This window comes from Astyanax mexicanus, unplaced genomic scaffold (assembly GCF_023375975.1).
Source record: "Astyanax mexicanus isolate ESR-SI-001 unplaced genomic scaffold, AstMex3_surface scaffold_48, whole genome shotgun sequence".
Classification (NCBI taxonomy): Eukaryota; Metazoa; Chordata; class Actinopteri; order Characiformes; family Acestrorhamphidae; genus Astyanax; species Astyanax mexicanus.
In genome coordinates, this window is record NW_026040058.1 from 2,871 (window position 1) to 124,766 (window position 121,896).

General features: G+C 38.4%; 3 protein-coding genes and 1 long non-coding RNA gene across 29 annotated transcripts; 1 reads left to right on the forward strand and 3 right to left on the reverse strand.

Annotated features, from left to right (window-relative positions):
• Positions 1–14,353: 14,353 nt before the first annotated feature.
• On the reverse strand, positions 14,354–83,171 carry LOC111190550 (alpha-tectorin-like). 26 transcript variants are annotated; one of them, XM_049473930.1, is made up of 38 exons: positions 83,093–83,171; positions 82,665–82,740; positions 53,252–53,320; positions 52,455–52,850; positions 52,059–52,127; positions 50,928–51,323; positions 50,528–50,596; positions 49,397–49,792; positions 48,999–49,067; positions 47,868–48,263; positions 47,468–47,536; positions 46,337–46,732; positions 30,460–30,528; positions 29,705–29,767; positions 27,408–27,446; positions 26,830–26,951; positions 26,031–26,312; positions 25,787–25,882; positions 25,090–25,246; positions 24,735–24,988; positions 24,490–24,636; positions 23,833–24,409; positions 23,153–23,736; positions 22,450–23,014; positions 21,717–22,315; positions 21,081–21,636; positions 20,658–20,854; positions 20,322–20,531; positions 20,047–20,235; positions 19,656–19,945; positions 18,827–19,098; positions 18,581–18,700; positions 18,304–18,488; positions 17,226–17,386; positions 16,841–17,083; positions 15,774–15,936; positions 15,362–15,464; positions 14,354–14,689 (listed from the first exon to the last, which is right to left on the reverse strand). In XM_049473930.1, exons 2-37 carry the CDS (start codon positions 82,711–82,713, stop codon positions 15,369–15,371), a joined length of 8,610 nt encoding a protein of 2,869 aa, XP_049329887.1. In that variant the 5' UTR covers positions 82,714–82,740; positions 83,093–83,171; the 3' UTR covers positions 14,354–14,689; positions 15,362–15,368. The 26 variants fall into 26 exon arrangements, with proteins under 26 accessions (XP_049329887.1, XP_049329895.1, XP_049329889.1 ...); XM_049473938.1 differs by lacking the exons at positions 52,059–52,127; positions 52,455–52,850; XM_049473932.1 differs by lacking the exons at positions 50,928–51,323; positions 52,059–52,127.
• Positions 71,281–72,972, forward strand: LOC125797540 (uncharacterized). The gene is made up of 3 exons (XR_007436371.1): positions 71,281–71,458; positions 71,545–72,200; positions 72,783–72,972. It is a non-coding gene; the product is annotated as an uncharacterized LOC125797540 (long non-coding RNA).
• Positions 83,172–89,227: 6,056 nt separating the features above from the next.
• LOC111190549 (uncharacterized) lies at positions 89,228–105,854 on the reverse strand. Its single transcript, XM_049473916.1, has 19 exons — positions 105,471–105,854; positions 105,320–105,388; positions 103,597–103,992; positions 103,066–103,449; positions 102,914–102,982; positions 100,763–101,164; positions 100,264–100,640; positions 100,170–100,233; positions 100,014–100,079; positions 99,376–99,774; positions 97,998–98,417; positions 97,448–97,486; positions 95,885–96,004; positions 95,609–95,793; positions 95,088–95,248; positions 92,978–93,223; positions 92,692–92,854; positions 90,520–90,622; positions 89,228–89,574 (listed from the first exon to the last, which is right to left on the reverse strand). Exons 1-18 carry the CDS (start codon positions 105,712–105,714, stop codon positions 90,527–90,529), a joined length of 3,900 nt encoding a protein of 1,299 aa, XP_049329873.1. The 5' UTR covers positions 105,715–105,854; the 3' UTR covers positions 89,228–89,574; positions 90,520–90,526.
• Positions 105,855–105,992: 138 nt separating this feature from the next.
• Positions 105,993–121,558, reverse strand: LOC125797527 (uncharacterized). Its single transcript, XM_049473917.1, has 9 exons — positions 121,314–121,558; positions 119,457–119,532; positions 119,310–119,336; positions 114,890–115,276; positions 114,704–114,772; positions 112,672–113,124; positions 111,904–112,290; positions 111,736–111,807; positions 105,993–106,396 (listed from the first exon to the last, which is right to left on the reverse strand). The coding sequence occupies exons 2-9, from the start codon at positions 119,503–119,505 to the stop codon at positions 105,993–105,995; spliced, it is 1,848 nt and encodes a 615-aa protein (XP_049329874.1). The 5' UTR covers positions 119,506–119,532; positions 121,314–121,558.
• Between the last annotated feature and the right edge of the window lie 338 nt (positions 121,559–121,896).

The following is a 121,896-nucleotide window of genomic DNA, read 5'->3' on the forward strand; positions in this document are numbered from 1 at the left end:
CGTCCACATATATGTTGCAGGAGATCCTGGACTGACGTAGACGTGGTTGAGTGCTGCAGTACCTGACAGCGACCGGCGACAAGTGTAAATTCAGTAAGCCCAGATTGAATGAGCTGGGGGCTAGAGACATCATGCTGCCCAAAAAGCTGAAATCAGGTAATCAAAAGAAAGAAAGGAAGAAAGAAAAAAAAAATTCCCAAAGGTATACCGAGTTTGCTTGCTATGCAAAGTTCAATTAAAGGTAACGTAGTCCACACCAGACAGCTGCTGCTTATGTTTTTATGCTCACATGAAGTCGTTAGCTTAGCTTGTTGCCAACCAGCACTGTAAAATGTAAAACTCTGCTCTTATTCATGTAGAGTGTTTTTTCTCACTCTAATAGTTAAAACAGATTTTTTGCTTGAATGCAAGTAAGTAATTTATACCTGCAGTTTGAACTTGCTGTTTTACATTGATACAGTACAGAAATTCAGCTGGACATGAATTTGGAATTATTAATTTAATTAACTCATATTTTTAGATTAAGAAATGCTGGCACATTCTTTAAAACGTTTCTTATCACACGGTGGCGCTAATTAACCTGATCGCTTATTTCCACCATCCAAAAAGTGAAGAAGAAGAAGGACCTTTCCGGTATCCTTCTTATAGGCTGAAGTAGAGTGTGTTAAAACAACTGAAGAGAAAGATTAGATCTACAGCCTTTAAATGGTCGTTTGATTTTCCAGACCAGTGAAAATAAGTTACCAGTTACCAGTGTTAAGTGTTCATGTGTTTTTATATAAAAAAAAAACTTTTTTGAGTGATACTTGGTCACTAACTTGTGGGTTCTTAACATTTGTTCCACCCTGTTCCTCTGTGTGTATGGAGACAGTTCCAATTGGAATGTAGAATATTTCTCTTATTTTTCTATTGCCAGCTCTTGGAATTGTCTCTCTTCATTGCTAATAAAGCAATTCGGAAGTTCAGTGCTAAACACAATAAATGTGTTCTAAAGCTATGTGTACTGAGTGGTCATTAGTCATGTAAAGCATTTTTTATAGTTAATTTGCTATATAGTTTTAAATAGTGAAAGCTGTTTTTTCTTTTTTGAGCCAATATAAAATAATCAGTTGCTTTAATATGTAAAATTAGTGGCATTGAGGTCAACTTTTTGCATTAAACCAAATTGACTGTTTACATTACATAAATAAAGACAACATATGTTTTTTTTTTATTTGGCCACAATTCAAAATAATTTAATTGTCCCAGCCTAAAACAATAGCTTGCACAGAGTAAAAATAATCAGGTTAAATCAAATACATATAATAGTTTTGAATGTTTCATTATAGTTTAATTTTATTTTGTTTTCACTTTTTCTCCTCCAATTCAGTTTTTAAAGGTGGGTTTGTTAGTTTTTATTAGTTTTTACACATCACATCAGATAAACACATAAACAGACTCAAAAACTCAATGAACTCTGCATGTCGTTAATTTGCGTCTAGCGCGAAAGCTATAAACAAGAACTAACGCCACGGACCGTGAGGTGCTGCCGCACTGCCGCTGTTGCGCCGAATACGACTCCCTGCTAAATCTGGCTCCGTTTCGCGAGCAAAAAAAACGCTGTAAAACTGCTGACGTAGAAACAGCGCTTATAAATAAAATAAACACGAAAAAGAAGGGTATTCTATCAGTAATTTCAGTTCGTTTTAGTTAGTTTTATAAACTCTCAATACAGTTCCAGTTAGTTACCTTTTTTCTTTTAATTACCGTTTTTATTAGTTTCAATTAACAAAAATGTTTTTTACTTTCAGTTTTAGTTATTTCGTTTTTTTCTTTAATGATAATACTTGGTTACTTGGCTATATCGTGATTACTACACCAGAGCTTTATCTAAAATAAATATAGCATTAAATGAGCATTAATGTCACAGACTATTTTTCAGGTTCGGGCAGAGAATCTAAGCTCTAATATTATATATAATATGTGTATTTATTAAAAAAAAAACTAATTTAAAACAATTTAAAACAGGCTTTCTGAGTTGCACAGAACAATAGTTTAAGTTCCAAACCATTGAAACAGCTCATCAAAACCTCAACCTATTCTTTATATTTGACAATATTTAATTAACTTTACAGGTCTGTTAGGTGCGTCTGCATTTTTGTGTCTTTCTCCCCGTTTCTCTCTCTCTCTCTCTGTCTCTCGCTCTCTCCCTGTATCTGATTTGCTGTGTCCATCAGTTATTAGATATATCAAACTGAAATGGCTGTTGCAAACACCCAAATATTTAGAACTAAAAATGATTAAGATTAATAGGGGTGCCCAACCTTTTTAACATGACTGTATAACCATAGTTAAAAAAAATTCCTGGTACTTATTTCATGCATGGAGATGAAAAATTGCAATTCTTTTTTATCTTCAAAGTATTTAATCTTTTAAAGCAATCATCATCCACCTGAAAACAGGTTACTGTTTACTAATTTTTCATGGATAGATTGTGTCTTATTTACTGTTTATACTAGTAAAATCTGACCTCTGTTCTATTGTAAATATCTATATACCTACATATGTGTCACATCCTGGTCTCGTCTCGTGTCTCTGTGTGTCTTTCCCACGTGACCTGTGCTCCCCTGTGTCTCCCGTCTCAGTACTTTTCCACCTGTTTCTCATTTGTTGCTCCGCCCCTTCCCCAGGTGTTTCCTGTTTCTTTAAATAGCCCTCCTCTGCCACTTTGTCTCCGTCGGTCTTTGCACCTTCCACTGTTGTCTGTCTCTCCGCGTTTCTGTGTTGCTATAGCCCTAGTTCCGTGTTTATTCCTTGTTTGTTTCCCTTGCCCTGCTTAGTTTAGTTTTCCCTTGTCTAGTTTAGCTTCTTGTTTATTTCCTTGTTTATTTCTAGTCCTTCTCTTGTATATATTCCCTGTTTATTATTTTATTCTCTAGTTGGTTTAGTTTAGGTTCTCTGATTTGTTCTGGTTATTGGTTATTTTGTGTATTTATCCCTGCCCTGTTTTGTTTTGTATTTATTAAGTCTCTCGCTTGCTTCTTTGTTTATTTACTCACGGTTTGTTTGTTAGTTATTATTTTATCGAGTTTAGTTCCTTGTTGTTATTCCCTGTTTGTTTATTCTTATTATCTCTTGTTTGTTTATGTTCTCTAGTCTCCCTCGTTTATTTTGGTTTATTATCCTTGTTACGTGTTTACTTGTTTCTTTGTTATTTATTTAATAAATTATTTATTTATTTCGCCCTACCTGCACTTGTGTCCGTCTCCTCGTCTACCTGCCTGGGTCACTCCGTGACAATATGTAGTTATTTAAATATTACTTAAATGAAAATGTTCTGCTAAACTGCTAAATATCAATTAGCTAAAATACAGTATGTTAAAGTAACTTTAAAATACACGCAGGTGCAAATACATCAGAGTATTATCTCTGTTTCTGATTAAAGTAATTACATTTACTTATTTGAAAAGGGACCACAAATATTTGTCCATATTGTATATAATAAATTGAACATAAAAAAGTATATAAATATAGTCATACAAAAGGTTATATTTGGTTAAGTTACCTGTTGATTGTCCTTTGATCAGTGCTCCTGTAAAAGAAATAATATTTATAGTGATTTAAAATCAAATATTCACCCAAATCATTTGTATCTAAACCAGACCTTCAAATCTGGTCCCCTCAATATACAATCAGTGAGTTTTAGATCATACCGTTGATCAGCAGCAGCAGGGGCACATACAGTGGGATTAGAAACCCCATTGTGATTTACTGCCAAGGAGTTTTACACTGTAAAATAAAATATTGTTTATGTCTCATGTTTTGTTTAAGTTTTAAATACGACACAATATGATGTGTGCATGATGTGTGCATTATCTATTTAGAAAGAAATCTATCCAGAAACCTTTTTAACATTTACTATGTATTCCGGAGCATTTCTGTTGGTCCATTGGTCACAAAAACTGACACAATGTAAAAAATAATTGCCAAATTCACAAAAAGTTAAAAATATTTGAAACCGTGTAAAGAAAATTAGCTGCATAATGGAATAAAGTCTTACCTAAGAAGCCACTGCAGAAAAAACTCCCATGCAGATTAAGTGTTTCGCTCTTGTCAGCTGACTCTCTTTTGCTGCAGTTATACAGGTGTGCAGAGATGCTACACCTGCAGGTCCTTTTTATTCTGCATTATTTAACAGGATGGGCGGGACACAATCTCTAAGTACTTACCTGATAAATACGTCATACTGAAAACTCGAAATGTGAGTCAGCTTATGACAGTTCTTAATACCTTCAAGATTCACAGAGTTTATCGTCATCTGCACTGTAAAGAAGAAATTCTTTCTTTGTTTCTCGCCAAAAGTGCTACAGAGAAAGGTAGAAAAATACAATAAAGGAAGAAATAATAAATTAATTAAATATAACTATTAAATTGGTGTTAAATTTACATCAAGAAATTAAATATGTACATGATTACAGTAAAATGTGATATAGATAAGTAAGAACATGATTATCTACAGCAATTAGGTATGACAAAAGTGCAAAAGGCTCAGTAGTGCAATTATAAACATTATTACAGTAAAGTGAACAGGTGCCTTAGAGAAATGACAGTGACATGTAAACGTGTAGGGAGTAATGAGCAGGTTATTTCTGAGGTAGGTTTAAGAGTCTGGTAGCAGTGGGGAAGAAGCAGTTCTTTAGCCTGGTGGTTTTGCATTTCACACTTCTGTACCTCCGGCCTGAAGGCAGTAGAGTGAATGCTGGGGGTGGGTAGAGTCTTTGAGGATGGAGGCAGCTCTCCTGAGGACTCTCTGGTGGTAGATGTTCTGCAGAGAGGGCAGTGGAGTCCTGATGATCTTCTCCGCAGTCTTTACCACTCTCTGCAGGTGTGTACGATGCCACACCATGGTGATACAGTTGGTCAAGAGGCTCTTAATAACACAGCTGTAGAAGTTGCAGAGTATCTTGGGAGACATCCCGAACTTCCTCAGCCTCCTCAGGAAGTACAGCCGCTGTTGAGCCTTTTTGACCAGCTGTGTGGTGTTCAATGTTCATGAGAAGTCCTCACTGATGTGGATGCCCAGGTATTTAAAACTGTTCACCCTCTCCACTTCAAGCTCCCGGATGAACAGTGGCTGATGAGGTCTGCTCTCCTTCCTCATGTCCACTATCAGCTTCTTTGTCTTGTCTGTGTTGAGGGCGAGGTTGTTGTCCTCACACCATGACACCAGCCTGGTCACCTCCCCCCTGTAAGACGCTTCATCCCTGCCAATCTTACGTCCTATCACTGCGGTGTCATCTGCAAACTTAAGGATGATGTTCTTATGGTGCCACAAAAAGGGGTTTTGTAACAGAATGTGGGGTTGTAAAGTTTGGGCATTCAAATAGTTCTGGGACACAATAAGGAGAGGGTTTAAAGTTCTCGGCCACAGTGAGAAGGGTTATATTTTTCTATATTACGATTAAAGTTTTTTTTTTAAGCTTTGGGCCACAGCAACTAAGATCTGTAAAGTTATTGGCCATAATATGAGGTTTGTAAAGTGCTTGGTCACACACAGTACAGGGGTTTGAACAGTTATGGGCCACAATAAAAGTAAGGTTCTGGCCAGGGGGGTTAAAAATTTGGGTTAGAGTAATGTGTGTCTGTACAATTTTGAGCAAGCTCTGGTTGTTGTCTTGTTCCCTTACACAACATTCTTCGTATGGAAAAGTGCAGTTCCAGTGGATTAAATGATGTGGTTCTTATTAAGTGCACTCACAATGGGATGTGCAATGCAAATCTTAAAGAAAGCTTGCATGTATTCCATTTTATTTAATGATTTATTTTTAGCCACATCCCCTCTAGAATGTAAAAGGCCCATCCTTTAGCTGGAGTTCACTCTCCTATTAATTCTTCATCAAATCTCCTCAAATCAGGACTATCATCTTCTGTCAGGTGCAGTTGAAAATGTGATATAAGATATTTAAAATGTTAGGAGAACCTGACAATAGAAACGGAATCTGATCCACCTTTGTTTAATTGCTTCAGGCACAGGTGTGTCTGTGGTATGAGAGGAGTGGTTTGTGTTTTTTTGGCAGTTTTGGAATTTTAATTTCAATTTAAAGTTCAGCTTTAACCTCCTGAAATAAGAGAACCGAAAATGAGTCAAACTGCATCCCCAACTGCATTCCAACTCCATTGCACAGCTCTGTACCAGGAAAATACTGCACTATTAAATACTATAAATAATATATTATTAATGTATTTATTATTTACAGCAAATATCTTCATCAATTTATCTGTCGTACACGGCACTGAAAGATACCCAAAAGGTCCTGAATACCTTTAGTTAAGGCACAAAAAAATATTATCATAAAAGAAAGCATTATTGGTAGTTAGGCTACAAATATATATAGCTCTGGAAAAAAATGAGACCACATAAAAATTATAAGTTTTTTTTATTTTACTAAATTGAAACACTCTGAATTTTTTTTGTACAAGGAGTGCTTTTTTTTTTTTTACAAAAGCAGTGTGTAAGACTATGGAGGACCAAAAATGACATAAGTATAAATAAATAAATGCACATATAAATGTATAAATAAATAAATATATATATATATATATATATATATATATATATATATATATATATATATATATATATATATATATATATATATTTATTTATTTATTTAACCTTTATTTAACCAGGAAATCCCTTGAGATAAATATCTCTTTTTCGAGGGAGACCTGGCCAAGGTGGCACACCATTTCCAGTTACAGACAAAGTACAATCAGACAGTTCACATAAGGGCATTCAACATAGACAAAAAACAACCAGTTACATAGAATTTCTAAATCAGACACAAATGCAGCTTAGGAATAACAGTTACATGTTTCTGTCACAGAATTTGTTAACAAAGTTTTAAAATTACTGAAGGAGACCAAATCATTAAGATGTAATTTGCTTTGAAGGTTATTCCAAGACCACGGTGCAAAATAGGAGAAAGCTTTTTTGCCCAGTTCTAAACTAATTCTGGGGACCTTCAAAAGCAGCCTTCTGGAAGAGCGAGAATCATAAAAACTGTTAAAACGTGACAGCAAATTACACAAATAGGAAGGAAGTTTACCCAACAGAGCTTTATAAATAAAAATGTACCAGTGGTGTTGTCTGCTCAAGCTCAGAGAAAGCCATGACACTAAATCATAAAGTACACAATGATGTGTGCGGAACAATGAATTAGATATAAAACGTAAAGAACTGTAGTACAATGGATCTAACCGGCGAAGTAAGAAGGAGTCAGCATGCATATAGATAATATCCCCATAATCTAAAACACATAAAAATGTAGCTTGAACAAGTATTTTTTGTGCAGCAAAATGCAGGCAGGTCCTATTTCGATAATAAAAACCCAATCTTGCCTTCAATTTCTTTACTAGGTTCTCAATGTGCACTCTGAAGGACATCCTATCATCTAACCAAATTCCCAAGTACTTATAGGATGGGACTCTTTCTATTTTGTCCCCTCCCATAGTGTGAATCTCAGCCGAATCTAGGATCTGAGAGTGACCTCTAGAAAAAATCATACATTTGGTTTTCTTAGAATTAAGAACCAAGTTTAGATCATTAAGTGAGACCTGTAACTGTTGAAAGGCAACCTGTAGCTCAGCAATAGCCTGACTCAGAGAGGAGGCAACTGAGTAGACTATTGTATCATCTGCATAGAGATGAACTTTAGCTGTAAGCATGTTCTTTCCAATGTTATTTATAAAAATAGAGAATAATACAGGAGCTAAAACTGAACCTTGAGGTACTCCCTTGGGGATCTCCAGAACCTTTGATTTATAACCTTCTGTAAATACACACTGAGATCTGTCAGTGAGATAACTCCTGAACCAGGGCAAGGTTTTAGCACCTATGCCAATATCACTAAGCCTACCTAGCAGAAGCTCATGGTCAACAGAGTCAAATGCCTTGGATAGATCGACAAATAGACCAGCACAATGCTACTTTCTATCCAAGGCATTCATAATATCATTTGTTACCAACATAGCTGCTGTTATGGTACTGTGATCTGACCTAAAGCCAGATTGATTTTTTTTAATTTATATATTTTTTAAAATATATAAATGAATAAATAAATAAATGCTGAAATAAATAAATATATAAATAAATGCACATATAAATTAATGAATAAATAAATATATATATAAAAAAAAAATACACGCATAAATAATTGTATAGGTAAATTAGTACATTAATAAATACATTTCTTATTTATTGATTTATATATTTATTTATTCATTAGTGTTGCTTCCTAACTGGACAGTTTGATTTCACAGAAGTTTGATTTACTTGGAGTTATATTGTGTCAGAGCGGGTGGAGAGCTGGAGGTGTTCATTACGCCGTCCGGGCACTATGAGTACCTGGACGTGCCGTTCGGGTTGATGCACCCCCCCGCCGTCTTGCAGGGGTTCATTAATGAGGTTCTTTGGGAGGCCCTGGAGCAGTACTTGTCTACAGCACTGCCATAGACGAACATGTCACTCATGTCCAACGGGTTCTCCAGTTCTCCACAGTTACATCGAGCTTGAGAAGTCCCAGTTCCCCGCACAGACCATTTCCCTTTTTTGGTTTTGTTGTGTCTCACAACACGCTGTGCATGGATCCCACCGAGATCAAGCAGTGGAGGACTGGCCCTAGTCCACCTGTGCTGGTCCAAAGCTTCCTGGGCTTTGCTATTTTCTTTTGTCATTTCATGAAGAATTTTAGCTATGTGGTCACCCTGCTAACCACCCAAGGAAGATGTTTGGATGGTGTTGGGTTTTTCTATTATAGAGTACAAGCCCTACAGTACTGCAGATCTGAACAGACATTCAGATGCACTAAGCAGAACAAAACCTATTCAGAAAGTTACAGAAAGTGCTGCAGGTGATGAGTTTGTGTAAAGCTCTGGGGGAAGTTTATGGTTACGTTTTGAATTAATATTATATTAAGAAGCATGCCTCTGAAACACGAGAGGAACAGTAAAGGTCAAACTGCATTCTAGCTTAAAGCACGAGGAAATTACAGCATATTACTACACCACCTGTCTGTCTTATTTTATATGTCTGTCTGTCTTTTTGTCTGTATATCCATCTACAACACCAAGTAAGAATATTACCTGCCACAGGGACAATTTTTAGCTAGAAAGAAGGTGAAAAAACTACATAATTACATGTTTAACAGGTGACTTCAACAGATGATCCTAATTATTGTACATTATTTATTTTGAAAGTAGTACCCAGGAAACATCATTGAGATGGGCTTTAGAGGATCTTTAGTTTGTAACAAATGAATTATTATTGGATTGTTTTAAAACAAGGTTACTCAAAGAAATATTGAAAAAGGATTTGAATATTTCTCCCACTATAGTGCAGAATATCATGAGATCAGGATTAATTTCAGTGTTTTAAGGGTAAGAACACAAACCATTTCTTAACACGCGAATCTGTCATTCCTTCCACACATATCAGTGCACCAGATCTCTTTTTTGGCATAAAATTAAAAAGGGCCATCCACCTTTTTTAACAACATAGTGTAAAACAACATGCTGCTCACATTAAAAAAGCAAGACTGCAGAACTTGACAAGACAAAATGAAAATGTCTTGGGTTTAGTCAAATTAAATGTAAAACAGTTTTTTTTTATTCTGATTTGGGATTGTCTGTCTGTCTATTGGAAGCAGGTAAAACTATATATATATATATATATATATATATATATATATATATATATATATATATATATATATATATATATATATATATATATAGGGGTTGGACAATGAAACTGAAACACCTGTCATTTTAGTGTGGGAGGTTTCATGGCTAAATTGGAGCAGCCTGGTGGCCAGTCTTCATTAATTACACATTGCACCAGTTAGAGTGTGAAGGTTCAATTAGCAGAGTAAAAGCACAGTTTTACTCAAAATATTGCAATGCACACAACATTATAGGTGACATACTAGAGTTCAAAAGAGGACAAATTGTTGGTGCACGTCTTGCTGGTGCATCTGTGACCAACACAGCAAGTCTTTGTGATGCATCAAGAGCCACGGTATCCAGGGTAATGTCAGCATACCACCAAGAAGAACCAACCACATCCAACAGGATTAACTGTGGATGCTGTAAGAGGAAGCTGTCTGAAAGGGATGTTCAGGTGCTAACCCAGATTGTATCCAACAAACATAAAACCACAGCTGATCAAATCACAGAATTCAGTGTTTCCTGTTTCCACCAGGACTGTCTGTTAGGACAATAAATTATAGTGGTCTAAAACCTGGTCTAAAAGGTTTCACCCTTGTATGTATTTATATAATAAAATATCAGACAAAACGTTGAATTTGATGTTTGACTCTGTGACATAATGCATAATAGTACTTTATTTTAAGAACTTACTTTAAGAAAAATACAATTTTAGTTTCTATTTCAAATTAGACATGAACGCAATGTACTCAACTAATATACTGAAGCTGTCAAACAACATTCCAGTTCATTCTAGGTCATCACCCTGATCATTTTTAAAACAGAAGAGGCATGTTGTAGATGCAGCTGCGCCTCACCTTGCTGGTCAAACAGAGTTGTAGTGCGCAGTTGGGCGGGGTGGAGTTGTGAAGGGGTAGGGGTGAGGGTGAGGGTAAAGAGAAGTCAAGTTGGACAGTCTCCACCACCAGCAAACTACAGCAGATCTCCCAGTGTGGCTCTTATAAAAGAATAAAAGTAGATCTTCCTCTGATTTTATAGCATTAAACTGCATGCATATCAGCTAGAATAACAGCTAGCTTACTATTAGGAGAAATTTTAAATGATAAGCACTGAATACAGTGTATTGTTTTTTTGAGAGAAAATAATATTATGTCACAATGATTTAACATTCTTTTGTCAATCCTACCTAATATTTAAATGGTAATATTTATTGATATAAATATATATAAAATTAGGTCTGCATTTTTTCCCTTTTATAACACAGCAACAACAATAACAATAAAAAAAAACAAATAATAATAATAATAACAACAATGGCGATAAAACAAGCTTTATTGTTTGCAGTTTTTAAAACAACAAAAAATGAAGAGAGAAAAAAAATTAAGGACCTAAAATACAAAAGGAATTTTAGTGTTTTACAGTTACAAAATGACATGTGACAAAAATATTATCACAAGATCATTAAAATGTCTATTTTGGTTAAAGAGATTAAAAATTTATGTTTTTATTTTAAAATGAACAGAAACAGGGTCACTTGTTTGTGTGTGTGTGTGTGTGAGTGGGATGGGGGAGGGGGTCTAGCCAATGGGGATTAAGCTCTGTCTTCATCAAGCTGTCTCTCGGTTCTGACAGCTCAAAAAGCAACTATAGACCGTTTTTTTTTTGGTTAATTGAAACAAATGAGGAAAGACGGCAGACTGTCTGAGCCAGTAATCCATGGGGTCTTCTCCTCTGGGCAGATATGGAGATGAGAGGTATCGTTGAACCTCAACAGTAGCATCAGCAGTAACACTCTGACTCTGAGATGTTTCTCCCACTCTGCTGTCAAACAAATCCCACAGGCTTTCTTGATCCTCCTGACTGACTAGAGATGCTTGACCTGCTGATGAGGGACCTGCTGATGTTGATGGCTGACTCTAACTGATTTGAGTCTGAGATGCAGAACGAATTATAGCACAGCACTCGGAGGTCAAATAACCCTAGCAGCTGCCACTGCTTCACGTTGCTCAAATAAACGCTGAAACATTGAAAAGGTGCTATTCCATCTTGTCTCCACCTGTTGGAAAAGTTTCATTTGAGGTTTTCCCATCTGTTCCTGGATGTTAAAGAGCTTCTCTTTTGTTTTGGTGCTAGATTTGAAACAGCCTACAGTGTTCAGAGATTGAAGCCTTAATTCATGCAGATCATGAGTTTGTTCTATTGCCTTTTTCACCACCAGATTTAATGTGTGGGCATAACAAGGGACATGGCGTGCATGTAAAAGATGTGCACAGGCAATCATATTAGCAGCATGTGATCTTGTCCTTTAACCCCCATGAATCCAGTAGTGCAGTCTTGGCCTCTCTTATGTGCTCTGCTGTGTGTGTTTTTCAGAAAATTCGGACACCCCCAATAAAGTGGTGCAAAGCTTGCTTTCATCATTGATGTAATGGCATGTTACTGCCAGGTAGGCATCCATGTTTATTGAGGTCCACATATCCGATGTCAGGCTCACAGATGTTGCTTTCATCACTTCTGTCATTGCAGTTTTCTTCTCCTGCTCATATCTGGATCTCACCATTGTCTTCAGGGAATTTCTAGATGGCAGTACATAGTTAGGATCGAGTTTTTGAACAAGATCTCTGAAACCCTCATCTTCCACAACAGAAAAGGGTTGTGAATCCTTTATTATGAAATTGACAAGAGCTTCATCCAGCTCTTTTTTAAGTATACTATCAATACAATATGTATATTAATATACATTAAATTGAGTATACGTCACACTCAAATATATGTTTATATACATTTATTAAGATGATCATGTTTTGCTGACTATATATACAAATAATGTGAAAATTAATATTATATAATAAATTAGAAATCTATTACTTTTAATTAAATGTCATATCATACCATATGTGGAATCTTTTCCAACACCAGAAGATGTGCTGGCACTGGACAATACAGGATGCTCTGAACGAAGGTGTCGCCACATAGTTGTGCTATTATTATAGTAAGACAGATGCTGTTGGCAGATCAAGCACTTTACTTGTTTGCCTTCAATTTTATAATGATCCCAAACAGGTCTTTTTCGAGATGCTTCCATTTCACAAATGTACAAAGTATGTTGTTTAAATAAAGCATTTCAACGTGTTCTTTTCTTCTTTACAAAAACAGTCACGATTTTTTGCATCTCTTTTAAAGTGTATGAGGGTGTGGAAATGTTGTCATGTGTCATGTGAAAGCCAGCACAGTTCTGAGATCAGAGAGCAGATTAATTAAGAAGCATTTGGGAGACCAAACATTCTGATCTCAGACCAGCTGCTTGAACTAAAGTGCGGACTACAACGCGGGAAAAAAATTGAAACGTATCGAAACTGCGTGACCTAACGAAACCTGTTTTTGGAACAGTCACGTGGCTTTCCCCTTTTGATATGGACTTTGAAACAGTGCTTCAGAACACCGTGATTCAAATGAATCGATTCAGTTCGATTCCGAGTTTCGAATTTGACATCACTACCGTCAGCCTAAGACAGTGGACCATGTTTTAATTGCCTGTGATAAATATAGATAAACGTGGGCATGGCAGAAGTGCCATTTAAATCTATATAAGTATTGTTTTTTTAAATATTTGACAGACACTTGGCTCATTAAGAGCTCATTAACTGTAGGTGGCAGCAATGCAACAAATTGGATGCCAGCTGCCATAAAACGCCAGAGAAGAAGAAAGTATGCGGGTGGATACACTCCAGAGGTTAACATGTGTTTCGCTCTTCCGTTTTATCCCGCCTCTCTCACTCACTCGCAGGTTCCTGGGTCGCAGGGTTCGGACCGAAGCAAGAGGACGCCGAGTGGGGATTCTCTGAAAGACTGGCAGTGCTCTGAATCTGCTACTGAACTCCCAGCCTGGCAGGAGCGGAGACGCTGTTCTGAGGAAAGACATTAAAGACCCCTTCAGGGAAGTTTTTCTTCATCCCGTGTCTGCTCCTGGTCCATTCTGGCCCGTGTGGCCCACAGTTCATACTGGGTTTCTTCGAATGCTTAATAAGGTAATTAGAGCTATATTTTTTTCAGTATTTAATTAGTCAGTTGAATTAAAAAACAGTGAAAGGTTAATTTATTTTACAGATATGAAGCAAACACCCACCTTTCATTAATATTACGAGGTACAGAGGGGTGTTACACTTGTATCTATTAACATGCCTTACAGGTTTTTATTTGAAGTATGTCCTTATGATTACTGTTATTATAATGATTTCTAGCCTGAATAGTGATCAGTCTGCACTGTTTTTGTTTCCCTAACCTCTCTTTAGTCTCTTCATTAATTATCACAAACTAAAGAAATAGTTTTAAAGTAAACAGTGGTAAATTTAAACAGTACTGTTTAAAGATCATGGTTTATCTTATACATCACAAATATTTCAGAGGCATTTTCTTCCTTTTGACTTTTCAGTGTTTCTAACACTGATGGTCAGTGAGATCTTGATAGTGGAATCATATCTATAGTTCATCTGTACAGCACATTGGGTGTGTGCTAGAGATAATTGAGATAATTTCATCCATGGGAAATGCATCCAGTAAATGAAGGTATTAATGAAAAAATGAGTACAAAGGTCTCAGAGAGAGATTTCTTAGCATGTGAAGGAATCAAAAGACATGATATCACAAGTCATGCTTGACAGAGTAATTTATTGAGAAATGCTATAAAAAGTAATCATAAAGATGATGGATAATTGTCTCCATATAAAGAAAAGTCAACACTCAAAATTCACTTTATCCTGCAGTCATGTTTGTAATTGTGCAGGTAGCATATCTTAATTATATTTCTTCAGTTACAGAAACTTATCAGAATGAAATAAAGACTGATTAATGAATAAAACAGAGAAATCCATGCAGAGTCGGTGGCTAATTATATTAAAAGAAGATTAAATCGGGGTTGGGTAAAATCGTTGTTTACAAAGGTCTGTAGAGTCAGGTTATCCAGAAAGTCCTCATCTGAGGAATCCTGTAAACACAAAATGGATGATTGGATGACACAGATCAGATGTAAATTTACATTAGAATCACAAAAAGTTACTTTAACTGCTTCTGTATATTACAGTTACTATATTCAATAATACCACTTACAACTTTACTGTACACAACACAAGCCTTATGTTCACCATGACCTTTATCACCAACAAGCTCTACAATACAGAGTTACTATATTCACTAATACCACTCACACCTTTACTGTACACAACACAAGCCTTATATTCACCATGTCCTTTATCACCAACAAGCTCTACAATACAGTTACTATATTCACTAATACCACTCACAACTTTACTGTACACAACACAAGCCTTATGTTCACCATGACCTTTATCACCAACAAGCTCTACAATACAGAGTTACTATATTCACTAATACCACTTACAACTTTACTGTACACAACACAAGCCTTATGTTCACCGTTTATTTTATCACCAACAAGCTCTACAATAGACCACTGCAGTTGTGTTGTCATGTTGTAGTTTATGGGCTTCTGTGCCTAAGCTTCATTTTTCTATGGCAAATTGAATGGGCTTTTTAAAAACCTCCTGTGGTAAATAAAATATTTTCAGAATCCTATACATTTTATCATACTAAATACAGATTTTTTAAAAGTTACATTTAGAATGTGATTGTTAATTACCTGTGCTTCAGACTGTCCAGATGAAAGGCCCCACAGATATGGAGGCCATGTCATGGATGTCCACAGACCGGCCAACTCTGTGGTGAAACCCAGGGAAACAGCGCTGCAAAACACAAATGATTCATTAATGAATTCTTAAGGACATTATATACTGATGTAACCGCTGTTAAAACAAGCACCCTAATGCTGAGTCATTTTTTATAAAGCATTAGTGATGGGTCAGTTGTGAAGTAGGCACAGGAACTGGAGGTAGAGGAAAATAAAAATATTCCTTTTACATAAACAAGATTAAATTGTTGGAATGCAAAAACAAAAATATTTCTTTAGAAAGCTAAGACTACTGTTGGAGAACATTTATACTGTAAATCAATGTGGCACGATGTTTCAGGATGAAAAAAGGAATGAAACTCACCGCTGCACAGTTGTTGCCCTCCAGAATGCACAGGTGAATGGAGCAGTGAAGGAAAACTTTCTGATAGTCTCCATTAAAGGCAAACATCCTGAAGGAGAAACGGCCAGTAGTGGAGACACCGTTCTGAAGAACTTCTACTGTCGTATCCTCTGGATTAGGACACCTGAAAATGAATAAAATTTTATTCTGAAATCATATTTTACTCATGGGTGGGAAACACACAGGGCTCTGCCCTTTCCCTTCACCCTTATTCCTGTCCCCCGCTAGCTCACAACATCTTTAAACTAATTCAAAAAGCTCAACAGTGAGGCTCAACCTTCAAGATCCCTTTACAGGATCATATACATCAAACTCATTTCAGGGGTGTAGAATTATGGCCTAAACCCTGACATTCTCCTACAACCTCCCCAGACACAGACCCATAGAATAAATGGAATGGGTTTCCATTAATTTGTCCCAGCACGGGTAATACAGAAGTCATTGTTGTTAACAGTGCAGTGAGCAACACATTCGGCTCGTGCCTGCGACCGGATCACAGCCGTGATGTTATTCGTGATAACACACTCCCTCTCGTGTTCTATTGCTTAAATAAAATCTGCTTTTGGCTACAGAGAAGCAGCTTGCTGGAATTCACTAAAGGAAACTCTAAAATTCTAAAACAATGAACTTTTAATTTCTAACCACTTTCAGAAAGCCTATAACTGTTTTACCTGACTTTTCCCTTTACCTTTTTATATATTTTATTCTTTTGTTTAATTTACCTTTTAATTTCATTCTTTAATTTATTATATATTCTGTTTTTATTTTATTTCATTTACTTTCTTTATAATCTTGGTGTTAATCTTGGTGCTACTTTATGATTTACTCCACAATATCTTTATTTGTATTATTAGTGGTGACTAAGGCTGTACCTAGGTCCACTGGCCACACTGAAACCAGTAGCATCTTTTAAAAGTTCAAGATTTTAATTAAACAATTAAAGTATTAAATTAAATAATTAAATGTAGAATGATGTCTGTAAAGAGCGCACATCAACAGGACAGTCAAAGAAAGTAAGAAACTCTGACCTGTTAGTGATGAGATCCCAGCGGACAGCATGGTTCTGGTCATTCTCAGGAGTGGCCCAACATGAGTCTATCACTGTGGCAATCTGACGACTGTCCACCCCCTGAACAAACACTCCCACATAGATCCTCTCGTCCACCACTATCTTCACACTGCCGTTGTAAGGTTGGGAGAGGGCAGCATCCTGATAGGGAACGATCCGGACCTGGTACATCCCCTGACCTGGAAGCCTCTTGCGCACGACGCTATATACATTTAAAAAACACAGCAGCAATATTATCAAGTCTCCTAAGCTTTATTTTAATACATCAATCTAAGCTATTAATCAGTTTAAATTAGTAGAATATTAATGAAGGTTTTTAAGAACGCGGGCCACAGCTCCCCTACCTCTGCAGAGGGGTCAATTCTGTGTCCATGGAGAGGGTCTGGCTGATCTGATAAATGCAGGAGAACTGCAGTTCTAGATATTTCTTTCTGTGGATGGATCCTCTTGCTGAGTCTGCTCCTCCTTGGATAGTGTTCTCATAGATGAAGTGTGTACCATTGGCCTGTAGATATTGTAAATTCAGTACATTTAAAAATTGGTCAGCAGTTCACGTAGCTTTACACATAAATAGTTTTAGGAAGTTCTAAGACACAGGAAAGGGACTGTTGGTATATAAATCATGGATATTTTTTTTAATTAGGAGTTCCAGTTGAGGCTGCAGTTTAAGTTGCAGACCTTTTTTGTCCACCTTTGGTTGGTCCCCTTTTGCTAATAAAGTCCTTGCTGGAGTTTACTGAGTTAATGTATTTCCATCTTTATGTATCAGGTATTTGGACCGAAACTAAACCACAGAAATTACTCTTTTTTGAATTTGTTTTACATTATGTTGTTCCTCTTACACCAACTGTGCGTTACGTTAAGTCAGACAGATTCTTCATACCACAGCTCAGGCCAACTAACTAATTTTTGCTGTTGCCCATAAATCACCCACCATGTAGCTGGTGGAGTCTTACTTAAGGCTCTCCTGACTATCCTAATTAGGAGTGGGCATCCCTAAGAAAATCCTAACCAAACATGGCATGACTGCTTGTTTCTTAATTAATTGCAGACCTGTGTTAATTAAATCCCAAAATGTATAATATATGCGCCGACTGACCCAGGGGCATCTGGGTCTAAAGACATGCAAGCCTGCCTTGAAACAGTCCTCTAACTTGTCCAAGAACAGACTTAGCTTTGTGAATTTTACCTTTGTGACAGGTTTCTGGCCCCCCTATCACTTACTGCACGTAAATGTTACAGAAACTGAAACAAGATGCAAAAATGTACTTTTTTTGCACTGATTATTTAATATTTTTGAATGCAGTGCACAACCTTATGCTAAAACTGTTGTCTTTACATTTAAATAACTACAAAGGGCGTGTTTACAGCTGCTTAATAAACTGTAAAAAACTCAATCAGTGTCATTATTGTTTACTGTACCACAAGATTTGTCCCACAGATGTTTGCATCGTTATCAAAGGAGAAGACCAGTCTGCCGTTCTGGATTGTCCCTGTGCAGTTGGGGTCACTCAGGTGCAGGATGTCAGCAGAGAAACCAGCTTCAAAGAGCTGACAGCGGGACAGAGACATGGTGCCAGAGCTGCTCTCACACTCTTCTTTGGAGTCTGGAACAAAAGAGAGAGAATGGAAAGATGAAACAGGCAGTAAAGGGGCACTGAGCGTCTGTTGATGCCAATGCCCTAAAATATCTTCGTACCATAAGACTCCTTCTTTGGTCTAGGATGGTTCTCGTTACAGAAGCAGCCATAGATGTTATCTTTCTCTCCACACCACTCGTCTGCTGTGCATTCCAGCTCTGCACAAGGGTCCGTGTACGCTGAAGATAGAAAAATGGAAATAATATACAAAAATCACCAAACAATCATATAATCAATCAGTAAAACACTTCACATTTAACCCAGATAATCTAAATGAGAGAGAGCCATAAAAATAGCTGACTTACAGCAGCCTAGATCAGAGCGCCACTCTGAGATCTCCAGACCCATTGTAGTGCAAGCAACCTCATAGGCCTCCAGAGCTGAACACAGCATGCCATTGGCTGATGAGTAGACACATAGATCATACACGCAGGACCTGAAGTAAACCATGGGGTTGACATGGAAATGACAGTGCTGGAAAGGTCCGCTGGTGTTGGTGATGATGCTGCAGACTTCAGAGTACTCCTGTGTGAAGGGGCAGTCGTTCACATCATATCTCTGATCAATAGCTCCACACCTGGAAAGAACACAGTACAATCAGTGATGGTGTAAAAAAGTAAAGTTGAGCTAAAAAAAAAACTATTAAAGAGCCACTAAACCCTAAACCATATTTTTTCCATGAATAGCTAAAATGTTTTCCTTTGAAGTAATGAAACCTACCAGTCCTGCTTAAATTTTATCATTAACCTTTCCTTTTACTGTGGTCATTTCCACCAGGTTTAACTGTGCTATAGGAGTGGGTTAAGTTTCCATGTACTTTGGTGCGATGACACTATATGCATATCAGTCAATCAGTGAAGTTCTCCCTCCTGTCCTCTAAACCCATACATCAACGACTTCTTCCTTTTTTAGCATTTTTTAAATTTGACCTGAGGGTGGAGTCACCAAACATCAGGGGGTATACTGGCCATTTAACTTACTTCTAATGTCAACTCTATTTAATTAATCTCATATTTACAAAACAAACTGATGGAATTCTGATTTGTCATCTTCAGCTCTTTTACCTGCTTGTGTGTCCATTATAATGTATTTTAAGTTTCTTTTTTAATTACTATATACAACAGAGATAAATACCCTTGGGTGCTGATTTCTGATCTCCAACTGTTGCCAAATTCATCGTCACTGGGTGCAAGAGCTCCACTGGGCATAGCTTTGTCATCTGCAGCGTCTCCGTTATTGTTTCCACACATTCCACATACAGATCCGTGAAAGCTTTCGTCCAGTCTCACCAAAAGTGTAAAACGACCATCAAAGTAGACCATCAACTCACTGGATGCATTTACAACCACAAAATCATTCTCCTGATGTAATTCTGCAAGTTGGCCGATTTGAAAAGCAGATGAGTCAATGTCTGTCCCATCAACCTGCAGAGAGAATGGAAAAGAAATTTAAGAAAGAAAGAAGAAAAAGAAGAAATAACAGCAACTTTTCCCCACTCCTGATTCAAAACAGGAAAGGCCTGTACCTTCACTCTCTTGTTCTGTCCGATAGTAATCTGTGAACGCTGTCCCCCTTTAGAAAGCCATATGTCCACTACAGAGGCAAAGGACACATCCTTGTTCTCACGGTGCATGTTGGTCGCCACTACAAGAAACTCCAGGCCGTTGTCTAAGAGATTGCCACAGGTCTTAGATATCTCATATGAGCAAGTGCCCTGGAAAGGATCAATAATATATGAACATATGTTACATTATTTCAAAAGAAAAAAAGATTTAAAAAGTTTAAAATCTCTATTCCTGCCTGGAAGGTGGTTACAGCTCCATCAAAGGTAAGGTAATGGGGATCACCCCACACCATGCATGAGGACATTGTGCTGTAGCAGCCGCGTTGGCCATTCTTGACCATACACTCCTGGGTGGGAGAGCAGGAGATGGAGGAGCAGCGGAGGTCATTGGGAGCAAAACACTCACAGTGTTGTGAACATTCTTGGTTCCAGAACTTCTCACCTATCTTTAAAAGGCAAGTGCAAATGACAGTAATTAGTTTTATGATAACACCAACAATGTCTAACTTTTTAAACTGAATTATTGAGGTTGTGTATTTTGATAGATGGATATATAGCCATTGGGAACTCACATTGAAATAAAATCCATTGTAGAGGCAGCCACATTGTTCCACTGGGATACAGAAGCCCCCACTTCTCACAAAGCCTTCATTACAGAAGCAGCCCTCTGAACAGGCATGCTCGCATACAGAATCAATGCTACTAGCACAGGTATGCTCACAGTCTGTGCCACAAAGTTCATAGTGGCTGTTCATGGGACAGTCCATGCCTGTAAGGAACACACAGGCACGTTACATTAGCTACACAATTATTATCTTTTTTTTTGTGGGGTAATCTAGTGTGCATTGCAATATCATATTTGAAGTCCAAAAGTAAGGATTATTTTCATGAGTGTCCCTCCTGATTCCCTCCTAATTAAAACTCCACTATCTCCATCTAATACCTCAAATCTATGTTCTTCCATCATTTAGGTCATATTTAAGTAAGTCACTTACGGCAGGTTGTGTTCTGCCTCCAGGGCAAGACTGGAGCATTGGCAGACTGGCAGGCACTCACATAGGTTTGAATAGATCGACACAGTACATCATGTTGGTACTCCGAGAGGCATAAGTCGAAAGCACAATCGTTAAAGTAGGCCTCGGGGTCCACGTAGGAATGACAGAAACTTACAGGACCCTGTCTGTCCCTGAGAATCTCACACTGAGACCGTGCTGACACTGGGTTTTGGCATCGTGCACAGGAGTCTCCACATTCATCATCGCATGAAGTATCATTCCCGACCTTCCAGTCAGCTCCAAACTGAGAAGCTGAAGAAACCAGTTCACCTGAGCGAATTCGGAAATCATCATTTGTCTGGCCATTAAAGTTACCACACAGGCCACAGGTTGCTCCACTGTAATTAGCTGGAACAGTGACGCGCACTACCCAAGAGCCATCGTAACTCACACTTAGGCCAAAGTCAGTTGTAATGAATGTGTTCTGCCCACTGGAGTAAACAGAGACACTGCCAGAATCCAGGAGGACTGGAAGATTCTTAGTCTCACTGTCAATCTAAGAGAAAAGAACAAGAATTATTATATACATTCCTCTTAAAAGTTGTTAATATTAAAGGGTTTAACTTTGATGCTTACCACAGCAATGCCACGCTTGTTACGTGAGACCAGAACCAGGTGTCCTGAGACATTAACAGAAACTTCAACAGTGATTGAGACTGGGAGCCCATTCCATGCTTCATTTTTTGCAACAACCTGGAAAAATGGTAGATCTTGATTGTCACTGCAGACAGTTGACAAGATATATCTGCAGGTGCCCTGGAAGTCAAAATTACGTCCATCAAAAGAGGTGTAATGGGGATCCCCTGATGCAGAACATGTGGCACGGGGTTGAGGGTGGCAGCCATATTCTCCTCCGACAATACGACAGGTTTCCTGCTCACTGCAAGATGATGGGTTGCAGCGGACAAAACCTGTGGTCCCATCACAGATGCATAGGGACTGGCACTGCTCACCGTACCAGAAACGCTCCCCACCCTGCCTATAGCGCCCTTCTTGCAGACAGCCACAGCCAATGGGTGGCACACAGTGGTCTCCACTCAGAAGAAGCCCATCATCACACTGGCACCCTTCCTGGCAGTGTTGGGTGCACAGATAGGGGAATGAGAGACTAGGGCAGGCTGCTGGGCAGGAAGTTCCACACAGCTCATAATGACTGTTGGTTGGGCAGGGGAACTCTTTAGGAGAATAAGGAACAAGAAGCAAGGTGTTGGTTGGTGTTTGAAAATTGTTATATATATAAGAAAATTACTGTATTTAGAAATACTTTATAAAATGATAAAGCTACTAAAATGTTTTCTTCAGAACTCACCACAGTCAGTGATGTTTCTCCATTCTTGCAAGACAATGCCATTTTGCTGGCAAAGCACAGCATACCCTCGCAGGGCCTCACACAGGGCTTCCTTTGCACCCTCTGTCTGTTGCAGGGAACTGATACAATCCTCTACCTTCGCCGAGGGATCCAGACTGCTGTGGCATTGAGCGAAAGGTCCAGATGGTGAGGAAAGTATGCTGCAATGCATCCTGAACTGGTTGCTGTCCTGATAATACCCTTTTTGCCAGATATCAGTGGATTCTTCACAGTGGGCTGAGAGGGACCCATCTCGCCAGCTATCCCCAAATGTTCGCGAGTCATTCAGCAAGACTCCATCGGGACTGAGGAATTCATCTTCAAGGTATTCATTGAAATTCCCACACAGTCCTCCAAGTGTGCCATTGTAGGTACTGGGGACAGTGATTCGGATGAGGTGTGGCCAGTCAGCTCGTACAGTTACACCAAAAGTGGTTTCCATGATTATGCCCTTCACACTGCTGTGGTAGATATGGATTCGACCGCTGCCAACGCTAAATGGCAGAGCAACTTCCTGACCATCCACCTGAAAAAGAATTTCAACCTTTATTTAATCTAAAACTCAACCTTGTTTACAATGTAGCTATGCACTGTAATGTGATTGGAAATAAGATAAGGTAAGATAAGATAGCAATTTCAAAAATAACTTAATAGATGAGCTTACAGTTGCTGTTCCTCCTTCTTCCATCTTCATAGAAACCTGAGTTCCCTCTGCCTCAAATGTCAGCACTCTGGAAAAGCCCTGAGGGCCTGAGGGCTGTTTCTGAATTGTTACTGCAAAGTTAGGGAGTGGAGAAAGTCCCATCACCCTGCTGAGGGTCAGTTCACAGGCTCCTGGGTAGCTGAACATCAGTCCATCGTATGTGTGATAGAAGCCTGGTCCTTCAACCCAGCAGGTGGAATAGCCTATTGGTCTGCAGCCTCTCACACCATTATGGATTGCACACATCTCTTGTGGACCACACTGGTAGTTTTGGCAGCTCATTACTCCACTGTTGCAGGAACACTGCCTCCCACAGTCCCCATCCAATATCACTGACTGACCACTGGCATAGTAGAGTCCTTCAAAAGTGCAGCCACAGTTGGCTTGAGATACACATTCTCCAGCACTTAGGACATATCCTGCGTCACAGATGCAGCTCTCCTGGTTCGGCAAAGGGCAGTTTACGGGAGCAGTGGGGTTACTGCACGTTGCAGGGCAGCTTGTTCCACTGGACTCAAAGTGACTGTTCCTGGGACATGAGATTTCTGAAAGTAAACAGTGAGAAAATAATAGTTTAGTTCGACATGCTCTTCCACCTTTTATTATTAGTAAAATCAGTAAAAATCTCTTTTGACTCCTACCACAGAATCCTTGTCTCCTCCAAAGGCCAAGCTGAACGCCTTGCTGCTGGCATTGAGCAGAATACACATTGAGTGCCTGGCATAGGATTGGCTGGTATCCTCCTCCCACACAAAGATCATAGATGCAGTTCTCCATAAAGGTCTGGGGTGACAGTCTTGAGTGGCAAGAGCTAAAAGGACCAGCAGGATCTCCCAGGATTCCACAGTAGTCTGAATTACTGTAGAGGCTCCTCTGAGCTTCAGTACAAGCAGCACAAGTCAAGCCTGAGCAGGTATTCTGGCAGCCAGGATCTGTGTCCCCTGTTGCTGTCCAAGAATTTGCAAAGTCTGTATCTGAACTCAAGACTTCACCTGAAGGTGTACGGAAGTCATCCTCTGGGTGGTGGTTGAAATTGCCACATAGGCCACAGGTTGCATTCTGGTAGTCAAAAGGCACACTGATGGTCACGTAGGAATATGCATCATATGTGACAACCAAGCCAAAATCTGTACTGATGGCCACTGAAAAACCTGACTGGTAGACTTGAATGGAGCCATTCCGGAGGCTGAAAGGTGTTGATGCAAAACTGCCATTGACCTAAACAGACAAAAAAAAAAACAATCACAGAAAGGACTTCATTAAAATAAACTTTAATGAACTACCTCAGTGATGCTTACCTTGGCCTCATATTGATGATCTTTCACCAGTTCCAGTTCTTCATCATAGACAAACACTCGGACTAAGCGTGTCCATGATACACGTGTGCTGCCCCTGTGCTCATTTTTCCCTTCAATTCGATAGTATGGCAACCCATCCCCACAAGCCTGTACAGAAATTTCAAAATCAGACAGGTTCAAGACTACAGATTCTGTTTCATATGCCGACCACAAATTCCACACCAATAAAATAAATGTTTGTGTACCTCCGACAGGACATAGGTGCAGGTCCCCTGAAAGTGGAAGATCTGATTGTCAAAGGTGTAGTAGTGAGGGTCTCCAGAGATGGTGCAGGTTTGGCGTTGAACATTTTGGCAGCTGTACTCCAAGGCAGCAGGCCGGCAGGCTTGAGAGTATGTGCAAGGCTGTGAGCTGCACTGGAGACCCCTGCGAGTGCAGGTGCATCTCTCCCAGCATGAGGAATCTGTCCAGAAACTGGTTCCCTGAGGTACAGTGTTGCCTGAGAGAAAGTTACATGAGATACATTTAATAGTGTTACTGTGGTACTGATACCGATTCTCAAAAGCAGGTATTGTTTTCTTTAGCTTGAAGTGACATTACCATTAAACTGACATGTTTGTGATCCGTGATCTACACGGAAAGCCCATCTGCCCGTGACATTCACATTGCTTGTGTATGTGAAGTCATTGTTGTAGTTGCGTTGAAATGATCCGGGGATTGAGAAATAGTAGCTGGAGTCACTTGTGTCATAACCAGCCTAGAAATCAAAATTAGACAATACAAATTTAATATATTTTTTTTCTTTTTTATCATTTTATTTCAATTTTTTCCCATTTTCTCCCCAACACAGCCAATTACTTAACCCACTCACTAGGACTCCCCCTATCACTTGTAATGCCCCAACACACCAGGAGGGTGAAGACTAACACATGCTTCCTCCGATACATGTGAAGTCAGCCACCGCTTCTTTTTGAGCTGCCAGCGCGCTTGGAGGACAGCGCAGCGGCTCGGTTCTGATACATCAGCTCACAGACGCCCTGTGCTGCAGACATCACCCTAGGAGTGATGTGGGGAGAGAGCGCCATCTACCCACCCAGAGAGAGCAGGGCCAATTGTGCTCCCTCTGAGCACCGGCAGCTTGATGGCAAAGCTGCATGAGCGGGGGTTCGAGCCTGCGACCTCCCGCTCATAGTGGCAGCGCATTAGACCGCTGTACCACTCGGCAACCTCAAATTTAATAATTTAATAATTCCTTAATAAAATATTGAACATCGTGTAACAAACAAGTAATTCCTACCTGTACAGCCCGGCTTGTTGGAGCAATGTGACCATAGTTCATTAGAACAAAAGACAGCCGTCCATCAGAAATCAAGACTACTTGGAAAGATGTTTCCTGAAAAAATGTTTAAGATAAGATAAGAAAGTGAACTTAAAGCTGTTTAAGGTAATGGAGGATAAATATGTCATTATAGTATGATGTTACATAAGCCAATGAAAAGATGAGATTAAGTAAAGGAAACTTGAAAAAAATATTTTCTTACTTCGCCTGAGTTAGAGCAACAGTATCCTACTCTGTTCCACGTTGCAACAAAGACCCAAGTGGCATTAAAATGAAGCTGAGGGAAATACTGGTTAATGTCCTGGGTAGCCTGAGTGAGAACACTGCCAGATGTGTATTGCTGGTATGAGATGATTCCATTGTAATAATTGTCAATGTCTGTCCAGTATGGAGCAATGATGTCTCGTCCAGCATTAGCAGGAAACTGATAGGGGACGTAGCTGTACCACGACTGATCAAAAGTTAAGTGTCCATTATTGTTGACCTGCAGAAAAAGAAAGAAAAATCACTGACCACTGACCGCTTTTATTCTGAAAATTAAAAAAATATATATATATATTTTATAAATGTGCTTGGAATAAAAAAGATTGCATGATTGAAATTAATACAAATACAAAGAAATACAATTTGAATTGCAAATCATTCTCTCACAGACTGTTCCTCTCTACTCTATTCTACTAATCTATTTTTTAGGACTTCATCTAATATTAGTTATTTTTATGGTAGAGCAACTATTTACTGCAAGTGTGTTGGTGTGAGTTTCTTAAAGCTCCGTTCACAGATTAGGAGGATTTTAAGTTATTCTTTATGTAGAACTATCCCCAGTTCTTCTTCAGGTTGGTATAATGATGCCTATGTCAAGCAGTGCAGATTCCTGATTGAATTGACCTTTTTTCAAAACATTTGAAACTGCCATTTCAAATTTATATTTAACAGATTTTGAGATTAGATGTTAGTATGTTAATGCAGATAGAAAGATAAACAGAAAGACACTGGCTTACATAAAGTTGAGCGTATGTTGTGCCAAAGAATATAAAGTGCTGTAGAAGAGATATAGCTGGTGAACCTCCATCATCAATTCGCCCGTTCTCTATATCCCCAACTCCAAATGGATAGAAAGGACCTAACAGACATAATAGATACTGTAATTAGCAGAAAAGAAAAACTTAAGCTTCAGAGCCTTTAAAACTGCGTCTAGATTGATGAAAGTAAGCATGTTTGATGGAAGGCTTTCTTTTCTAATGGGAGAATTCCAATCAAGAGCTAATTTAACATGAAGAACACTGGTAATGTTACGTTAGGTGAATAAGAAACCTAATAATAAATTATAGAGTTCCATTGTCAATTAGTAGACTAATAATTCATGTAAAGTAAATAGAATATATGTATGTAAAAAAAAAAAATATCTAATATTTTAAATGAAATATGAATATATGTAAAACAAAAAAAAACAAACAAACTGCAATTTAATAACCATTGTTAATGTTTACATCAACCGCAATGAGAAAATAAAAATGTGTGTGTGTGTGTGTGTGTGTGGCAGGGGAGGAGGGTGGGGGTGATGTGTATCCAGGCATACCTGTGCTAGTGTTCAGTGGAGCAGTCGTGGTCGGCGTCTCTGAATAAAAGATAACATCAAACATTTAATTAAATCTATTCCCCCACACCATTTCCTCTTCACCCATGCATGCTGATTGTTGGTTTGAGGAGTCAAATATATACATATATATATATATATATATATATATATATATATATATATATATATATATATATATATATAAACTATATATTTAAGCTATATCGTACATAGCTTAAAATTTTGCAGCATCTTGGCTTTTCATATTCTGAATTTTAAGGGCCCTATTATAGCGATCTATAATGCGCTGGTTAATTGCGCATCCCGCAGCTTGATTTAGGGCATATAGGTGTGTCTTTGGTATCGTGAGGACCCAAACAGTACGCCTTGCACAGCTTAGAATGAGCAAAAGGCATGTACTAATTCTCTTAATTAACATAAAATAAACCAATCAGTGTGCCAGTTGTCATTCCCCTTAAGAGCCAGGTGTGCTCTGACTTGGACGCACTGATATCTTAACAGCGCGGCTCAGAGGATACTAACCTGCACGTTTATGCTATGAAAGTGCGACAGCAGCTCATTGTTCTTTATTCTGTTTATTGTTTATGTAAAAGCTGGATTTGTGTCCATATGTGTGTTATAAGTGGGGGTGTACACGCACACAATGCACCTGCAAGGCTAAGATAAGTTTTGGCGGGTGACTATTGACTGTTGTCAGGGTTTAAATCAGTCAGTGGTGCACCTGTATTTACCGCCACAAAGACTGAAAATCAACAGATATTTACCTAAACACACCAGAACACCATGCCCATCGGCGTAGATACACTCCAATACTATTTAACGCTTGCGGGTGCAAGGCTTAAAAAAATTGACTGTTGACAGGGTGTAAGATAGCAACAAGCATCGTAACATGCCTTGCACAGAGTGTAGGATAGCGCCCTCAATCTTTAACTTTATGCTGTTTGGAGATCAGTTTAGGTTCTATTTATTTAACTGTAACCCTGCCAAATGATCATTTTGTTCATTTAAATCGTTCATATGATTTGTTTATTGTAGATAAACTCTATTTATTCTCTCGTTTATATTTCATTGTTTATTCATTTCATAACCTAAACTCTCAGTTAAGTGGCTGTGGAGGGAGAAGGGCTCGGGACATGCTTAAGATGTTAGCTAGAGGTCAGAATTTAGAATGTTCAGATTGTTTAGAGTGTTCAAATTTCTTGCCATTTGAGGCTGATTTTCCTTTATAAATCATTGGTTGTTCACATCAGCAATTTCAGTTAAATATATCATATAGCATATGAACACAGTGATATTTGAGAAGTGAAATGTTTATAGGATTTACAGAAAGTGTTCAATAATTATTTAAACACAATTAGGCAGGTGGTAAATTTGGGATACAAAAACAACAGGCCTTTTTTAAGTGTAGTGAATTTTTTTTTTTCTGGCCCGCAGTCTGCGCTTTCATTTTGTCCTCTTAAAACCGTTTTTCCCAACTCATTGCTCTCTTGTAGACTGAAGCAGATATGTGTATACTGCTGCATTCATGTATCCTCTACTTCAACACACCTTTCAGAGCCTGCTGCTGAGAAGATGCCTCCACCATCAGAGTCATGACTAGCTGCTTAGAGAAGCACATGGCTGATGATTGTAGGAATGAGTAGTTTTTTGAGAGTGTTTATATAGCTTTAAAATGTGCATTACATGACCTCTCAAAAAGGTTACATTGAATAAGCCATAGCTTTGAGATCATAGCTCAATCTGTCACACCTGGCACTGAAAGTGCACCTGTTGCCCCTGCACTGGCTCTGCCTGCAATCTTTAGTCTCTGAAATACATTACCCTTAACCCACCTCACCATAACAACACTAACATGATCACATGACTCTGAACAAGGCACCTCTAGGAAATCAATCACCGTAATTCTAATCACCGGGAGTTACTCAGTGATGCGTATTGTTTTGGTTCGTCCTGCATTACAATGCATTTATTCAGTGCTCTAATTGATTAGAATTTTTTTTCCATTTTTTCTGTATACCTCAACTCTGCTTTCTTACCTTCCCTTTATTGCTGATTGCCTGTGTTAGAACCCTGGACTTTTTCTTGTGTTTGGTATGTTATTTCCCGTTATCTCCTGTGTACCCTGTCTATCCTGGCTGCTCTTTGTATTGCTTCTATGTATTATACATATTTAACTCAAATGCGCATTTGTGCATTTGAGTACTACTGCTTGATCATGACACAATAATACAGTAATCTTGCTTCAAATGTTGAATGTGAGGAGTTCTTTACTTTACCTGTAGTAGTAGTGGGTGGCTGAGTCGTAGTAGTTATTTCTGACGGGGTAATGCTGCCAACATCTGCAATGAAACAATTTTACTATCAACTAGGGCTGTCAACGTTAAAGCGTTAATGCGTGCTATTAATTTGGAATCAGTAACGCGTTACTATTTTTTTGGCAGTTTCTTCATTAGGGAAAAAAGAAGTACAAGGTTTCTAACACATTCAACCAGTGGTAAACTAGTTGTGTCTGTTTTGGACAGCCAGTTCTGCCTCTGAATACCAATCAGCAGCAAGTTGTTTTCCCTGCAATAACACATTTTTTTGGGTCGATTCTTGATAGTCTACAAACCGAGAAAAAGACCACTGTTGGTGCGATAATGACAGACAGTCTCCCTCACTCTGGAGCTCCATGAAAGATCTCACATTCTGAGAAAGAGGTTTTGCATGGGGGAGCTTGTTAATGATCTCACGGGAGCTGGATAACCAGTCACCAAACAACCATTGGTAACACACTCCACTGTAATGGACTGAGATACTACAGCGCCTTTTCTCAAAAAAGCTCATGTACAGTAAACACTGAATGATTCAGAGAAGACTTGGGAAGATTTGTACAATCTCGAATGAGAAGCGCCTGGGCTCTGAACACTGGAGATGGGTCTTCAGACCAGTTCATGTTCTACTCACTGTAATATTCACAGCAACAGAAATTTTATTCAAGGGAGTCAACACATTTATATTTAGAACTGGAAGAAAGAGAACAGTAGTTTACCTGTAGTGGTAGGCAGTGTCTCAGTTGTTGTTGTTTGTGGTATTTCTGTAGTGGTTTCATTTCCAACATCTGTAACGGAACATTTTAAAAGTTAAATCAACAGTACCTAACATAATCTTTCTGCAGGCCCTCTAGCGGTTATTTTATTTTGTATTAAATTAGCTGTCAGTGGAGTAAACTGGAAGCACTATGTTTTTTTTTTGTGGCTCAATCAGACAGCCTTTTAGATATGTAATAGCTTATTACTGTTTTTACTCAGTCAAAGAAATAAAAAAAACAGGAGTGATTCATTATATAAATTTGTGTTTAGGGTTTCATAATCACATATAAACATATAAAAGAGAAAGATATAAAATAAATATAGCCGCAAGCGGCAATCATCGGGTTCAAGCACCGACTTGCACAATGGTGCCTACTGGAGCATTGAATGGTGATGTGTAAGAAGGTCTAATATGATTGGAGATGCCCTGTCACATTTAGAAATTATCAAGTTTTTCACCTGTTATTAATGTTGAGCAGAGGCCTTTCAACCTGATCAGTGCTTAAATTCACATGTAAATCTAGTGAACTTTGTAGGATATTCATTAAGTGAGTTAGAACTAGTCAAAAGGTGTCTACATGTTATTGGTATTGATCAGGTGGCTTCAACCAGAATGTTCACAAAGTGGTATTCAGATTGACCTTTGAACCTTTGCAGAACAAGCTGAAATGTTTGACCAAACAAGTTTAAATTAACACAAAGGAGTGAATGTTCTGATATGACATGTAATTACGAAGTTATTATAAATCTAGTTCTGAATTAAATGGCGCTTCATCAAGCACCAACTAGCACAATGGTGCCTACTAGAGCATAGGATGGTGATGTGTAAGAAGGTCTAACACAATTGGAGACATTCTGTCACATTTAAAATGATCAAAAGTCTTTCACCTGTTATTAATGTTGAGAAGAGGCACAAAGGAGTGAATGTTCTGATATGACATGTAATGTCAAGTTATTCTTAATCTAGTTCTGTATTAAATGGCGCTTCATCAGAGTGATATTGTACAGAGGTCTTTAACATTGTGAGATTACAGCAAATACTGCAGAGTTACAGCAATTTAGGTTAGAAATTCCAAGGACGCACAGATTGCTTGATGCCTGGAGAGTATTGTATGTGAAATTTTCACAAATGTTTTTAATGAACATTTACCTAGAGACTCTACAGTGTGCAGCAAGACTGAAATGGAGGTGATAGGCCAAATATCCAGAGAGTAGTTTCAATATAGCTATTTTCAAACAATTAGCAATTAGGAATGAACAAAGCACTTTTTAAACATAGTTGTATTGAGAAATTTGTCAGAGCCACTGTACTAAATATGGCAAAAACAATTAGATGTCAAAATAGTACAGCATGATTGACATATACTCGTTTTTTTGGAACAGCGCCCCCCAGTGGGCGGATTGTTTCAGCACTTTGCAGGTCACTACAGTGTCTCCACCTGAACATAACTGCCAAATATCATCCAGATTGGGCAACATTCAGCCTGACAAAATGTCTGCTGAATGCTGATTGGCTGATGGTGTTCAGCCATGTTGATTGATTAAGTTGCCCTTTGAACATCCTTTAGAGGCTGTATGATAGATTCTGCATGCAAAGTTTCAACTTGCTAGGTTGCACGGTTGCTGAGAAACAGTGCTCCAAATTTACCTCTTGAAGTGAATGGGGCATATATCCGGAAGGACTAATTTGCATATGGCGGCCATATTGTTTACATATTTCAACTTTTTCTTAATGAATATTGAAGCGCATGCTCTCACGAGTGTTTTGATACCAAACATGCCAGGATTGGTCAAAATTCCTAGGACTAGTTTGCAAAAGTAGGTTTTGCATATTATGCAAATTAGCACAAAATCTATAAAGACGGAAGTGCATGGTCCAAATTGGAAAGTTGTTGGTATTGACCCAAGGAATCCATCAAAAAAAGAATTTTGAATGTAGGTCTTATGGTTTTTGAGTTATTGAGAAAATTGTGAAAAATGAATTTCCTTGTTTATAGCGCCACCACTTGACCAATCGGTGCCATTTTTGTTGTCCACCGAGATGCACTGATCCTACATCTACCTACCAGGTTTCATTTCTCTATGACTTACGGTTTAGGCTGCACAACTGTTTTTACAGGAGAAAAAGAATAATAATATTAAATATAGCCGCAAGCGGCGATTTACGGGGTTCGAGCGTCACAGGCAAAGAGGCCCCTGGAGGCCAGTTAGGCTTAAAACCTGTTGCTGGTTGACCGTCATCACCAAACTGGATAACCAAGCTGGGTAACCAGCGTGACCATAAAGACCAAAATGACAATGCTAGATGAGTGGTGTGAGTAAACTAGTTGAAAAGCATTGATAAATTGAGCTGTAGTGTTCATCAGGTTTTATGTGGTGTCTTGCTGCACTCTAGTGGGCATTTGGTGAAACAACTTCAGTTCTTAAATTCAAAAAACACAAGGCATAAAAAGGGCATATAAATAACCCATATATAGTATATAAGTTTTGACCTGATAAACATTCTGCCTGTCAAAAGCTTGCTGGAATGTGATTGGCTAATAGTGACCACAAAAGTGTCCATATCAAATTTTCATTTGGTGTACCATTAGTGCATGGGCCATAGATGATAATTGGCAAGGATGACCTTGATAGCTTGTATGGTTGTAGAGAAACAGCTATTGAGCATTGGCTCTGCCCCCTGGGGGTGTATGTCTACTTAAACTCACAGGGTATCTGAGAATCATGTAATGATCAAAGGACTGAAGTGGTATTAATGTCAGGTTAAGCATTCAAAAGTTATAAGTGTTAGAAGACATTTTACTGCACCATGGTAAAACTAATTTGCATATGGCGGCCATATTGTTTATAAATGTAAAGATTTTTTTTTATAATTATTGAGGAGTAAGCTCTGCTGAACTGTTTGACACCAAACATGTCATGATTGGTCAAGGAGGCAAAGACAAGATCTCAAAAGTAGGTTTTGCATATTATGCAAATTAAAAAAAAATTAAGTGGGTGGAGCATAAATAAGAATGACCCAGGTGGCTGACTAGCATGACCAAGAAGGATAAATATGTTCAATTAAGCAAGACAAAAAAGATTAAATAAGTTCAGCAGAGCTTTAATTTAGAATAATTCAAATGTAGCTGTTTCACCAAATGACCACCAGAGCGCAGCAAGAGACCACATATAACCTGCTGGAACTCTATCACTCTATCAGAAAGACAGAACATTCCCCATCAGTGTGTTTCTATTTATTAAAAAGAGAAGAAAAGTCCGATTGGGCTCCAAATTGGTACTCATGATCAAGTGGTCTGTATATACATGTATGTAAATTTGTGTGTTGATAGGGTCAAAGGTTCCTGACTTCTGACCATTTAGGTTTGAAAAAAGTGATAATACAGGCTTATGGCCTACAAAATGGCTGTTGCTCTTTGGCCATATTAGAGGCAAAAAATATCTGATTTGGCTCAAAATTTGCAATCAGGATCACAATAGCAGTCTATATATGTATGTCAATTTCTGTGTCAATAGGGTCAAAGGTTCCTGACTTCTGTCCATTTAGATTTGAAAAAAGCGATAATACAGGCTTGAGGCCTACAAAATCGCTGTAGTTTTCCAGCCGTTGTAGAGGCAAAACATGTCCGATTTGGCTGAAAATTTGCAATCAAGATCAGAGTATCAGTCTATATATGTGTATAAATTTGTGTGTTGATAGGGTGAAAGGTTCCTGTCTTCTGTCCATTTAGGTTGGAAAATAGCGATAAATAGAATAAATTGAAAATAGTTATTTTTTCACTGTAGAGCCTACTGAAGACTTATTTGGCTCATACTTGGCACATGTACTTCAAATGTCATTGTTAATTAGTAGCTTCGACAGTTTTGGCATGTTTTAAACTTTGACAGAGTTTTGGCCAAATAACTCTGAAAAGGCTTTCACGTACATGTTTGATCAAGGTTTATGGGCCTCAAATAGTTAAAATGTCAAGATTTTTTTGATAATTATTTACCTACAGGGTCTCAAGATTGCATCAAGACCAAATTTGTTTTGATTGATTAAGGACTTAAAGACAAGTTCGAAAAGAGGAATTTTTACTCTTTTGGCCACTGATGAAAATCTTTGCATTTTTGGTAAACATATGTAATTACAAAGTTGTAAAGGCTACAGCAACGTATACAACTAAAAAAGAATAACAAGCCTAGGCCACTTGTACCTTTAGATATAACTGATTTTCTGCTATAGCGCCCCCTTGAGGCCAATCAACGCCATATTTTAATGGATGATAGAAGGCCCTGAGATACATGTAGGGTATATGTATTGTCCTGATTGGTCATTGTTTAGCCTGTCAAAAGCTTGCTGGAATCTGATTGGCTAATAACGATCGCAAAAATTTGCATATCAACTTTTCCTTCTGTAAAACATTAGGACATAGGCCATAGATGATACATGCCAAAGGAGAGCTTCATAGCTTGTACGGTTCCTGAGAAACAGATTTTTAGCTTTGGCTCCGCCCCCTGGGGGCGTATGTCTACACAGATTGACGGGCTACCTCAGAATCATGTTGGCATCAAAGATGTAAAGTGGCATTAGTGTAGGTTTAAGCATTCAAAAGTTACAGCTGTTAGAGTAAATTTGGGTGTGCCACGGTAAGATTAATTTGCATATGGCGGCCATATTGTTTAAAAATTTCTCAATTTTTTCGATAATTATTGAGGATGGGACTCTGCTGAGTTGTTTGACACCAAATATGACAGGATTGGTCAATGACCCTAGGACAAGTTCTCAAAAGTAGGTTTTGCATATTATGCTAAATAGCAAAAAATCTAAGTGGGCGGAGCTTAGTGGTTCTATTGACCTTTTTGATTTGCCATTAACCAAGGAATCATATAATGCAAGAATTTTTGCTCTAGCTATCAGGGCGTAGGAGTTACGAGGCCAAACGCGTTGACCTTCGCCATAGCGCCCCCTTGAGGCCGATCGGGCTCATCTTTTGAATCTGAGTAGCGGTGAGAAGTACTACCATATGACCAAGTCTCAGCCCTGTAGGCCTTACGGTTTCTTCTGCCCAATCACTTCTATGGCAGAAAAAGAATAAGAACTATAATAATAATAATAAATATAGCCGCAAGCGGCGATTTACGGGGTTCGAGCGTTACAGACAAAGAGGCCCCTGGAGGCCAGTTAGGCTTAAAACATGTTGCTGGTTGACTGGCATCACCAAACTGGATGACCAGCATGGCAAAGGTGTTTGGCCAGTATGACCAAGCTGGATGACCAGCATTGCTATGATGACAAAGCTGAATGACCAGCAGGACCATAATGACCAATGTGAATGACCAGAATGACCTAGCTGGATGGGCAGCATAACCAAGCTAGGTGACCAGCCTGACCATAAAGACCATAATGACAATGCTAGATGAGTGGTATGAGTAAGCTAGTTGAAATGCATTGATAAATTGAGCTGTAGTGTTCAGCAGGTTTTATGTGGTCTCTTGCTGCACTCTAGTGGGCATTCGGAGAGCCTAGCAGTGAGGCATGACAAGGGCACATATTAATAACCAATAATATCAATAATAGTACATACGTTTTGACCTGATTGACATTCAGCCTGTCAAAAGCTTGCTGGAATGTGATTGGCTAATAGTGACCACAAAAGTGTCCATATCAAATTTTCATTTGGTGTACCATTAGTGCATGGGCCATAGATGATAATTGGCAAGGACGACCTTGATAGCTTGTATGGTTCTAGAGAAACAGCTATCGAGCATTGGCTCCGCCCCCTGGGGGGGTGTATGTCTACTTAAACTGACAGGGTATCTGAGAATCATGTAATGATCAAAGGACTGAAGTGGTGTTAGTGTCAGGTTAAGCATTCAAAAGTTATAAGTGTTAAAGAGATTTTACTGCACCATGGTAGAACTCATTTGCATATGGCGGCCATATTGTTTATAAATGTAAAGATTTTTTTAATAATTATTGAGGAGTAAGCTCTGCTGAACTGTTTGACACCAAACATGTCATGATTGGTCAAGGAGCCAAGGACAAGATCTCAAACGTAAGTTTTGCATATTATGCAAATAAAAAAAAATTAAGTGGGTGGAGCATAAACAAGAATGACCCAGGTGGCTGACCATCATGAACAAGCAGGATAAATATGTTCAATTAAGCAAGACAAGCAAGATTGAATAAGTTCAGCAGAGCTTTAATTTAGAATAATTCACCTGTAGCTGTTTCAACAAATGACCACCAGAGCGCAGCAAGAGACCCCATATAACCTGCTGGAAATCTATCACTCTATAAGGAAGACAGAACATTCCCTATCAGTGTGTTTCTATTTATTAAAAAGAGAAGAAAAGTCCGATTGGGCTCCAAATTGGTACTCATGATCAAGTGGTCTGTATATACATGTTTGTAAATTTGTGTGTTGATAGGGTCAACGGTTCCTGACTTCTGACCATTTAGGTTTGAAAAAAGTGATAATACAGGCTTATGGCCTACAAAATGGCTGTTGCTCTTTGGCCATATTAGAGGCAAAAAATATCTGATTTGGCTCAAAATTTGCAATCATGATCAAGTGGTCTGTATATACATGTATGTCAATTTCTGTGTCAATAGGGTCAAAGGTTCCTGACTTCTGTCCATTTAGATTTGAAAAAAGCGATAATACAGGCTTGAGGCCTACAAAATCGCTGTAGTTTTCCAGCCGTTGTAGAGGGAAAACATGTCCGATGTGGCTGAAAATTTGCAATCAAGATCAGATTATCAGTCTATATATGTCTATAAATTTGTGTGTTGATAGGGTCAAAGGTTCCTGTCTTCTGTCCATTTAGGTTGGAAAATAGCGATAAATAGAATAAATTGAAAATAGTTAATTTGTCACTGTAGAGCCTACTGAAGACTTATTTGGCTCATACTTGGCACATGTGCTTGAAATGTCATTGTTAATTAGTAGCTTCAACAGTTTTGACCTGTTTAAAACTTTGACAGAGTTTTGGCCAAATAACTCTGAAAAGGCTTTCGCGTACATGTTTCTTCAAGGTTAATGGGCCTCAAATAGTTAAAATGTCAAGATTTTTTCGATAATTATTTACCTACAGGGTCTCAAGATCGCATCAAGACCAAATTTGTTTTGATTGATTGAGGACTTAAAGACAAGTTCGAAAAGAGCCATTTTTACGCTTTTGGCCATTGATGAAAATCTTTGCATTTTTGGTAAACACATGTAATTACAGAGTTGTAAAGGCTACAGCAAAGTATACAACTAAAAAAGAATAACAAGCCTAGGCCACTTGTACCTTTAGATATAACTGATTTTCTGCTATAGCGCCCCCTTGAGGCCAATCAACGCCATATTTTAATGGATGATAGAAGGCCCTGAGATACATGTAGGGTATAAGTATCGTCCTGATTGGTCATTGTTTAGCCTGTCAAAAGCTTGCTGGAATCTGATTGGCTAATAACGATCGCAAAAATTTGCATATCAAATTTTCCTTCTGTAAAACATTAGGACATAGACCATAGATGATACATGCCAAAGGAGAGCTTCATAGCTTGTACGGTTCCTGAGAAACAGATTTTTAGCTGTGGCTCCGCCCCCTGGGGGCGTATGTCTACACAGATTGACTTGCTACCTCAGAATCATGTTGGCATCATAGGTCTTAAGTGGCATTAGTGTAGGTTTAAGCATTCAAAAGTTACAGCTGTTAAAGTAAATTTGGGTGTGCCACGGTAAGATTAATTTGCATATGGCGGCCATATTTTTTGCAAATTTCAAGACTTTTTTAATAATTATTGAGGTTGGGACTCTGCTGAGTTGTTTGACACCAAACATGTCAGGATTGGTCAATGAGTTTAGGACAAGTTCTCAAAAGTAGGTTTTGCATATTATGCTAAATAGCAAAAAATCTAAGTGGAGCTTAGTGGTTCTATTGACCTTTTTGATTTGCCATTAACCAAGGAATCATATAATGCAAGAATTTTTGCTCTAGCTATCAGGGCGTAGGAGTTACGGGGCCAAACGCGTTGACCTTCGCCATAGCGCCCCCTTGAGGCCGATCGGGCTCATCTTTTGAATCTGAGTAGCGGTGAGAAGTACTACCATATGACCAAGTCTCAGCCCTGTAGGCCTTACGGTTTCTTCTGCCCAATCACTTCTATGGCAGAAAAAGAATAAGAATAATAATAATAATAAATATAGCCGCAAGCGGCGATTTACGGGGTTCGAGCGTTACAGGCAAAGAGACCCCTGGAGGCCAGTTAGGCTTAAAACATGTTGCCGGTTGACCGGCATCGCCAAAGTGGATGAGGATGACCAGCATGACCGTGAAGACCAAGCTAGATTACCAGCATGACTAATCTGGATGACAAACTTGTTGACCATATTGACCAAGCTGGAGGACCATAATGACCAAACTGGATGACCAGCATGGCAAAGGTGGTTGGCCAGTATGACCAAGCTGGAAGACCACCATTACTATGAGGACAAAGCTGAATGACCAGCAGGACCATAATGACCAATGTGAATGGCCAGCATGACCAAGCTGGATGGCCAGCATAACCAAGCTGGGTGACCAGCGTGACCATAAAGACCATAATGGCAATGCTAGATGAGTGGTGTGAGTAAACTAGTTGAAAAGCATTGATAAATTGAGCTGTAGTGTTCATCAGGTTTTATGTGGTGTCTTACTGCACTCTAGTGGGCATTTGGTGAAACAAATTCAGTTCTTCAATTGAAAAATTGAACCATTTAGGTTTGAAAAAAGCGATAATACAGGCTTATGGCCTACAAAATGGCTGTTGCTCTTTGGCCATATTAGAGGCAAAAAATATCTGTTTTGGCTCAAAATTTGCAATCAAGATCACAATATCAGTCTATATATGTATGTCAATTTCTGTGTCGATAGGGTCAAAGGTTCCTGACTTATGTCCATTTAGGTTTGAAAAAAGCGATAATACAGGCTTGAGGCCTACAAAATCGCTGTAGTTTTCCAGCCGTTGTAGAGGCAAAACATGTCCGATTTGGCTGAAAATTTGCAATCAAGATCAGATTATCAGTCTATATATGTGTATAAATTTGTGTGTTGATAGGGTGAAAGGTTCCTGTCTTCTGTCCATTTAGGTTGGAAAATAGCGATAAATAGAATAAATTGAAAATAGTTATTTTTTCACTGTAGAGCCTACTGAAGACTTATTTGGCTCATACTTGGCAAATGTGCTTCAAATGTCATTGTTAATTAGTAGCTTCAACAGTTTTGGCATGTTTTAAACTTTGACAGAGTTTTGGCCAAATAACTCTGAAAAGGCTTTCACGTACATGTTTGATCAAGGTTTATGGGCCTCAAATAGTTAAAATGTCAAGATTTTTTTGATAATTATTTACCTACAGGGTCTCAAGATTGCATCAAGACCAAATTTGTTTTGATTGATTAAGGACTTAAAGACAAGTTCGAAAAGAGCAATTTTTACTCTTTTGGCCACTGATGAAAATCTTTCCATTTTTGGTAAATACATGTAATTACAAAGTTGTAAAGGCTACAGCAAAGTATACAATTAAAAAAGAATAACAAGCCTAGGCCACTTGTACCTTTAGATATAACTGATTTTCTGCTATAGCGCCCCCTTGAGGCCAATCAATGCCATATTTTAATGGATGATAGAAGGCCCTGAGATACATGTAGGGTATAAGTATCGTCCTGATTGGTCATTGTTTAGCATGTCAAAAGCTTGCTGGAAACTGATTGGCTAATAACGATCGCAAAAATTTGCATATCAAATTTTCCTTCTGTAAAACATTAGGACATAGGCCATAGATGATACATGCCAAAGGAGAGCTTCATAGCTTGTACGGTTCCTGAGAAACAGATTTTTAGCTTTGGCTCCGCCCCCTGGGGGCGTATGTCTACACAGATTGACGGGCTACCTCAGAATCATGTTGGCATCAAAGTTGTAAAGTGGCATTAGTGTAGGTTTAAGCATTCAAAAGTTACAGCTGTTAGAGTAAATTTGGGTGTGCCACGGTAAGATTAATTTGCATATGGCGGCCATATTGTTTACAAATTTCACAATTTTTTTGATAATTATTGAGGTTGGGACTCTGCTGAGTTGTTTGACACCAAATATGACAGGATTGGTCAATGACCCTAGGACAAGTTCTCAAAAGTAGGTTTTGCATATTATGCTAAATAGCAAAAAATCTAAGTGGGCGGAGCTTAGTGGTTCTATTGACCTTTTTGATTTGCCATTAACCAAGGAATCATATAATGCAAGAATTTTTGCTCTAGCTATCAGGGCGTGGCAGTTACGAGGCCTAACGCGTTGACCTTCGCCATAGCGCCCCCTTGAGGCCGATCGGGCTCATCTTTTGAATCTGAGTAGCGGTGAGAAGTACTACCATATGACCAAGTCTCAGCCCTGTAGGCCTTACGGTTTCTTCTGCCCGATCACTTCTATGGCAGAAAAAGAATAAGAATAATAATAATAATAATAATAATAATAATAATAATAATAATAATAATCAGAACAATTACAATAGGGTTTCTAGCACTACGTGCTCGAACCCCTAATAATAAATATAGCCGCAAGCGGCGATTTACGGGGTTCGAGCGTTACAGGCAAAGAGACCCCTGGAGGCCAGTTAGGCTTAAAACATGTTGCCGGTTGACCGGCATCGCCAAACTGGATGAGGATGACCAGCATGACCGTGAAGACCAAACTAGATTACCAGCATGACTAATCTGGATGACAAACTTGTTGACCATATTGACCAAGCTGGAAGACCATAATGACCAAACTGGATGACCAGCATGGCAAAGGTGGTTGGCCAGTATGACCAAGCTGGAAGACCACCATTACTATGAGGACAAAGCTGAATGACCAGCAGGACCATAATGACCAATGTGAATGGCCAGCATGACCAAGCTGGATGGCCAGCATAACCAAGCTGGGTGACCAGCGTGACCATAAAGACCATAATGGCAATGCTAGATGAGTGGTGTGAGTAAACTAGTTGAAAAGCATTGATAAATTGAGCTGTAGTGTTCATCAGGTTTTATGTGGTGTCTTACTGCACTCTAGTACGCATTTGGTGAAACAAATTCAGTTCTTAAATTGAAAAAACACAAGGCATAAAAAGGGCATATAAATAACCCGTATATAGTATATAAGTTTTGACCTGATTAACATTCTGCCTGTTAAAAGCTTGCTGGAATGTGATTGGCTAATAGTGACCACAAAAGTGTCCATATCAAATTTTCATTTGGTGTACCATTAGTGCATGGGCCATAGATGATAATTGGCTAGGATGACCTTGATAGCTTGTATGGTTCTAGAGAAACAGATATCGAGCATTGGCCCCGCCCCCTGGGGGTGTATGTCTACTTAAACTGACAGGGTATCTGAGAATCATGTAATGATCAAAGGACTGAAGTGGTATTAGTGTCAGGTTAAGCATTCAAAAGTTATAAGTGTTAAAGACATTTTACTGCACCATGGTAGAACTCATTTGCATATGGCGGCCATATTGTTTATAAATGTAAAGATTTTTTTAAATAATTATTGAGGAGTAAGCTCTGCTGAACTGTTTGACACCAAACATGTCATGATTGGTCAAGGATCCAAGGACAAGATCTCAAAAGTAGGTGCAAATTTTAAAAAAAATTAAGTGGGTGGAGCATAAACAAGAATGACCCAGGCGGCTGACCAGCATGAACAAGAAGGATAAATATGTTCAATTAAGCAAGACAAGCAAGATTGAATAAGTTCAGCAGAGCTTTAATTTAGAATAATTCACCTGTAGCTGTTTCACCAAATGACCACCAGAGCGCAGCAAGAGACCACATATAACCTGCTGGAAATCTATCACTATCAGAAAGACAGAACATTCCCTATCAGTGTGTTTCTATTTATTAAAAAGAGAAGAAAAGTCTGATTGGGCTCCAAATTGGTACTCATGATCAAGTGGTCTGTATATATATATATATGTGTGTAAATTTGTGTGTTGATAGGGTCAAAGGTTCCTGACTTCTGTCCATTTAGGTTTGAAAAAAGTGATAATACAGGCTTATGGCCTACAAAATGGCTGTTGCTCTTTGGCCATATTAGAGGCAAAAAATATCTGATTTGGCTCAAAATTTGCAATCAAGATCACAATATCAGTCTATATATGTATGTCAATTTCTGTGTCAATAGGGTCAAAGGTTCCAGACTTCTGTCCATTTAGATTTGAAAAAGCGATAATACAGGCTTGAGGCCTACAAAATCGCTGTAGTTTTCCAGCCGTTGTAGAGGCAAAACATGTCCGATTTGGCTGAAAATTTGCAATCAAGATCAGATTATCAGTCTATATATGTTTATAAATTTGTGTGTTGATAGGGTGAAAGGTTCCTGTCTTCTGTCCATTTAGGTTGGAAAATAGCGATAAATAGAATAAATTGAAAATAGTTATTTTTTCACTGTAGAGCCTACTGAAGACTTATTTGGCTCATACTTGGCACATGTACTTCAAATGTCATTGTTAATTAGTAGCTTCAACAGTTTTGGCATGTTTTAAACTTTGACAGAGTTTTGGCCAAATAACTCTGAAAAGGCTTTCACGTACATGTTTGATCAAGGTTTATGGGCCTCAAATAGTTAAAATGTCAAGATTTTTTTGATAATTATTTACCTACAGGGTCTCAAGATTGCATCAAGACCAAATTTGTTTTGATTGATTAAGGACTTAAAGACAAGTTCGAAAAGAGCAATTTTTACTCTTTTGGCCACTGATGAAAATCTTTGCATTTTTGGTAAACACATGTAATTACAAAGTTGTAAAGGCTACAGCAAAGTATACAAGTAAAAAAGAATAACAAGCCTAGGCCACTTGTACCTTTAGATATAACTGATTTTCTGCTATAGCGCCCCCTAGAGGCCAATCAACGCCATATTTTAATGGATGATAGAAGGCCCTGAGATACATGTAGGGTATAAGTATCGTTCTGATTGGTCATTGTTTAGCCTGTCAAAAGCTTGCTGAAATCTGATTGGCTAATAACGATCGCAAAAATTTGCATATCAAATTTTCCTTCTGTAAAACATTAGGACATAGGCCATAGATGATACATGCCAAAGGAGAGCTTCATAGCTTGTATAGTTCCTGAGAAACAGATTTTTAGCTTTGGCTCCGCCCCCTGGGGGCGTATGTCTACACAGATTGACAGGCTACCTCAGAATCATGTTGGCATCAAAGTTCTAAAGTGGCATTAGTGTAGGTTTAAGCATTCAAAAGTTACAGCTGTTAGAGTAAATTTGGGTGTGCCACGGTAAGATTAATTTGCATATGGCGGCCATATTGTTTACAAATTTCACAATTTTTTCGATAATTATTGAGTTTGGGACTCTGGTGAGTTGTTTGACACCAAAGATGACAGGATTGGTCAATGACCCTAGGACAAGTTCTCAAAAGTAGGTTTTGCATATTAAGCTAAATAGCAAAAAATCTAAGTGGGCGGAGCTTAGTGGTTCTATTGACCTTTTTGATTTGCCATTAACCAAGGAATCATATAATGCAAGAATTTTTGCTCTAGCTATCAGGGCATAGGAGTTACGAGGCCAAACGCGTTGACCTTCGCCATAGCGCCCCCTTGAGGCCGATCGGGCTCATCTTTTGAATCTGAGTAGCGGTGAGAAGTACTACCATATGACCAAGTCTCAGCCCTGTAGGCCTTACGGTTTCTTCTGCCCAATCACTTCTATGGCAGAAAAAGAATAAGAACTATAATAATCAGAACAATTACAATAGGGTTTCTAGCACTACGTGCTCGAACCCCTAATAATAATAATCAGAACAATTACAATAGGGTTTCTAGCACTACGTGCTCGAACCCCTAATAATCAGAACAATTACAATAGGGTTTCTAGCACTACGTGCTCGAACCCCTAATAAATATAGCCGCAAGCGGCAATCATCGGGTTCAAGCACCAACTTGCACAATGGTGCCTACTGGAGCATTGAATGGTGATGTGTAAGAAGGTCTAATATGATTGGAGATGCCCTGTCACTTTTAGAAATTATCAAGTTTTTCACCTGTTATTAATGTTGAGCAGAGGCCTTTCAACCTGATCAGTGCTTAAATTCACATGTAAATCTAGTGAACTTTGTAGGATATTCATTAAGTGAGTTAGAACTAGTCAAAAGGTGTCTACATGTTATTGGTATTGATCAGGTGGCTTCAACCAGAATGTTCACAAAGTGGTATTCAGATTGACCTTTGAACCTTTGCAGAACAAGCTGAAATGTTTGACCAAACAAGTTTAAATTAACACAAAGGAGTGAATGTTCTGATGTGACATGTAATTACGAAGTTATTATAAATCTAGTTCTGAATTAAATGGCGCTTCATCAAGCACCAACTAGCACAATGGTGCCTACTAGAGCATAGGATGGTGATGTGTAAGAAGGTCTAACACAATTGGAGACATTCTGTCACATTTAAAATGATCAAAAGTCTTTCACCTGTTATTAATGTTGAGAAGAGGCACAAAGGAGTGAATGTTCTGATATGACATGTAATGTCAAGTTATTCTTAATCTAGTTCTGAATTAAATGGCGCTTCATCAGAGTGATATTGTACAGAGGTCTTTAACATTGTGAGATTACAGCAAATACTGCAGAGTTACAGCAATTTAGGTTAGAAATTCCAAGGACGCACAGATTGCTTGATGCCTGGAGAGTATTGTATGTGAAATTTTCACAAATGTTTTTAATGAACATTTACCTAGAGACTCTACAGTGTGCAGCAAGACTGAAATGGAGGTGATAGGCCAAATATCCAGAGAGTAGTTTCAATATAGCTATTTTCAAACAATTAGCAATTAGGAATGAACAAAGCACTTTTTAAACATAGTTGTATTGAGAAATTTGTCAGAGCCACTGTACTAAATATGGCAAAAACAATTAGATGTCAAAATAGTACAGCATGATTGACATATACTCGTTTTTTTGGAACAGCGCCCCCCAGTGGGCGGATTGTTTCAGCACTTTGCAGGTCACTACAGTGTCTCCACCTGAACATAACTGCCAAATATCATCCAGATTGGGCAACATTCAGCCTGCCAAAATGTCTGCTGAATGCTGATTGGCTGATGGTGTTCAGCCATGTTGATTGATTAAGTTGCCCTTTGAACATCCTTTAGAGGCTGTATGATAGATTCTGCATGCAAAGTTTCAACTTGCTAGGTTGCACGGTTGCTGAGAAACAGTGCTCCAAATTTACCTCTTGAAGTGAATGGGGCATATATCCGGAAGGACTAATTTGCATATGGCGGCCATATTGTTTACATATTTCAACTTTTTCTTAATGAATATTGAAGCGCATGCTCTCACGAGTGTTTTGATACCAAACATGCCAGGATTGGTCAAAATTCCTAGTACTAGTTTGCAAAAGTAGGTTTTGCATATTATGCAAATTAGCACAAAATCTATATAGACGGAAGTGCATGGTCCAAATTGGAAAGTTGTTGGTATTGACCCAAGGAATCCATCAAAAAAAGAATTTTGAATGTAGGTCTTATGGTTTTTGAGTTATTGAGAAAATTGTGAAAAATGAATTTCCTTGTTTATAGCGCCACCACTTGACCAATCAGTGCCATTTTTGTTGTCCACCGAGATGCACTGATCCTACATCTACCTACCAAGTTTCATTTCTCTATGACTTACGGTTTAGGCTGCACAACTGTTTTTACAGGAGAAAAAGAATAATAATAATAAGAAGAAGAAGAAGAAGAAAAATCTTAGCAAAAACAATAGCTACACACCTTCGGTGCTTGAACCCTAATGACAGTGTTTGAATATCATATTAAACAGTAAGTATACACACCTGCACAGTAAGCTAAAGAACAGCTGCTTGGACGGACGAACTCATAAACGTAGTAATCTCCAGGACAGGCTTTCACTTGAATGGGGGAGGAATTAAAAAAGCAGCAGGCACCGTTCCAGCTCCCACAGACCTGCCGACTGACTACTCCATCTTCCAGTCGAGGATGAGGACCATTCAGCCAGAGAGGGGCATGAGTTCCACACATGTTCTCACTAACACATGAATCTGGCATCCGGACGCTATTGCCCTGATGGAGCAGACGATACCAGCCGTTCCAGCTGGTGTATTGGTCACAGTGTACACCCCACCAGTAATTGGGGCTGTTTGTGGCTCTCCAGGGCTCATCCAGTATGCTGTAGTTATCACAGGGGTCAGTGCTTGGGTTACTGATGGCCTCTGTCATAAAAACATAAAAGAGCGTATTTAGGAAAAACTGATCTAAAGTTTTTTAAAATAGTTAGATTTGTGGTCATTGCTAGGGTTGTTGCTATGGCATTTCAGGGGTTGGTAAGATGTTTCGGTTGGTTGCTATCATTGGCAGTTTCTTCATTAGGGAAAAAAGAAGTACAAGGTTTCTAACACATTCAACCAGTGGTAAACTAGTTGTGTCTGTTTTGGACAGCCAGTTCTGCCTCTGAATACCAATTAGCAGCAAGTTGTTTTCCCTGCAATAACACATTTTTTTGGGTCGATTCTTGATAGTCTACAAACCGAGAAAAAGACCACTGTTGGTGCGATAATGACAGACAGTCTCCCTCACTCTGGAGCTCCATGAAAGATCTCACATTCTGAGAAAGAGGTTTTGCATGGGGGAGCTTGTTAATGATCTCACGGGAGCTGGATAACCAGTCACCAAACAACCATTGGTAACACACTCCACTGTAATGGACTGAGATACTACAGCGCCTTTTCTCAAAAAAGCTCATGTACAGTAAACACTGAATGATTCAGAGAAGACTTGGGAAGATTTGTACAATCTCGAATGAGAAGCGCCTGGGCTCTGAACACTGGAGATGGGTCTTCAGACCAGTTCATGTTCTACTCACTGTAATATTCACAGCAACAGAAATTTTATTCAAGGGAGTCAACACATTTATATTTAGAACTGGAAGAAAGAGAACAGTAGTTTACCTGTAGTGGTAGGCAGTGTCTCAGTTGTTGTTGTTTGTGGTATTTCTGTAGTGGTTTCATTTCCAACATCTGTAACGGAACATTTTAAAAGTTAAATCAACAGTACCTAACATAATCTTTCTGCAGGCCCTCTAGCGGTTATTTTATTTTGTATTAAATTAGCTGTCAGTGGAGTAAACTGGAAGCACTATGTTTTTTTTTTGTGGCTCATTCAGACAGCCTTTTAGATATGTAATAGCTTATTACTGTTTTTACTCAGTCAAAGAAATAAAAAAAACAGGAGTGATTCATTATATAAATTTGTGTTTAGGGTTTCATAATCACATATAAACATATAAAAGAGAAAGATATAAAATAATGACAGTGTTTGAATATCATATTAAACAGTAAGTATACACACCTGCACAGTAAGCTAAAGAACAGCTGCTTGGACGGACGAACTCATAAACGTAGTAATCTCCAGGACAGGCTTTCACTTGAATGGGGGAGGAATTAAAAAAGCAGCAGGCACCGTTCCAGCTCCCACAGACCTGCCGACTGACTACTCCATCTTCCAGTCGAGGATGAGGACCATTCAGCCAGAGAGGGGCATGAGTTCCACACATGTTCTCACTAACACATGAATCTGGCATCCGGACGCTATTGCCCTGATGGAGCAGACGATACCAGCCGTTCCAGCTGGTGTATTGGTCACAGTGTACACCCCACCAGTAATTGGGGCTGTTTGTGGCTCTCCAGGGCTCATCCAGTATGCTGTAGTTATCACAGGGGTCAGTGCTTGGGTTACTGATGGCCTCTGTCATAAAAACATAAAAGAGCGTATTTAGGAAAAACTGATCTAAAGTTTTTTAAAATAGTTAGATTTGTGGTCATTGCTAGGGTTGTTGCTATGGCATTTCAGGGGTTGGTAAGATGTTTCGGTTGGTTGCTATCATTGGCAGTTTCTTCATTAGGGAAAAAAGAAGTACAAGGTTTCTAACACATTCAACCAGTGGTAAACTAGTTGTGTCTGTTTTGGACAGCCAGTTCTGCCTCTGAATACCAATTAGCAGCAAGTTGTTTTCCCTGCAATAACACATTTTTTTGGGTCGATTCTTGATAGTCTACAAACCGAGAAAAAGACCACTGTTGGTGCGATAATGACAGACAGTCTCCCTCACTCTGGAGCTCCATGAAAGATCTCACATTCTGAGAAAGAGGTTTTGCATGGGGGAGCTTGTTAATGATCTCACGGGAGCTGGATAACCAGTCACCAAACAACCATTGGTAACACACTCCACTGTAATGGACTGAGATACTACAGCGCCTTTTCTCAAAAAAGCTCATGTACAGTAAACACTGAATGATTCAGAGAAGACTTGGGAAGATTTGTACAATCTCGAATGAGAAGCGCCTGGGCTCTGAACACTGGAGATGGGTCTTCAGACCAGTTCATGTTCTACTCACTGTAATATTCACAGCAACAGAAATTTTATTCAAGGGAGTCAACACATTTATATTTAGAACTGGAAGAAAGAGAACAGTAGTTTACCTGTAGTGGTAGGCAGTGTCTCAGTTGTTGTTGTTTGTGGTATTTCTGTAGTGGTTTCATTTCCAACATCTGTAACGGAACATTTTAAAAGTTAACAACAGTACCTAACATAATCTTTCTGCAGGCCCTCTAGCGGTTATTTTATTTTGTATTAAATTAGCTGTCAGTGGAGTAAACTGGAAGCACTATGTTTTTTTTTTGTGGCTCATTCAGACAGCCTTTTAGATATGTAATAGCTTATTACTGTTTTTACTCAGTCAAAGAAATAAAAAAAACAGGAGTGATTCATTATATAAATTTGTGTTTAGGGTTTCATAATCACATATAAACATATAAAAGAGAAAGATATAAAATAATGACAGTGTTTGAATATCATATTAAACAGTAAGTATACACACCTGCACAGTAAGCTAAAGAACAGCTGCTTGGACGGACGAACTCATAAACGTAGTAATCTCCAGGACAGGCTTTCACTTGAATGGGGGAGGAATTAAAAAAGCAGCAGGCACCGTTCCAGCTCCCACAGACCTGCCGACTGACTACTCCATCTTCCAGTCGAGGATGAGGACCATTCAGCCAGAGAGGGGCATGAGTTCCACACATGTTCTCACTAACACATGAATCTGGCATCCGGACGCTATTGCCCTGATGGAGCAGACGATACCAGCCGTTCCAGCTGGTGTATTGGTCACAGTGTACACCCCACCAGTAATTGGGGCTGTTTGTGGCTCTCCAGGGCTCATCCAGTATGCTGTAGTTATCACAGGGGTCAGTGCTTGGGTTACTGATGGCCTCTGTCATAAAAACATAAAAGAGCGTATTTAGGAAAAACTGATCTAAAGTTTTTTAAAATAGTTAGATTTGTGGTCATTGCTAGGGTTGTTGCTATGGCATTTCAGGGGTTGGTAAGATGTTTCGGTTGGTTGCTATCATTGGCAGTTTCTTCATTAGGGAAAAAAGAAGTACAAGGTTTCTAACACATTCAACCAGTGGTAAACTAGTTGTGTCTGTTTTGGACAGCCAGTTCTGCCTCTGAATACCAATTAGCAGCAAGTTGTTTTCCCTGCAATAACACATTTTTTTGGGTCGATTCTTGATAGTCTACAAACCGAGAAAAAGACCACTGTTGGTGCGATAATGACAGACAGTCTCCCTCACTCTGGAGCTCCATGAAAGATCTCACATTCTGAGAAAGAGGTTTTGCATGGGGGAGCTTGTTAATGATCTCACGGGAGCTGGATAACCAGTCACCAAACAACCATTGGTAACACACTCCACTGTAATGGACTGAGATACTACAGCGCCTTTTCTCAAAAAAGCTCATGTACAGTAAACACTGAATGATTCAGAGAAGACTTGGGAAGATTTGTACAATCTCGAATGAGAAGCGCCTGGGCTCTGAACACTGGAGATGGGTCTTCAGACCAGTTCATGTTCTACTCACTGTAATATTCACAGCAACAGAAATTTTATTCAAGGGAGTCAACACATTTATATTTAGAACTGGAAGAAAGAGAACAGTAGTTTACCTGTAGTGGTAGGCAGTGTCTCAGTTGTTGTTGTTTGTGGTATTTCTGTAGTGGTTTCATTTCCAACATCTGTAACGGAACATTTTAAAAGTTAAATCAACAGTACCTAACATAATCTTTCTGCAGGCCCTCTAGCGGTTATTTTATTTTGTATTAAATTAGCTGTCAGTGGAGTAAACTGGAAGCACTATGTTTTTTTTTGTGGCTCAATCAGACAGCCTTTTAGATATGTAATAGCTTATTACTGTTTTTACTCAGTCAAAGAAATAAAAAAAAACAGGAGTGATTCATTATATAAATTTGTGTTTAGGGTTTCATAATCACATATAAACATATAAAAGAGAAAGATATAAAATAATGACAGTGTTTGAATATCATATTAAACAGTAAGTATACACACCTGCACAGTAAGCTAAAGAACAGCTGCTTGGACGGACGAACTCATAAACGTAGTAATCTCCAGGACAGGCTTTCACTTGAATGGGGGAGGAATTAAAAAAGCAGCAGGCACCGTTCCAGCTCCCACAGACCTGCCGACTGACTACTCCATCTTCCAGTCGAGGATGAGGACCATTCAGCCAGAGAGGGGCATGAGTTCCACACATGTTCTCACTAACACATGAATCTGGCATCCGGACGCTATTGCCCTGATGGAGCAGACGATACCAGCCGTTCCAGCTGGTGTATTGGTCACAGTGTACACCCCACCAGTAATTGGGGCTGTTTGTGGCTCTCCAGGGCTCATCCAGTATGCTGTAGTTATCACAGGGGTCAGTGCTTGGGTTACTGATGGCCTCTGTCATAAAAACATAAAAGAGCGTATTTAGGAAAAACTGATCTAAAGTGTTTTAAAATAGTTAGATTTGTGGTCATTGCTAGGGTTGTTGCTATGGCATTTCAGGGGTTGGTAAGATGTTTCGGTTGGTTGCTATCATTGGCAGTTTCTTCATTAGGGAAAAAAGAAGTACAAGGTTTCTAACACATTCAACCAGTGGTAAACTAGATGTGTCTGTTTTGGACAGCCAGTTCTGCCTCTGAATACCAATCAGCAGCAAGTTGTTTTCCCTGCAATAACACATTTTTTTGGGTCGATTCTTGATAGTCTACAAACCGAGAAAAAGACCACTGTTGGTGCGATAATGACAGACAGTCTCCCTCACTCTGGAGCTCCATGAAAGATCTCACATTCTGAGAAAGAGGTTTTGCATGGGGGAGCTTGTTAATGATCTCACGGGAGCTGGATAACCAGTCACCAAACAACCATTGGTAACACACTCCACTGTAATGGACTGAGATACTACAGCGCCTTTTCTCAAAAAAGCTCATGTACAGTAAACACTGAATGATTCAGAGAAGACTTGGGAAGATTTGTACAATCTCGAATGAGAAGCGCCTGGGCTCTGAACACTGGAGATGGGTCTTCAGACCAGTTCATGTTCTACTCACTGTAATATTCACAGCAACAGAAATTTTATTCAAGGGAGTCAACACATTTATATTTAGAACTGGAAGAAAGAGAACAGTAGTTTACCTGTAGTGGTAGGCAGTGTCTCAGTTGTTGTTGTTTGTGGTATTTCTGTAGTGGTTTCATTTCCAACATCTGTAACGGAACATTTTAAAAGTTAACAACAGTACCTAACATAATCTTTCTGCAGGCCCTCTAGCGGTTATTTTATTTTGTATTAAATTAGCTGTCAGTGGAGTAAACTGGAAGCACTATGTTTTTTTTGTGGCTCATTCAGACAGCCTTTTAGATATGTAATAGCTTATTACTGTTTTTACTCAGTCAAAGAAATAAAAAAAACAGGAGTGATTCATTATATAAATTTGTGTTTAGGGTTTCATAATCACATATAAACATATAAAAGAGAAAGATATAAAATAATGACAGTGTTTGAATATCATGTAAAACAGTAAGTATACACACCTGCACAGTAAGCTAAAGAACAGCCATTTGGACTGACGAACTCATAAACGTAGTAATTTCCAGGACAAGCTTTCACTTGAATGGGGAAGGAATTAAAATAGCAGCAGGCACCGTTCCAGCTCCCACAGACCTGCCGACTGACTACTCCATCTTCCAGTCGAGGATGAGGACCATTCAGCCAGAGAGGGGCATGAGTTCCACACATGTTCTCACTAACACATGAATCTGGCATCCGGACGCTATTGCCCTGATGCAGCAGACGATACCAGCCGTTCCAGCTGATGTATTGGTCACAGTGTAAACCCCACCAGTAATTGGGGCTGTTTGTGGCTCTCCAGGGCTCATCCAGTATGCTGTAGTTATAGCAGGGGTCAGTGCTTGGGTTACTGATGGCCTCTGTCATAAAAACATAAAAGAGCATATTTAGGAAAAACTGACCTAAAGTGTTTTGCATGTGAGGTACCTGTTGTTTAGTTTTTTAAATACTTAGATTTATGGTTGTTGCTATGGCATTTCAGGGGGTTGGTAAGATGTTCCAGTTGGTTGCATTAGGCGATCGAGCAACGCCCCATTACAGGACGAAAAGAAAAAATGCACATTGAACCGAAAACACATTCAACCAGTGTTAAACTAGCTCTGACTCTTTTAGACAGCCTGTCCTGACACTGAATATCTTAGACCAATCAGCGGCAAGTTTTTGCCGAATCTCGATAGTCTAGAAAACGCCCCAGATCGCTCTTATTCAGTCCAATTTAAATTGCGTTTTTTCAGAATTTTAATCTCAAAGAGTAGTTTACCTGTAGTGGTAGTGAGCAGCTCAGTCGTAGTAGTTTGTGGTATTTCTGTAAAGGTGTCACTTCCAACATCTGTAACAGAACATTTAAAGTTAAATTCAAGTTAAATTAACATTACATCTTTTTGCAGGTCCTCTAGTGTTCATTGTGTATTTAAATTTGCTCTCAGTAGAGTAATGGCTTTAGCAGGATATACATATTATCTGCATGTTGCTAAAAACAGTATGTTGCTATGTTGGTTCCAAAAACACTTTATTATCTTTGATCATCATGTGTGAATGCACACAGAACACATTAAATAGATCTTTTACAGGATGTTTGTGTAGGGTGAACTCCAACCTTCAAGTAAAAAAAAATAATATAATGGGTGATCTCACCGACATGATCACAGGCCAACACTCTACTAAATAAGCTACCTCAACCACATGTTAAAAATCATAAGAGCAGAACCCAAGCCACAGCGGCTGTTTGGGAAATTCTGCTCATTATATATACTTGGGGTATTTAAATAGAATTTATGAAGGCTCAGCTAGAGGGAATTTGCTTAAGCCTAGGTCTGGACTGTCATCCTATATACTACCTATGTAATACCGTTTATTTGGGTTAGTAAAGCACTTCCGTTTGCTTAGATTTCCAGATTTCCACTAAGGCTGGGTGCAGCAGCATTAGCATTAGCAGCTAACCACTAGCCACGGTTGGACGTAGTAAATGCCGCACGACAGAGCTACACTGAGGAACCCTGTTCTGATAAGCCAGGGAGAAATTACCTTGCAGTTTGTCCCATGTAGATTGTTTTAGCACGCAGGCTACAGTTTGATATACTTGCCTCTGAACGGTGAAAGAGCTAGTGCTAAGCGCAACTAGCAGCTTATGCTAATGCTGCTCCAGCAGTGCTAGCAGGGGCGTAGCAGCAAAGACTGGGCCCTGTACACTCTCAATGTCAGTGGGCCCCTATCCATGCCAGTACATGTAACGTGCACAGTAACATAAGCCAAAAAAAGGAGGAGGGGTTCTCTTGATGAGCGGTTCTTTCATTCACTACCTGTATTGATGCATTTGACCTACTTGTGCTCAAATACCTAAAACATTAGACTACATCTGGTTTGTGTACTAACGTTTTGATCCATGACACGTGCAAATTTTGATTTAAAACATTTACTCTTAAACACGAGAAAGGGAGAAACTGTACGTTCAGAATCGAATCAAAAATCATAATCACAATTATTTTTGATTGATATTGAGATCACAGTTATTTAACATGATTATTCATTGGCTTTGGTAACATCATGAATTTATTGAGTGTGGACAATAGATTTTAAGCACAGCACTGCACTGCAAGGACAAGGCTTTTTTACCAGACAAAAATCATAAATTGCTTTATTGCTCAATATATTACTAGTGTGCACTTGAGCCTACAGTGATATTGGTAGGATATTTACTTTTTTATATATGCTGCAGAAATATTGCTAGGTGGATCATTTAACGTTATTAAGTCTCAACACTTTCAGCTCTGCTGTGTTAGTTAACAACAGGCTATAGCACACGCACTGAACCAAAATGCTAACTTACTTTAACACCTTAACAACTCACATTTAGGCAGCAATTCTACCAGTCAGCAGCTTGCGCTCTCTTTCTCATGTGAGCATACAAACATCAGCAGCAGCTGTCTGGAGTGTACTACGTTAACTTTAATTGGGTTTTGCATAACAAGCAAACTCCATTCTGCCTTTTTTCTTTTTCCTTCTTTTCTTTCTTCAATTTGATAATCTGATTTCTGCTTTTTGGGCAGATTTATGCTTTTTAGTTTAGCCCCCAGGTCTTTCAGTCTGGGCTGACTCACGTTACACTTGAAGCCGGTCGCTGCAGGGCGGACTAAACCATCATTTCTAAATAAGTTCGCTTAAAAAAAATGCAGAGAGTAAAATAAAAAACAGGCTTCTCTTGCACCTCCATGTATATGTGACAACAAACTCTGCTTCTTTCTCGTAATCCACAAGGAGTTGGCTCACGCGAAGCCGGCTCCTTTGCCCCCAGATGCAACATAGTTTTACCATTTCTGTGTATTTTTTTAACACGGACAAGAGGAGAGTTAGCTAGCTATGCTAAAAGCCAAGCTTTGGATTTATCTTTACATTACATTACATTACATTTCATTTGGCAGACGCTTTTATCCAAAGCGACTTACAATAATAAAGAACAAAATAATAGAAGTTAAAGGTAACAACATCTTTGGATAGGGCCTAAAGGAGGTCAAAGGGAAATGAGGTGGGGGAGTAGAGAGTAGAGAAGAGGAAGAAGGAGATGAGGTTAGAAGTAGTTAGTTTGTTAGTGGTGTTTAGGAGAGCAAGTGCTCTTTGAAGAGCACTGTCTTCAGGAGTTTCTTAAAGATAGCGAGAGATTCTCCTGATCTGGTAGTGGAAGGTTGTTTGTTCCACCATTGTGGAACTCTGTATGAGAACAGTCTGGATTGCTTTGTGTGAATGTTGGGCAAAGCGAGGCGACGCTCATTGGAGGAGCGCAACGGCCGGGAGGTAGCGTAAGCCTTCAGGAGTGAGTGCAGGTAGGAAGGAGCCTGTTCTGTCATCACCTTGTAGGCGATCGTAAGAGCTTTGAATTTGATGCGAGCAGCAACCGGTAGCCAATGGAGCTCAATAAGCAGCGGAGTGACATGTGCCCGTTTTGGCTGGTTGAAGACCAGACGTGCTGCTGCATTCTGAATCATCTGTAGTGGTTTTACTACACTGGCTGGGAGGCCAGTTAGTACTGCATTGCAGTAGTCAAGGCGAGAGATTACCACCGCTTGTACTAGGAGTTGGGTGGCCTGTTGCGTCAGAAACGGTCGGATTTTTCGGATGTTGTAAAGCGCAAAGCGGCAGGATCGAGCAACGGAGGCCACCTGGGGCGTAAAAGAGAGCTGGTCATCAACCATAACACCTAGGTTCCTAGCAACCTTTGTCGGTGAGAGAGAAAGAGTCGATGGTTATGGCGAAGTTGTGTTGAAAAGATGGTTTCGCTGGTATAACCAGAAGTTCAGTCTTTGATAGGTTTAGCTGAAGGTGATGCTCCTTCATCCATGCGGATATGTCTGAGAGACACTGTGATATACGTGCAGAGATTGAGTGATCTTCAGGTGAGAATGACAGGTATAGCTGAGTGTCATCAGCAAAGCAGTGGTAGGAAAAGCCATGTGAGCGGATAATCCGACCAAGAGAGGTGGTGTATATTGAGAAGAGGAGGGGTCCCAAAACCGAGCCCTGGGGAACCCCAGTGGATAAGGAGTGTGCTGAGGACAGCTGTCCTTGCCACGACACCTTGAACGAGTGTCCAGTGAGGTACGATCTGAACCATGACAGCGCGTTGTCTGAGATCCCCATGTTTGAGAGTATGGTTATGAGGAAGTCATGGTTGACTGTGTCGAAGGCAGCCGAGAGGTCCAGCAGAATGAGCACTGTGGACTGTCCTGCAGCTCTGGCAGTCCACTTTTATTTTACGCTTCAGTCACAGCCAACAGAGCCGTCTCCGTGGAGTGCCCTTTTTTGAAACCAGATTGGTTTTGGTCCAGGAGGTCATTCTGGGAGAGGAAGCCAGAGACCTGATTGAGAACTGCTCTTTCTAATGATTTAGAAAGAAATGGCAGTAGTGAGACCGGTCTGTAGTTGTCAACCTGGGCGGGGTTGAGAGTAGGTTTTTTAAGCAGTGGTGTCACCTGTGCTTGTTTAAAAGCAGTCGGGAATACACCAGATGTTAGGGAGGCATTGATGGTGTGAGTGATAGCCGGAATGATTGCAGGTGCAATCAATTGGGTCAAGTGGACACGTAGTAGGGTGGCTACGCGTTAGGAGAGCCAGTGTCTCGTTCTCAGTGAGAGGAGCGAACGAGGAGAAGGCGACTCCTTCGGTAGAGGGATACCGATTAGCAGAGCATGTAGTAGGACTGCTACATGTTGCATCTGTAAACTGGCTGCTGATAGCTGCCACTTTCCCAGTGAAAAAAGAGGCAAGTGTTTCAGCTGTGAGGCAGGTAGCCTGAGGAGGAGGTGGAGGGTTGAGTAGTGTTTTAAATGTAGCAAATAGTTTCCGGGAGTCTGTGAGGGAGCTGATTTTTTTGTGATAAAATTCAGCTTTAGCAGTAATGATGCTGATTGAAAAGGAAGCCAGGAGCAGTTGGTAGTTTTGTAGGTCTGTATTATTTTGTTTCTTTTGCCATTTTCGCTCTGCAGCTCGGAGTTTGGAGCGTAGTTCCCTGAGCGTGTCATTTTTGAGCCATGGCTGCGGTTTGTTTGAGCTAATGGCTCGAGATGTTAGAGGACAGAGGTTGTCCAAACAGGAGCTTAGAGTGGAGCAGAGAGTTTTGGTGGCATCGTTTACATTGAGTGATGAAAATGAGCCTAGTGGAGGCATATTGTCAGTCAACAGCGAGGAGTACTGGTCGGCCGAGAGATCTCGAAGTTTCGTCGGAACGAGACCAAAGTAGGAGTAGCTGTGGGTTTTTTCGAAATATGAACAATGAATTGCATGAAGAAGTGATCCGAGAGGTGCAAAGGAGTGACGGTTAAAGAGTCGGCGTCACAGTTTCGGGTGAAGATCAGGTCAAGATGTTTGCCAGCTTTGTGTGTAGGGGGGCTGGGGACCTGCTCCAGATCAAAAGACTGCATGAGGGATGAGAAGTGTGAGAAGTTGGTACTGTCACGGTGGATGTTCATATCCCCTAGAATGAGCATGGGACAATCTTGCTCGGGGATAGAAGACAGTAGCATGTCTAGTTCATGTGTGAACTCGCCCATTTGTCCAGGAGAACGGTAGATAACAATAACAGCAAGTTTTGCTGGAGTATTAACCAGTGTGGCGTGGTACTCGAAAGAATTATATGTATTTGTAGGTAGTAGTGGATTATGTCTTAAGCCATTAGCGATCAATAGACCAGTTCCACCTCCTCGTCCTGAGAGACGAGAAGTATGGGTATGGGAGTAATTATTAGAAAGTGCCGCCGGAGTAGCAGTGTTTTCAGGTTTAATCCAGGTTTCAGTCAGAGCCAGCAGTTGTACTGAAAGATGGTTGGCATAAGAGGCGATAAAGTCTGCTTTATTAACAGCAGACTGGCAGTTCCACAGCCCAACAGAGAATGAGGTAGTAGTGTGCGTGGTTTGCCTTAGCTGACGCAGGTTAGTATGATCCTGGCGCCTATGTGTGTTTTTCCGCCTTCTGTGCATACCGGAGATAACAGGAATGTGATGGGAGCACATTTTGTGAGGCAGTAGGACGGGCTGCCTTGTCGGTGGCCTTGCTCGGTGGACTCGCGCAGGTAGACTCGCAGGTCTTTACCTGAGTTTAGGTCTTCACACGAGAGGGTCTTCACACAACAGCTGACGCCTTCGGCTGACGCCTCGGCGAGTGTGAGTGATGAAATAGGACTCTTGATTGCGCACAGCTGCGGGCGATATAGGAATTCAGCTACACCATCTTAATAATAATAGTAATAATCCGGGTTACACATACAATATACTATTAAGATAAGCCGAGGCCGGCGCAGTGTTACCATCCTACAACAAGCCACTGTTGGCCCCGCTTCAGAGCCGTGGAATGAGTCGATCTCTGGCTGGAGATAGCCATGCTAAAAGCCGAAAGCCAGAGCACAAAAAACTCTACTCGAACAAAAACAGCATCCGCAGGCAATGAGCATAGCGGTCAAAGAAATTTTGCATCATCGCTGTCTGCTGAATGTCTGATTAATTGTGGAAATCAACAGTGAGCTCTCCTTCAAAGTTTTAAAGTGACTCGTTCACTGATTTATTTCAGTTTTTAATCACAAACAAGCGTTCTGAAATATAATCTGCGTGTACATGAGGTCAGAGCATGATATCTGTGAATGGGCTTAAACAATGTAAACAATGTTTTGAATCATTGATTCTAATTTGTGAACAGATAAATTTTTTATATGTTTTTATATGGTTAAATGTTTTAAAATAATTTTAAAATAACTTTATAATATGGCACACATTACAATTTGGGAATAGTTGAGCATAAATTATAACATAGCATACACTACTTAGCTGCTGTAGTAAAAAGCATACCTGTCAAGTTTTAGATTTAAAAATAAGGGATATTTTCCTCTGTCCGCTTAAAGCCGTCCCATCAGCCCAACGAAGGTTCAGTATCCTTTACATTTTAAGACAGGTTTACAAAAAATCTAAAATAACCACATGTGAACCACTTACACACTACAATTAGATTATCAGAATCTGAAATGTTGTGGACATTCCTACATATGTCATTCTTTTAATACAGCCAAATTAAAAGTCCTTTTCTAGATATTAAAAAAAAGTTAAGATTTCATGTCTTTTTTGCCATAATGCACTCTTTTATATTATATAATTATTTATTTAATAGATTTAAAATTTAACAAAGGGTGCACAAATTCTGCAAAATGACTGTAGGTGACCTAAAAATAGCATTATGAGCTTTTACTAAAAGGACATGGACCACATATAATCCATCAAAAAATTAATCCTAAGTGGCCTACACAATTAATATTTTTTAATTAATACTTCTTTCTTTTGATCACTCCTGATCAGTTCAGTTAATTTCGGTCCTCTCCACATTTCTAGTTAAACTGAGTCACAAGCTGTAATTTTTTTATTTTAAAAGGTTTAATCTGTGTGTTTATTTCGGTTTATTTTTAAGCCGCTATAAGAAAAATCTCATCACAGTTTACATGATTAGCCTACCGTTACCTTTCTTTAAGAAAAATCGCTGTATATCTAGATATGTTTTAACATCAGCTGCTCCGACTTGCTGCCTGAACTCACAGCGACGGGGGGGCTTCCCCACACTGACCCTCCTTAGCAAGCTAAGTGGATGTTTCTCCTGAAAGGCGGGACTTTCTCCTTGAACCGGCTCCACGATTGGTTAAGAGACACAGAGCGGTCAGTGCCCTGTCTCCTCAATAATATATATTTTTAAATCTTAATATAAAACGGGACATTTACGGGAAAATACTAATACGGGAGGACGGCGGGAAAGAGGAGTGAAATACGGTAGTTTCCCGGCCAAAACGGGAGACTTGACAGGTATGCATGACATTCAGTGGTCTATTAAATCTAGGTTTGCTAGTTATTTATAACTTATAAATTAAAGCTAGGTTAGCTAGTCATAACTAATAAATTAAAGTAAGGTTAGCTAGTTATAACTTATAAATTAAATCTAGGTTAGCTAGTTATAACTTATAAATTAAAGCTTGGTTAACTAGTTATAACTTATAAATTAAAGCTAGGTTAGCTAGTCATAACTTATAAATTAAAGCTTGGTTAGCTAGTCATAACTTATAAATTAAATCTAGGTTAACTAGTTATAACGTATAAATTAAAGCTAGGTTATCTAGTTATAACTTGTAAATTAAAGCTAGGTTAGCTAGTTATAACTTGTAAATTAAAGCTAGGTTAGCTAGTTATAACTTATAAATTAGAGCTAGCCCAGATAGCCAGCGACTTTGGCCCGGAGTCGTTTCTAAGTCGGCACTGCTGGTTTAGAGTCGCAAGCAGAAAAATACTTCTGGCCCACAGCTGGCCCAGTGTCACTTTCTGAGTGTTCTACATCAGTGTCACTGAGCAGTCGTTTTGGTGCTGGTGAACGACTGTCGCACCTGACCTGTTGATTCTCTGAACACAGGTGTGTACTGGCTCAAATACGGCAGACGACCCTGTACCAGCACTGCACTAACAAAGTGGAAAACTGACTGTTCCCTACTGTTAGCACTTTTCTACCAAAGCTGACTTGTATATTTTCTTTTTATTTACAGTTATAGATGACTCCTGTCAGTAAGAATACTTACTCCCGCTGTTATGCTGCTCCTCACACACGCACGCACGCACGCACACAAACACACACACACAAACACACACACACACACACACACACACACACACACACACACACACACACACACACAAAAACACATAAACACACACACAGCCTGTTATAGTACACACACACACACACAGAGCCTGTTATAGTACACACACACACACACAAACACACTGAGCCTGTTATAGTACACACACACACACCCACACACACAGAGCCTGTTATAGTACTGCTACACGCACACACACGCACACACACGATCAGCATCCCTAGACCCCAAAACCAACCGTCGCGCACACCCCAAACGTGTGACAACGTTTAGAGTGTAAATGAATCTAGATGATATTTACCTTGGTGCCCCTGCGCATCAGCCCAGTTCAACCCGTGCGGTTTCTCGTAGCACTTGGCGCGCGGATTCCTCAAACATTACAACTTTCCTCAACTGTCAGCTATCCTGAAACCTTTGAAGTTTGTAGGTAGGTAGCAAACCTAACTAAGTATTACGTACCTTTTTTGAAATATAATTTATTTTGACTTAATAAATATTTTGGCCGTCAAATATGATTTATAACCCTATCTGTGTTGCCTCTTCAGTTAGCTAAGCTAGCTAACTTAGCAGCATATCAAGGTGATATTATCTGAAGCTAAATTATCTCAGAATGTAGCATTAAACACATTTCATGTTAATGTAAATGTTAATGTTGCTATAACAGTTACTAACAGACAACCAAAAAGTATGTTTTTACTTGAAATTCAAATTGTTAACTAGTGTACAAGGCCAGAACAGAAGTACTGTTTCGGTATTTACGTTAGCTAAGCTATAAACAGTTAGCTAGCTAGGATAGAAACCAGCCAGTTTGCTAGCGTTAGCTTAAATGCTTTTACAAACATACATACTGTAAAAGCATTTAGGCTTGCTAGTTAACCAATTTGGTAGTTAGCTAGCGAATTGGTCTTTACTAGCTAACCTAAATGCTTCCACAGAACTTTTGTTTAGATGTTGTACATTAGCTAGCTAGTCAGCTAGGTTAACTTAGTGGTTGTGTGTCTCTACAAGTCACTGTGTAATGTTTGTTTTAGCTAGCTTTTTAGTTAAATAAAATGGTGCTGTGTCTGTGAGTTAATATAAAAAAATCTTTATTTGTATTGTTTATTCCAGAGTTCAGTAATACGTTCCTGCACACTCTGCTACTTCGTTAAAAGTGTATGTTATTAACTTAGCTAGCACATTTTTATATAAACACACTCACTACTACCAAATAAGCTTTAGTCAACATTTCTCTAATTTGTAAAATCACACTAGAAGTTGTTTGTGTATGCAGTATATTAGTATACTAGAGACAAAAATGTTTTACTTGAAAAAGTTTAAAATTAAATTACACACACACAGTTATCCTGTTAGACACAACAGGAGAATTTAACAACATTAAGTAAAATAGTGGAGCTTTTCAGAGCAATTAAATTATTCATGTTTTATATTGGCAAAAAAAGGAAATAGGAAAATCATAGATACATTTTATTATTGTCAGTAAATTAATATGTTTTAATGTTGCTGCCCCTACTTTCGCTTCTGCTGGTGCCCAATTTTCCAAGTACTTATTTCAAGAATGTGATGCTGAATTTAAAAGGGTCATGTCATAAAAAAGAAAAAATATAACAGCATTATATTTGTAAATATGACTGCAATAAACATATTTAACATTAAACTATTACTGTACTTTGATTCTATTAGTTGATAGTTGTATCTATAGAAACAAGCGTACAATTAAATATGTGTAGAGAAGGTATAACTTGCTTTTAGAGCCTACTCAGAAAATATAAATAAGAAAAACTATACTGGTGGGTGTGTAATGCTCTCAGGGAGTAAGATATAAATTTACTGAGGAGGAGACATCAATGAATTATTAAATTATCTTTATTTTAATTGTCTTTATATTATTTTAATCTTTATAATCAACACATTTTCCTTATAATTAATGTAGATGTATTTATATATTTAAGTATTACAGTATGGAGGACCAAAAATGACATACGTATAAATAAATAAATAAATGCACATATAAATGTAGAAATAAATAAATGTTGAAATAAATAAATGAATAAATAAATAAATGTTGAAATAAATAAATACATATATAAATACACATAGAAATGAATAAATAAATAAATATATAAAAAATAAATACACGCATGAATAATTGTATAGGTAAATAAATAAATTAATAAATACATTTCTAATTTTTTATATTTATTTTTATTTATTCATTTATATGTGCATTTATTTATTTTTTCATTTATTTATTCATTCATTTATTTCAACATTTCTACATTTATTTATTGATTTATTGCCACATTTATTAATTTATTTATTTCTGTATTTCTGCATTTGTATGATAGTTAGGTAGGCGGTCCTATCCTCGCTCTAAAGCAGGATTGGTTTTTGAGCTGCAAAAGTTTTGGTTCTACTGCTTGTCACTACCCGATCTGTACCCCCTGCCCGATTTGTATTGCAAACTGAGCAGGGGCACAGATCAGGTAGGCAATGCCAAGTTGTGGTTCCGCTCACACTGTCGCAAACAGCTTGTAAAACGCGGTTTCAAAATGAAGGACTTACGTTTTTACAGAGCTCTGAAAGAGTACATTTTAAGTGGAACATTTACTCCACCATGCAACAAAAAAATGCGCAAGGAAATGCGGTGTGTGTCTGAAAACTTCATAGCAAAAGGTAAGTTAAAATCATATCATATTTTAGAAAGGTTTGCGTTAGCTGAGGAAGCGAAGTGTCCCGTTATGTGAACTAGTTAGTATAGCTAGGTTAACTATGCTAGCTAATTTAGCTCGGAGTATTTTATTATATCAATAAGTAATTAAATATGAAACGTGTTTTTTTTTCGGCAGACAACCGATTGTTTTACACTGGACCAAATAAAACGTATATGAGACTAGTTGTTTGTACTGAGGAGGAAAAAAGGTCTGTTTTGATGGAGTGCCATAACTCCGGCACCGGCAACCACAACGGTGTATGAGGCACGAGAGACAGGGTGATTGCTGGATACTTCTGGCCTACCTTAATGAAAGATGTAACTGAGTGGGTATGTTGTGAAGTTATAACACAATTTCTTATTTATTTCCAGAGCGTAAAACTGCAACACAGTACATATAAATGTTTTATTTAGTATAAATATTACAGTATTATTCATACAAGGCTGAATTTGGTTTGATATTCGCAGCTCCTGATTCGTTTGGTTGTATGTACACTACCTTCCATCACTTACTTTCTCCAGTTTTACTTTAACGTGCTGTTCTAGTGTAATTCATTCATTTACTAAGTAGAAAATATCTTAACTAGAGAATTAGCCTCATACTTTAAGAGAAAACCTGGCATTAGCCTGGCCAGAGCTAATTGTATACTGTATAATATTTATTTTAATTATTGAATGTATAATTAACAATTTAATATATAATGAAAAAAATATTTAATAAAATTATATTTTAAAAACCTTTGTGAGCCATACTGCACAAAAAATGAATAAAAAGCTAATGTTCCAATGTGATTTCAAATAATTTTTTCATCTTGGGCCTGACCAAATACACATGATATGAAATTGAAGTCTCCTATGTTAAGGAAAACCTAGAATTAGCCTGGCCCGAGCTGATTTTATACTGTAAAATGAATTAGCAACATGACATACGAGCCATAATGCACCAAAAATTGAATATTAAGCTGACGTTCCAGTATGATTTTGAAGGACTTTTTCATTTTGGACCAGAACAAATAAACATGAGATGAAGAGTTCTAGTATTCACAAAATCGCACTGGAATCACTGGCTTTATATTCATTAATTTTTGTGCATTATAGCTTGTATGCCATGTTGCCAGTTCGTTTTAAAGTATAAAGTATTTCAGGTTCTTCTTAAAGTAGAAGACTAAAACTCATTATATCATGTGTATTTGGCATGGCCCAAGATTAAATATCCTTCAAAATCGTACTGGACCATCAGCTTATATTAAATTTTTGCTGCATTATGGCTGTGTATGCTATGTTGCTAATTCATTTTACAGTATAAAATCAGCTCGGGCCAGGCTAATTCTAGGTTTTCCTTAAAATAGGAGACTAGAATTTCATATCATTTATCAGTATCAGTATTTGGTCTGGCCCAAGATGAAAAAATTCTTAAAATCACACTGGATTTTTTTTTTGAGCGCAACGGCTTTTAAAATATTATTGTATTTTTTAAATTATATATAAAATGTATTAATTTAATATTCAGTAATTAAAATAAATATTTTACAGTTAACAGTTAGCTCTGGCCAGGCTAATGCCAGGTTTTCTCTTAAGGTAGGAGGCTAATTCTCTATTTAAGATGTTTTCTACTTAGGAAATGAATGAATTACACTAGAACAGAAAATAAGTGGAAGGTCGTGTATATAAAATTGCATTTTATAACATAATGTATATTTACATAGTTAATAAACAGCTGTACTGCTTTTCTTCATTATAGCTCCTTCAGTGTTGATATGTGAGGTGTTAAATATAATATGCGGAACAGTTTGTGAACGCTCCCTTTAGTTCACGGTGGTTCAGTGAAGCGGCAGCTGCGAATATCAAACCAACTTCAGCCTCATATTATTTATTCAGTAGAAACAAAAGAAATCTTTCATAGATAGTTACCAAGATTCTGATTTTGTATAAAAATAGTGTAACAAAAACAAAGTAATGTAACGACAAATATTATTGTGCACGAAATTATATAGCACACCCCTTATTCTAATATGTATTTATGATATGCATTTTATTTTACTTTTTGTACATGTTTAGACACTGTCCCAACTTAATTCTTCTTTTTTTTGTTTTTTTTTAGGTGAAGTGTTGTCACCGCTGCCAACTAAATGACCCCATGAAGACGGGGACACCAGTGTTACATTCTATTAAGGTATTCCAAATTCTGTTTTGTTTAATAGAGAAAATAAATGTTTTGAAAGGTAATGGAAAATATGTGTTTAGGTGAAGGCTGCATGGGAGGTGATTGGCCTGGATTTAATTGGCCCACTGCGAGAAACTGGTCAAAAAAACAAGTATGTGTTGACCATGACTGATTTATATACAAAGTGGGTTGTTGCTGAGCCACTGCAAAATAAGACTGCAACTGAAGTGTCAGCAGCCATCATAAAGACACTCTACTTGTTCGGCATGGTCAAGAAAATTATTACTGACCAAGGGAGAGAGTTCGTTAATGAGGTAAAAGTCTAGTATAATGTGAATTCTTAACATTGATATTTATCTTAATTAGCACACATGTTTTTCTGACATTCTGCTATGCACACTGTATTTCCTTTTTGATGATTTGCACACAGCTGAATGAAAACATCTTTGCAACTCTGAAAATCAAACATGCTGTCTCAAGTGCCTACCACCCTCAGACAAATGGGCAGGTAATTTTCAACATAATTTTATTTGACATTTCCCTGTAATGTTAAAAAAAATTAGGAAATGTTTTAATTGTTGTTGTTTTTTATATATATATAGGATGAGCGAACAAATCAAAATGTCAAACGTGTATTGCGGAAGTATGTAAATGAAAGCCATAATGATTGGGACATCCATTTACCTGCAGTTGTGTATGGTATTAACACTGCTAAGCAAGTGGGTATTCATTATACATTCATTATGGTCGATATATAATGTAATCGATATATAATGTTTTATTTCTGATAACTTAATTTGTTTTTAACCAGTCTTCAACCAGGCACACCCCGTATTTCTTATTCTTCCATCGGCACCCTCATTTGCCAGAGGTTATGAACGCCTGTCCCATGGGAGAAGACTTTAAAATTGCTGACCCAGAAGATGATCTTGACACCCGAGTAAATGAAATGAAAATTTGAAATGAGAAGGTTGGGTCCAAATTCATGTAGTCTGACCACAGAAGTTTTTTTTAATTCAATGGCATGTAGTAAAGTGTAATTTTTTTTTTTCAGGTGCTTAGAAACATTGAAAATGCGCAGAAAAGACAACAAAAGTCTTACAGGAACCGTAAGAGAAAGCTAATGAGCACAATCAGTCCTGGCGATGAGGTCTTGATTTCTCAAGATTTCAATATAAAACAGAGAAAAGACACCCTTGCTGACCGCCACAAAGGTCCTTTCACTGTGGATAGTATCTCTAAAAAGGGTGTGGCTTCAGTGGTGAAAGATAATGGGACTCGATGTTGCATCAATGTCTCACGGCTAAGGCCTTTCTACAGGTTGGAAAGTAAGAGCTAAGTAGTGTTTTTTTTGTAATGGTTGACATGTAAGGTGTATATTGTAAAGTTTATTTTATTAATATTAGACTTAATTTTTTTTATTGTCTCTTCAGATCATGGAGCAGTTCCATGTGTGTCACTTCAGGACCATGAGTATGGTACACCTGATGAAGCAACAGACCATCCTTATGCTTTTTCTGGAGAGAAATGGGAAAAAGACTTGGGTCCTCTCCAGGAAAAACTGGTAGGGGATGATTCCACCTAGCCCATTCCAAATTTCACTCTCCTTCACACACTGTTAGACACTACCAATAATTTTTTGCAATCGTATATTCAGACCATCTCTCACATACTTACACTCTCACACCATTCTCACCCCCCCTCCCTTGCTAACTCTTTTAATTGCAGTTGAAATATGTCCTGGACAAAAGCCTTCCAGCAGCAGAATTGATTGTTAAAGATGACAATATCTGTCTTACACGTGAGGACTTGTGGAGTCTTGGGTTAAATCAGTGCATGGAGTCTACTGTAAGTATATTCATGTTGCAGCATGCTTGCTCAAAGGCACAGAAATAGTTTTTTTTGTGTGTAATTTATGCCTTTATTTTGTTTTATTACGTCTAGATTGGGAATGCATGTTTTAAGATCATCAGAGAAGCTGCTCAAAAACATGTAATTAATTACAGAAGCTCAAACATTGTTATTTTGTATACTTCTTCATGGGTACTTGTATACATTTGCTAATCTTGTTGTGTTGTAAATAGGGGAAAGATGTTTACATTGCTGACATGTATGTGGTTCCCACATGGAAAACGATGAATGTGGACCCACTCTCAAGTTTACCGGTAAAGTGAAGTTAAACACACACACAGACAGACAGTTGCACATTAATGCAATGATTTCTGTACAATGCACAGTAGTTGAATGGTTGCATTTTCTTTCTCTACACCAGAACAATCTGTGTTCCAAGGATGCGATTTTGTTCCCTGCATGGAGTATGCAACAGAATCAACTGGATCACTATTTGCTATGTGTTGAGTTACAGTTTCAAATAGTGCTGGACGATATGGCCAAAATTTATATCACGATATATTCCTTAAATTTCGGTCGATACGATATAATTTCGATATCGATAAATACTTTGAAGGCCTCAGAAAAAGAATCCCTGCAATCTCTGCAGCTTGCACTGCAAATTTAAATTATTATTTAACTGTGTATTTGCACTTTTTGTATCAATCTATCTAATGGAAATCTGTACCTACTACTGTATGAAAATGTTTTTTAAGTCTTTGAAACCTCCTTTCACAAAAACTTTAATACTTTAGAAATAAAAGTAGTCAAAATAAAGCAATGCTCAATTTTATTTGCATATAGCAAAATAATAACATGACATCCCTGTCAAACATAAGCCTATATAACTATTACAAATAAAAATAACTTTAAATGACAACAGAGGCAGAGCTTCTTATTCATTGTAAACAAATTTAACAGATTAAAACAAAAGTGTTTTAACTAGGATATATAATACAAGAAGCCTTTATATACATAAAAGCAACAAGATTTTCCCGTCAAATAAACAAACCTATAGGATTTTTCAACTATAAATAACTTAGTGACAACATAATCTATTAAAGTGCTTCAGCCAGAATACAAGAGGTATTCAACATGATATCAACGGCAAATAAACAAACCCATAAACTTTAAATAACTTAGTTTCAACATAATCTATTAAAGTGCTTCAGTCAGTAGAAGGAAAATATTGTATGTAGTGAAGATGCTTGAGGTGGTGGAACAGATTAGATGTATTAACGTTACGCTGCTTGTCGGCTCCACTCACCGGCACAATTTGCAGCAAAGCGGCAAGCGAGCGGACCCGCGGCTGGGCGAGCGGACCCGCGGCTGGGCGAGCGGACCCGCGGCTGGGCGAGCGGACCCGCGGCTGGGCGAGCGGAGCCGCGGCTGAGCGAGCGGAGGCGCGGATGAGCGAGCGGACCCGCGGCTGGGCCAGCGGAGCCACGGATGAGCGAGCGGACGAGCGAGCGGAGCCGCGGATGAGCGAGCGGACGCGCGAATGGGCGAGCGAAACAGCAGCTGACCGAACCGAGTCTACCCTAGCCTTGGATCCGCTCGTCCCGGCTCCGTTTCGAGACATTTTAGATGCGTAGCGGAGCGGACCTGAACCTAACCTAGCCTAGCCTAGCCTAGCCATTTTAACCTAGCCTAGCCTAGCCTATCTGGCTACGTGCCTGTGTGATTGCGTCATCACGCACTGAGGTAGCACAGCTATGGGGGCTGAATGTGTTTGGCTCTGCGGCGAGCTGACGCCAGTAAAAAACGCCTGTCCGTGACAGATTCTGTACATAATACATATCGATATACCACAAAAGTGATATCACCGTTATTGAAACATTTCTTATCGCGATAAATACCGATATCGAATTATTGTCCAGGCCTAGTTTCAAAAAATAGATATTCAGATTTTTAGAATGAAGTTTGTTGATTAGCTTATCATTTTGAAATATGTCCATTGCAGGTTTTACTGGTTGTGGAGAGAGAGATAATTTTTCTAGATTCTGTACTCCCTGGTGGTTTTGGAGATGACTCGTACAAAACGATATTTAGGTTAAGAGAGAGGAAAAAGTTGCCCTTGTTCAGTGTCTTTTACCAATAATATTTTACGCAAGAGCCATGTTCTGTGGCTGCTGATTTACACAAAAGCCTTGTTCTATGGCTGATGATTTACAAAAAGCCTTGTTCTATGGCTGAAAATTAACAAAAAGCCTTGTTCTATGGCTGATGATTTACAAAAAGCCTTGTTCTATGGCTGAAAATTAACAAAAAGCCTTGTTCTATGGCTGATGATTTACAAAAAGCCTTGTTCTATGGCTGACAATTAACAAAAAGCCTTGTTCTATGGCTAATGATTTACAAAAAGCCTTGTTCTATGGCTGAAAATTAACAAAAAGCCTTGTTCTATGGCTGATGATTTACAAAAAGCCTTGTTCTATGGCTGAAAATTAACAAAAAGCCTTGTTCTATGGCTGATGATTTACAAAAAGCCTTGTTCTATGGCTGACAATTAACAAAAAGCCTTGTTCTATGGCTAATGATTTACAAAAAGCCTTGTTCTATGGCTGATGATTTACAAAAAGCCTTGTTCTATGGCTGCTTATTTATAGCTTTGTTCTTTTGTTTTATGTTTACGCAGAAGCCTTGTTCGATGGCTGTAGGATTAGGTCTCATTTTATGAAACTAGACCATGGAGAACAATTGTATGACTATAGGTTTCAGTAAGTGTGTAATTTTTTTTCCCCATTTTATGTGCAGACATATTGCAGGCCAGATTGACCCAAGACCCTGGACAGAGAAGACCGGCAGAAGTTTTGATGTAAAGCCTTTTCTTTATTTTCTTACTGGGTTATATAAAACTCTGGACATCAGTTGGCTTAAATGTAATGTAAGACTATAGATATTTTCTTTTGAAGAGAATTTTCTACTGTGATTTTGGGAAACTGAGCCATGACTAGCCCACCAGTTGATAATTTTTGCTATATTCATTCGTCTTCTTTCCACCATACATTCTTTCTTGTCCAGACCTAGGGACTTTCTGTCTATTTTACACAATTTGAAACAATCTCTATCTTCAGCACATCTACTTCATGTATTAATGGCTTTTGGCAGTAACTCAGTAAGGGGGAACCTAAGCTTACTTTAGTGAAGCACTTGTCTACATCTGTTTCTATTGGTTCAACACCTTTACTTAAAAGTAATATTTAATATTTTGTTTCCAGCACTTCCCTCAACAAACTTCTGGGAACTACTGTGGCATCCTTATACTCATTGTAAGCATCCTTTTAAGTTGTGATAAGTAGCATTTTGAGTTATTGGGTATAATAGAGAGATTTATTTTTTTACAGTATTCCCTCTGTATCTGCACCAATACCCCATTTATCTTCACAGAGGTCAGTTGCATCTATTAATATAGAAAAAATATTTCAAACCCCACCCCAATTGTCTGATCATTGTTATATATGTTTTAGAATGATGTGCCATTAATCCGCCAGTGGTGGTGCATCCTACTGATGGAAAGATTTCAGATTGAAGGGTAAGGCCACTCTGCTAAAGTATTCATGCCTTTTCTGCATTTTATTTCATTTGATTACCTGCTGATTAAGTTTTTTGATTCAACAGACATGGCCAGAGGTTTGCTTTCTGGACTGACAAGGCTAGCAGGCTATTGCAAGGGACCCTTCAGCCACTTTTTAGGGTATCTAGGTCAATCACTTCAGACATTCCACCTCATGTGCAAACCATGGTCAACCGCACAGCCCAAGAAAAGAAGCTGGTAGACTTTGCTGTACAAGACCATGGAGTCCGGCAACATTTGTTGGTATGTTTGTCTTTGTTATTTACAATTTGCACATTGTTTTACCATTACAGTGTTATAAGCAAATAAGCAAAAGGCCTTATAATTCATGCTTGTTGTCACCATGTGTTGGGGGACTTTTTTTTTTTTTTTTTTTTTTTAATGTGGATTTACAGTCCAAAACTTTTAACATAAACTACTTTTGACATTCAACTAGAAATGTTAAATGTTTGCTCATGTTTTGATGAAGTGCTTTTGGCACTTTGCCTTTTGACCTAAGGGTGTACTCTGTGGAAAAGAGCCTTCGAAGTGGCTCAGCAGAATCCAGAAGGGATCATCTCTACGGGTGCCAGTGTACCTGGACTCGGAGGAAGAACAGGACTCCCTATTTTTCTATCTTCAGGATGTCCTGAAATCTGCACCAGTAGAATTCCACATTGAGGATCAAGTGCAGTTCATTTTGGATGTTTTGTTCCCAGAGGTAAGGTTACTAGGTATGCAGTAAATATCTATTAACAATGTTAAATAGCCTGTTGTGACTTAAGTTACATAAAAATTTTAATCAAATGTATCTTTTTTTAAAATCCAATAGAGTAGTACTGTGAGACCATGATAACCACAATACATTTTCTCAGACAGTTATTGGGTCATTTTCAGCAGTGACACTAACGCTAATGCTGGAGTTTTTAAACACCTCAGTTTCACTTGCTTGACCTGAATAGTCCACCGGCGGTGGACATCCAGTGAGCATTGATGAAGGACTAGAGTATTGACAGCACCAACTATGCAGCAACAGACTCAGAGCTTCTATCTGACTTTACATATACACTGTGGTGCAGATAGGTAGGAGTGTCTAATAGAATGAGAGACAATAAATGGACACAGTGTTTAAAAACTCCAGCAGCACTGATATATCTGATCCACTCACTGTACCAGCACAACATGCACTAACACCTCATACACCACCACCATTGCTAATCACTTCTAATCACTGCACTGCAGTGCTGAATCTTTATAATGCAGTTTTATAATTTATATTTAATTTTTTTAACCCTTTTGTTAGTGCATCACCCAAGCCATGTCTACACTACAGGGAATAACTATACAAGAGGCTGAAGAGTTGTTTCTTTCAGGTCCTAACTACAGCAGAAGGTAAAAACAGTTACCTGTGTTTGAAATATCTGTATGAATGTTTATTTATTGTGACTTCCATTTTAATTGGGTGGGTGGTTGCGTGTTTGTGTCGGGGTACTTTGAGTTGGGGAGGGTGGGTTTTTGTGTTGTGGTGGGTGTTTGTGTCGGGGGGGTTGGGTGTGTTGGGGTGAGGTGGGGTGGGAGTGGGGTGAGGTGGGGTGTGTTGAGGTGGGGTGGGGTGTGTTGGGGTGAGGTGAGGTGGGAGTGGGGCGGGGTGAGGTAGGGTGGGAGTGGCTGGGTGGTTGTGTGTTGAGAGGGATGTTTTTCTTTTGTTTTGCTTTTTGCTCTCATGCTTTCTCTGAGAAGAAAATAAACTGGTATTTTGATAAATGTGTTGTACCTTATTTTTAATGGTTAGTAGCATATTGATACAGGACTACATTTAGAGACATGGTATTTGGTTCCCATTTCTAAACATTCTGCTGTGTATTTTAAGCAAAAATAAATGTTTTTTATTAATAAACTCTTTGTTAGCTTGAGGAATACTACAAATGGTCAAAGACCACACCACCACCCCATATAATGGATATAACCCAAACAGGTTTGTTATAATGGTAAACAAATTAAATTTTTAAAATGCCTCATACACCCTGTAATACTAAATTTGACAAAGCATAAAATGCACAGTTTATATATCAACTGCTCAAGAACAAAGAACATTATTTTCTAGTTGATGTTTGTATTTTACTTATTTATATCTCCCAGTCTATCTAGATTACAGAAAGATAAACTGCTAGTTAGCCTATGCGAATTATTGTGTTCTGGCTCTATTTATTTATGAATTTATTCATTCATTAATTCATGATAAGCATTATAAATTGATACTTGAGCATGTAGATGTTAATCTTATCGCTAAAGGTGTAATTAAGTTAATAAAATGTGAAGTAGTTTACAGACTTGGCATATGTAAAAAAAAAACACCACATACATACATTTTAATAGATTATTTTGTTTGATTTTCGAAATATATTTAGTTTAAACACCTATCAGTCTATCTATAATTCAGAAAACGGAAGTTAAGCTTGAGCAGCGACCTCACAGAGCCGAAAACTGTTGACGCATGCGCACAACGGCTGGTGTAACAGCCGTGGCTACCTGATCTGTGCCCCTGCTCAGTTTGCAATGCGTGCGCATGCGCGGAACAAATCGGGCAGGGGGTACAGATCGGGTAGTGACACTGCTCCTGCCTTGGCCTGCAGCGGCGACATTTTTAAGCTGTTGACCCTCATTCATTTTCAGCAGTTGTTACTGCAGTAGGGGTTATAGCCGCGATGTTGCTGTGCCGTCCCTTTTGTTCTGTCTCACTGATACCGGAAGTACAGGACGGTGGAGATAAATAAATAAATGAAGAAATGTGGAAATAAATAAATAAATAAATGTAGAAATGTTGAAATAAATAAATGAATGAATAAATAAGTGTTGAAATAAATAAATGAATAAATGTTGAAATAAATAAATGAATGAATGAATAAATAAATAAATGCACATATAAGTAAATATATAAATAAATATATAAATAAATAAGAAATATTCATTCATTCATTCATTCATTCATTTATATGTGCATTTATTTATATATTTATTTATTTATTTCAACATTTATTTATTTATTCATTTATTCATGTATATATTTATTATTTCTACATTTATATTTGCATTTATTTATTTATACTTATGTCATTTTTGGTCCTCCATAGTACAGCTCAAACACACACACACAAAAACCTATACAGTATGTGTGTATATGTACAGTACTGTGAAAATGTTTTAGGCCGATGCAAATTTCTTAAAACCAATCATCTCAATATTAAGTTGAGTTAATATTGAGTTTTACTTGGCAAAGGTACCACGTATTAAAACAGATACAAATAAAAATAAATACGGTAAAAAGTAACAAGAAGTCCACAGGTGCCAAACCTTTGTTTGGGCGAACCTATTAAACCAATGTTTTTCATAGTACAAAGTAGGGCTGTGAATCTTTGGGAATCCCAAAATTCGATTCAAAATTGATTCTTGGGGTCACAATTAAATTTTTTCCTGATTCTTTCAAATCAGTTGGATTTCTTTTTCTTCATCCTCCATACTTTAGCGGCGCAACAACAAACACTGTAACACAACACTACATGCCCCTCTGTAGCCTAATAGGGAGAGGCAGTAAGAGCACTGTCGTGGGGAGCTTTTTAACTGTACCGCGGAGCTCAGCTAGTTAAAGAAACAGTCCGGGGTCTCCGTTCTCGTATTTGGTCTTCATAATGCATGCATAATGTTGTTCCTGTCTTAACTTTTGGAACATGTTACAGGCATCAAATTCAAAATGAGTGAATATTTGCAACATTAAATTTCTTGTCTTTGTAGTGTATTCAATTGAATGAGTTAAAAAGAATTTGCAAATTGTAATCTGTTTCTGTTTTCTTTTTTTCCCTTTATTTTTTAAATATGTAAACTTTATGAATTAAACGTAAATTTAATATAAATCTTTGTTTTATGTCTTTCTTTGAGCTTCCAGACAAAGTTTTTCTCTCATTAACACTAATTGAGTAAACAGAATACTCTATTTAAACCAATGGTGAATTCCTTATTAGTGTTTCCTATAATAATATATAATAATCATATTGATGTACTGATGTACAAAGTGGTTATTTACATAAATTTTATGTACAAATAGCTTGTAGCTTGTAGTACTAGGAATAACATTGTAGGTTCCTGAACCTCCTAGTTCTTAGAAAACAAATTCACCAACAGTAAAAGACAAAGTACCTTCAGTTACAAAAGTTTTGCTTAACTTGTGTTGGGCACTGGACCTAGTTCGGTGGCAGGATCTCAGCCAGCTTCAAGAACAGTCAGAAACCAGTGTAGGCCCAGTCCTGGTCCTACGTTCAAAAAGACACCGGGCCGAGTCCGGTGACCGAATCTCAGCCAGCTTTGAGGAGTCAGAAACCGAATAAGGCCCAGACTTGGTCCTACGTTCAAAAAGACACTGGGCCAAGTTCAGTGGCCGGATCTCAGCCAGCTTCCAGAACAGTCAGAAACCAGTGCAGGCCCAGACCTGGTCCTACATTCAAAAAGACACTGGGCCGAGTCCGGTGACCGACTCTCAGCCAGCTTCGAGGAGTCAGAAACCGAATAAGGCCCAGACTTGGTCCTACGTTCAAAAATACACTGGGCCGAGTCCGGTGGCCGGTTCTGGGCCACCTTTGAGGACAGTCAGAAACCAGCTAAGGCCCAGTACTGGGCCAGCACTCGGTGGCTATCTGGGAGGTTAGCTAGTTGTAACTTATAAATTAAAGCTAGGTTAGCTAGTCATAACTTATAAATTAAAGCTAGGTTAGCTAGTTATAACTCATAAATTAAACCTAGGTTAGCTAGTTATAACTCATAAATTAAAGCTAGGTTAGCTAGTCGTAATTCATAAATTAAAGCTGTGTTAGCTACTCATAACTTATAAATTAAAGTCTAGGTTAGCTAGTCATAACTTATAAATTAAAGCTAGATTAGCTAGTTATAACTTATAAATTAAACCTAGGTTAGCTAGTTATAACTCATAAATTAAACCTAGGTTAGCTAGTCGTAATTCATAAATTAAAGCTGTGTTAGCTACTCATAACTTATAAATTAAAGCTAGGTTAGCTAGTTCATCTCATTTCTCATCTCATCTCATCTCATCTCATTGTCAACCGCTTAATCCTTGAAGGGTCGCGGGGGGGGGGGGGGGGGGGGTGCCGGAGCCTATCCCAGCAGGCATCGGGCGAAAGGCAGGATCCATCGCAGGGCAGACGGACACAGACAGACAAACAGACACATTCATTCACACACCCACACCTAAGGGGCAAGTTCAATCAACTTCCAATTAGCCTGAACGTGCCGTCTTTGGACTGTGGGAGGAAACCGGAGAACCCGGAGGAAACACACGCAGACACAGGGAGAACGTGCAAACTCCACACAGAAAGACCCGGGTTGCCCCAGCCGGGAATCGAACCCAGGCCGTCTTGCTGTGAGGCGGAAGTGCTACCCACTGCGCCACCGTGCCGCCCGGTTAGCTAGTTATAACTTATAAATTAAAGCTAGGTTAGCTATTCATAACTTATAAATTAAAGCTAAGTTTGATAGTTATTTATAACTTATAAATTTAAGCTAGGTTAACTAGTCATACCTTATAAATAAAAGCTAGGTTAACTAGTTATAACTTATAAATTAAAGCTAGGTTAACTAGTTATAACTTATTAATTAAAGCTAGGTTGGCTACTTATAACTTATAAATGTAAGCTAGGTTAGCTAGTTAACTTAAAGCTAGATTAGCTAGTTATAATTTATAAATTAAAGCTAGGTTATCTAATTATAATTTTTAAATTAAAGCTAAGTTGGCTAGTTATAATTTATACATTTAAGCTAGGTTAGCTAAGTTAGTTATGATTTATAAATTAAAGCTGTGTTAGTTAGTTTTAATTTATAAATTAAAGTTAGGTTAGCTAGTTAATGTTATAACTTATAATACACCACTCTAAGCAAAAGGCCAAGCTCAAGCCCATTAATTCCTGCAATTTTTTGAAGGTAAGCTTCATCTGCTTCTTTGTTTATCTTATCACATGGTCCATTTGTTTTGATTGTGTGTCCTAAAACATGGTGTGCTCTACACAGCATGCAAAGTACCATTACGTCGTTGCCCACACTCTATTCTTCAGAATTCATTTGTAGTTTTAACAAATTTAGGGTGTTTATTTTGCTGACTTTGTTCTCTCCCACAACTGTTATTCTTTTACAGCTTCAAAACATGTATTTTACAAATTAGACAATGACGTCATATCTAGCTATTTTTATGACAGCCAAAAGCTACTTTCCCTACTGAGGAGTTGGCATCACTACTGTCATCCAGCAGGTATTATTTGGGTGGTGGATCTCAGCAGTGACACTGGCATGGTTTTGCATACTTAAGAAAAAAAAGTTGATTTGAAAGACTTATTTTTGTGTTTATAAATATTTATAAATATATATGATGAACCACAAACTGCTATTGAACTTATGTTTTATGTCAGTTGTATTAATATAAATTATTACTCTTAATCCTTACAACAGAAACAGCTTAATTAAAAATGTTTTGAAGGGTATACTTAAAAATATAATGGACGCTTGGGCACCTTTATTATTAAGTAATGTGTGCTTTAAGATTTTAGTTAAAAAGGACCAAAAATGACGTACTAGTTTTACATAAAAATATAGTGCAACATTTCTGTAACCTTAACATTATTAAGTAATGTTTGTTTTAAGATTTTTGCTAAAAAAAAAAGAATATATATATATATATATTAAATTAAATTACATTTTACTGAAAAATACATTTAAATAAATTTTTACCTTTTAATTACAGTGGTTTTCAAAAGTATTTATTGAATTATTTCATATTTTGTCATCTTAAAACCACAAATATAAATGTATTTGGAAATGGACTTTAATTCATAGACCAACACAAAGTAGCACATATTTGTGAAGTGGAACAAAAATTATAATGATTTTAAATAAAGATCTAAAAAGTGTGAAGCACAAAAGTATTCAGCCCCCTTTACTAAGAAACCCCTAAATAAAATCCTGTTAAATTAATTGCCTTCAGAAGTCACTTAATTAGTTAATAGAGTTAAGAGAGCTGTGCGTAATTTAGTCTTTGTAAATACAGCTGTTCTGTGAAGGGCTCAGTGGTTTGTTAGAGAACACTAGTAAACAAACAGCATCATAAAGACCAAGGAACTCTCCAGACACGTCAGAGATAAAGTTGTGGAGAAGTTTAAAGCAGGGTTAGGATATAAAAACATATCCCAAGTTTTGAGCATCCCAAGGGGCACGGTTCAATACATTATTAAAAAATTAAAAAAGGATTCTAAACCTGCAAACCTACCAAGACATTGCCATCCATCCAAACTGACAGATCGAGCAGGGAGAGCACTGGTCAGAGAAGCAGCCAAGAGGCCCATGGTCACTCTGGAGGAGCTGCAGAAATCCACAGCTCAGGTGGGAGAATCTGTCCACATGATAACTATGAGTTGTGCACTCCACAAATCTGGCCTTTATGGAAGTGCCAAGAAGAAAACCATTGTTGCCACAAGCCATGTAGGGGACACAAGCAAACATATGGAAGAAGTTCTGTGGTCAGATCAGACCAAAGTTGAACTTTTGGCCTAAATGCAAAACACTATTTGTGGCAGATCACTGCACATCACTCTAAACACACCATCCCCACTGTTTAACATGGTGGTGGCAGCATCACAGAAGCTGGTCAGAGTTGGAGGGAAGATGGATGGAGTTAAATACAGGGCAATCCTGAGATTCACCTTCCAGCAAGACAGTAACATACAGATAGAGCTGCAGTGGAATGGTTTAGATTAAAGACTATTAATATGTTAGAATGACCCAGTCGGGGCGCCGAGTGGTCCAGCGGTCTAAAGCGCTGCCACTATGAGCAGGAGGTCGCAGGTTCGAACCCCAGCTCATGCAGCTTTGCCATCAAGCTGCCGGCGTCAGAGGGAGCAAAATTGTCCCTGCTCCCTCTGGGTGGGTAGATGGCGCTCTCTCCCCACATCACTCCCAGGGCAATGTCTGCAGCACAGGGCGTCTGTGAGCTGATGTACCGGAGCCGGGCCGCTGTGCTCAGGCAATGCTGCATCAGCAGCAGCTCGAAAAGAAGCGGTGGCTGGGTTCACATGTATCAGAGGAAGCATGTGCTAGGCTTCACCCTCCTGGTGTGTTGTGGCATTACTAGTGATAGGGGGAGTCCTAATGAGTGGGTTGGGTAATTGGCCGTGTAAATTGGGGAGAAAAAATGGGAAAAAATTAGAAATGAAAAAAAAAAAAAAAGAATGACCCAGTCAAAGTCCTGACTTAAATTCTATTGAGCATTTGGGGCAAGACATGAAATGTGTTGTTCACAGACGCTCTTCTTCTATCTATTTTGTAAAAGAAGAATGGGTCAAACATCTCAGTCTCCAGATGCACAAAGCTGGTAGACACGTACCCCAAAAGACTGCAGCTGTAATTGCAACGAAGGGTGGCTCTACTCATTATTAATATATGGGGTCTAAATACTTTTGCACATCACACTTTTCAGATTTTTATTTGATTAAAATTTTGAAAATCATGTATCATTCTTGTTCCACGTCACCATTATGTGCTACTTTGTGGTTGTCTATCACTTAAATTCTCTTAAGTTTGTGGTTGTATGATGACAAAATGTGAAAAATTTAAGTGGTATGAATACTTTTGCAACATTTTTTTGTAAAATTGACCAGAGATTATGTGCTAGCTTTATATAAAAAATATAGTGAAACATCAGTTTATGATCTTTAGTAAAAATGATAAAAAGCTGGGTTACATTTAAAAATAAGCTTGCAGAAATGTTGCCTTATATTTATAAGCATAAGTAACACATCTTTATTTTATTTTGTGCCTGAGTCACAAGTGTAGATTTGGAACCCTGTGTCAGGGATAGCTAAATTAAAACAACGTGAACTCTCTGGATTAGTGTGGGTGGACAGTACTGTGAGTGGATGACCTGAACACTTTTATGTACGAGTTGAACATTTTCTTTGCTCACTGCAGTTGGCATGGGGGCAGGTGATGTAAGGGCCCAGGCTGTGGCTGGTCAATGTGCTATTTCTCCCGAGGCCACCAGATGGAGATGTAGAGTGACCACAGCCTAATTCAGAGTAATTATCAATACCTGGAGCATCATTTTTAAAGGGTGTGTACCATAAAAACAAGCCTGAAATGTGCGTGTGCAACATCTAATACAAGAACTGTGATTTATAAAGAGATACTTGACGTGGAAATGAGCGTACATTTAAACAAGTTTGGAGGCATGCATATCCATTTAAAAGATTGCAGAGAGAGTGGGAATTAGTGACATTATGTGGTAAAGCACAGAATTGCGAAAAAAAAAGTAAATGCGCAAACCATCCTCACGCATATTCATACCACATAAATCAAGATTAAGAACGGAAAATTAGCCATTACGTGTTTAAATATATTTTTGTTTATATGACTGGTTAATTAACCAATTAATGTTGGGGGCAGATTTATAGAGACCATCGTTACTGAATCAGGTAAAAAAATGTCCATTTACAGGTGTTAATAAACCATGGAAAATGTGCGCAGGTTAATCAGCTGTTTAAATCTGAACACTTTTTAAACTCTTTAATAGTTTATCTTTTGAGCTTCATTATTAAACTGCTGCAGACACATGTTGGCTAAAACCACCAAACAACACATTCTTTCTCACCTCATCCTTTGAAACAAGGACTTCTACTTCACATTCTCCAAAATGTTACTTCCCTTCGTTATTCTGCTCTGGATAAATGGGAAATCCCACATTTAAATATTTATTGAGTGATTTGCATGGACCTTTTATGGGTAAATGTCGGCAGTACGGAGGTGAAACACGAGGCTGGTTCATCTCTGCACATTTTTTGTACAGGTTGTGATTTAGAAAGAGTAACAGCATTCATGTGTGCTTTGGCACACATTTTTAAATCAGATATTTTTGGGGGCGCACAGCATTTCCTGTTTTTTGTGTGCGCCCACACTTTCACGCAGAGTTTTATAAATGAGGCCCCTGGTCTTCTCCTATTGAAGGGAAGCCACCACTGTGCTTAATCTTTTTATTCCTGAGACTGCCACATGCTTCGACTTCCTGTTTTTTTTTTCTGTTTTCCAGTAACTTCTTAAGGTTTATCTGGTACCTCTGTCTTTAAAAACTAAATAAATACGGAAAAAAAGAAATTAGAAAGCAAAAACCTTTCCTAAGTATTTTGAGTTTCTACTTCTCTGTGGTTATTGTTTGACATTCATGCCTGTTTATTACTTTTCCCATGTAAGGGGACACAACATGCACAGTGCTCCTGCATGGCTAAGATAGGATTGGGTGGCTGACCATTGACTGTTGTCAGGGTTGTGTACTTTAGTCTTTTCTTGGTTTAAAATTGGTTTACAATTTAAAACAGAGTTTAAACATTTAGAAGACCCTATATACTAATACATATTGAATTCAATTTATTTAAATTGAATATAACATGTCTTAGGTTCTCTAACCACTCTCTGAATGTTTAGCTAATAAGACTGCTCAAGACTGACTGTTGTAGTTATTCTTAAATTAGTTTTCAGTTTGATATTGCAATATGGACTAATAAAAGTTATGTTACAGCCTGGTTTTGACTAAATGTGTATTACAGATTGTGAACTGCTGATGTCGCTGTTGTATTCTGGGTGGCACTAGACTGACTGGACTGGTTCTGTGGGATTTTTGTAGACAATTAAATTCCTAGCTTTAAAAACAATGAGCTGTGTAGATGATTGACAAATGCACTTTCATAATCTCTGCACTGCATAACAAATGTGAGATAATGACTGATGACTGAAAATCACATGATTAATAAGAACCAGTGCTTAGTATTTAATCAAGATGTAATCTTTCATATCAGCAGCTCAGATATAACCCATTGTCTGCTGCTGCTGGTATCTGTAGTATTAAAACTTGATACACTGCAGTGAATGTTTTATTAAAATAAATGCAAATATATATATATAATATCAGGTGACATGAGAATCTGAAATAAAGCACTAATTACCTTCTGACTGTCCTATATTCACTTCCCCGTGTGAAATAAAGATAATTCAATAATAACAATAGTGTTTCAATTAAAAGTTGTTAAAAGTAGTTTGTTATTTTGGTAGTTCTGCATTTTAACAATATATAACATTTACAAAAGCTTACCACTGATCAGCAGCAGTAGGGGAATACACAGTGGGATTAAAAACCCCATTGTGTCCTCCAGCCCCCAGATTCAGCCCTGTAGAGAAACATTACATTAACATTACAAACCAATATTATATCTGTATATATTTCATATTTATAATATGATTTACTTCTCCTTTACTTTCTCCTTTTAACTGCTTCTGTAGCTACAACATTCTTCAATTTACTCTTTGTGATCTTTTGCTTTGTTTTTTTAAAGTGTAATATTTGAGGATGTAATATTTCAGTTGTTTAATAATTAAGCCCATTCTGTATTTTTTTTTCCTTTGCAGTAACACATATCACCATTCTGCAGCATTTTCTCAAGATGCCAGTAAATCAATAAATAACAGAAAATTATCCTACAAAGACATCAATCCTATTATTAAATACTAAAGATGATTTACCTTATATGGCAGTTCAGCAGCAGGGAGAAGCCAGCAGGTGTATCTGAGTTTAAAGATTCTGGACCTGCTGGACTTCTTTACTCCGCTTCGTATTTGTAGATGTGTTTAAGAATGTGGGAGGGTTATAAATGATCACCAGAGATGACCTTAAACCAGTTCTATTGAGATCACGTTATGCATATTAACCATAGCACGAGATTATGTCCTTCCCAGAAGTGTACAAAGTGTTTCATGAACCAGAAGCTGACACTGTGCCAGAAACGTATTTAAAAAAAAAAAACATCAGTGTAGTCTAAACAAAAAGTGCTGTACGCTGCCCAAGCTAACATGCTGTCCTAAATATTTTATATACAGTCATTACTGTACTTGTATTACAGTGCAAATGCTGGTAAATAAACAGCTCAGTAAAGATCAGTTACAGCATTCCACCATGACTCATTATAATTCATACTTATTTACAACAAATGCAGTATAGCTAGTAATCGATTGAGATTAGATCCAGAACGAAACCTGAGATGGCCTTAAAGAGGTTTTGTCGCCATGTTTCCTTTGCAACTTGACACTAAGCACTTTATTGTTTGCTAGACTCATTCAGTGTCGTGGCTATGACAACCTGGATGGGGCTCGGCAGAATGTTGCCTGTGATTAAGCAAGTTAAGGTACTGTATACTTATAATACAAAGTACAAAGACATTGAAACAGTGTCCCAATGACTGTGCGTTCTAGATGGGTGTGTATGTGTGTGTGTGTATGTGTGGGTGTGTGTGTAAGATTTTATTTTTAGTTCAGTCTCTGTATGTTGAGGAAGACCAAGTGTAATGTTGGTATTATACCAGCTAGAATACAAGTTCAATGTCACAGAAGGGTAAATAAAAGGGTTGTATAAAAAGGATAAATAAAAGATGAGTTGTAACTAAACTAACAAAATGACCAGACCACGCCCCTGTTCTCTCTTAGACCAAGATAATTGCAGGTGGAAAAGGGGAGGCATCCATTGTTGAAACAAGAATGTGCACTAGAACTTTAGCTAAGACCACATTTGTACAAAGTAATTTTCACCAACTACACGGTATTACCAAAAGTAATCACTCACCCATCCAAATCATTAAAATTAGGTCTTCCAATCGCTTCATTGGCCACAGGTGTACAAAACAAGTAGATTGCCATGCAGATTGCTTCTACAAACATTAGTGACAGTAAAGTCCAGTATGGGACAGTGATAGGATGCCCCCTGACCAGTCGGGAAATTGTCTCGCTACTAAATATTCCACAGTCAACTGTTAGTGGTATTATAACAAAGCACATAGGAATGTCAGTAATTTAGCTACAAAGTGAAATAGGTAAAATAACAGAGGCAGGCACTGAGTGAACATAGGTTGCCAACTTTCTGCAGAGTCTGAAACTACAGATCTCCAAGCTTCATGTAGCTTCAGATTAGCTCAATAACAGTAGAGTCTAGAGAGCTTAAAGGATTGGGTTTCCATAGTCAAACAGCTTCATCAAAGCCTCGCATAACGTAATGCAATGGAAAGCGTAGGATGCAGTGCAGCTTGACCCGAAGTGAGAGAAGTGGAGATGTGTTCTCAGGTGTGTCAAATTGTGCTTCTCCATCCGGCAGTCTGATAGAGGTCGCGGCCCGAAGCACCCTCTAGGGGTCCGCAGGCTCATCCTCAGAGGGAGACAGTAGTCTGTTGTGAGCACTTTAAATCAGGGGTCTCAAACTTGTGGCCCGCGGGCCATTTGCGGCTCGCAGAACGATATTTTGTGGCCTGCGACCTGAAATCAAATTTTAGCGTTAGTGCACGCAAGCACACAAGAAATACGCATCCTCTCCCTGTCCACCAGCACAGCGCATCCTATTTATTTCAATAAAGAGAGCGGCTGCATGAGTGCAGTAATTTGAATTAAAAAAAATGTCACTGATTCGCCCACATGGATATGCCCAGATACCGAGCCGAGTCATCAGGTATTCTATCGAGTTGTGCTACTCTGTCAAACCACACTACTGTGTATATTTAAAGGTAAAAATAAAAAGAAGCACACTATTAGAGCATGTTTCCAGTAAGAAGTTCATGTACTTACTATATTTGGAAAGCTTAAATCACTGTTTCAGGGTATGGTAGCAAGAGTTTATTGTACTCAGTTTTTTTTAGATCTTTTATTATTATTATTATTATTATTATTATTATTATTATTATTATTATTATTAATATTAGGGGGTCTTGACGCTTTCAAGTTGTAAACAGGTGGGCCGTAAGGTAGAAAAGGTTGCGAACCCCTGCATTATGCCAAGTGTTTAATTTTGGTGTTGGGGGGAATATGGTGTTGCGCTGTTTTTCGAGAGTTGGGCTCGGCCCCTTGGTTCCAGTGAAAGGAACTCTTAATGCTTCAGCATGCCAAGAGATTTTGGATTTCATATATTTTCATAACATATTTTCTTATCTTGTCACATACCATCATGTCCACATTATCATCATTCATATTATTCATATTAATATAACAAACTAAAACACAACAAAAGTGTGAGAATAGCATACACATTCTTGAAGCTAGCATCATTCATTATTCTATCAATTAATAGACAGCTGTGATTATCTATTTTCCAAGTACTGTTTTTTTCTTTCTTCATTAAGAACACCAAATCACCAAATTCTTACTCTTATGTCGTCTCTCTCTCTCTCACACACACACACACACACACCATTGCCTTAATACATAATACTACAGTTATGGGTTCACTGGCACTCGGGTCCTTGAGCAGGGCCCTTAACCCTCTCAGCTCCAGGGGGGCTGATGGATTATCCTGCACCACTAAGATATGTGTATAGAAGCGTATCATGTAAAACATGTCAAACTGCATTCCAGTGCTGAGGCTAATCCGGTTCACAGCTCTGTAACAGGAAACTGCTGCACTTTATTCAATCATTTATTTATTTATTTATTTATTTATTTATTTATATGTCATTATGTTATCACTATGACATACATTCCTCAGATTTCTAATATAACAAGTTAACAGAAGAAAAAAGTTAAAGTTTAATTTTGCATTAATATAATTTGATTCTGTACAGAAGTTTTTTTTGTGTTTTATTTTTTTATTTTTTCTTTCAATATTATTATTATTGTGCTCTTGAAATACGAGAACAGAAAAGGAGTCAAACTGCATTCCAGTGCTGAGACTACACCTGTGCACACCTCTGTACCAGGAAACTACTGCACTTTATTCAATAATTTATTCCAAGGTGTGGGAACCCTATAGTTTTAGTTTGGATTTTTGTTCTTCCTCATTCTTCTAGAAAAAGACTCTTTGGCAGTTATCGTTAAAGCTTGATTGCAGTTGATGCTATTCTGTCTTTATTGTCTTAATGCTGATAATAAGAATCTGAATGATATAATACACAGGACTGACGGTGATATCTGTAGAGATTTTCTAAAATGGGTAAATCTTGTATTTTGTAATCTGTATTCATCACATGCAGATTTGGCAGTAATGACAAAAACTGCTCTGCATCTGATTAATCAAGCTTTCATGTCTCATGGAAATAAACTTTATTTGAACACAAATCATGGATCAACACAAGTTTGTACTATAAAGTGCCAGCCCTCTAGCTCCTCAAAAACTGGTCAGAATGAAATGTAACATAAACATATTCTCCAGTTTTACTGTAGGATCCTTTATCTTCAAGCTGTATGCAGCACTGGCCAACACCGCTCTTCAGCGCTGTCCAAGGTGCTTAAACCCCCCTGTTTAACACTGCTGTTTTGACCAATGTTTTTGTCTAAGCTCTACTTCCAGTGGCTACTCAGCTACAGTGTTTTTAATTAGCTGAGTTAGTATCTCTCCAAAGAAATCTTCACAGACAAGAACAAGGGAACACAGAGAAGGGAATTCTTATTTCAGTTGCAGCACATGGCTGAAACCTCAACCCTGCTGGTCGGCACTGCAGTTTTGGACAACATTACTCACTGCATGGCTAAGGGGAGGAGCCAGTATCAACATATGTATCATAAAAAGCTGCTGTGAAAGCAATGAGAAAACACTTCACTCAACATGGCAGTTCTCGCTTTTTTTCCTCCAATTTTACTGTCTGTCTATGGCCTTTTTTATATTCTGAGGGAAGAGTTGTTTTTGATTTATTTGTGTGGAATATTGTAACTAAGATAAGAGCAGTCATTATGGGTGGACCTGTGGGGTCTAAACAGATTTCTCAGTTTGATTTACAATACAGCACCCCTAGTTAAAATGTGTTAAAAGCGTATTTTTTTTTTCTCACAACCTTCAATTCAAGTGAATAAAAATAAATCCTGACTAAGAATTAATTATTATTTTTAAAATGACCTGTTTCACAATTATTGGCACCCTTAAGAATTTCTTGGAAATAAATGTATTTGAACCATTTATGTCATTTCTACTGTAGTTTATAAAGTGGATCAAAGTATCTAGGAACCTTTAATTAGTAATTCATCACTTCCTGGGGTAGAAATTTGGCATTACACAGAGGGCTATTTCTCTTACTCACTACTAAACACTATTCAAGTAAAGCAGCTGTGTTTCAATTTTCATAAATTAGGCAATGGCTACAAGAAAATAACCTCTCACCTGCAGATGCCCTTATCTACAGTCAAAGCAATCATCAAAAAGTTTAAAACATCTGGAAGAGTGACAAACAAGCCTGGAAGAGGATGCAAATGTAAGATGGCAAGAGAAGTAAAATCATCAGGCGCTGTCTACAGGCCAACAAGCTGTTTGGGAGGCGTGCAGCACGAAGAAAGCCTTTGAGGTATAATCATAAGCATATAAGGGTGGAGTTTGCCAAGTGGTACTGGGAATGACCCTAAACATGTGGCCAAATCTACTCATAAATGGTTCACAAGGCACAAAATCAAGCTCCTCTCATGACAATCTCAGTCCCCAGACCTCAAACCAATAGAGAAGCTGTGGTGTGAGCTGAAGAGGAGAGTGCATAGGAGAAGACCCAGGACTCCCCAGGAGGAGGATTTAGAAAGATTGTGCAAAGAGGAATGGTGGAAGATCTCTTTTTATATTCTCCCCTCTTGTGAAGAGTTATAGGAGAAGATTAAGTACTGTCTTGTTGGCAAAAGGGAGTTGTACAAAGTACTAACACCAGGGATGCCAACTGTGGCACACATGATTTCATTTAAAATATTTATTTCTTAATGTGTGATTTTTTTCCCCCCACCAAATAAAGGCACTTGAATTAAACCTTAGATTCCTCTCTTTTTTGAATTGTTGTCCTATATTATATAAAATAATAATTTATTAGAAGCCAAAGAACACTTCTTAACGAGGGGTGCCAATAGTTATGGAAGACGCTGTGTATGTTCAATTGTTTGTGAACACCCTTTTTGAATAAATGCATATTATTACTCTAATTCAATTCAACCCATTGCTGACAAACGTGTGCAAATGCACACACAGCTTGTCTAATCTCTGCAGAGATGTTTGTCAATAGAATAGGCCTCAGAAAAGCTAAGTCCTAGCAGAGAAACTAATTTGATTTAAACTCTGGCTGGCTGCCTAGGGTTTTTGATGAAAATATTAAATGATTAATTGTGCATTTATGACCTTCTTAAGTCATGTCCTACTTAACTACAGTATACCGTATATAGGATATGCAATAAGTGGGCAAAAATACCTAGTCCGTGTGACCAAACATGCTTGAGAATTGACCATTAGACAGCTCAATGTGGTGATATTTTTATGGAGAGTCTGTAATTATTACCAAAGCTCTTTCAATTGAGGAAAAATTAGCAGAAAAGCCACATTAAACACAAAACATATAAGGAAATGTGTTATTCACTCTCAATGTGGTGGCATATCTGGTAATACATCACATACCATAATAATCAAATTCTTTCTTTACTTTTTACTTTTCCAGTGCTTTATTGCACAAGCATGCCTGTTAAATCATGTTAACTTTGAGCTTTAGGTATCGTGTGTATTCCATCACTACTCTTTACATGTAAGACTCCAGCTACAGCTCTAGATAATAATACCTGTAAGATCTGGATGAGTAAATGAAATAAATGAGTAAAATAGTCTGCTTTAGATTTTTCTTAGCATACAACCATTTGAATGAAGAGTCAAAGAAATAATACAATGAACAAAATGAATAATGCTTGTCAGATACATTTATTATATAATGCTAATATAAAGTAATCACCATAAAGTAATCATGGATAATTATATCCATATTTGAAAAAAATCAACAAAAATCAAAGTCAGTGGCGAATAATGCTCATGTATGTAATTTAACAGTCGGCATATCTTGATTATATATATTTCTTCAGTTGCAGAAACTCATTCCCAAGCAGATTATTAAAATGAAATAAAAATTCAGAATGGCACTAGTGGCACAATTACTGAAAAGAGATTAGATCAGGGTTATGTATAATCGTTCTTTCTAAGGGTGTGTAGAGTCAGAAGATCTGAACCTTCATTATCTGTGGAGTCCATGCACCTGTAAACACAAAATGTGAGGATTAGATACTATAGATCAGACATAGTTGTTGATTTTAGTCCAATACTCCAAATCATATCTTTAGACTCCATCAAGTAACACAAGCCCCTTAAGAAGTCTTATGAATCCAAGGAAGATGCTGACATAATGTTTTCAGTTCAGGTTTTAAATTATCTATCATCTGTATCAAATGACTGAATGCAATGTGTTGCTTATATAATTGTAATTTTTAATCTTTTTTTATTTTATCCAATTTTCTCCCCAATTTGGAAGGCCAATTATTAAAACCCACTTTTTAGGACTCTCCTCTAATCACTAGTAATGTACCCAGTGCTATGAAGGAGACCAGCACATGCCTCCTCCGACAAACTGCCACTCATGCAGCATTACTGGTCATCCAAGGCGCTTGGAGGCGCCTGAGCTGACTGACATCACATTGGGAGTGATGTGAGGAGATGGGCACCCATGCTCTCTCAGACTCTGGTTGCTGATGGCAAGCAGCATGTCTTGAGATTCAAACTGGAAATCCTTGGCTCATAGTGGCACTGCCTTAAACCCTATTCGAACAGGATTCGTTTCTCAGGGAGCATCTGTGAAAAATATTTCACACTTCTACTCAGTGATAAAACTCCAGCAACATGACTGCAATTGGAAAAACAGGAGGACCAGTAAGTTTTTGAGCTCTCTAAGCCAAATAACATTGTGTTAGTAGTCACTCACTCACTCACTCGTGCCCAAAGTGTAATTTCGGTGCGTGGCAGTGGACAAATAGCTATTTTTTATTGAACAAAAGTTGACGAAACTCAGAAATGTGTATCCGGACGGGACCTAAAATACTGGAGGATCAACGAGTTCAGCGAAAAACAGTAGGTAATTCAGCCAGTAATTTTCACAAAGGATGTCTAACCATTTACAAAATCATTAAAAAATGTATGTTGAGCTCACCTGTGCTTTAAGTTGTCCAAATGAATGGTCCCACAGATATGGAGGCCAGGTCATGGTTGTTCACAGACCGGCCAACCCTTGGGTGAAATCCAGGGACACAGTCCTGCAAAACACATACGATAGAATGTAATTCCATACTGAATTACTATTTTATGATTGATTCAGTGCTACTATAGAGAGACATCCAATGTATTTTATTCATGTTAGTCCAAGTGTTATAACTATGAGGACCTTTAATTCTTGAGCTTCTCTGCACAATGATCCTTTTTTTCTTTCCTTTTTTGCCTGCCACCACCCTCATGACTGGTGTAATGAAATGCTGTTCATAATGTAAAAATGTTTGCAATTGGGTAAATAGTAACATCTGGTTTTGTATAAATACTAAGTGCTGTTAGTGGGGGAGGTGAATAGGTAGACGCAGCGGGGGTTCAGAGTTTGGTCATGTACACCACGTACGACACACATCACGCATCGGACCCTAAGGGGTTGGAGTGTAAGAGCATATAAGAGGCATAAGGGGCTAGCAAGGGGAAGCCAGATTCTCTGTGTATGCTACGCTGTCTGACTTCAATAAAACTTTGTTACTTGCTTCGATCCAGACTCAGCATTCAGCATTATTCTTCCACTTCAAACCACCATTTTTCCACAACACTGGGAACTCCTCATTCCCATGTCCTGTTTGCAGTGAGAGGGATACCTCAAGCCTCTATACGGAGAATCCATGTTTCATAGTGAAAGACTGTTGTCAGTATGTTGTGGTAAATGCTGCAGTGTGTAAGGAAGTAACAGTTATCTAAGTTATCTGTGCAGCTGTAAATATTAAGCTTAGCCTAAAACAAAATATTGTTAGTAATTTTAATCATGGATGAAGACTATTTCATCATGCATGGCACATCATAGCTTAACAAGAACTGCAGAGGCTGTTCATTAGACTTATTAGACAAATGCTTACCAGAACATGGAAGGGGGAAAAGAGCCTCTTTTTAAAGGTGAAATCCAGTGTGAAATTGACTTTGGGTATAGTGAAATATGATTACATACAATAGTTCTCCAGGTGACACCTCAAGTCATGAGAAGTCAACTGACAAGCACAAATGAATAGATAGGATAGGAACCCAGATTGACCTCTGTCCTCAAAATCCCCGTTGCACCAACTCCAGACCAAAACTAATGTGAGTGTTCACTTGACTTATCAGCTGTAGTTTCTTTCATGCTCATCAGTGGACTTATCATGAAATTTCAAGATGGCAGTATGTCTTTTTTTAAAGTTAAATATCAGGGCTCTCAGAATTCTACCAATGAAGTATGGAGTTAATCTCCCTGGATGTGGACATAAGGGAACTATCTGTCGACATTTGAGTTAAATAAAATGCAATGGCTGGAGACGCCGAACAACCCCACAGCTGACTCAGAAAAACCTAGACTGCAGTATGCCAAAAAGCAAGCCAAAATCCTTCTGGGAAAACGTCTTGTGGACAGATGAGACCAAGATAGACCTTGGTTAAACAGTTCACAGAAAACGGAATGAGGCATATAAAGAAAACAACACAGTACCTACAGTCAAAGATGGTAAAGATTCAAATATGTTTTTGGGTTGTTTTGCATCCTCTGGCACTGGGTGCTTTGACTGTGTGAAAGACATTATGAATCTGAAGGTTACCAAAGGATTTTCGGTTGCAATGTAGGGCCCAGTGTCAGAAAGTAGGGTTTGTGTCCTAGGTCATGGTTCTTCGACCAGGACAATGAGCCCAAACATACTTCTAAAAGCACCCAGAGATGAATGGAAACAAATCGCCGGAAAGTGGGCAGCAATAAGTCAGGATCTAAATCCCAATGAACTTCTGTAGAGAGATATTAAAATTGCTGTTGGGAAAAGGCACGCTTCAAATATGAGAGACCTGGAGGAGTTTGCAAAAGGAGATTGGTCCAAAATTCCAGTTGAGGGGTGTATAAAACTTGATGGTTGTAGGAAGTAACGGATTTCAATATTTTTTTTAAAGGGAGTGCAATCAAATATTAAGCTGAGGATGCCAATAATTTTGTCTTCCAAGAATTTTGTCGACCATGGCTGCATCTAAATCAAATTAATTTTACTTTTTGTGTAGTTTGGAAGCCTACTTTCTATTTAGCATATTACTGTGTGACAGGATGACGGAAGGTACTAAATCTCACCGCTGCACAGTTGTTGTTTTGCAGAAGGCAAAGGTAAATGGAGCAATGAAGGAAAACCTTCTGGTAGTTCCCGTTAAAGGCAAACATCTTGAAGGAGAAAAGGCCAGTAGTGGAGACACCATTCTGAAGAACTTCCACTGTCTTATCTGCTGAATTAGGACATCTGAGGATCACAATGTAAATTACATTTAGAACACAGTTTGTAGGCACACTGATGAAGTGGTGTGTGGGCTGTGTGTATATGTTTGAGTAAACAGAAACAAGAAAATTAAAGTAAAACTCTGACCTGTTAGTGATGAGATCCCAGCGGACAGCATGGTGCTGGTCCCTCTCAGGAGTGGCCCAACATGAGTCTATCACTGTGGCAATCTGACGACTGTCCACCCCCTGAACAAACACTCCCACATAGATCCTCTCGTCCACCACTATCTTCACACTGCCGTTGTAAGGTTGGGAGAGGGCAGCATCCTGATAGGGAACGATTCTGACCTGGTACATCCCCTGACCATTTGGAAGGTTCTTGTGCACTACGCTATATAAAACATCAAAGCACACACATATACAAATATTATGAATAAGTACATTCCTAATAATACTTCCAAATACATAATACATATAATACATACAGTCCTCTCCAAAGGAATTAAAGGTCAATTTCTTTATTTCTGCTGTAGACTGAAAACATTTTCATCACATTAAAAGAGAAAAAACATTAACATTTCAGCTTTTATTTTCAGTGACTTCTACGGTTGTGTTATTGCCCAGGTGTGTCCTGTTACATATAAATGCACAGTCTGCACAAGCAGACCTCAAATCTGAAACTGAACATTTGCCATCCAGCAGTGTTTATTGTTTGAATAATTAGATGAGTAACAAGGAAAAACAAGCAAACCATTTGGAATATCCTGAAGAAGAAATTTGTCACTGGTGTACTAAGAAACAGGTGCTGAACAGTGCTGTAAAGAAAGACTGGGAAACAATTGTTTGCAATAATCTCCTGAGAGCAGAAATGAAGGTATCACAGTCTAATATTTGCAGATGACGGTATGAACGAAAGCACTACCCTAAGCACTAATCAGTAAGAAGAATAGGGTGGCCAGGCTGTAATTTGCTAAGAAGTAGAGAGACAAGCCTATGGACTGATTTTAGAATGATGAGTCTATGTGATGGAAAGGCTAAAGTTTGGAGAAAGAAAGGATCTGCTCATGACCCCAAACATACCAGCTCATTTGTGAAACACAATGGAGGTTGTGACATGGCTTGGGTTTGCATGGCTTCTATTGGGACGGGCTTATTTATCTTCATTAATGTACAATGAAATTTAAAGAAAGATGCAACCTAACTTATTGGGAGTTCCTTCACCATGCAGCAAGATAATGACCCAATAAACAGTGCCAACACAACAAAGGAGTGAAACAGAGGCAGGAAGTGAAAGGTTTTAGATCCTCCTTAAATGTACAACTCTACAGAGCATTCATTTTACATGCTAAAGAAGACACTGATGGAATTAAGCCCAAAACAAGCAATAGCTGAAAGAGGCTGACGTGAGCAGCACAGAGCCTGCATAGAGCCTGCACAGAGCATGACAAAGGAAGAAAACAATTTAGTGTTGTCAGTGGGTCTGGAAGCTGTCATGATAGAGCAGATCTCAGACATGCACAGATGCAAATCAAAATATACTTTATTAAATAAAGTTTGCAGATAGCTTGGGTCACACCAGTGAACGTTCGCTGGTGCTGACTGATTAGCTGGTTCTGGTTAGCTAAACCAGTTTTAAATAGCTCTACATCTGCTATCTGGTTAGTGAAAATCGAAATATACTTTATTAACACACAAAACTAGGGCAGATGAACAGTCCAGAGGTCAAAACACGGCAAGACAATATTCCAAGGGCAGGCAAAAATCAAGGTTGGTAATACAAAGCAAGATCAAAACATGATAGTGACACAGACAATGGAAAAACACATTGTACGAGGATTAACTGTCAATACTCAGCAAGGACTAAAAGCAAATGACCCCTTTTATGGGGCTAGTATTCAGGTGACCTGTTTCCTGGAAGTATCATGTCCTGTGTCATGTGATTGGGGTTGGGTGTGATGTCAGTGTGTGGTGCATTCTGGGCAATGTAGTTCAGACAGTAATGGGTTCAGACAGAAGGTGCTATCTTCTTAACTTTGCACCAGATCCAGATGGAAATACCTGGAAATAAAAGCTGATATGTTTGGTGTTTGTCTCATATTCATCATTTAATTTTAACCCCAAATGGTTTTAGTCAACAGCAAAAATAAAAATAAATTTGCCTCACTGTTAACAATACAGTAAAAAAAGCATTCATCAGTTCAAACTAGTAGGATATCAGTGCTGATTTATAAGAGCCCAGGAAGCAGCTCCCCTACCTCTGCAGAGGGGTTAATTCGGTGTCCATGGAGAGTGTCTGGCTGATCTGATAAATGCAGGAGAACTGCAGTTCCAGATATTTCTTTCTGTGAATGGGCCCTCCTCCTGATTCTGCTCCCCCCTGGATAGTGTTCTCATAGATGAAGTGGGTTCCGTTGGCCTGTGGATACGGTAACTTGAGTGCAACCGCTTGGTCTATTACACGCTTACTTAAATTGAGCATTGTTAAACTAAACTAAATAAAATCACAGCATCTAGACAACATTCTAGGCTAGCCACATCATCATTTTTGAAAGTACTGCATGCAAAAACTGCATGCAATTCTGTGAGGCAAGGGAGTGCAGTCATCATGCTCATGAAGTTCTGCTGCTGGCAGAGACATTGGCAATCTTGCATGGCTAGAAGAAGGAATGGATCTGCAAGCTTATGCTTAAAGTGTCACTAAGCATAAATAAGTTGTTAAAATAATATATATGTTAATAATATGTTAAAAAGTCTACATGGATATTATTTACTGTACCGTGAGACTGGTGCCACAGATATGGTCATCGTTATTAAAATGGAAGACCACTCTGCCGTTCTGGATTGTCCCTGTGCAGTTGGGGTCACTCAGGTGCAGGAGGTCAGCAGAGAAACCAGCTTCAAAGAGCTGACAGCGGGACAGAGACATGGTGCCAGAGCTGCTCTCACACTCTTCTTTGGAGTCTGAAATAAAGAAAGAACAGTGAAAGGCGAAACATGCAGTTCAGGGGCACTGAACATCTGTAGATGCCCACATCTTAAAATATCTTCATACCATAAGAGTCGTTGCCTGGTCTAGGATGGTTCTCATTACAGAAGCAGCCATAGACCCCATTGCTCTCCCCACACCACTCGTCTGCAGTGCAGTTCAGCTCCTTACAGGGGTCTACCATCGCTGAAGAAAGACAAAAGGAAGTAAAACACAGTAAACACTTACAACACAGCATCATTAATCAGTAAATTGTCCACGAACCTTTTCACATGAATTTAAATAAGAGAGATCTAATAATATTGCTGACTTATAGCAACCTGTCAAAGGCTGACATTATTTATCAGTTTGCTTCAAGCTGATGTTTTAGAATTATAAAAAAAGCAAAGAATCTGAAGCACTTTGACCAGAACCAAAATGTAACAGATCAGGTGCCCACTGCCCAGTTTATGCCAACAGCCTCTGTGCTCCCTCTGCATTACTTATTACCTTACATTGAAATTTATACAAACTCTAACAATGAATTTTGTAACTGCATCCACTGCTATTGTAGCTATCCGCCTAAATATGTTAGACCTATATAGATGTATAATGAATTTTTACATGCATTAATAAGTTGTCTGACCAGAGGAGGATGGGTCCCCCCTTATATATTAGCCTTGATATTACATATGATGGTACATGTGATGATACAAGGTAGATGTGAGCTTTGTGATGTGAGCTCCAAGTGTATTTTCCTCCTCCAGCTCTGAGGGAGTTTTAAAGCCTCAATTGTCATTCAATTGTGGTTCTGTGTTGTATGTTGAATATTTTGTCTGATTCTCTATCCTGCAATCACATTTCTGTCAAGCTGCTTTGCAACAACATCAGTTGTAAAAAGCACTATATAAAAAAACATTTTATTTGATTAATGTTCTAGACCATTAGGTCAGAACAGCTCTAAAACATCAGGCAGGTATTGCAGGGTGTTCCTGCTATAAGTGACCCTACAAAGGACAACTGGTGAACCGGCAACAAGGTCATGGCAGCCCATTACTCATGGACCACATCACAACTTACAGGACTTAAAGAATCAGTTGCTAAGGTCTTGGTGCCAGATACCACAGGACACCTTCAGAGGTCTTGTGGAATCCATGCTTTGTTTGCTGGCATGAAACGAATAGTATAAGGCATGTGGTTGTCTTGTGAAAGTTGATAGGTGATACAATTTTTTTAAATATGTATATTTGTTTATACAACACAAGACACTCAATCTGAATTATGAAAAGAGAAAATGTTCTCTCTATTGTTTTTATAGCTGTATTTTGCCCCCCTCCCTTTTTTGTTTTGCCTTTGTTAATTTGTTTCATTTTCTAAGGTCACCCCGCCCTTTTTGCCAATTATGCCAATGTTTCTATTTTATGAACAATGACCACAGAAACTATATCACTGTATAAACACTAATAAAGCTTATTTAGTAATCCAAAGAGGGGGACGGTGGCGAAAAAAGAGTCAATGTTCAGAATGCATTGTTGATGTGGTTCTGTATGTGGTTATTATATAACAATCTGCGGTCAGTATCCCAAAAGAACTCAATCTTATCAAAAAAGAAACCAACTAACAAAAGATGTCAGAAAAAAATCTGTTTACCTGTAGTGGGGGCCTCAGTCATAGTAATATGTGCAACATCTGTAATGGAACAATTTTTAAGTTAAAATCCTCATTACATCTTTCTCCAGACCCTCTAATGAATGTTGCATTAAATCAGCTATCATGTTTTACTGCTGTTTAAAAAATCTTTGGTTTTAGTTGAATGCACTGTGTTGTTTCGTGAGTTCATTCAGAGATCTTTAAAAGATTAATTTTATTGTTACTCGATCAGAGAAATGATAAAACAGAAGTGATTTGTTACTTATGTTCTTAATTATATGTTGGCTGTTCAGAAGTAGAGTTTCTCACACTGTATAATAAATAATACTTTGTGAATGTTGGGTTTAGTTAACCATATTACAGATCAGATAAACACAAAGATACCAGTGAAGATCATGTCATTAATAGAGGAAAAGAGGTTAATAAAAAAGCAGATATGATGGTTTCTTGCTTGCAGAAAGTCCTACAGAAAAAGGTCAAGAAAGGAACTGGAAGAAAATGCTGAAAGTATTGGAAAATCATGTATAATAATAATAAAAATTATATTTACCTGCACAATATGCTGATGAGCAGATGGCTGGACTGACAAACTCATATACATAGTAATTTCCAGGACAGGCTTTCACTTGAATGGGGAAGGATTTAAAATAGCAGCAGTCACCGCCCCAGCTCCCACAGACCTGCCGACTGACTACTCCATCTTCCAGTCGAGGATGAGGACCATTCAGCCAGAGAGGGATATCAGTGCCACACATGCCCTGATTAACACATGACTCTGGCATCCGGGTGTTATTGCTGTGATACAGAAGACGATACCAGCCATTCCAGTATGTGTAGCTGTCGCACCATGTGTACCACCACCACCAATAGTAATAGTTATAGTTCCGGTCTGCATTGTCTGTGGCTCTCCAGGACTGGTCCAGTACATTGTAGTTATCACAGGGGTCAGTGCTTGGGAAATTGTAAGCCACTGTCATCAAAACAGAAAATTGTACTTTTAAAAATGTTCCTGCATTTTTGTATGGTAAGAAATCCATACCTTTAAAGGCAACAAACAGTTTTTTGTACATTTTATCTGAAGACATCTTAACATGAGGCATGATGAGAACTTAATACCAGCTGAAGATTTTCCTTATCACCAGAGTATTAATCAACATCAACTGATTTTAATTACACCTATTTGTATTATTGTTTGGTTTTCTGGCTGTTTGGTTTCTTGGTTGCAATTTATGGGGCTCTATCTTACACCATACGCAAGGCACAACTCAATGCTCATTGCTATCTTACACCCTTCCAATAGTCTATTTTCATGCCTGGCACCTGCCTCATTTAAATAGCATTGGAGTTTAAGGGATATATCTCCACTGATGGGCATGGTTGGTTTGGAAGTAGGTGTGTTCAGTGTTCTTGGCAACGAGAAACACAGGTGCATCACTGACTTATTAAAACCCTGACTACACTCAACCATTATTTGCTGCGGCACATCCGTGTGTGTGTGTGTAATGAGTGGGGATGTACATGCGCTATGTACATCCCCACTCATTACACACACACACGGATGTGCCGCAGCAAATAATGTTGCCCGTAAATGACCTGCTTACGCAATGTGAACGAGCAGGTCAGTTACCTCTGCTGAGACACACAAAAGCCCTGCGCCGGTAAAATACCAATCTGATAAAGTCAGAGCACACCTGGCTCTTAAATGGAATGGCAAGTGACACGCTGATTGCTTTATTTCACCTTACGTCCAAAACACAGCCATGATTAATTAAGATAATTATTACATGCCTTTTGTGAGTTTGTTATCTGACTTTTTCCTTGTGTTACCTCTGGTTTGGTTGGTACATATTGTGATCTGGTTTACATCTAGCCTTCTTTATCTTTTGTTTTTAAAATTAAATTAAAAATGTGTGATATCATTAATGTACCTGCGCAGTATGTTGGCATTATATTGGACACATCTGGCCTGACGAGTTTGTAGACGTAATAATGTCCAGGACAGGCCTTCACTTGGATTGGTTTGGATTGGGACGCTGAATTGCAGTTGGTACCAGAGAACGCCAGAACACTTCGTGTAACAATGCCATCCTGTTCTCGTGGGTGAGAGCCACCAAGCACCAGTGGAGTGTAACCACCACATTTTCTGTAGCTCACACATCCCTCAGATATCTGAGCACTTCTTCCTTGGAGATAAAACCGGTACCATCCGTCCCACTCAACAGTGGTGTCGTCATGACCAGTGTAGGAATAGTGTATGTTCCTCCAGTCTTCATTGAGAACAGTGTGGTTGTAACAGGGGTCAAAGTTATATTCATAAGGTGATGGAGCTGTGGAAACAATGTAACATTAGATTAAATTAGATATCTGTTTGGGAGCATTTATTTCATAGTATTAGTAGAGATCTGAATGTAGATGAGCTAGTAATATTCAAATGGACTCAATCGGGCTCATCCACTGAAGCAAGAGTGTTTTAACTACTTGAGCCCGTATTCATGAATGTTCAAAATAAAAATAAAAAATAAATATGAATGGTAAAAGCTTTAATGAATAAAACCTTTAAACCTACTCATTGTTATACTGGATTCATTGCCTGTAGTTACTGTAGTTTGGATCGGAGTTATGCTGCTGGCATCTGAGAAGAGACCATTAAGTGGTAGAACATTAATATTATCGTATAAATCAGAGTTTCATTCAGTAAAAAAAAAAAAAAACAATGTTGTACCTGTACAGTATGCCATGGGATTGTAGTAGTAGTTATGGTAGTAGTAGGTGTTGTAGTAGTTGTAGTAGTAGTAGTTGTAGTAATAGTTGTAGTAGTTGTTATAGGAATCCTTCGGATCGGTAAGCTGGTAAATATAGTAGTTGCCAGGACAAGCCTTCACTTGAATTGCATGAAAACCAAAGTGACAGCAGCTTGATCCAGTGTTTCCACAGACCTGGCGAGCAACCACCCCATCCTCGATCTGAGGGTGAGCACCATTGAGCCACAGAGTGTAATAAGACCCACATCTGTATGTAGAAACACAGCTCTCTGCCATATGGATATTCATTCCATAATAGAACAGCCGGTACCAGCCATTCCAGTTAAAGCTACTGTCATAAATATCCAATCCAGTGGCATTATTGGCTCTCCAGGGTTGGTCGAGAGAGGTGTAGTTAGTACAAGGGTCATAACTGGAGATACTGAAACTAACTGTCATGGAAACAGAAAGCGAATAATGAATAAAACTGCCAAATTAAATTAAAAACATGTCTGACTACAGTAAGTAACACATACTGAATGTACCAGAAAAAAAAGGAAATAAGAGATATTACCTGCACAGTAAGTTGGTATGGGGATCGAAACATCCGGTGTGACAAGTTCATAGACGTAGTATTGTCCTGGACAGGCTTTGACTTGGATTGAGTTGGATCTGTAGTATTTGCACTGGTCACCACTGGACCCATAGATTTCTCGGGTCACAATGCCATCCTGTAGTCGTGGGTGAGAGCCGCTAAGCAGAAGTGGAGTGTAACCACCGCATGCCATGTAGTTTGAACACCACTCTGGAAGCTGAGCACTGTTACCATGGAGATACAGTCGATACCAGCCGCTCCATTCCACAAGAGTGTCGTCGTGACTGTTGTAGCCATAGTAATTCTGAGTGGTTCTCCACTCATCATTAAGAGAAGTGTAGTTCTCACAGGGGTCGAAACTGTAGTCCGTCGTAAAATTAGCTGCAGAAATAAAAATTATTTCAGTTCTCCCAAACTTCACAAATAGCACAGATCATTTCAGAGATAACTAACATGAGACCCCTTTTCAGCCGGCCACAGCACCGCCGGGCAGCACGGGTGCATTTCCTCCGCAGCGGTGCGCCCTGACCAGCCGCGGATTGGCTTGGAGGTGTCAGGGGGCAAAGGTGGCAAACAAACTCCTGCCTGCAAGCTGCTTTCAGCGGGCAAGGACGGTCCTCAGTGTTCATATATCAGCTTTCATTATTTATACATATATATAAACATACAGTGCTGATAACCTCACTGATAGGACTGCCCCTCTTATCTAAAATACTTAATTATTTTAGCATTATAAGAAAATGCTGAGTAATTAATTAAATTAAATAGCACTTCAGAATATACCAGTGATATAAAAAATGACTGGTGGGATAGTTATGGCATTATATCAAATAGATAATGTACTACACAAAATCTGCAGCTATTTTAGCGTGCCATAAGCCTGCGTGTCTGTTTACGGTAATATCGCATGTATACGGGCATCTAAATTTACAGCAAGTATGACCTGAACGTGACTCTCCGAACCGTGAATACTTGACTCCGGTGCAAGGCACTGGGTTTCAGAAGTGAACCGCAGACTGAGCCGCCCACAGCTGCTTCTGTGGCGAGAGAGACCGTTCAGAGCAGGTCGCCTGTTAGTTAGCCAGTGCTAGCTAGCTTAGCTAACTAACTAACAAGCCACCTACTCTGAACTCTCTCGCCCCAGAGGCTGCGGGCTGCAGTTCACTGCTGTAGCCTAGTGCCGTGCACCAGGGACAAGTATCCGCGGTTCAGAGACTCTTGAAGCCGCGAGGCTCCAGAACGTGGCTGGGGCTGTTGAGGCCATGGTTCACCCGCATCGAGCCTTGGTTTAATCTGTGGTGCTAACGCGAGGGCCAGTAGTTGTAACCTGCCTACTGTTAATTTACATGTATTTGTATGCTGGTGAAGTTGAAAATAAAAAAGAAAAGTGGAAAATGAAAAAGCAAAGTGGAAAATGAAAAAGCAAAGTGGAAAAAGAAATTTAAAGCACCAGCAGAGAGCGCTAATCTTCCTTCCATGCCAAACACTGAATCACAAACTGTCACTTTGCTATTGATTTTTCCATTTTGTGTTTTCATTTTAATTCTGTCAGACATGCAGCCCATTGCATGGACTAATAAATTAAAACGTTATCATTTCATTTTGATTTAATTTTTGACATTTATTTCGAAGTTCATCACAAAAATGCAGGACCAAAGTGAAGCTTTTATTTTTATTTTCACAATTTTTTCTTTAAAAAAAATGTAATTGCAAATGAAGTTATTTCATTTTGTTTTAAATTTTGTCATAATATTTTCACACATGTTTGGAAAAAAAGAAAGTGCAAAACTGTATTTAAATTTTCATTTTAGTGTTTTCCTAAAATGAAAGTGTCTCCCATATCAGACCATATCAGACTACCCCTTTGTTAATAATTTGTTTGATTGGTATTTGCATTTGTCTGTCCTTGATTAGGCCCGTGTGACATCTTGAGAACAGTTTAATTTAAAGTTTATTTAAATCAAATTAAATACATTATTAAACACATTAAATATTTAGGGCTTTTTTGTCCATGAACCATCAATGTGCATCTGCAACACTTACTTGATCCTAAAATTCTGTTAACCTGCCTGTATGAACTATGATGTTTTTAAAGATGGTTGAGTTTCCACTCAACCACTTAACACTCACCGCTTATGCTGAAATCTTCAGGAGTGACTGTCATTGCTGGAGCTGATGTTGGTGTTATGTAGCTACCATCTGAAAAGAAGTAGAAGTTTTAACACAATGAACACAATGGTGAAATATCAGAAAGGTTTTTTTTTTAAGATGTATACCTGTACAGTAGGCCATGTTGCAGTAATCTGGCCGGACGAGCTCATAGACATAGTAGTTTCCTGGGCATGCCTTGACTTGAATGGTTGTAGTTCTGAAGTAATAGCAGTCATATCCTGTATTTCCACAGACCTGACGAGTGACCACTCCATCCTCTATCTGAGGGTGAGGACCGTTGAGCCACAGAGTGTAATAAGTGCCACATCTGTACACATCAACACAGCTCTCCGGCATACGAGTGTTCATCCCATGACTGAACAGTCGATACCAGCCGTTCCAGTTGAGGTAGTAATGGTCACAAATATTCAGTCCAGTCTCATTACTGGCTCTCCAGGGTTGATCCAGAGCAGTGTAGGTATTACATGGATCAAAACTGGGGTGGTTAACAGTTACTGTTGGTAGAAATAATTCACTTTTACTGCAAATCATGACATTTAATTTCTATGTATTTATTTTATTTAAATAGAAATATGCACTTTAACACTATTTTAAATGTTATTTAATTTATTGTTCTCATGGAGTAAAAAATCATTAAGTACCTGCACAGTAAGAAGGCATTGGGACTGATACATCAGGCCTCACTAATTTATAGACGTAGTAATTTCCTGGACATGCTTTGACTTGGATTGAGTTGGATCTGTAGGCTGTGCACTGGCTACCACTGGACCCATACACTTCTCTGATGACGATACCATCCTGAACCTGAGGGTGAGCACCACCAAGTGCAAGTGGAGTGTAACCACCACAAGTCATGTAGCTCACACACCACTCAGGCATCTGAGCGCTCGCTCCCTGAAGGAAGAGCCGATACCAGCCATTCCATTCAACAATCGTGTCATCATGACCAGTGTAATAGCTCTTAGTGCTCCTCCAGTACTCATCAAGGACGTTGTAGTGGTCACAGGGGTCAAACATGGAGCTGGTGAGACTGTCTGCTGTAGAAAACACACATTCTGTTAATTTTCTTAATATATGCTCTCACTGGGTACAGTTATCACAAATATTGAATTATTTTTCATTGCTTTTCTAATGTCACACAACCGTATATTTGGAAAACCCTGCATCAACAAGACTAAAGACTGTTAAGCAAAATGTATTACTATAAAGACTATGTAGCTGGTGGGACCAAGGGCTGTGCCTAATAATACAGACAGGCAGAAACAGTGGTGTAAAAAAGGTTTGCCCCCTTCATCATATTTTTTTGCGCGTTTGTCTCCTAAATGTTTCAGAACATCAAACAAAAAAATATAATAGTTAAAGAAAACACAAGTAAGCACAAAATGCAGTTTTTAAATAAGAGTTTTCATTATTAAGGGAGAAAAAAAATACTTAAGTAGGACCTGCCTGACAAAGTGAAGTAGGCCAAAAGATACTCAAAAGCTAGACATCATGCCAATATCCAAAGAAATTCAGGAACAAATGAGACAAAAAAGAAAGATAAATTAAATGGGATATCAGTCTGGAAACTGTTATAAAGCCATTTCTAAAGTTTGGGGACTCCAGTGAACCACAGAGAGAGCCATTTTCCCAAAATGGCGAAATTGTGGAACAGTGTTGAGCCTTCCCAAAAGTGGCCGGCCTACCAAAATTACCCCAAGAGCACAGCAACAACTCATCCAAGAGGTTACAAAAGACCTCATCTAAAGACCTGCAGGCCTCAGTTTAGGTTAGCGACCATGAGTCCACCGAAAGAAAGAGACTGGGCAAAAATGGCCTGCATGGCAGTGACCCATGATGAAAATCACTGCTGAGCAAAAATAGCATTAAGGCTTGTCTCAATTTTGTCAGAAAACATCTTGGTTGTCTCTAAAAGACTTCTGGGAAAATACTCTGTGGACTGAGGAGACTAAAGTTGAGTTCATGCTATAAAACCCTCCAATGTGGCACAATTACAATAATTCTGTAAAAAAGAGTGGAACAAAATTCTTCCACAGTGCTGTGAAAGACTCTTTGCAAGATTAACGCAAATGCTTGATTGCAGTTGTGGCCCAAACAGTTATTAGTTTTAGTCAAAAGCCATTTATTGTTCAAAAGCCAAAACAAATCTGAATTGGGTGATTCAAACTGATGCTACTCTTCTGTATCACGCTTGAAACAGTAAGTGCATTTAAATTAAATTAAATATATTATTAAACTCATAAACGATTTGGGGCTTTTGTCCCTGAACCATCAATGACTTTTCACCTGCATCACCTATTTGATCTTAAATTACCTCTTTATATGAACTATAAAGTTATTAAAAATGATTCCATAAACACTCACTGCTCATGCTAAAATCTTCAGGAGTGACTGGGATTGCTGGAGCTGATGTTGGTGTTATGTAGCTGCCATCTGAAAAGAATAAGAAGTAGACGTTTTAACACAATGAACACAATGGTGAAATTTCAGAAAGGTTTTTTTTTAAGATGTATACCTGTACAGTAGGCCATGTTGCAGTAATCTGGCCGGATGAGCTCATAGACATAGTAGTTTCCTGGGCATGCCTTGACTTGAATGGTTGTAGTTCTGAAGTAATAGCAGTCATATCCTGTATTTCCACAGACCTGACGAGTGACCACTCCATCCTCTATCTGAGGGTGAGGACCGTTGAGCCACAGAGTGTAGTAAGTGCCACATCTGTTCACATCAACACAGCTCTCCGGCATACGGGTGTTCATCCCATGACTGAACAGTCGATACCAGCCGTTCCAGTTAAAGTAGCTGTCACAAATATTCAGTCCAGTCTCATTACTGGATCTCCAGGGTTGATCCAGCGCAGTGTAGGTATTACATGGATCAAAACTGGGGTGGTTAACAGTTACTGTTGGTAGAAATAATTCACTTTTACTGCATATCATGACATTTATGTTAATTTCAATAAAATATGCACTTTAACACTATTTTAAATGTGATTTAATTTATTGTTCTTTGCTAATCATGAAGTAATAAAATAACATCAAGTACCTGCACAGTATGAAGGCATTGGGACTGATACATCAGGCCTCACTAATTTATAGACGTAGTAATTTCCTGGACAGGCTTTGACTTGGATTGAGTTGGATCTGTAGGCTGTGCACTGGCTACCACTGGACCCATACACTTCTCTGATGACGATACCATCCTGAACCTGAGGGTGAGCACCACCAAGTGCAAGTGGAGTGTAACCACCACAAGTCATGTAGCTCACACACCACTCAGGCATCTGAGCGCTCGCTCCCTGAAGGAAGAGCCGATACCAGCCATTCCATTCAACAATCGTATCATCATGACCAGTGTAATAGCTCTTAGTGCTCCTCCAGTACTCATCAAGGACGTTGTAGTGGTCACAGGGGTCAAACATGGAGCTGGTGACATTGCCTGCTGTAGAAAATACACATTCCCTTAATTTTCTTAATATATCATCACTTTCTGATGAAAAACCAGTATCTCCATTTTGTCAGTATTTAGTTTAGTACATAATTTGAACACACAAACTGTCCCTTACACTGTGTCAACATTTCTTGATGAATGAACGGACCAATAGAAATTCTCCAGAATTACCAGAAATAAACTCTTTTTACACTGAAAGTTGAGAAGGTTGTATCTCTCTCCTGTTTTGGAGATTGGACAGTAACAATATGCTCTCACTGGGTACAGTTAACACAAACATTGTATTAATGTTTATTGCTATTCTAATGTTACACGACATATAAGACAAACACTGCGTTAACATGACTGAAGACTGTTAAGCAACATTTATTACTAAACTCTATGTAGCTGGTAGAACCTAGGGCTGTGCCTAATAATACAGAGGCAGATACAGTGGTCTGAAAAAGTGTCTTTTTTTGTTTTTGCAGGTTTGTCACTCTTAAATGCTTCAGATCATCAAACAAATTTAAATATTAGTCAAAGACAACACAAGTAAACACAAAATGCAGTTTTTATCATGTATGGGTAAAAAAGGTGTTTGCTTCTAAACCTAATTGATTCATTTCAGCTTGAGGTCACAAACAGATGGTCAGACATTCTTCTTCAGGACTTTTTGGTAGACAGCAGAATTCATGATTCCATTCATCACAGGAAGTCTTCCAGGTCCTAAAGCAGATGTAATGGGACACACACTTTCCAAAAAATTCAGTAGTGGGGACCATCAAGGTGTTTTCTGGTGTTTGCAGGTGTTTGCTGCTCTTGGGTATTGGCTGGCTGGCCATTCCTGGGAAGGTTCACCACTAATCCACACAAGGCGCTTTTCCACCGGCATGTTGTCGGTGCTCATGCCAGGTTCCCGAACGGCCAGAAAAGTCGGTTCTGTTCTGGCCCCACAATCTTGCTGGTCTGGAACCAGCGAACCTGTGACGCGAGCGGCCAAAGGGCGGGGCACTGAAGCGTCTCCGGGACAAAATCGTTTACAAACCTCATCTCCAGCACAAATTTCAAGAGGAGCTCGGGTTTTGCTGTGTTGTTTTTAAATCCCCCCCCTATATACGTAGTGAGTGACTCCTTGAAGTAGTGAAAACACAGGCAGGTTCTTGAAAGGTTCGCAGCTTCGCAGGAACCTGCTCTGGGTCAGGCTGCAGCACCAGCACTTTGTTGGTGGAAAAGAGGTAATAGTCGCCATTTGTGGTTCCCTGGAGCCCCAAAACTTTAGAATGGCTTTATAACCTTTTCCAGACTGATAGATTTCAATTACTTTCTTTCTCATTTGTTCCCATTTTTTCTTTTGATGTTTGCTGGATGTCTAGCTTTGGAGTATCTTTTGGTCTACTTTACTTTGTCAGTCTGGTTCTATTTTAGTGATTTCTTGATTGAGAACAGGTCTGGCAATAACCGGGCCTGGATGTGGCTGGAGAAAGTGAACTCAGTTAAATAATGTTCTAACTGTATATCTGTATGTAAACGGGAACTGGGCAAACCATTGATGGTGCGACACTGACTGTGCTGTATGTCTTATGTGGCCTTTCTTAAATGTCTGTACAGCTCTTTCTCCTGCTCCATTGGATGGCATGAGAACATGACAGCCTCCATTATTCTTGAGAAACTGCAGTTTTTTTTCTGCTATTGTCAGCTGTATGGGCAAAACTTCCAGCCACTTTGAAAAGACATCTACTACCAGCAGGTAGTGCTGCCTGTTGATTTTATTATCTGTTCCCACAGTGTTGCAGCCCATGACCATGGATGAAGAGCTGCTGCAGCAGGTCTGTTTAGTGTGATCTCACACGCTTTGAACTTATTAACATATATCTTAAGCTCCTGATCTAATACAGGCTACCACCGGGAACTTTGCTCTAATGCCTTTATCCATGTTCTTCATCCAGGATGGCCATAACGCACATCTGACAGCAGCCATTGCCTGAGCATCGGTGAAATGATAACCCTTGACCTCTAAAGAACATATTCCTGGTCGTTTTCTGGACAATTCTTTCTTGTATAGAATGGTTTTAATTCTGTATTTGGCACAAACGTTGGCCATTCAGATAATATCAGGTCCAGGACCTTGAGAGGATTGGGTTATAAATCTTCTACTATATCTTCGGCAGAGAATGATCTACATGAGAAACAAAGAACACTCCCCTTTCCGCTGTGCTGTCATTTGTGTAATGTTCATTCAAGAGATATAAGGCGTCTGCACTGGAATGGTCACTGGAAATCTGTACTGAATGTCAGTCATATGCCAATAAGATTAAGGCCCTGGCGAGCTGCTATAGTTGGAACTGCAGATTTGGCCTCTAGTATGGTCAAAAGAGGCTTCTGATCTGTCAGAAGCACACATTTCCTTCATACAGGTATTTATGGAATGTCTTGACTCTATGCTCAATGCCTCTTTTTCACGTTGAGTATACTTTCTCTCACTTGATAAAAAAGTTCTTGGTGTGAAAGCAATAAATATTTTTTCTCCAGATTGAAGCACGTGTGCCATATGGACTTGCATCACATGCAAGCCTGAGAGGCTTCACTATATCTTAGTGTGTATTTACTACACAGAATGTAGTAAAATCCATCTTTAAAAAAATGCCATATTTTCTTCATTGTGGAGTGTAAATAATCACAATCCTCACCCTTTTCTTTGCTGTGACCACTTACGTTTTGTCCCTTTTCTGTTTGTTGTTACACCCCCTATTTAAATGCCTGACATTCAGTTGGCTGATGATTGTCTTTACTACATAGATTTTTTTCGTGTTGTCGTCTGTTGCTTAAAGTATTGAATAATTTGTTTACTGCTTTGTTTCTCAGCCTGTTCTTTAATTTAATTTTGTCCTTGTAGGCTAATTCAAGTGCAAATGCAATGTCTGAAACATTCTGTCAAGTCTTTTCGGAAAAAAGTCACTTGTGATATCTTTACCCTGAGAGGCCGTAGACAAACTGATCCCTCAGTGCATCTTACTTAGTCTATAATTCTGTTGGATCCAACACACTTAGGAATACATCAGCCTACTTCTTTGCATCAATGACACACTGGCTGCCAGACATCTTTCAAATCGCTCCAAGTATGCATCAAAATCATATTTTTTTATGTAAAAATTCTGAAACTCTTCCAGTATACACCATTTATTTCAGTTACTTTAGTTATTATTTTTTATTATCCCTCTTTCAACAGAATCTTTAGCTTTCATATCCTGTTTTCAGTTGCAGTACTCACCACCAGACGGCGATCTTGCACTTTCTTTGAGCAGAGAAATTGTGAGCCATTTCAGCAGTTTCTTCCTTTTGTTTTGTGTTTTGTAAAGGAAACCAGGAGAAATCTCACATGCAGTTGGAGTTTGACACATTAAAGTCTCAAATATTTCTCATTGTCACCACTGTATTATTTCTACTTGGAAGAGGAACAATCTGTTGCATTACATAAAGTACATATGCCATGCTGCTCACCTCTCTCTCTCTCTCTCTCTCTCTCTCTCTGTCAGGTTGTGTGAATTCTAGACTGCAAGGTCGAACCATTTATTTGGAATTGAGTCGCCCTCATGGAGCCAACCGCATTCTGACAGTTTGTTCAGGAATAGGCACACCAGTAACTAGAGGTCACTTTACAGAGACTTTGCAAACTGAAATGGCTATATACAGTGCTGGCCAAAAGTATAGGCACCCCTGCAATTATGTCAGATAACACTCCATTTCTATCAGAAAATGATTGCAATTACAAATGCTTTGATATTAAAATGTAAATGTAATTTGTCTTCAATGGAAAACCACAAAAATAATTGTCAAAAACCAATTTGATTATAATTCCACACCAAACATACAAAAGGGGGTGGACATCATGATGTTTCTCTAATTTGTGTAATTATCAGCACCTGTTACTTACCTGTGGCACATAACAGGTGGTGGCAATAACTAAATCACATTTGCAGCCAGTTAAACTGGATTAAAGTTGACTCAACCTCTGTCCTGTGTCCTTGTGTGTACCACATTGAGCATGGAGAAAAGAAAGAAGACCAAAGAACTGTCTGAGGACTTAAGAAGCAAAATTGTGAGGAAGCATGGGCAATCTCAAGGCTACAAATCCATCTCCTAAGACCTGAATGTTCCTGTGTCTACCGTGCACAGTGTCATCAAGAAGTTTAAAGCCCATGGCACTGTGGCTAACCTCCCTAGATGTGGACGGAAAAGAAAAATTGACGAGAGATTTCAGCGAAAGATTTTGCGGATGGTGGATTAAGAACCTCGACTAACATCCAAACAAGTTCAAGCTGCCCTGCAGTCCGAGGGTACAACAGTGTCAACCTGTACTTTCCGTCGGCGTCTGAATGAAAAGGGACTCTATGGTAGGATACCCAGGAAGACCCCACTTCTGACCCAGAGACATTAAAAAGCCAGGCTGGAGTTTGCCAAAACGTACCTGAGAAAGACAAAAACGTTTTAGAAGAATGTTCTCTGGTCAGATGAGACAAAAGTAGAGCTGGGAAAAGGCATCAACATGGAGTTTACAGGAAAAAAAACGAGGCCTTCAAAGAAAAGAACACGGTCCCTACAGTCAAACATGGCGGAGGTTCCCTGATGTTTTGGGGTTGCTTTGCTGCCTCTGGCACTGGACTGCTTGACCGTGTGCATTGCATTATGAAGTCTGAAGACTACCAACAAATTTTGCAGCATAATGTAGGGCCCAGTGTGAGAAAGCTGGGTCTCCCTCAGAGGTCAAGGGTCTTCCAGCAGGACAATGACCCAAAACACACTTCAAAAAGCACTAGAAAATGGTTTGAAAACCTGTGGAGAGATCTCAAAATGGCAGTTTGGAGAATGCACCCTGCAAATCTCAGGGACCTGGAGCAGTTTGCCAAAGAAGAATGGTCTAAAATTCAAGCAGAGCATTGTAAGAAACTCATTGATGGTTACTGGAAGCGGTTGTTCGCAGTTATTTTGTCTAAAGGCTGTGCCACCAAGTATTAGGCTGCCAATACTTTTGTCTGGCCCATTTTTGGAGTTTTGTGTAAAATTATAATTGATTTGACTTTTTTTTTTCATTCTCTTTTGTGTTTTTTCATTGCAAGCAAAATAAATGAAGATATTAATACCAAAGCATTTGTCATTACAATCATTTTCTGGAAGAAATGGAGTATTATCTGACATAATTGCAGGGGTGCCAATACTTTTGTCCAGCACTGTATATATACACAAAGATTATTTTGGGGTTTAATTTTACTAGCCAACTGGAAAACATATTATATATTTTATATTTAACCAGTTCAACCGAGACTAAGAGGATCTAATAATTTATGGCAACTTACCCAGGGTCATGTTAGGTTGTGCACTGCTGGCCACAGTTGTTGGAGCAGGAGTTTGAGTTGTGGTGTTGACATCTAAACCATTAAATAAGAAAGTGTGTATGACAATGTGATGATATTTACATACAAGAAAAATGTGTTGAATATATTTCTGTATTTTAAATTTAGTACCTGTGCAGTAGGCCATATTGCAGTACATGGGACTCAAAAGCTCATAGACATAGTAATTTCCTGGACATGCTTTTACTCGAATTGGGGTGTATTTGAAGTTACAGCAGTCATATCCTGAATTTCCACAAACCTGTCGAGTGACGACTCCATCCTCTATCTCAGGATGAGAATCGTTGAGCCACAGAGTGTAATAAGTACCACATCTGTTCACATCAACACAGCTCTCTGACATACGGATGTTCATCCCATAATAGAAAAGCCGGTACCAGCCATTCCAGTTGAAGTTACTGTCACAAATTCCCATTCCACTTCCAGTGTTGGCTCTCCAGGGTTGATCCAGGGAGATATAGTTACTGCAGGGGTCGTAACTGGGAGTGTTCAAAATAACTGTAGTGCATATAAAGGGGTAAATTGCAGTTTGAACTATTTTATTTCCATAATAATAATAAATTGAATAAAGTGTAACACTTTACAGTAAGAGTACATAATTTAACAGCGCATATAATCAGTATCATATTTTTGTAAAGTTCAATATATCTTAACAATGTTCACTACTGTTGTGAGGACTGTTATTTGTGACCCTTATTGTAAAGTTTTAGCGAAATCCTTTAAAAACTTTGTACATTTTGATTTATCACTTTAGAACAGTGCTCTATTTTGCTCTCTTTTTCAAATGGACAGATAGTATTTAGTGTAGTGGAATCTGACTCTGCTCTATTAACACTATCCGTCCAACATATAATGAAAACTGTCACAAAAATACTGTACCTGCAGTGTATATGGGTGCGGGTATGGAAACATCTGGCCTGACGAGTTTGTAGACATAGTAATGTCCTGGACAGGCTTTCACTTGAATTGGGTTGGACCTGTAGTAATTGCACTGGGTACCGTAGTATCCATAGTTAATTGGTCCATTGATTTCTCGGCTTACAATTCCATCTTTTATTAGAGGATGGGAGCCACCGAGCAGTAATGGGATGTAACCACCAGAGGTCATGTAGTAAACGCACCACTCAGGAATCTGTGCATTCTCACCCTGAAGATACAGTCGATACCAGCCGTCCCATTCAGTAGTGGTGTCATCATGACTACTGTAGAAGCTGGAATAACCGTAAGTGTAGTATCCATAGTAGCCATAGTAACTGTACATTGTTCTCCAGACATCATTAAGAACAGTGTAGTTGTCACAGGGGTCAAAGGTGGCATTGGATGGACTGGTTGCTGTGGAAACATTAACATTTCCACCAGAAGTACTTATTAAACATCCCAAGAGAAATTCTGCAGCATGCAGCATCTGTTTAGGCTGATATGTATAATGCTTAAGAAACATATTTTAATTTCAGACAAAAACAACCTAAATAAATATGAAAAGTAGTTTTTAAATGATATGAAAACGTATTTGCCCCTAAACCTAATAACTTTGTTGTGCTTCCCTTGGGGACATTCAAGCTTTACCGATAACTGGCAATGAGTCTTTTACAGCACTATTGAGGCAGGTATACATTTTATTCACATACGTCATCATCGTCTACCAAAACGAGGCTGTGGGGGACAGAAATAGCATTGTACCGCTGGGTACTAGCAATGCCTCACTGCTGCGTTCCCAAATGCAGTTCTTCAAAAAGAAAGAAACCTCTCAAATTTCTACCAAACCTGTCAAACCTACCATAGCTTCCCCAAAAATCTTCACTGTAGATAAGTAGACATCACCATTTCAATTTAAGATGTTTGTTTCTCTGCAAGCTAGCTAGCTAAGGCTATTCATATTAATATTACCCAGCCAGACAATCCAACCAGACTTAACATCAAAATGAGTGGGGGGTATAGCTCTTTAGAGTAGCCCGATTATCCTTAAATGCTTAGCTGGACTGTATTTGGCATTTAATGATCGTGTAAACATTTGTTTATGTCTGATTTTATATTACAGATTAACGTGGACATAAAATTAAGTTCAGAATACTTTTTAAAAGATTGTTTCTTTAAGACACTGGTTGGAATGTGAAAGATGAAGAAGGATGCTGTGCCCATGTTATTTGCCTGGATAGATAGTTCAGTGAAGCCTGTAAAGAGGACTGTAGTTAGACAAGGTATTATTCTACAGTCAGTAAGTTAGTTAGTAACTAAGCTAGCTAACACACAAGTTTTCAATACAGCAAACAAAGGCGATTACTTAGCTACCTTCCACGTCCTGCACATAACTTCAATCCAGTTGCTGCTACCTTTTAGTAAAACAGCTTGGAGAATCCTGCACTTATTTGCTTTGACATTTTTTTGACTGTTTTAACTGTTAATTCAGGGAGGTTTAAGAGGTTAGTTGTCCACACAGGTGCTGCCATTTAAACTGAGAATATTCTGCTGAGTCCCTCGCTGCCTCTGTATTTCTGGTTCAGGAGCGTACCCCCAAGCCTCGCTTCAACATGGGCAGTAAATTCACTCTGCTGAAGTCCAGAGTTATAAAGGAGTCTCAGTGAAGTTTCTCCAGTACTAAGCAGCATTAACATTAGCTGCTAACGGCAGTGCTAGCTCTTTTCTGTTCTGAGGTGAGTATACAGGAATGTACTCTGTGTGTTTACAGTGTTAAAACAAGGTAAGTAGTAATGTAGTCTATTTACAGTAATTATTGTTATTTCATTTGTTATTGTTATTATTATTATTATTATTATTATTACTAGCATTAGTAGTAGTAATATGATTTTAATACTCCCTATATTCATATGTAAATGCATTTACAAAACTTTGTAGTAAGGACAAATATTTAGCTTCAAAAATATACTTTGTTGTGTTCATGTGCAACTCTTACTTGGAAAATCAACAGACTCTGTGTTGAGGAGCATCGCTGGAGAAGTGGTCAGGTTTAATGTACTCGTATCTGCAGAAATCAAAGTTTCAAAGCATTTTGGGTAAAAGGTTTAAATGGAAGGGAAATACACAAAAAAATGACAAAAAATAAAACCATGAACATAATATTTGAGAATAAAGATCGTACCTGTACAGTATGCAGCACTGCAGAACGTTGGCTTTACTAGTTCATAGATGTAGTAGTTTCCTGGGCAGGCTTTCACTCGTATTGTGGTGGAACTGAAGTAACAGCAGTCGTATCCTGTATTTCCACAGACCTGGCGAGTGACTACTCCGTCCTCTATCTCAGGATGAGAACCGTTGAGCCACAGAGTGTAATAAGTACCACATCTGTTCACATCAACACAGCTCTCTGGCATGCGCACATTTATCCCATAGTAGAGCAGACGGTACCATCCATCCCAGTCAAAGTAATGATCACAAATTCCTGATCCAGCTGCATTACTGGATCTCCAGGGTTGGTCCAGATCAGTGTAGTTGTTGCAAGGATCATAATCCAGCACACTGAAATCAGCTGAGAGAAAAGAGCATTGAGAAAACACCTTTATTGCTAATAGATTATTTATTCCTAACATACACAGACACATACAGTATGTGCTCTTTTCTTAGTACTGGTGCAGAAAACATATATGAGTGTGAAAACCTGAAATTAAACATACTGTTCATTGAACAGCAGTCTTTAAAGCTTATTTTACTAGTTCAAGTTTTCAAATGACTAGTTAATAACATACTGGCAACGACGCGGAGAGCGCGGAGCGCGAGGGCGAGAGAGAGAGAGAGAGTGATACAGAGAGAGAGAGAGATACAGAGAGAGAGAGAGATACAGAGAGAGAGAGAGAGAGAGATACAGAGAGAGAGAGAGAAAGAGAGAGAGGAGCATCGACGCGGAGCGCAAGAGAGAGATACAGAGAGAGAGAGAGAGATATACAGATAGAGAAAGAGAGAGGAGCAACGACGCGGAGCGCAAGAGAAAGATACAGAGAGAGAGGGAGAGAGAGATACAGAGAGAGAGAGAAAGAGAGAGAGAGAGGAGCAACGACGCGGAGCGCGCGAGAGAGATACAGAGAGAGAGATACAGAGAGAGAGAGAGACAACACTGAAGGTTGAATGTAATTTGGATCAACTGCATCCCTGACCTCACACAGTGTACATGTAGCCTACATTCAGTACTGTTCTGTTTGTAGCATCAGCTTGAGGAAAAGTTTATTACATTGCATTAATTAAACCAACTCCAAATAATAGCTGTTTTGTGGTGGTCATGTGGGGTCATGACCATAGAAGAACAGGATAAGAGAAAAATAGTGTATATAGAGAAATTTTAGAACTACAAATTGTTCTATGATCAGTTAAGCTGAAAAGATGGATAGCGTGTAAAGAAATAATAGGGTGATCATAATATTCTGACTGAATGGCAGTGACTTTCAGTTCTGTGGCTATAGCCCGATTAAATCTGGGCATATATCCAAATCCAGATAAAAGAGTGCTTTCATTTCTTTGTTGTGACCAGAGTCCAACACAAACTGATGATTGAATTACAATAGTAACTATGCTCTGGGTGCAGCAGACAGACAGGTTCTCTTTTGGTTTTTATCTAAACATACATACTCACATTCCTGTTCCAAAGCAATGTTCCAACTTCACACTGATGCTAATGTGATGCATTGATGCTTAAAGACTCATAAAATTCCTATGATGTTCTTGAGGTTAAATAAAAAAATCTGATCACGTGATTTACAGGAATGTTCTGCACATGATGCACATGATGTTCTGACACTTTCTCATTTAAAGCTGTGGAAATCAAACCGAAATATTTTCTAAAGTATTGTCTTTTCTAAGAAGTGAAAATACTTTCATATCTTTCCACTTAAAATTAATCATCCACCACAGATTTGCATGACCTCCATTGCTATCGTGGCTATTTGACTGAATATAATCTGAATATATTACACCTATGTGGATGTATAATGATTTTGTATCATTCATTTATAAGCAGCTGAAGTGGGACATTGCTTGGCCTGGGCTTCCAGGGCTATAGCCCCGAAAATTTCGCCATTCAGAGGTGAGTATTATTAGCCTGTAGCCTGTTGCTAACCATGGCTTATACAAAAAAAGTATTTGGTTAATTGTATGAGGTAGGTGTGTTGCCGTATTTAGAGAAAAACGTGAACAAATAAACAAATATAATTTGGAAAGTATAAAATTGGAATAAATGGAATTGAAACAAAAATGCATTATTAAGAGTGTTTTGTAAAATGAAGATTTGAATCTCCAGGGAAACATCTCTGGGCCATGTTCATACTAAGGAATGTGAGGAATGTTTTATGATATTGTTACTTTTACTACAGATTGTTAATTTATTTTTTCGTTAAAAGCAGTGTTAGTTTGAATATGTTATTTCTATTTAAATGATTTTTGACAGCAACAATCAAGAATGCTAATTTAAAGTTTTGTTCATCTGTCCATACATTAAATAAAAAAGAAAAACTACATATTAAATGGGATGCAAAAATTCCTATAATTATCTGGGCTAAGTCTCGGCTCTTTACATACCCTGGCAATGACCTTGGGTCCCCCTTATATATGAGCCTTGGTTACTACCAGTGTTTCATCCTTTTGCCCTGAGGGAGGTTTTTTTCCTGCCACTGTTGCTCACTGGGGGTTAAAAGTTATGTGTTTTATGTTTTGTCTTATTCTCAGCCCTGCTACCTGATTCTGTAAAGCTGATGTTACATTTACATTTATGGTATTTAGCAGACGCCCTTATCCAGAGCGACTTACAACAGTGCTTTGATGTTTCTTCAAATATCCAAAGCTAGTTTGTAGACTAGGATCAAGAGATACACAAAGCTTGATCAAGTTTAGAACCTCTGTGCGACATCAGTTGTAAAAAGTGCTGAATAAACAAATCTGATTTGATTTATTACATTTTAAAATAAGGATTATATTGTTAAACATAAATATGTCACAGGCTTTTCCAAACATGGCTCTGGAGGCTATCTCTGTACTAAACGGTACAATGCATTCTTAGCTCCAGAAAGGACTTGTTAATGGGGTGTTCAGAATGGAATCAGTGGAATTACCAAGTTGGTAATATGACTAATTATCAATATAATTTGGTCCTGGGGCTAACCTAACCTATCACCTATTGATGGGATGTCTGCTGGCAGGTCCAGGTCACTTGCCTTTTCCTCCTCTGTGTAAACATTCTGAACGTGCTCTTCTAACTCCTTCTTTTCCTCTTTTAGGTTTTCAGATTTCTCCTTAATAAACAGTAAAGAGTCTTAACTGACCTAAATAGATCTCTAAAGAATGTTGCGCTAGCACACTCCTTCTTCTTCCTCCTTTCCTCATAGACTCTGCTTTCCACAATTTTATTAAATTTCTTTTCAAATCGTCCTGCAATAATCCAGTGCCCTCTCTTTCTGTCTCACTCTCTTGCTTCCACAGTTTACTCAGTGGCCTTGATTGCTTAACAAGTTTTTTCTATTTCTACCTGCCGCCTTGATTCAAGTACATCTTGACACTTTCCATTCCTCTGCAAAACACTAAATAATCTAAGTTTACCAACAGATTACCTAACCTGTTTAATTTACTCTCTGCTGTTCCCTTTAAATCTTATGTGATTACTAATATGTTTCTGATTAAATTAATAACTACCAATTAACACATATTTAACATTTGTAAACTTTTAATATGGTTAGTCTTGTTTTGCTCTTTTTTGATAACCTAACAATAACATGAATGGAAGGCCAGACTAGACTAACAGGCTTTGTTGGCGGTAAGACATTACAAGAATGTTTTATTTTTTTTGTATCTTTTTTTGTGATGAGAAAACAGAAGACGTTAAAGGTTCAGTGATCTACAAAAGCCTTTCAAAGTCATCTAAAGGGAGATAATAGATCACAGTGTGGTTTCCAGTAAAAGGAAGTTGGCACATGATTATTTCAATTATTTTTAAATGTTAACAATAAACATGTAGGTTAGGTTAAATTTAAATTAAAAAAATGCCCTGGGATATGCGCAAATTGGAGACGCCTTAATTTTTTTTTTTTTTGTTCCCTCTACAGTTTGTTCCCATGTATAACCATTGTTCAAATTCCTGTTACATGTTAATGCATGGGGATGGAATATTTTAAAACAATCATCATCCACCTGCAAACAGGTTACTGCACTATTTATTTTCATTTTCCGTGGATAGATTGTGTTTTCTTTAATGTTAATTCTAGTAACATAAATCTGACCTCTGTCCTATTGTAAATATCTGTTTGACTATAGTAAAAAAATGTTCTGCTAAACTGCCAAATATTACTTTGCTAAAATACAGTATGGTATGCTAATTAATTGTTTCTTCTAAAATCGCAGGTTTAGTTGTTATCCTGCTTTTGTTGAAGTAATATCTCTGTTTCTGCTTAAAATAATTAAATGCATTTATTTCAAGAAGGGACCACAAATATTTGGCCATATAGTATATACATATATTAATTTAAAAATAAATAAATAAATAAAAAACTATATAGTCTACGAAAGGCCATATTTGGTTCATTTACCTGTTGTCTGTCCTTTGATCAGTCCTCCTGTGAAAGAAAAAAAAATATAGTAATTTTGAATCAAATATTGACCCAAATCATTTGTATCTAAACCAGATATTTAAATATTGTTCCCTCAGTGTACAGTGAGTGAGTTTTAGATCATACCGTTGATCAGCAGCAGCAGGGGCACACACAGTGGGATTAGAAACCCCATTGTGATTTACTGCCAAGGAGTTTTACCCTGTAAAAGAAAAGCTAAATATAAATACAAAACAACATGATGATTTGTACATTATCTATTCAGAAACAATTGAGCAGGAGCATCTTAACTCCCAAACAGGTAGATATAAAAACTGTAGAAATGAGTCAATAGCGTACAACTCCAAATAATTTAAAAAAGCTTGGAAAAAGCAAATAAGAAATAAGTGCAGTGTTCAAGAAATTCTTTTTTTATTATTATTATAATAACTCAGGTTAGATTTGATAGTGTATAAATAGGGTTTTGTAATGTTATTGTTCTAATTGAACACATAACATTATTAGAGGTGTAGCATATGTTTGTGTATGCTTGTGTAAGAGAGAAATATATTTATGTATATTTTACCAAATTGAAAACCTCTGGATTATAAACAAGAGGAAGATGGCTGATCACAAGCCATCAAACCAAGCTGAACTGCTTGAATTTTTGCACCAGGAGTAAAGGCATAAATGTATCCAAAAGCAGTGTGTAAGACTGTGGAGAAGAACAAGCCAAGATGCATGAAAACTGTGATTAATAACCAGGTTTATTCCACCAAATATTGATTTCTAAATTCTTAAATCTTTATGAATATGAACTTGTTTCTTTGCATTTTTTGAGGTCTCAAAGCTCCTGGAACTTTTTGTTATTTCAGCCATTTCTCATTTTCTCAATTTTTATTTGGAATTTCTAAGAAATGTTGTCTGTAGTTTATAGAATAAAACAACAATGTTCATTTTACTTAAACATACACCTATAAATAGCAAAATCAGAGAAACTGATTCAGAAATCACAATCTATCTTCTGAACTTATTATTAGCAAAAATGTGTTTGTGTTTACATAAATAAAGCAGAATTAAAACAAAATGACATTCATTTTTAAAGTTTCCAGATTAATCACATGCATGAACACCTTTACACCAACATACACACACACATTATTTTGCGAAAAGCATTCGCTGGCCAGTGTTGTGTTCGGTGATGGATTAAGGTGCTCGGTCATGGTAACCAATTCTATGAAGCTCTCTACACTCTATTGTTTCTGAGCTAATCTGAAGCTACATGAAGTTTGGGGAGGTCTGATTTACTCTATAAAAAGTTTTTGATCTCTGTGCACTATACTCCTCAGCATCCACTGACACCACTCTGTTATTTTACACTGACAGAGTGAGTTACTTTTGTTCCCAGTCTCTTCCACTTGTTGCACAGGTGCTGCTTCCTATCACAGTACCACACTGGAATTCACTGATCTCCTGAGAGCGACCCATTCTTTCACTCATGTTTGTAGAAGCAGTCTGCAAATAACTTTCCCAGCCAATTAGTTTGTGGTTCTTTTCTTTTTGTTAAATGCAAAGGATTACTATTTAGAAACTACATGTAAAGCAATGTAAACTGGCTAAACTGTTTCTCAGGTACACCAGTGAGGACAAAAATGCCACCTGTGTGGTTTAAAGTTTAAAAACAGTGGGTGCTTGGAATTTTATTTATATATTTATTTATTTATTTTTATATCCAGAGCAGTAAAGTTAAGTGTTTGAGGTCATAGTGAACACAAATGCAGTGTGCAGTGATCACCTGCAGCAGGACTATCTTCAATAACTTAACAGAAGAAAAAATAAAGCCTTCTTAACTTTTAAAATGCATTTTGTACAATTTCTATTGATCTACTGATCAAATCAACTGATACAATGTAAAAACCAACTACCAAACTAAAAAACAAAAAGTAAAAAAACACAGTGACATTGTGTGAAGAAAATAAGCTGCATAATGAACAAAAGTCTTACCTAAGTAGAACAAGAGCAGACTTCCATGCAGCTTCAGTGTTTCTCTCTCGTTCTCTCTGTCTCTTTTGCTGCAGTTATACAGGGGCGTAGAGATGCTGCACCTGCAGGTCCTTTTTATTGTGCATTATTTAACATAAAGGGCGGGACACAATCTCTTACCTGAGATAAGGTACTTACCTGATAAATACATGTCATAGTGAGAGCTTGAAATGTGAGCTTATGACACTACTTAATACATGTTAAACAAAACAAAGCTTTGTTCCAAGATTATTCACTAGGCACACTGGTTAATAGCTAAATAAATAAAAAATAATAAAAGGCTATATAAATAAATCACACATGATTACATGATTACAGTGCAATAAATAAACAGTCTGCAGCTTTTTCAACATACAGCATAAAAATCACAGTAACATTTCTTCTCATAATGTTTACACAAGTATACTTTATGTGCAGTGTGAAATTACAACAAATTAGAAATTTTACTGAAAATGCACTTACCAATTCCCATTTGCAGAAGACAGTTTAATCTACTGAGACAGCAAAGAAGATTTCTTTTCATTTGTAAAACTACAAAAATGCT

Excerpts from the sequence above, each read along its gene's own strand:
- LOC111190549 (XM_049473916.1), bottom strand. The coding sequence starts at position 105,714 with ATGAACACCCGTATGCCGGAGAGCTGTGTTGATGTGAACAGATGTGGC. Across the intron at positions 98,418-99,375 it reads AATGCCAACATACTGCGCAG|TGGCTTACAATTTCCCAAGC; the intron begins GTACATTAATGA and ends TTTTGATGACAG. Across the intron at positions 95,249-95,608 it reads TCTGTGGCACCAGTCTCACG|GCCAACGGAACCCACTTCAT; the intron begins GTACAGTAAATA and ends CCGTATCCACAG.
- LOC125797527 (XM_049473917.1), bottom strand. The coding sequence starts at position 119,505 with ATGGGGTTTCTAATCCCACTGTGTGTGCCCCTGCTGCTGCTGATCAAC. Across the intron at positions 113,125-114,703 it reads AGAGTCTGTTGATTTTCCAA|CAACCAGTCCATCCAATGCC; the intron begins GTAAGAGTTGCA and ends ATGTTTCCACAG. Across the intron at positions 112,291-112,671 it reads CGCACCCATATACACTGCAG|TTATTTTGAACACTCCCAGT; the intron begins GTACAGTATTTT and ends TATGCACTACAG.
- LOC111190550 (XM_049473930.1), bottom strand. The coding sequence starts at position 82,713 with ATGGGGTTTTTAATCCCACTGTGTATTCCCCTACTGCTGCTGATCAGT. Across the intron at positions 21,637-21,716 it reads ACAAGCGTGGCATTGCTGTG|ATTGACAGTGAGACTAAGAA; the intron begins GTAAGCATCAAA and ends CTTTTCTCTTAG. Across the intron at positions 17,084-17,225 it reads GAATTGACCCCTCTGCAGAG|CGTCGTGCGCAAGAGGCTTC; the intron begins GTAGGGGAGCTG and ends AAATGTATATAG.